Raw genomic sequence first — 142,724 nt, 5'->3', positions numbered from 1 at the left:
AACCTGGAGGCCCTGGCCCAGCGCCAGCCAAGGCAGTGGAGGCACCGGGTGACTGGGCTGCGTGGGGATTGGAGCGGTGGCGGGTGCAAGCACGGCTGTGGCTGATGTCACCTGCGCTCCGCAGGCGCCCTGCTCAACGCAGGCAAAGCAGCTGCAGCTCCAGGACAGAAGTGCTGGCAGAGGGGGCTGAGAAGCGCACACAGCACGGGAGGCAGCACAGCACCTCCACCCTCCCAGGGGCTCCAGGGGGCCTGGGAATCAAATGGACATTAAGACAGATTAACAGGAGAAAAGCTGGGATTTTACGTGCACATGGGAAACCCCTTGGGAAAATGAAAACACAAAGAAGCAGCGACAGCTGAACACTTGCCCACCAAGTTGCACAAAGCATAGTAAATTGTTTGAACATGACAAGACCCGGGGGCTCGGGCCGGCTCAGGGAATCATGGAAGTCACTAGGCAGATAAGGGTCCGTCTGTCTAACAAGCTGGGGTTGCTTTATACACAGTCCCCTCAGCGCCTCAACCCTGTCTCTGGTGATAAGAAAGTTTTTTCCTCCTGGTACAGGGTGCACCCCTTCCACAGAGGTGGGAGGGGGGCGGGGGTGGTTAATCTCCTGCTTTCAGGAAGAAAAAGAAAGGTCGGGCGTCCTTCTTGCATCTATTGACTTCAAATGCCTTTAGCTCAAAATAAAAGTGGCATCTTTTGATATTTTGAGGTGGTGTATTCTGCCACCCTTCAACAGTATTTTTTATTTTTTTATTTTTTTATTTTTTTATTTTTAATGCACCTGGACGGGCGCGGTGGCTCACGCCTGTAATCCCAGAACTTTGGGAGGCCGAGGCGGGTGGATCTTCTGAGGTCGGGAGTTCAAGATCAGCCTGCCTAACGTGGTGAAACCCCGTCTCTACTAAAAATACAAAATTAGCTGGGCGTGGTTGGTAATCTCAGCTACTCGGGAGGTATGCACCTAAAAGGCAGTGTATTGCAGACACTCCAAAGGATGGAAGGCAGGAACTCAGTTATCTGTACATCTGTGTTCTCAGCAGCACAGTTCATGGCAGACAAAACATGGCTACAGCCCCAGTGTCCACCTGGGGTGAATGGATAAGGAAAACGCGGGCGTGCACAATGGAATATTATCTGCTTTGAGACCGGCTACTACAGGGCTAACCTCGAGGACACTGTGCTGTATGGCATGAGCCAGTCACAAAAGGACAGACTCTGAATGGCTCCGCTTCTATGAGATCGCTGGAGGAGTCAGATTCCTAGAGACAGGAAGTAAAGCGGGGCTGCCAGGAGGGGGAATTGGGAGTGAGTGTTGACTGGGTATAAAGTTTAAATTTGGGAAGACAAAAAGTTCTGGAGATGGATGGTGATGACGCCTGCACTACGATGTAAATGTGCATGATTCCACTAAACTGGACCTTTGAAAGTGGTTAAACTGGTGAAATTTTAACGTCCATGTATATTTTACTACAATTAAAAGGATAGAGTACTACACTATTCTAAACCTTGTTAATTTTTGTCGAAAATTTATTTTGTGGAGATCTTTCTTACTGATTACTTAACTTCTAAGGGCCAGAGAATTCCTTATTTTATAAAAGATATTCCAGAAAAGGAAAAACAATGAAAGCTGACCACCTATTTTATAAGGCGAACATAACCTCGATCCTAACTGAATACATGCAGAATAAAATAAAATACGTGTAGGCCAGTTTGACTGGTGAACAAACATCTATTGGTAAATGAATCCATCAATTTTCAAACTAGTTAAAATTAATTTAAAAATACACCATGATTGAATACGGTGAGTCAGCGAGCTATCAAGATGGTTTTTCATCAGAAAATTTATCAATTTAATACATCACATTAATGAACTAAAGAAGAAAAATCATCTGATTTTCTCAAGAAGTGCAGAACATTTTGATAAAATTACCTAGCAATTTATAATTAAAACTCTCTTTAAAAATCTGCTTACTAAACGTGTACAGTAAACACACTAATGGAGAAACATGGGAAACAGGACAAGGTATATTATTTAGAAACATGGAGAGAACCATCAGAAGAAACAGTAGCAAGAGCTGAAAACAGTTGCATCTGAGAATGGTAGAACTTTATTAATTGGCCCTCAACTGATGGACATGTAGCCAATCTTTGGCTATTATAAATTCTTCTGCAATGAAAAATGACTGTGTAAACAACATTCCACATGTGAGCATGTGAGCAAGTCTATCTCAAAAAACAAAACAAAACAAACAAAAAAAACCCCTAAAGCGAAATTCTCAAATTTGTACTTGCAAATTGGGGAAATATTGCAAATTGCTCATCATGGAGTTTGCAGCAATTTACATATGCACCGGGACAGCATGAGAACTCCCATCTGCACGCCTCCCAGCAGCTTCACCTGTTGCTTTTTACCAATCCAACAGATTAAATACGCCTGTTCAGTTTAATTTGCTCGTGATCACTCTGAACAATGTTGAGCCTCTCTTCATATACTCAAGAGCCATTGGTATATCATTTAGCAAAATTTTTATTCATACTTGTTGCCAATTTTTTTATCAAACTGTTGAATTTTTTTCTTCTTTTTTTCTTAATCAATTTGATCTTATATATTAGGAAGTTCAGTCTCAGTTGCCATTTTGTCTGTTGACTTTTACATACAACATTTTTCTTGCCTTGAAGGTTTCAAAAAATTCATATGTGGTCAAACTTACTAATCTTGTCTTTTATGACTTTTGAATTTCAGGAAATAATTTAGAAATCTTTCCACATTCCAAATGTATAAAGGAATTTTCTTTTGCATGTATATGTGTGTGTGCAGAGATATATATCTTTTAACCAAATAAAAGTTATTTTAAATAATATATTTCTGGATTAAATTTCTCTTATTGGAAGTCTGTATTTGTTATTTTCTAGAAGCTGTTTTTGTCCCTCTAAGCAGATAGCTTTGAGGGCAGTGATGACTGGGTGAAGAAAGAAACAAACTTTTTAGCAAATAGGAAAATGGCCTGTTGAAAGTTCACCATAAAAAAAAATGATATTTGTGGAAGTAAGAAGAGAGCCTGGTGAGAAGCTTGAAGTTGAGACTCAGTTTTGAGTTCAGGTCATGTATTGCTTGTGTAACTTGGACGAATGTCAGTTCCCCTATCATCGACAATGTAAGGGTCTTACATACGTAGCTCCCCTACCTCATCTTATCCAAGTGCCATGAAGGAGACAATTTTTCCTAATTCTGCTATCAGAGATCTTCCCTCATGAGTGGCCAAGGATATATGAACAGGCAACATCCATGATGACCAAAGATTTGACAGTCATCCAAAAGACTGTCAAAAGGAGAATGGCAAAAAACAAAAAAACAAAAAACCTGTTTTTTCCAGAGGATATGATGGTGTAAAACTTCTAAAATCAGAGAAGCACATCCACATGGACTCTAATTGCAGGATTATATACTGCAAAACTAAAACACTATGAAACAAAGCAAGTTACAGAATAGCATCTAGAAAATAATATTTTTGCATTTTAAAAAAGTTTTGAATGGACTCATTGAATGGATAAACCATAGGGTGATGAAGGGTGGAGAGGAAAGGGAGAGAGGGAGAGGGAAGCTGTTTAGGGTAGTTGGCAACCCTGGGCAATTAACATGATGTAGAGTGAAGAAACATAGGGAAGATCTTAAATTTTATTTTTTACAAATGTTCAAAGATTGTACATTACTTTTAAAACCACTTTGTTGAGGTATGGTTGACATGTAAAAAGTTGTGGCTGTTTAATGCATATTAATAGGTACATTTAATGTGCATTACTTCTTTAATTAAAAAACCCACATTTTTCCTAATGGTAAAAGCAAATTCCATAAATAGTTAAGGTAGTTTTGTAAAAGAAAAGGAATGGTGTTCACCCTGCTGGTTGGTGGTCTCCTGCATATAATAAGAAAGTGAGATGACGGCCTAAGAATATGCAAGATGCCAATCAGACACAATAAGAAGTCCAGAAACCTATTGCACAAGGGAACTTGTATGGAATATTTATGGCACAATCACAGATTAATGGGAACAGAGTGATCATTTAGTAGATGGTGTTAGGAGGCACATCTGTAGAGAAGACAATGATTCAATTCCTTTTTCAGCCCATATATAGAAGTAAACCTCAAATGGATTAAAGATAGAAATATGAAGGGTAACACTTTAATAGAAGAAATTGTGTGCAGGCATAACTGTAAAGTTGAGATGGGAAAGATATGTTAAGTTAGATGCCCAGGTTACAAACCCTAAGTAGTAAAAACGATGGCTTGATGACATCATAGTCACAAAAGATACAGATGGGCAAAGTGAACAGATGGGCGGCAAATGTCTCGCAATACTGAAAACAACAAGTAATTAATATTTTCAGTGCACCGGGAACACTTGCTGATCAAAAAGAAGAAAAGATGGTCAACTCAGAAAAACAGGCACATTTACAAAACAATTGGTTCCAAAGGAGGAAGCATCAGCAGATAACAGCAGAGGAGGACGTGCTCATCTCACTAGTGATCAGAAAAAAGCAAACTCACACACCCATGAGAAGCCAGACTGGCAAAGATGCGGGCGTTGCATGGGACATCTCACGGCACCGAATCGTGAAGCCCAGACACTTGCTCCTGGGGCCAGCAGCCCCACGTCTGGCACAAACCCAGAGGAAGCCGTGTCTACCCCTGTGAGGAAGCCTCCCAGGAGGTGCCCTGCTCTGAGGGAGCAGGAGCCCCAGGCAACTTGGTGTCCATCCATGCTAGAAAGTAGGGGGAACACACTGTCTGCAAATAGTGGTACATTTCACAGAGGAGCATGAAATAGATTCGATGTGCAAGGAGCACCACAGAGATGAGAAAACACAGGGTGAATGGGAAACAGGAAGAAACAGACCCACGTTTAAAGCACACACTTAATTGACATACATTGAAAACATGAAGACAGATATCATATAATCTATCTTCAAGGACCCATACATATGTAAGGATATAAAACAAAATAGCTGGGGCCTGTGACAGCAAAGAGAATGAGAGAGACTGGTATAGGAAGAAAACAATACAAACGAAAATGTCCACTGCCCTCTGTCAGGCATTGTCCTATGTGCTTTGTGGTTCCTAACACAGGAGCCACAATTTCATTCTCACAGTTCTTATTTGGTAGAAATTATTAAAGTGGGCACAGATATAGGGTTCACTGAGAAAATACATTTTCCGGTAAGAAATTGTTTGAAAAACTGTTTAAATAAAAATCCTAACGAAGGGCTCAAGGGAGGAAGTTTAAAACCTATTTTCTTTACAAATAAAGTTTCTTTCATGTTTGATGAGTCCCATTACAATATAGGTCAAGGCAGGTGTGAAGATGTTTTCTCCACGTTCCCTCAAATGAAAACAATCCAGGTGGAATGCAGCCACCCTGACCGTCTTCCCCAAGGTCCTGTTTTCCCTGTTCTGGGGCCTCAGGCAGCCCACCAGCCCTCCCACGCGGGACTGCTCACCTGCCCTCCATCACACAGCCCCAGTGCTGATAATGCAGCTTGTTTGGGAAGATGGGAGAGTGGAACAAAGCTGGACCCCTGGAAGGAAGAGGGACCTGGAGGCGAGGGGCAGGACACAGCCAAGCCTGGGCCCAGTTGGTCTTTCAGGCAGACACGGCGCCCCAGCCTCCTGCAGCAACCAGAACGGCAGCCCTGCAGAGGCCTGAGGCCCCCGCTGCCCACCCGGAGCAGAGAGGAGCACCGAGTCCCTGTGGCTTCCCCGGCTCCTGTTTCCTGGCTCCCTGGCCTTTGGTTTCTTGTGTCCTCACCAGCTGAGACGGCTGCTTCCCTGCTGGGGCCATGTCCTTTCTGCTGGAGCACAGCTGAGGCTGCTGGCTCTCCTGCAGCGGAGACCCCAGGCTGCCCCGGCTATGCGCAGGCCCGCTGGGTGTGAGCCCTGGACCGGGCCTGGGAAGGCCATTGGTATGCACGGCGGGCTCTGCCATGCAGCAGGCTCTGGCCGAAGAGGTGGCATCGTGCGGTCCCTGCCCACCGCAGGCTCCCCAACCCTGCCTGCCCCCTCCATGCCTGGAAGCCCAGTAAAAGAAGCCTTGCACTCCAGAAACAGGTGCACGCATCCCTCATCCCAAATCTCCCTCATTTTCCTCCGCAGGATGCGTCTCCTCGCAAAACACATTGGGAAGAAAGCTACGTAGCGTTTTGAAAAGAGAGAGCAGGATGTTCCTTAATATTAATGTAGATAACTTTGAGAAAATGTGATGGAGAGGAGGACCTAGGCAGCGGACTGTGGCTGGGCCGGAATGGCTTCATTTCTTCACTCAGCCTCTCTTGCTGCCATTGGTCGGGGGAAACCGGACGACCGAGGACAGACATGTGGGAGCCTCCGCACTTTCCATCTTTGAGAACGATGAGAAATTGTCATGCAGGACAAGAGAAGAGAATTCTACATACCACAGTAATTATCCCAGACCTAGGGGCTGTCTTAAGACTATCAGGAAAACAGCAAGAACAACAAATGCCTTAAAACGAACCTGTTACAGCTTTGGTGTTTCTGCAATAAGCCTTTGCAGATGTCGTTTACTTACTCGCTTGTGGATTTAAGAGCGCCGCTAGTTAAATATTAATACAAGAAATGTTCTTTTCAGCAGTAACCATCCTTACTCATTTCAAATGAATTATTTTAATGAAGGCTCACAATTAATAAAAAATCAGAGCTGAAACCAAGTTATGTATACTGCATGAATTTCAATCATCACAAAAGAAAATTTCCTTTTTAAAATTGTAATGTCTGGAAATAAAAACCTGTGAAAAATGATAACATTTTGTATATGTCAAAACACACTGCAAATAACTTGCTTATTCTTTATGAAGGTAAAACAAAAACTAAAGAATTGGGTATCACTATACAGAAATGTAATAATTCAGCTGTTTTACATTTTGTTTAAATTGTGAAATAATTTGTAAGTGTGCCTCGATACACAATTCATTCATTTCAAGAAGCTCAGAGTAGATATAATTTCATCTGAGATTAACAAATGAGATCTACTTTAAGTATAATAATGTAATAACTAATAATAACAATGTTATAATTCATTGGTTGCTAACCTGTTGAGTTAGTTATATACATCGATAATCTGCTTCCATAGAATAGAGTCATGGGTTGCTTAATGACAGGGATGTGTTCTGAGAAATGAACCCTTGGGTGAGTTTGTCATTGTGAGAACATGGCAGAGTGCACTGCCACACACCTGGGTGGTGCAGCCCGTCGCACACAGAGGTTGCCTGGGGGAGCCTGTTGCTCCTGGGCTGTAAGCCTGCACAGCATATGACCGTACTGAATACCGTAGGCAGTTGTAACACAATGGTAAGGATTTGTGTATTTAAACATAGAAAAAGTACAGTAAACATAGGGTGTAAAATATTTTTAAAGGGTGCACCTGTATAGGTCAGTTGCCATGAATGGAGTTTGCAGGGATGGAAGTTGCTCTGCGTGAGCCAGAGAGTGAGTGGTGAGTGAGTATGAGGGCCTCGGACATTACTGCACATCTGTAGACTTTATAAACACCGTGCACTCAGGCTACACTCAATTTATTTTGAAAGGTGAAGTAATTGTACTCTGATGTTACGATGGCTGCAACATCACTAGGCGACAGGAATGTTTCAGCTCTGTTACAATCTTATGGGCGCACTGTTGCATATGTGTTCTATTGTTGAGTGAAGCATCTTTATGTGGCACATGACTGTACAGTTGAAAGTAAAGGGAGACAGATTTGTCATAGGAAAGATGTTTGGGGAAGAGCTTTGTGTTCTCTGAAGCAAGCATCTTGCCCACACTCCCAGAGGCCATCATCGGTAAGAGGCTGGGAGGGTGAGCCGTAGACCTCCATGGAAGCAAGGAGCTTGTAGGACGGGATGATTGTGGTGTGTGCCCCGTGACCAGGTCACATTCAGAATCAGTGTTCCTTGTCCCATGTCACCCAAGAGTCACCAGGCAGGGTCCCACTAGCTGTCCTGATGGACACCATGGCCTCTGTGGGTCTGCTCAGAACGTGGGCTCTGAATGTGCCAAGAGCATCATACACTTTTAGCAAGTTTGGAAACTCTGGTGTGATTTGTCTGAATCATCGCCACCCTGTCTTGATCATGTAAAACACTTTTTCCCTTTGGTCAAGTATAGTATAAGTCATAAGACTTGGCCCCCTCCTAAGATGGCCCACCTTAGGGACAGCCATTCCCTTCAGGGAAAAGCCCACTTTCTGCGCCCACGGACTCAGCAGGCCTCTCACGAGCTGCCAGGCGCTGACATTCACCAGGGTGTCTTGCCACAGTGGCCACCATGACCACCCTAGACATACAACGTCCTACCCCATTACATCCAAAGCATTTCCACCTGTGGCACCGTCATTCATAATGGCTGAGTGTGATTAAGAACTGTCAATAACAAACCACTCCTCTTGCAGTTTCTAATTTTTCCTTATTAAAAACACCTCTGTTATGAACGTCTTACATATAGTTTTTAACAAGAGAAAAGCATGCATATTTATTTAATATAGTTTTACATGACACGGGAGTCTTCAGAGATGAAAGCCAAAGAAACAGGGAAACCTGTGCATTTTTAGAAAGAGGGTGTGTGGAGTCCTCATTAGGGAAAAGGAACCAGGCTGGCAGGAGCAAGGAAAAGCAGAAACTGAAGGCAGATAAGCCACAAGTCTGCCTTTCTTCATGGTTCAGGATACACAGCTCTCCTGAGCAAATAACTCACAATCTTCCTGTGCCTAGCTATGCACATGAGCTCACTGAAATCCTGATGTGATCCATATTGCACAAAGCCGTCTTCAACAGACAGCATAAACACCATCCTAGACAATCCCAGCAAGCCCTGGTCTCCTGGGAGTCAGCTTTTCTCTTGCCAGCTACCCGTTGCCTTGTTGCATTTTTCTACTTTCTCTAATAAATCTGCCTTTCTTTACCTACAACTTTCTGGTCAATTCTTCTTCCCCCTGCATCACTGGCCCTGATAGCTGTCGCTCACCTGCAACAGAGTGGACAGTTGTGGGGAAGTATGACGGGACAAAGGCGGCATGCTTTAATGGTGATAAACCGGGGCAACCTGTCCAGGTCTGTGTGTTCAAATTCTTCTCTGTGTCCCTTCATCATCAGAGATAAAGCTGCTCCTTTCCTGTGGGTAAAGGAAGATCACCTCTGGATTGAAGGGCCAATCAATCACCTGCTTCAGGGAAGAAGGATGGAAGTAGATCAGAGAGTGATCATAGGTTTTGCTGTTTTCTGAAATCCAAGGGGCCATATTTTGGGGTAGCATGTCCTGAACCCCATCAGTGGTGAAAACCTGAGTTTCTACAATGTTCCCAGGCAATGCTGCTGCTGCTGCTGCTGGTTTCAGGGTCACATTTTGAGAAATATGGCTTTAGTATAATTTGTATCTGACCATTTTCCATAAGCATCCAGAACACTGTGACAATTCCTGTCAAACGTTAGAATCTTCAGGAAGTCCAGTTTCATTTGAGGTCAGTAAAGATGGGAAAGGGGCATATTTTAGTAATCTTTGCATAATCTTTGGCACATTGCAATGATGTTTTGCAAATTGTAGGGCTCAAACGTGTGATGCACTGAATACTCATTAGAATATCAAATAATCACATGGTAAATATAAGTTTCTTATTTAATCAGCCCTTAATAAAATAAAATGGATTATGTTCCTGAGTTAGAAAAATGTATAGGAGGGGGCGTCAGAGAAAAATTAACCTAAGTTCATCAAGTCCATCAACAATCTTCCCTCATGAACGTCTTACATGTAGTTTTACTTGTTATAAAAAGACTATGAAAGTCTCTTTTATACTTTGTTGATTTTTTAAAGAAAGATGACAAGAGGAGCATCTAATCTCCATCCCTTTTTAGCGTTGATCCTGTGATCATCTCAACACCCTGCCTGGCTTGCATTTCTGCTGAATCTGATTATTAAAGCAGAACATGTGGCTGAAAGGGGTCTTTATTGCCCTGGGATTTCCTGGGTAGGGTATTCAGTCCCACAAAGGAATAGGATTTCTGTTCTCTCCTTTTGATGGCTATTTGTCATTCTCCTGTCCCTAGGAAACATTTTCATTCTTAGTCAACAACTCCTTGGGTAAACTGAGGCACCGATTATATTTACATTAGCAGAACTTCAAGTTGTGTAAAGCAAAGTAAACTAGAAAATAATCTGGCATTCTTGACAAATTCAAAATATAAATCTCCTAACACTTCCATTATGTACACAAAATAAGCATTCTAGCCACTCACTGGCCCAGCTGAACGCCGTTAGGTTACCAGCTAAGCGGGAGAGCAGAGCCCAGGTTGTATTTCAGAAGAGGGTGTCGCATAATTCAAAAGCTGTGAGCAAGTTTTCCAAATTTCTTGAAACTGTTTTCACCTCTGCAAAACAGCCATATAAAGTCTGCCTCCTATAGTTATATCTAAGTTACCTTGTTATGAAACTGCCTAACAAGGGACTAATTCAAACAAATACAAAAAGATGGTTTCTTCCCTCTTCTCCCTTTTTTCTCCATGAGAGTGCAGGAACAATGAATAGAGAGTTCATGCTTTAAAAATACAAATACCAGGACAAGAACAAAGAGAAGGCACTTCTGGAGGATGGGGTTATATCGGTGTGTTTAGAGACACTGTGTAATGATGGGGCCTTTGTGTCCACACCCAGGGTTGCCTACCTGTGTCCCATGTGGGAGGGCCACAGCAAGGACATGGAATCTAAGGGAGCTGTCAGGAAGGTGAGCTGTGTCTGACTGTGAACTTGCCATGCAGAGCGCACTGTTGCTGAGAGCTCTGGGCTCTCCTCCCCAGCCAGCCCTGCCTTGCTTTCTGGGCGGGACCTTCACTTCTTATTCTTGCCTTGAGCGTCTGCCTCACTGATGTCACAGCTCCCTTGTTTCTTGTTTGGGTGGGAATCTCCCTTAGACCCTGAGTCCTTCACACCAGGGGATGCGTTTTACTCCTTCCATGTGACTGTCTCTGCTGGGCGGGGTATTGGCTGCATGCCCGAGAGGCCTTCTCTAGTCTATAGATGCGAAACGACATTTGTGTTGCAAGATTCAAGACCGACTGGGAGTGTAGGGAAGTGTTTCTGGAGGGGATGGGTCTTCACTTATATCTCAGTAAGGGAGGGCTGTGGTATGGATGGAAAGAAGGCTCTTGTTCCTCAGAGTTAGTGCTTTTGGGATCAGAGTCTATGGTACCTGAGTCCAAGGGCCTAAGAACAGCAGCCAAAAATGTGTCCATGGCCTATCTTGGAGCTAAAGTCTTATCTGACACTCACAACAACCACTAGGAGAAGGGGAAAGGGAGCCCCATGGGGCTGAGTTAGGTGTCCAAGGACGCAAGCTGGAGCAGGTCTAGACCCAGGCCTGCTGTCCCTGAGCACCTGCTGTCCCTGAGCACCTGCTGCTCCCTGAACACCTGCTGTCCCTGACCGCCTACTGCCCCCTGAGCACCTGCTGTCCCCTGAGCACCTGCTGCCCCCAACACCTGGTGTCTCTGAGCACCTGCCACCCCTTGAGCACCTGCTGCCCCCCGAGCACCTGTTGTCCCTGACCATCTGCTGTCCCTTCGCACCTGCTCCTGTTGCTGTTCTGCCCGGCCTCCTTGGAAGGAGGACCACAGGGATTGACAATGATGACAGGGTTGAGGCCAGAACCTGAGCATCCTCGAGACAGAGCAGGAGAAAGGTGATCCCCGTAAGAGTTTGGGGCATTGGAAGAGGAGCCACCAGGTCCCTGGGATCTATTAGGATGATCCTGTGGGAATAGTTGGCATGGGAGGCTGTTTTCACAGGTGTGGGTAGAACAAATCGAAACCCTCGAGCAGGAGGTTAAGCTAGCCCAGGAAGAATAATAAAAGTCCACAGAAAGGGTGAAATTCCACAACAGTGTCAATGTCTTGGAGCAGACCTTGCCATCCACCACAGCGAGGGCTGACTCTTCCCTCCTGCCATCTGGGGAATGCCTCTGCTGCCGCAGGAGACGCTTTACACGTAAATCCACCCTGCAGTCATCCCGTGGTGGGCCTTTGCCGAGGCAATTGTGAGAACTATTAAGGTTCAGGGTAGGATCCTTGATGGAGTGCGTCACGGAGGCCTCAGAGGTGAAGACGCAGCACTGATGGTAACATACAAGCAGAGAGCACCAGGTGACAGGGCAGCCAAGGGCACACATAGGAGTCACTGTATTGCAGAGCAGGCAGGAGAGCATGGAGCACAACCCTCATTTGCATCCCACATCCAGAATCTGCAAGGACATGACAGACTGGAAAATATGCTTTCACAAGCCCACCAGAAGTGAAGCTTAGGCAGCAAAGCCCGCAGCTTCCGGGACAGTCACATGAGCCTGAGCCCAGGTCGCAGCACATCCAGAGACCAGAGCCAGGCCTTGGAGTTCTGTGACAGCCACTGCAAATGACTGTGGGCACTGCAGGTCTCCACCAGCCCTGTGCCAGGCTGGTGAGGATGCCCTGCCATCTTCAAGGCTCACTGAGGCGGTGGGCTCTGGGTGCATTCACACATGGATTCAAAACCTGCCTCCGGGTTAGTAGCTGCACTGGATAGGATGCCATGTCCCTGTAGGCCTTGACTTTCTTATTAATAAAATGGAGATAACAATGGCACCTGCCTCACAGCTTCGGACAGGACTATTTTATATTAGAAACTCAAAGTGTTCCATTGAAAGCTTTTAGTTTTAAATTCCTCTCATGTTGAACATGGGTTCCTGGCTTGAAAAGTGAGACAGTGCACCTGGAGCTCTTGGCCGCAGAGGTGCCCCCCAGGCCTAAGCTGCTGTTTGTCTCCAGGTGGAGACCTGTCGAGGCTGTGCTGGGAGCTCAGGGACCACCCCTCACCAGCAGGCCACGTCCCCTCTTGTGGCTGGGTGCCAGCACCTCCTGGGCAGAAGCTGGCTCGCCACGGGGCGGCCCGGGTCCCAGGCACCCTTCCCAACCCACACAGAAGTGGCCCGCCCTTTCTGAAGGGACCAAGGGCATTTCAGGACAATGATGGCTGCTCATCTGGATTCGTTCACGGCATCAGTTCTCTTGACTCCTCCAGCCAGTCCACACACCTGCTCTTCCATGGAGCCTCTCCTGGTTCGAAGGCTGCAGGTGAGCTGAGACTTTGTGAGAAGTTCCCTGCACCATGAGTGAGGGTTTAGGGCAGTCCCCATGCTCCAGCCTTCAGCCGAGCAGCCTAAGGTTGTTCTTGTCCACGTTTATTTCCCTCTGGCTGCTGCTGGAGCTCCCTGCAGAGCCCAGATCATTGCCCACAGAGAGCTTCTCATTAAGAGCTTTCAGTTTATAATTTCTTGGTTCCTAGAATTTTGTAGAGATTAGATTGACAGGATTCCGGCATGAAGTTGTTTCTCAGCCATTCCCCGGCATGGACTCAGCAGAGGTGACATTAGGGAAAGTCCTGTATTGCTTCTGAGGGGCAGGTGCTAAGGAAGAAAACAGGCAAGCTGGCGGGGCCTCCCCCATCCCCCAGAATGGCTTCCGCAGCCTGGTGGCCACCACCCCCCAACAATGCCCCTGTGTCTGCTGCTCCAGCACTGCTCACACCACAGTGATTTCTGTGTGCCCTGGGGGTGCTGGGCACTGAGCCTGGAGAAGTTAGCAGGGCTGGGTTCCCTTCATGGCATGGAGACCTCTGCTAAGGTCATCCTGAACACCCTTGAGCTTCAGGGCACTGACCTGTGCTCTTGATCTGCACTAACGAAGCCAGACAGCAGGGAGGAGGCAGAACAGACAACAGCCACGATATTTACCTTACTGCAGAAAAGAGCAGAATGCTTCTCCTGCACTGCCCTGCCTGCCCTGCACTACCCCCACCCATAGCCTGGCACATGGTTGTCTGAGGTCTCACAGGGATGAGTTCCCCCAAAAGGAGGAGGAAGAAAAGAGGGGAGTTTGAATTAGAATAAGCCACTCCACACACGGCAGCCAGTTCTGCCTCCTTCACCTAGTGTCCCGCAGGCCTGCACCTGCCCTGACCAAGAACCTGGGGACACCCTCCCTCCCCCACGCCATGAGGAGCTGCCCCACCCGAGCCCCTGAGCCCCGGGGAGTATGCGGAGCCCTGGAGGAGGGGCGTCCAGATGTCCACTTCATCTTGCATTGCATTCAAGTAGACCCCACTTCTCTCTGGGATTGTTTTATTTTTTACACTTTGATTTATTTTTGATTTTTAACTGGATTTTCTTTAAAGATAATGTAAATATTGAAATACAATTCTATGAAAATACTTTTGGCTTGGGAAAATCCCAAATCTGAAGACTTGGCCATTTTGATGTGGGGCATGCGCAGAACCAGAGTTCTTCAGAACCGGCCATGAGCTCAGCGCCTGAGCGCAGGAGTCAGCCTGGGCGCCCGGGGCCATCGCCTTGGTGCAGTGCTTGTGTCAGGAGCAGAGGAAGCCAGAGGGAGGAAGATTCATGGGGGAAGGGGAAGGTCATCTCATTCTCATTCAATCACTTCCTTTTTATAATTTGAATGGAAACTTGACTGTGGGCAAAGACTTAGTTTCTACGTGTCCTAAATTTTCTTTTCCCTCTGGAAAGCTGTAATGGCTTAATCGGCTCCAGTGTGCCGTAGAATGTCCTCGTGTGGATCCGGAGACAAAGCTTGTGTGGGGACACGTGGTTCCACTGAAAAGCCCTGGTGGGGCAATGGTTCTGTGCTCCCATGCAAACAGAGCACCCTGGGGAAGGAAGAACCCTCCAGGGCTGAGGCTGACTCTTCAGGTGACTCAGAGTTACCCAAAATAGGCCAGGCACGGTGGCTCACACCTGTAATCCCAGCACTCTGGGAGGCTGAAGTGGGAGATTCGCTTGAGCCCAGGAGTTGGAGACCAGCCTGGGCAATATGGTGAGACCCTGTCCCTACAAACAAATAAAAAATTAAAAGAAAATAGCCAGGTGTGGTGGCATGTGCCAGCTACTTGGGAGGCTGAGGCAGGAGGATCTCTTGAACCCAGAGGTCAAGGCTGCAGTGAGCTGTCATCGCACCACTGTAGTCTAGGAGAACAGGTCTGAAGCCTGGGTCTGCATCAATTTCACCTGCAGCGTTGCACCCCTGAAACACAGTGGCAAGGGTCGCAGTGGCATCATGAAGCGGCACAGCTCTCAGGGCCCTGCCGCTGCCCCTGCCCCACCCCTGACGACACCCCCTGAGCCCTGGTGGAAAACGCTCTCCCCTTTGCGCCCCTTAGCATGGACAAGGCCCGGCTTTCAGCCCCTCTCTGCTCATAGGTCACAAGGAACCTACGCCCATTGCCCTGCCTGACACTGCTCCTGACTTCCTGTTCCCCGTGGACCAAGGCCACACCCTGAGACGGGGTTGTCAGGGGCGGCCCTGATTCTCCATCCTCAGTCTCTTTTCACCCTTCTCCCTGCTGCTTTCTGCGGATGAACTGAGCCACTGGCAGCTACTTAAGCCGACCACAACCTCACCCTGTCCCAGCCCAGCTCTTCCTCCTTATGGTGCCTCTCATCCTTCTGGTCTCAGCCTGGGCGTGCTTCTCCTGCTGTGGCCTGTCCTTTTCCCTGGACAAGGCTTCCACCCTCTCCCCACACCAACAGAATGGTCGGGCTCTGCTCCGAGTCTCTGCCTTCTGTCTTCAGCTTGTTTACTCACTGATTTTCCCCATTGTCTCTGTGATTCCATCAGTAGCTTGGGCAAAGGACCATTTTTACCCCAGAACCAACCTAGCCCATGCCTGGCACATGGAAGGCCCACAGGAAATACCTGATGAGTCAATGAGTGAATGAATGAATGAATGAATGTTACCAGGCAGATTACAGCCAGGCTCAAGGGAGCAGGCACTGTGAGTGAATGAACGGCTGCTACGTGCCACGTGGTGGGCCTCTGAAGCTGCTCAGCGGTTCTCTCTCAGTCCTGGAGGCTGGAAGTCCAGCGGCAAGGTACTGGCAGGACTGGAGTCCCCTGCGGACTCTCTCGTTGCTGTGTAGACAGCCGTCTTCCCCTGTGTCCTACTGTGGCCGTCGTCCCATGTGTCAGTGTCCTCATCTCCTCTAATAAGGACCAGTCACAATGGATTAGGGGACACATATGACCTCATTTAACTCGATCACCTCCTTAAAGGCCCCGTCTCCAAATACAATCACATTCTGGGGTCCGAGGGTTAGCACTTGAATTTGGGAGAGAGACACATTCAGTCCATCACAGATTTCAGACGTAGACGTGCCTAGATGTGAATACCACTCTAACCCTCCACAAAAGGGAAAAAGAACCACTCCAGATACGACCTGTGTGACATTTCTGATTCTGTTGAGAACAGAGGAGCCAGGTTGTGCCTTGGTCTAAAGGGGTCCAATAGCAGCCCTGCTGATGCCTGCTGGTGAACAAGGAGGGGACGGGAGGCAGCCTCCACCCTCACCAGTGAGGCTGAACCAAAGGTGCTTCCCACGAAGCTGAGAAAGACAGACCGTGCCCTGGAAATTACCAGTCCTGAGTGCGGAGATTTCCCTGGGGAGGGGGCTGGGCTGTGAGCTCCTTAGGGCTGTGCAGAACTGTCCTGGTGTGGTCTAGGGAGCAGAGGATGCTCTCGTGTAGGTGAAGGCATGGAGGACGGGCGTTTCTGTAGAGAGCTTTCTCCAGTCACCACGAGAAATGACCTGCAGGGACCAGCGGGGACGGGAATGCTCTGTGAGCCAGCTTGGAGCAGGCAAATGGACCAGGTGTCCCAGCCCACCCAGATGCCACAGCCCTAGGGGGAACGTAGCCCGACATGAAAGGGCGACTGCATGAGACACTTAAAGAATGATGGGAGGATTGCTGTGTTTGGGACATGCTTTGTGACACAGTTTGGATGCTTTTCCCTCCAAATCTCAAGTTAAAATTTGAACCCTAGTGTCGGAGGTGGGGCCTGATAGAAGGTGTTTGGGTCACAGGGGCAGATCCCCCGTGAATGGCTTCGTGCCTGTCCTTGCGGTGATGAGTGAGTTCACACTTTTTTAGTTCCCGTGAGAACTGATTCTTAAGAAGAGCCTGGCACCTCCTCCCTGTCTCTTGTTTCCTCTCTCACCTTGTGATCTGCACACGCCAAATCCCCTTCTTCTTCCACCGTGTGTGGAAGCTTCCTGAGGCCTCCCCAGAAGCTGACACTGGCACCATGAGCCTGGTAAAGCCTGCAGACACATGAGCCAAATAAATCTCTTTTCTTTATAAGTTTCCCTGCAGCTTCAGGTGTTCCTTTACAGCAACACTAAGGGACTAAGATAAGGATGAGCACCATGAGCTCCATGCCCAACCTGAGAGATGGACCAGCATGATCAAGACCTATGGAGCCTGCCAATGTCCCCCAGGAGAGCCTTCCATCCACCCTGAACTGTGTTGCTTTCTGTGTGGTCTTTCTCGGTGTGTGCATCGTTGCTTTGCCTGGTTTTGATGAGGGACTGCTTGGGGTGCCAGGGGACAGCCCAGCAGCATTGACCATCCTGGAATGATGGCCCTCCCTCCCTCTGCTCTGCCTGGAACTGTTCACAAGTTTGGAAGCACTGTATGCCCACTGCTCATTCCACCTTTTCCTTCTATCCCTGGAGATTTTATTTTAGTCATTCCATAGTGTCTTTCTGTCGCTAGACAGGCGAGAACAACTAGGGACAAATCCTCCAGGCTACAATTTCAGAAATGATTCTCAGATCTATAAAAACGTGAGGCACAAAGAGAGAAGTCAGTGTGCATCTCGGGGAGCAGAGGGGCAGCCTGGAAGCAGCAGTCACAGGGACAGAAACTGGAAAGCGATCATGAGCGTTAGAGGCAGCAGAGCCAGAAGGCTGCCTCAGGCTGTGTCCCCAGCAGCTCACCTGCGTCACGCCCCCAAGCACCTCTGCTGGGGAGAAAGGAGGAATTGACTGCATTGAATTATCAAGTACAAATTGAGCACAGGGGTCCATTTATCCAACAGAGGTGAACTGCTTAGCATTTAACCAGACAGAGGCTTTGGTTGTCACATAAAAGCAGTATCTGGAATCCTCATCTGAAGTGGTAATGTCCATGCATTTCTCCCACAGGCGCAAAGTGGAGTCCTCATCTGTCTTATTCCATAATTGCTTCTCTTCTTTTCCCTCCCTCCCTCCTTCCTTCTTCTTTCCTTTTCATTCCTGAAAATAGAAAGACTGGCCAGATATGGGATGGGGGGATTTTCAGATAGTTACATATTGAATTTTGAGCCACTGTGGATTTCTTACCATACTATTTTGCAATCCTTTGTAGGGATGGCACCGGTCCCATTATTTAAAAAATATCTTTCTTTCTAATTATATACACCTAGAATAACTAAGGATTGTTATTATATCTTCCCAGTATTGTAATAATATTGGGACAGTCGAGCTGGGAGGCTGAGGGACAGGGTTGGGGAGATATGTCACTGTAATTCCCTTTGTACCTTTTGAATTTTGTTCAAAGTCAGTGCATTACCACAAGCCTTAGTCAGTTGTTTGCTGCATAACACACAACCTCAGGCTCACACTTAACACACAACCTCAGACTCACACATAACACACAACCTCAGACTCACACATAACACACAACCTCAGGCTCACACATAACACACAACCTCAGGCTACACATAACACACAACCTCAGGCTCACACATAACACACAACCTCAGACTCACACATAACACACAACCTCAGACTCACACATAACACACAACCTCAGACTCACAGTGGCTGGTGACAATTGGCCCTTCTCTTTCTCATCTGGCTCAGTGGGTTGACTGGACAGTGTGGCCTCAGGCTGTGGGTCAGGAGCCCCAGACCCCAGGCTGGGCTCAGGTTTCTGCACGTCTCATCCGGACCCACCCGGAAGGGACAGCAGCTGTCTGGGGCATGACCTCCTGGTGGTGTGCTCAACAATAGGAAAGGTTGACCTGCTGGTGCTGGCTCGTTTCTGGCCCTCCCCTCTCAGGCCATCACAGCCCATTGGCCAAACATTAGGAGTTGAGGGGTACGCTCCCCACGCTCGCAATTGCAGGCCCCCTAGCAGAGGGAGGACGTGGACAGGGGAGGTGTGTGAGCCATTCCAGCATGCGCAGTAAAATGAAAGAGCACAGAAGTCAATAAAAAGCTTAGACAATTAGGGGTAAACCAGCTGCAATGTTAATAATGTCCCCTCACCTTCTCACCGCACTCCCGGGCCAGCCCTCACCGATGATGCCAGAATCCCAGTGACTTAGAGTTGATAAATGCACCTCCGGTTCCTCCTTCTCGAGAAGGAAACCCATGCTCAACTAAGCCTCCTTCCCTCTGTCTGTCCCCATCCCTGACGGGTTCTGTGAATCTCCCTCTGTCTCCCACGAGGATGCAGCAGAACTGAGGACTGGGAAGTTCCCATGAGAAACGCTCATGTGAGGCGAAGCCTGCAGCGAGGCCGTGGTGAGGAGTCCCCCAAAGGCAGGGGTGTCTCTCAGAACAGAGTGCCCTGGCATGTCCCCGGGACGGAAACAGCACAGACTCCACGGTCGGGAGGTGAGTAAGTGCTGCGGTGAGGGCAGCCGACTGTGGCTCCCTGTGTGCAGAGGCCTGGCTGCTGGCTGCAGCCTTCCTGAGTGGGTCACGTGCGCCACTTGCCTGGCTGTTGGCTGCAGCCTTTCTGAGCCCGCCACGTATACTGCTTTCCATAAAGCACAGCCCCGCCTGGTCACACTGGGTAAACACGGGTTCCTACCAGCTCCTGCCAGTTGCCCCCAACACGAATTTCATCAGCTAAAGGTCGGGAAATGATGCTCACTGAACACTTTACAGCAGCAATTTGGAGGAGGTCACAAGGGCTGCGTTTTCCCAGACTCTTCTCTCGAAAACTCATGTGTGTTTTTGTACCTGATTTTAGTGCAATCCCACCCTGACGCATTAGCAAAGGAAAAGGCGTCAATCCTATAACTTTCTGCGTGCTGACGGCATGAGATCCTGTCTCTCAAGTCAGATTTTTGCATGCTGTGGGAAACATCATGCAGTAGGCAAGCTTTCTTTTCTCCCCAACTTCATAGGAAGTTCATACCTTCATACCTGATCATAGGAATCAGGTAACTGCCTGAAAAACAGCCACAGTCTGGTGCTGCTGGACTTCAATGTGCCCCCAGGCTGGAGTCTGCCTGTGCACATCTCCGACCAGTTCCAAGGTGGTACTGTGTATGGAGAGGGGCCGTCTGTGCCTGCGGAGCCTCCGGAGCATGTCTCATGACCCCTGGAAAACAGCTACCCTGGTGCAGCATCTGCAGGCGCTGGGTCCAGCACAGGTTTCTGAGCTCCAGGCCACACAGAGTACATCAGAGCATCTTGCGTGGAGCAGAAAAATCCGCATCTGCAACAGGCTCCAAACATGACCCACATCCCGGCCCCGGGCATGGGGCTAGGGCCCAACTGAGCTGGGCAAGATCAGTTATTCATAGTCTTCAGAATTCATGTTTGTAAAATGCGAGACCCATGTCTTGGAGCGGTGACAGGAGCAGTGTTTAGAGCAGAGCACAGGGCCTGTGCCCATCAGGCATTATTGCTGTGAGCTGCCTTTATTCATGCTCAAGTTATTGAATGTGAAGAAGTTTAGTGTCAAAAACAACAAGTCCAACACTGTGATGCAGGATTCATCGAATGTGGGCGTCCCTGCCACCTCTCCACTGGCCCCTGTGACAGTCGATGCCTGACCTCACCCGTCAGTTCAATGTGTAAAAGCACAAAAGTAGATTCCTTAATTGTGTCAATGCCACAGGACAGAAGGGGGTGGTGCTGCAGGTTATTCCTGTGTTTCTAGGATGGCAACAACTAGATAGAATCGGGCAGAATGGATTTCATCTAGTGTTTGATGGAAATAATAACCCCACATGGCTTGTCATACACACGAAATGCAGAGAAATATGCAGCGTTCTGGAGTGTTCTGCACGCTGTCACATGGGACCCCCATCCACTCTTCCTATCAAAAGGCTGATGGATCATGGTCCCTGCAGATACAGGAACTGAACTCAGAGAGAGGCCATGTCTTCTCCAAGACCCCCAGCCAATGAGAGGGACCCAGGCCTGAGCACAGGTTTCTGAACCAGAGTCCCGCCTCTCACCTCCTCAAACCTCCCTGCTTCCCTTTCCACCAACTTATTGTGCACCACGATTGCGGTCTTCCAAAGGCATTTATGTGATTGCCTTTTCCTCTTCGATTTCTCACCAGTTAGCTTATAAATGACAAAGTCTGCCCCGTGGAGAGAGCGTTCTTTAGATTTTAATAGAAAGACATCAGCATCGCCATGAAAAGATGATGACAATGAAAGTAATTATTTAGTAGGATAATAAACGGAATCTGGGCGGAGTCGGGCTGAGCAGGTATGACTTGCATCAGCACATCACGGACTGGCAGCAACTCACCGTGCAGAACGTCCAGGCCACAGGCTCAGGCTCCCCCGACACTCTGCTTCCCATGGGCATTTTCCCTACTGGGGACTAACATCAGACGGGTTCACACTTGTGAAAGACACTTGGCACCAAGAAACAGGTGCCTGCAGGGCTGGTGCGACACAAGGACTCTGTGGTGTAGTATGTGCGGCTGGCCGGCATATTAGCAACGATGGGGACACGGGTGTCCAGTAAGGACTGCTTGAACGAAGGTCCTTGATTCACAAAACAGGATCAGTGCTGACCGCCTGCCCTCCTTTATCCCAGGAGGAACTCCAACTGACATAGTTACAAACAGCATGGAATCCAAACCTTATCCTCATCACACCGTAAATAACATATTTGTACAGCACTTTATAATTTTTAAGTCACCTTGGCATATAAACATACATTTCTTTTACATAAACACGTGTGCATATGAAGAGGATATGTGTGCGTGTTCACAAAAGTCACGCCTATAGGACATGGGGCTGGTTTTGGTAAAGCCCCCTGGAGAGGGGCCTAGGTATGAGTCCTGGCTCAACCCCCAGGTCAGCTACTTGTCTTCGGGTCTGACCCTGAAGCCAGCTTCCCACATCCCCACCCTAAACAGTGTCAGGGATCCTGAGAAGACCAAGGCAGTATGGGGCTCTCCCAGCAGGGAACCTGTTCCTAATTCAGAGCTTTGCACCCAGGGCCTTTGGGCATCTATGTGCCTGCTGTGGATGGGAGACCCTGCCCCTGCATCTTCCATGGAGAGGGTACGTAGCTTTCGGCAGACCACAAGACGCTGGAAGTGAAGGACACCCTTCCTTTATTTACTCTGAAAGTTCTGTTTGCCTCACTAGAATTCTGCATCATAAGAACCCCCGGACTTGTATGGCCCCACTGTGATGGCTGGATCTCAGCTCCCCATGGCCCCTCTGAGGCAGCCAGGGCAGGTGTCCTTTCCCCCCGGCTCCTCTGAGGCAGTCAGGGCAGGTGTCCTTATCCCCTTTGTATCTGACTCCTCCAACAACTCTCAGGTCAATGATCCACTAGAAGGATTCACAGAACCTTACCATTTATTACAGCAAAACGGCATAGATTAAAATCCACAAAGGGAAAACGTACTTGGGACAGAGTCTAGGAGAGACCAGCTGTGAGCTGCCTGCTGTCCTGTCCTGAGGGAGCCACCAATGCACTTAATTCTCACAGCAACAACTGTGCCAGTGTGCACACAGCACCACCTGCCAGGGGAGCCCCCGAGCCTTGGGATCCAGGGCTTCTCCTGGGAGCAGGTCATATCGGCCTGAATCATCCCGCTGGCTAATCCTAGTTACCCAGTCCAGCTATCCCAGAGGTCACACTGATGTAGTGTGGCTCTAGGCTCCACATAAATCACTGTTAACAGGAACTCCATGAACTCTTGGCCATGGATGGAGGTCGCTGGTAAACAAAGACACTTTTATCAAGCAAGATAATCCAAGGGCTCAAAGGGTATCCTCTGGGAAGAAGGACAGGGCCAGACCTTTCTCTGAATGTGCAGGGTTTGGGCACCCCAAGCCTGCTGAGTCAACCCTTTACTGCACATCCTTGTGCAAATGAGAAGGCACACTAGGAAGTGAAATCGGCTTTCCCAAATAACACAGTTCTTGAGGCCAGGAACAATAAGGCCGTAGATACTCCCAATGCATATTTAGGAAGGTGCAATGTAGGATGCCTTGAGGTTTTCCATGAGCATTGCTGAATACTCTTAAAATCCAGAGACCTGTGTCAGCCGGGGCGTTGTTTCCCCAGGCTAGATAAAGGCTGACATAGTCAAACTTGCTGGCTACCTCTCAACACAGCCTGGGCCCTGGTGGGCACAGTTCTAAAACAAAGAAGTACAAGCTACTCTTTTGTAGTAGAGGAGGCTACTAAGAAAGTGAAACATAAATGCCTGTATTGGCATTTTCAGTATCTGTTGTGAATCTAGCAGTTCCCACAATGGGAGACCACCACACACCTGTGCAGGGCAGGGCCGATGCTTCACACCTGGAGAACCGAACCAGGTGCCAGTGGGAACCGGGCAGACAGGGATGGCAGCCTCATTGGGGCTTTAGAATCCTGAGAAGCCCATCAGGCCAAGGGAAGGGAGTCCCAGTCCCCAGGCCTCACGTGGGGCCATAGTCAAGGCACACCCTGGAGCTCAAGGGTGAAGGGTACAGACTTTGGGATCCGAAGTGCCTGGCTTTCAATCCCTTCTCCTCCACTGCCAAGCTGCACAGCCCTGTGCCATGGCTTCCCCTCTTTAGCCATAGTTTCATATCTAAAGTGAGCGTAATAATAATAATAATACCTGTGTCGTTTTTCTGAGAAATAAATGAAGTAGACTGCACGCCAATGTGGAAGACAGCTGTGCTGGGAGGGTCGTCTGCCTTCAGCCAGCCCTACATGGCCCCTTGGACCCAGGCCTCAGCAGCATAAGACCAAGGCCCTGAGTGCTCACAGGAGACGGTCCAGCCAGCCTCAGGCCTGTTGGGCAGCTGCCCAGGCTCAGACAGGGCGTAGCTGCTCAGGCAGTGAGGACAGGTGGTTGGAGCTTTGCTCCAGACACAGGTGCAGTGAAGACCTGGGTTACTATGAAGCATCTACTGAGGGGCAGGTCACAGGGCCTCCAGGACCTGAGCTCTTCCCTGGTACAGGCCCTGGAACTGGTGTCCATCGAAGATTACAGGGCGCACCCCCTGGGAGGTGGAGAATTAGCCCCGCTCTGTCATGCTCCGTGTGCGTGGTGCATGTGACTTCCTTTTAAAGAGAGCAGTGTGTGGAGGGGAAGCTTGGCGGGCACGACCTCCACCAGGTGGACAAGGTCAGCATGGCCAGTGACAAGTCGCATTGACAGCACTGCCCTTGACTGCACGTGACAGGAATAGAGCTCATCTCTGGGGTCCTCTTCCCCGAAACCCAAGGCCCCAGTCTGATCTTGAGAAAAAACATCAGACAAAACCCTCCTCCAAACAGCCAAGGTCATTAGAAACCAGGAACGTCCAAGAAACAGTCACGGCCAAGAGGAGCCCAAGAAGACGTGGTGCCGGGCATTGTGTGGGAGCCTGGACAGGACCCTGGGACAGAAAAAGGACATTGGGCAAAAACCGAGGAGATCCGAATCCAGTGTGGACTTTAGTTAATATCAGTGTGTAAATATTAGTTCAACAGCCACAAGTGTTTTATACAAATAAGCTGTTAGCAGGGAAGCTGAGAGCATAGGGAATGTGGGAACTGGGTTACTCCTACGACTTTTCTGTCATCTAAAACAGAAACTTCATTTCCAAAGCTTGTTGAGCAGATGCCAGGTGATAACAGCACAAACTGACCCCAGCCAGGCTGGGACGGTCTCATGGTGTCAGGGTGGGAAGTCTCAGCCAGGAAGCCTGGCTGGGCCTCCAGACATGAGGCTCTGGACACAGCGTTTGCTCCTGAGACCACCCAGATTTTATTTTTTACAGATTTTGCCACTCTCCAGGTAGTTGCTTTTTGTCCTCCTGAGCTTGGGCCTCACTCCTCGAGACCCCTGGCCCAGAACCCGAATCAGCTCAGGAACAGGCTTCTGGAAGTGAGCCCGGAGGCCATGGAGCGAGAGATGCAGTGAGCAGTTTAGTACCATAAGCACAGTACAATGCATATCCGTTCGGCCACACCTTTGTTTATTTCATTCGCTTTGCTTTATGAACGATTTCAAGAACGGAATTGTGTGCAAGGCTCTAGAAGAATTTTTTGCACCTGTTTGATTTTAATTTTCTCTGTTTGCTTTTCAATAATTAAGTGTAAAGTCAACCAAGAACATTTTACATTCCTTTTGTTTTCTTTCTACACTTGCGAGGCCAGGAATTGAGGAAAGAAAACAGTACGTTGAAGAATTTGCTGAAGAACAACTTAAAGTAGATTCTCCGACAATAGAAAATTGCATCCGGCTACACAAGGCACAGGTGCAGCTCCTTGGTGTAGACGAGCTATGGGGTCGTTTTGTCCACCCACTGGGAATATGTTTGTATCCTGTACAGAGTGTGGTGCTGTCATCTTGTCAGTGGCCTGAAGAGTTTCAGCACGAAGAGGGATGTTTTAAATTCTAATTAAAACTGACTTTCTGTGAGCCTGGATTCCGTGAGGTGCTGCCTGATTTCCCTCCAGTTCAAGTCCCTTAGATCCTGCATTTTAGTGACAGGCCCTCATTTTTGTTTCTCTGGCTTGTGGCTGGTGTTTCTTCCCCAAGCTGGGATGCTCGGTGAGTCAGGCCCTTGCGTGGTTAAGTGGTGGGTTCCCACAGGGGTCGGGAGGAGGGAGGTCAGGACAGTTTTTAAAGACAATCAGATTTTATCAATCAAATATTCCTCTTTCACATATCTATAGTCATGCCAAAAACTGAAATGACACTCACACGTAAGTTCCCACAGTTTGGGAGGCTTAGGGAGAAGGAGAATCTGACTGCATACTCAGAAGGCAGAGAGGTGACATCTGGGGGAGTTGGGCCTGCCCCTAATATGCCCAATTCCCACAATAGAGAGCTTCACTATGACAGAGGGAAGGAGAGGAGAAGAGGAGCTGGTGCTCACAGAGGACCTCATATGGGGCCAGCAGGGCCGCTCAACCTGAGATCTCCCATGGGGTGGGGGAGTCAAGGGAGCATTTTAAATTATGCCCTAAAACACAACATCTTGGCTACAGTAAACTAGACATTCTCCAGTACTGGAATCCTTGCCCTGTCCCTCTCTCCTTGTAACTCCAATAACCCGATCTAACTTTTTCCCCTTGACTATCAAACTTGTGCAGTGAACTCTTACTCTGTATCCTCAGTACCCCGCTCGTAGCTTAGCTTTGAGGCCACAGTTTCCGATGCTTCCTGCATTAGGGCACCTGGTCAGCCATGCCACAGACCCAGCGCGTCCGAGAGGAGACTCTCCCCTCTGCGGGCCTCTCCTCTCTGCAGCCACCCAGCCTCCTCCTTCCTTTCCGGCTGGAAACGTGAGACCCATCTCGACCCAGGTGCCCCTTCATAATCAGAGCCTCATCGATCTCCGGAACCATTTCTGTCCACGCAAAGTTAGTAGTGGTGGCTCTTTCTTCATATTTCTGTTGCTTCCCGGCAGCCATGTTTTCCTAAAGTGTCATTCTTGCCACCTGGTCAGAGTAACTTGGGGTACTTGTTACAAATTCACATTCTCAGCCCAAAACTATTGAATCAGAATTTATGTGGGTAAGGCCTATAAATGTACATTTAAAAAGAGTTTCTGCTGTCACAAATTACCGAAACTTAGTGGTTTAAAACAACAATCACGTGTTCTGTACAGTTCTGTATGTCAGAATCCTGGCTGAGTCTCGTGGAGCTGCAGCCCAGGCCTTGGAAGGCTCGTTTGTTCCAGAGGCTGGAAGTGGGCTCTGCTTTCTTGCCCTTTCTGGGGCTGACAGCTCCTCGGCTGCTGCTCCCTTTCTCTCTTCAGGCAGGAGTGGAGCCTCTTCAAACCTCTCTGCCCCCATCTTCCTTTCCTTTCCTTTCCCTCTTTCCTTCCTTCCTTCCTTTCTTTCTTTCTTTTCCTTTCTTTCTTCTTTCTCTTTCTTTTTTCCTTCTTTCTTTCTCTCTCTCTTCTTTCTTTCTCTCTTTCCTTCCTTCCTTCTTTCTTTCCTTCCTTCTTTTCTTTCTTTCTTTCTCTTTCTTCTTTCTTTTCCTTCCTTCCTTCTCTTTTCTCTCTCTCTCTCTCTCCTCTTTCTTTCTTTCCTTCCTTCCTTCCTTCTTTCTTTTTTGAGACAGGGTCTCATCACTCACCCAGGCTGAAGTCCAGTGCCACAATCTCAGTTCATTGCAGCCCCTGCCTCCTGGGCTCAAGTGATCCTCCCACTCCAGCCTCCTGAGTAGCTGGGACTATAGGAGTGCACCACCATACCAGGCTAACTTTTGCATTTTTAGTAAAGACAGGGTTTTGCCACATTGGACAGGCTGGTCTCAGCTCCTGGCCTCAAGTGATCCCCCAGAGTGCTGGGATGACAAGTGTGAGCCACTGCGCCTGGCCTCCCTGCTTTCATTGTCACATCGTCTGACTCTGACCCTCTAGCTTCCCTTAGGTAAAGATCCTAGTGATGACATCGAGCCTGCCCAGATCATCTAGGATAACCTTTCCATCTTGAGATCCTTGACTTCATCACCCTACAGTCCCTTTTGTGAGGCAACATATTTCCAAGTTCCAGGGATTAGGATGTGGACATCTCTGGGGGCCATTATTCTGCCTATCACACATTTTATGGACTCAATATGTAAACTTGGTAGCTTAGACCTTCTTCCCACATGACTGGGTTACTAAATGGTTTCCTAACTGGGCCTGGCTTCTCCCCCTTCCTCCTCTAATTTGTTTATATGCTTCTGCCAGAATCATCTTTTATAATCTACAAATTTCATCACGGTAAACTTAAAACCATTCCCACTGATGATCATGTTAAGTCCAAGGTTGAGTGTCTGAATTTTGAAAGGACCATCATCCGACCCACACTATACCTCCAGGTTTATGTCCTGAAGAAAAGCTCCTCTCCCATCAGAACAGTCTTTACACAGCTCCTTGCAGGTGAGGAGGCGCAGTTGAGGAGGTGCAGGTGAGGAGGCGCAGGTGAGGAAGCACAGGTGAGGAGGCACAGGTGAGGAGGCACAGGTGAGGAAGTCAGGTGAGGAGGCACAGGTGAGGAGGCACAGGTGAGGAGGCACAGGTGAGGGGGTGCAGGTGAGGGGGTGCAGGTGAGGAAGTCAGGTGAGGGGGCACAGGTGAGGAAGTCAGGTGAGGAGGCACAGGTGAGCGGGCGCAGGTGAGGGGGCACAAGTGAGGGGGCACAAGTGAGGGGGCACAGGTGAGGAAGTGCAGGTGAGGAAGTCAGGTGAGGGGGCACAGGTGAGGGGGCGCAGGTGAGGGGGCACAGGTGAGGAAGTCAGGTGAGGAGGCACAGGTGAGGGGGCGCAGGTGAGGGGGCACAGGTGAGGAAGTCAGGTGAGGAGGCACAGGTGAGGGGGCGCAGGTGAGGGGGCACAGGTGAGGAAGTCAGGTGAGGAGGCGCAGGTGAGGGGGTGCAGGTGAGGGGGAGCAGGTGAGGAAGTCAGGTGAGGAGGCGCAGGTGAGGAGGTGCAGGTGAGGGGGTGCAAGTGAGGGGGCGTAGGTGGGGGGTGCAGGTGAGGAGGTGCAGGTGAGGGGGCACAGGTGAGGAAGTCAGGTGAGGAGACGCAGGTGAGGAAGTCAGGTGAAGAGGCACAGGTGAGGGGGAGCAGGTGAGGGGGCACAGGTGAGGGGCGCAGGTGAGGAGGCGCAGGTGAGGGGCACAGGTGAGGGGGCGCAAGTGAGGAGCACAGGTGGGGGCACAGGTGAGGGGGCACATGTTGGGGCACAGGTGAGGGAGCCCAGGTGAGGGGGCGCAGGTTAGGGGGTGCAGGTGAGGGGGCGCAGGTGAGGGGGCGCAGGTGAGGAAGCGCGGGTGAGGAAGTCAGCTGAGGGGGTGCAGGTGAGGGAGCGCAGGTGAGGGGATGCAGGTAAGGAAGCGCAGATGCAGAAACACAGGTGAGGAGACACCCATTGCTTCCTCCTGGGCTTTGGTTGACCACCTTCCTTTAGAAATATCCCTTCTCTCTCTCTGATCCTACAAAAAGCTGCCTCAGCTCAAGACCTGGAAAGGTGTCCCCTCTTGTGTGAAACACTCTGCTGAGCACCTTGCTATTAATATCTAGGTGTTAATTGTCCTAGTACACTCTCTTCATCTCTCTCACTAAGCCCTGACTTCTCAGGCACCCGGAACCATGTCTCATACTCGTCTTTAAGCCTTGCAATGGCTGCACAGTGCTAGGCACTGGAGGTTGTTGATTAGTTTACAGTTAATGAATTACAAAATAACAAGGAACAGAATAGAAACATGTTGTGTTAAGCTTTTGCCTTCACTGATGACTCAAAAGTCCCATGATTTTCTAGTATTTAAAGAACGGTATTATGAATATTAGTGTTTATTTTTCTGGCAATTATTTAGTTCTGGCTAACAGAGCTCTGTCTGGATAAGTATCAGGTCACGAAATATTTACTATGGGTTCATATGATGCAGTAAACCTGTGTCTTTCATGGGGTTTTTTTTAGCTAAAGCAGTAATTAGAGGTATCTGTAAGATGAACCCCTTAGCTAATTGTTAAGCTGTACCTGACGTCTCCCATGAAGACAAGCAGTCAGATCCTGACGTCTCCCAAGATGACAAGCAGTCAGATCCTGACGTCTCCCAAGATGACAAGCAGTCAGATCCTGACGTCTCCCAAGATGACAAGCAGTCAGAGCCTGATGTCTCCCCATGATGACAAGCAGTCAGATCCTGACGTCTCCCCATGAAAATGAGCAGTCAGATCCTGACGTCTCCCAAGATGACAAGTAGTCAGATCCTGACATCTCCCATGATGACAAGCAGTCAGATCCTGACGTCTCCCGTGGTGACAAGCAGTCAGATCCTGACGTCTCCTGTGGTGACAAGCAGTCAGATCCTGACGTCCCCCGTGGTGACAAGCAGTCAGATCCTGACGTCTCCCGTGGTGCCAAGCAGTCAGATCCTGACGTCTCCCGTGATGACAAGCAGTCAGATCCTGATGTCTACCCATGAAGACGAGCAGTCAGATCCTGACGTCTCCCGTGGTGACAAGCAGTCAGATCCTGACGTCTCCCCATGAAGATGAGCAGTCAGATCCTGATGTCTCCCGTGGTGACAAGCAGTCAGATCCTGACGTCTCCCGTGGTGACAAGCAGTCAGATCCTGACGTCTCCCGTGATGACAAGCAGTCAGATCCTGATGTCTACCCATGAAGACGAGCAGTCAGATCCTGATGTCTCCTGTGGTGACAAGCACTCAGATCCTGACATCTCCCATGAAGGCAAGCAGTCAGATCCTGACATCTCCCAAGATGACAAGCAGTCAGATCCTGAAATCCACGACTGGTGACTTGTGAAAGTCTAGTGGATATTCTGCAACGACATGCCATGAGCCTCTGTCATTTCACCTCACCATCATGCCGCAAATTACTACTCACAGCTGAGGGTTTAGACCTAGAAGGGGCAATAAAATTAAGTTCAAATACTGTATTAAGGGACTTGTCCAAAATTACATAATTCTTTTGTGTAAAGGCCAAATTATACAAATCCTCAGATTCTGAGGTCAGAGTTTCTTTTCCTATAACATGTTTCTTCAAACATAGCTGTATCCACATTTCATATCAAGCAGATCCAGGAAAAATGATGAATAATCAGATAGCATGATATGGACACAAGGTCATGAGCAATAAAGGGTTCCGATAGAGCTATGAGGAAGAGCATGACACCCACGAGCAGCAGGAACATTGTTCAATGTATTTATTGGCATTGTAACTATGGTTTAGAAGTGGTAGGACTCCACAGAGGTACACCTACAGAAAGATTTAAAAGAAATAAAACTCCCAGCCTCAACGTGGTATCATCCCACCCTCAGTACCACTATCTCAGTCTTGGCCTTCATACACACATCAAGAAACTTTCCACTTCTTTTAATACAAGAACTTTCAGATATTAAAAACCTTCTCAGGATCCTCTCTCCTCTGTGGCCTTTTCAGCATTGGTGTCGGAAGTCATGGGTTGATGTTATCTGGCTGATGGGCTTATCTAGAAATGTCTCCTGACCCCAGGTCCCTTTAGGTCTAAGTTAGCTTCTTCCCCTGTCTGTACTCAGTCTCAGCTGATCACTGACTATGTGATATCCTTTCTGATCACTTGGGTCCTACTGCAAAAACAAAATAACACAACATAGAGTAAATACATTATCGGGATGGCTAGCAATCATTGGACATTTTTCTCTGTTCATTATCTTGAAGAGCATAATGTACTCCCCCAATTCATTTTAAACAAAAAAACTTTAGAATGTAATTAATGGAAGCACTCACTATTGTGGATTGAGTATTTATATGTTGCCTTACCACCTTGCTTAAAGGGGCAATGTCTTTCCTTATTCTCAATTTTTACAAAATATTGTACAGAGAACATGCTTAAAAAATGTGTAATCCCAGCACTCAAGAGGCTGAGGCAGGTGGATCGCTTGAGTCCAGAAGTTTGAGACCAGCTAGCGCAACATAGCGAGACCTGTCTCTACAAAAAATTCAAAAATTAGCTGGGTGTGGTGGTGTGAACCTGTAGTTCTAGCTATTAGGGAGCCTGAGATGGGAGGATTGCTTGAGCCTAAGAAGTCAAGGTTGCAGTGAGCCGAGATAGCACCACTGCACTCCAGCCTGGGCAACAGAGCAAAACCCTGTCTCGCAAGAAAAAAAAAGGAGTGTGTCACTTATAATATTCAGACTCAGCTCATAAAATCCGAAAGAAACATGGAGTTTTGGGAGTGCTAAAATGCACCACTGAGGGAACAACTAGAAAATCAGTAGAAAACCTTTCTCTTTTTGTTCTATCATTGTACACTACAGCTACTGGTGATAGTATTAAGGCATATTTTACAATTCATATTTGGATTCGATCACAGGGGTCATACTCTCTTATCTCCACCTCTCACAAGTTTTACCATAAGAGTTTTGTGGTAGTTTGAGGAACTCAACACAGCTGCAAGTGTTTCCCTGGAATCTACTATGATCTGTGTCACTTGAGGCACAGTGTGAGTGCACGTCATTCCTTGGATGACACGCACCCCTCTCCTAACTTAGTATTCCGACATTTAGTCATCCACGAATTCGCTCAGCTACCTCAGTGGGGTGGGTTCCAATCTCAATGGCATCTCACTAGTTCCCCAGTCACATTGCTCATTTGCAGCGATGATATTTACCAAAGGTGATTTCTTTTGTCAGGGGTCTGTACCACTATAGAACTAGTCCTTTGAACCAGAAATTTAAACAGCTAAGCTACTTTAAAAAGTGTATCTGCTGCTACTCCAAGCAGCCGACTCTGGAACTGGCTTCTGATTTTAAAAGATGAGTGAAGATGTGTTGTGCTTTCCTCTGCAGAATGTTCAAACCAGAAGGCCCCTGGAAGACCGTGCCTGAAACGCGGTTAAGGCACCACGAGGCTGAACAGAAAACGGGGGCCTTATCAGAGAGAAAGGAAGGGCCCCATAGTCCAAACGCCCAGGAGGCTCCGCCCTGACCCGCGGCCACAAGTGTTTGCTCCAGGACGAGAATCTGGGGAAGACTCAGCGAAGAAAATGGCCTGGCCAGGCCGGGAAGAGCAACCCACAGAGACCCGCAGCACAGAGAGGGATGGGGGGACCCTGCCCCGGGAGCCGCCCCGGCTGAGGCTCAGGACGGGAGCTGCGAAGCCTGAAACCCATCGATGATGGCTGGTGATGAAAACGTGTGGGTGGACCTGCTTTAATGGCGAGATGGACAGGTCTGAGCTCACACATCCTCGGGATAACAAATACAACTCTGTGGAAATGGACATGAGACACTGGGCCCTCATTCCCCAACTTGTAGAGCTGACTGAGAAAGGCTTCCAGAAACTCGAGGACATCACAACTTCCAGCTGGGTCAAACTTCTCAGGGTGCTGTGAGGCCTGGGCAGAGAGACCCCCTGGGTGTCCCAGGGATGGCGGAGTCTCTGGAGGAAGGAGACACCATGAAGATGGGGATGGAAGCTGCCTGCCCCATGGAGAGGGGAGGGGGCCGGCCAAGTCTCACCCCGCGAACAAAAACCGGGCGGCACCTGAGAGGAGCACAGAAACGAACACAACCCTCACACACCTCAGGACACACACACAACACCTCACACACCTCAAGACACACACACAACCCTCACACACCTCAGGACACACGCACAACACCTCACACACCTCAAGACACACACACAACCCTCACACACCTCAGGACACACACACAACACCTCACACACCTCAGGACACACACACAACACCTCACACACCTCACACACCTCAGGACACACGCACAACACCTCACACACCTCAAGACACACACACAACCCTCACACACCTCAGGACACACGCACAACACCTCACACACCTCAGGACACACACACAACACCTCACACACCTCAGGACACACACACAACACCTCACACACCTCACACACCTCAGGACACACACATAACCCCTCACACACCTCAGGAAACACACACAACACCTCACATACCTCAGGACACACACATAACCCTCACACACCTCAGGACACACACATAACCCCTCACACACCTCAGGACACACACACAACACCTCACACACCTCAGGACACACACACAACACCTCACACACCTCACACACCTCAGGACACACACACAACACCTCACACACCTCAGGACACACACACAACTCTCACACACCTCAGGACACACACATAACCCCTCACACGCCTCAGGAAACACACACAACCCTCACACACCTCAGGACACACATACATCTCGCACACCTCAGGACACACACAACCCCTCACACACCTCAGGACACATACACAACACCTCACACACCTCAGGACACACACCACCTCTCACACACCTCAGGGCACACACACAACCCCTCACACACCTCAGGACACACACATAACCCCTCACACACCTCAGGACACACACAACCCTCACACACCCCGGGACATCCACACACCTCACACACCTCAGGACACACACAACCCTCACACACCTCAGGACACACACACAACTCTCACACACCTTAGGACAGGCACACAACCCTCACACACCTCAGAACACACACACAACCCTCACACACCTCAGGACACACACACAGCCCTCACACACCTCAGGACATGCACACAAACCTCACACACCTCAGGACACACACACAACCCTCACACACCTCAGGACATGCACACAAACCTCACACACCTCAGAACAGACACAACACCTCACACACCTCAGGACACACGCAACCCTCACACACCTCAGGACACACACACCTCAGGGCACACACAACCCTCACACAACTCAGGACACACACACACCTCACACACCTAAGGACACACACAACCCTCACCCATCTCAGGACACACACAATCCCTCACACATCTCAGGACACACACACACCTCACACACCTCAGGACACACACACACACAACACCTCACACACCTCAGGATACACACACCTCAGGACACACACACAACCCTCACACACCTCAGGACACACACACAACACCTCACACACCTCAGGACACACACACAACACCTCACACACCTCAGGACACACACACGCAACCCCTCACACAACTCAAGACACACACACAACCCCTCACACACCTCAGGACACACACACACAACCCCTCACACACCTCAGGACACACACAACCCTCACACACCCCAGGACACACACAACTTTCACACACCTCAGGACACACACAACCTCTCACACACCTCAGAACACACACACAACATCTCACACACCTCAGGACACACACAAACCTCACACACCTCAGGACACACACACAACCTCTCACAAACCTCAAGAACCTACACAACACCTCTCACACACCTCAGGACACACACAACACCCCACACACCTCAGGATACACACAACCCTCACCTCGGGACACACGCACAACACCTCACACACCTCAGGATACACACAACCCCTCACACACCTCAGAACACACACAACCCTCACACACCTCAGGACACACACACAACCCCTCACACACCTCAGGACTCACACACAACCCTCACACACCTCAGGACACACACACAACCCCTCACACACCTCAGGACCCACAATCCCACGGTTAGAATGACGTGCAGGGACAAAAGTGCCTCGTTTCCTCTTTGTGGTAGTTTCTTCGTTCATTCACGACGTCGGTGTTTACTGCCTATTGCACGCGAGTCGGTTGCGGAACTATCCGAGTGACACACAGCACAAGCAGGCTCAGGGGAGCCCCAGGTGTGTTCTCCACAGGCAGCACCGTGGATGAGAAGGACGGCCAGGGCTTAACAGGAACATGGACTCTCGCTTGCTCCTCATTCTCTTCTCTATCACAAAAAGCACACGACAATTCAGATGGAGATGCATTTTGTGAAATGATGAAAATTTGAATCCTGTCTCCTATTTAAACTCACACACAATATTTTCCCTTCATAAAAATGTTTTTTCTAGTAAATAATTTGACATCCAAAGAAAGTTTATATTTCTTCAAGAATGTATGCTCAGAGAAATGAGCTCTTACTACACGTTGGGTATTGAAGACTTGGTATTAAACACATGGGTTTTTGTCAATGGGGAGGAGCAGTTTGACTCTCTCCAGTGTCCTTTGTGGATGGATGGATTCCACTGACAATGAGCTCCTATGTTAGAATTGCAGGTTTGGGATGTTTAATTATTATCTGAGCTGGTCCAGTGGTGACATTGAGTGGGACGCTCATGCCCCTTTAAGACAGAAAGTCCGTTGGAACTGTCTGCTGCTCCCTGGTCTCTGGAGATGAGGCAGGAGGGCTTGGGGACAGCTGTGGGGACACGGCCCAGCTGATCTGGTCCCGGCAGAAGAGACTGGCGGGGACCAGGTGAGGTGACGAGGTCTGGTGGTGAGGCTGAGGGAAGGGGTCTTCCCTGGACTAAGGGGGTCACAAGTTTGGGGCCGAGGACACTGGGGTATCCCCTCAGAGGAACAGGAAAGAAGAAGCTTTCTCAGGGCTGTGAGGACCGCGGACCCCCGCCCATTTCCACAGAAACTGTCCCAATCCCCGCAGGGAAGGAACGGCCAGGGATCCAGTTACTGGTAGGTCTTGCTCTTGACCTTCGATTTGCCTCCACCAGGAGACTCTCTTTTAAACAGCGTTTCTCCAATCACTGTGGTTAAACTGCTCATTCTCAGGTTTGTATACAGTGAGTTTATGAATAAACAGTCAGGGTTTCGTTGGGGGCCGCTCGCTTCCTAAAACCGAGAGGGTGAGGCAGGGTTGGGAGCAGCTTTCAGAGAGGACCCTGCAGGCTTGCAGGAAGCTTTGCGTTTTCTCTTTTGTTTTAGTTTTCTGATTGCTGTGAGCTTCCTTGAACTGGCATAAATGCTGTACCTATAAAAAGGTGTTTCCTTTCCATGTCTTCACCATGAATTCACAAATGTCATCCTAATGGTTCAAGACTCAGACTCAACACAGTGTGGGGTCTGCCTGTGCCCCTCCAAGTGGGTGTTGATCCAGTGGTGCTGATTAAAGGGCTAAGAGTTCCCTCAGGGCCACACGCGACCATCCACACACATCCCACTCACACCCCGAGACCATCCTGCTCACATCTGCTCACACCCATTCACATTCCCCTCACACCTGCTCACACACCACTCACATCCCACTCACACTGGCTCACATCTCGGTCACACCCTTCTCTGGATGACCACAGTGCATTAGGTGTCAGGCTGATCTTCTAGGAACTGAAGTGTTTTCCATGGAGGATGGTGGAGAGCCAGGTGTGGACCGCTCAGTCCCTCCCTCTGTGGTGTCCTTTCACCTGGTCAGCTTCGGGCTTGGGAATATGTACAGGACCCTGGGGGAGAAGAGAGGCTGTGGTTCCTGCTCGCCCTTAGGTTGAGGCTGGGGCCTTCAGCCCACACTGACGGGGTAGGGGGCTGCATTCAGGCATTGCCGTAGCTCTTCCCTTCCCAACCAGGATGCTGGAGGGTCAGCTTGAGGCCGAGGAGCCCAAGGAAGGCACCCACCCGGAGGACCCGTGCCCGGGAGCTATGGCTGCCATGGAGAAGACAGCTGTGGCCGCCGAGGTCCCCAGGGAGGACAGCAATGCCGGGGAGATACCGGTGAGCTGACCTCTGTGGGGACAGAGTTAGTCCCACCAGGCGGGACCCTGATTCCTGTCCCTGAGGCCTGTCATTGGACTTTCCCTCGCCATACCCCCGTAGGAATGCCCCACCCCGGGACGCTGATGCTGAACTTCCTCTCAGAGGGGCACGTGGCTCTTTTCCCCTCTGCAACCTTCTCTCTTGGTGGATGGGAGGCAGGACAGGGAGTTAAAGAAAATATTAATGTTCCAGCTTTTCTCCTCTAATCCAGGAGAAGGCACCATACTTTAAAAACTTCATTAACGAAAATCAGAAGGTTGACATGCCTTACATCATCCCAGCAAGCTTCCTGATTTTTAGCCCCTTCCTCACCAGACCCTGTTGGACAGTGCTTGCTCTCAAGAAAGTGCCATGGGTCCCTGTGGCCAGGGCCACACAGTGCAGGGCTGTACCTCTATCACGATCCCGCTTATTCTCAGAGCAAGGCTGGAGGCTCTATGGTCCAATGAAGGATGCCAGGGGAAGGCTAACATGTCAGGTTGAAAATGCGGTGGCTTCCATAATTTTTAAACTGTTGACCATACATCCATGCCAGCATGGTGTTTGAGACCAGCCTGGCCAACATGGCAAACCCTCGTCTCTACTAAAAATTCAAAAATTAGCCAGGTATGGTGGCGTGCACCTGTAATCCCAGCTACTTGGGATGCTGAGGCACCAGAACTGCTTGAACCTGGGAAGTGGAGGTTGCAGTGAGCTGAAATTGTGCCATTTCACTCCAGCCTGGTTGACAGAGCAGGACCCTGTCTCAAAAAAAAAAAAAGGAAAAAGAATGCCAGCCTCTTATTGCTGTAGCAGTGTTTTAACAAGGAATCATAATTCACTGACCATCTATATCTGGTTATATCATGTAGACTAACTCATAATAAACAGTACTCAATAAGAATAAAGCTATAGCCAGTCATGGTAGCTTATGCCTGTAATCCCAGCACTTTGGGAGGCCGAGGCAGGTGGATCGCTTGAGCCCAGGAGTTTGGGACCAGTCTGGGCAACATGGTGAAATCCCATCTCTACTAAAAATACAAAAATTAGCCAAGTGTAGTGGCACATGCCTGTAGTCCCAGCTACATTGGAGGCTGAGGCAGGAGGATCACTTGAGCTCATCAAGTTGAAGCTTCAGTGAGCTGAGATCATGCCACTGTACTCCAGCCTGGGTGACAGAGTGAAACCCTGCCTCAAAAAAAAAAAAAAAAAAAAAAAAAGGAAAGAAAAAGGCTGTGGTTGTCCTGTTTATCTCATTGGGTGTCCTTTTGTCCAGAAAGAGTGTTGGTCTTACATCAGAGAGGGCTTGAGTATTTTGCAGATGAATGTGGTGGTTGTGCGTCTGAGAGGTTTTCTGGTGTTCTCTTCCCAATAACAGTCATTACAGCAGCAGATCACCAGACTCCACCAAGAGCTTGGGAGACAGGAGTCGCTGTGGGCTGATGTTCACAGAAAACTCCAGAGTCATATAGATGCCTTGAGGAAGCAGAACCTGGAGCTCCGAGAAGAGCTGAGAGGTCTGCAGCGGCAGCAGTGGGAAGCCAGGAAGAAACCTGCAGCATCCCCACACGTGGGGCAAGAATCACACACTCCGGTACCAAAAGCAAATTTGTGTTTTTGTATCATTTGCATTGTGTAAAAATAGCGTCCCTGTAAAGATGTGGGCTTTGTTGCTGGGTGACGTGGTAGCTCTCATGCCCCAGGTGGTGGGAGGGCTTGCTATCTTTCCATCAACTCCATTTCCCACAAGTAAAGATTAAAGAACTGGATACATCAGACCTCTCACCAGGCGCTCCAGCAGACAGAAGCACAGCTGCCTCCAGGCTGCGCGTCTGACGTCTAGAATTCTAAGACATCCCATGATGTCTCGGGACAAAAGCAGCAAACTCTTACTGTGGAGTTTACACGGTCTAGGTAGGGAGCTTCACCGTCTTACTCTCTACGACGACCCTGTGAAATGGATCCTGTTACGAACTCCATCAAGGCCACGGGTTGGAGAATGCGGAGCTGGGATTTGAACCCAGGGTGACTCCAGAGCCAGCTCAGTGGCCCGGTGTCCTTCTGTTCATCCTCTAGGACAGCTGTGTAGAATGTGATAGAGACCTGTTGAAATGGGAAAAATTCCCTTGTCCCTCTCCCAGGGTATGTGATGGGGGTGTGGCTCGCTTCCTCAGTGTCCCACAGCTCAAACTTCTAGGGGAGCGTAGAGACGGGCAGGCTGTGCGGCTCCAACGCCACAGCAGTGTCTGGGGTGAATGTTTACAGCTGAAGCCCCAGTGGGCATGTGTTACAGGGTGTTCTTTCAGTTTAGCTATCTGTAGGCAGCTTGTGTTTATCAGCTCAGTTAGACCCTCTGCACATCACTAGGACAGAGGGCTTTCTGTATCCTGGGTTCCTGCCTTGGTGTACCTGAAAAATCAGATCACACGTGGGCTTGGAGGATGGGTGCAAGTTTTTTACTGGGTGATGGTAGCTCTCAGCAGACGGGGGAGCCAGAACCGAGATGGAGTGGGAAGGTGGTTTTCACCTGGAGTTGGGCAGCCCAATGGCCGGGCTCTCCTCTGACCGCCTTGACCGATCTCCTTGTCATTCCGCCAGTCAATGGCTTGCTGGCGTCTGCCAGTGTGTTCCTCTCACTGCCAGCCACTTGTGTCTCTGCCCACTAGGGTCTCGGGGTTTTCACAGGCACAAGATGGGAGTGTGGCGGGCCAGGGTGGTCTTGGAAATGCTACATTTGGGTACGAAAGCAGAAATGCCTAGGTCCCTGGGCACAGGCCCAGGGGTGGAGCCCTAGCCAGGGACCTGCCCTTCTCTACCCAGGACTTTCCTGCGCCCGTCCCATATCACTGCCCTGCTCTATCCCAAAGGAAGAACTAGCATTCTCATGCTGAAGTAGTCAGTGCCTCCCAGCACCCACCTGCCTTTATAGAACACTGAGCTTTCGAGTTTGAACGCACGGCTCAAAGACCGAGCCTAAGAGAGTGTGAATGTGGCCAGTGTTATCACCGCCTTGTCTGGGCTCTGTTTCCCGCACGTGGGTCTAAACAACTTGAATCATTAAAATTATACGTACAGGTCAGGACACATGGAACCACGTGAACACCCTCCAAATGTAAGTGGGGATATTTCTCAGTGGGTTAAGAAAAGTACCAACATTTCCTATCTGCACTTATTGTGTGAACTTTTAAATCGGTACTTCCAGGACTTAGAATATTTCCCATACTACACAGTGATTACAACACACACACGCACACACACGCACACACACACAGGCACCCACGGAATACATTCCAGAGGAGCCTGCTCTGTGGTCGGTCCTCCCAGCATGGCAAGAACAGCCACAAATTCCTCTACAAGAAATTACGGGAAATCGTGGAAGTTATTCCCACTCTTCGGGAGCTCTGCGAGAGCTTTGTTTCCATGGAGATGGCTTCTGCTGCCTCAGAAGGAAAGCAGGTTTAGCCTCTCAGCACAGCAAAGCGCCCAGTCCTTCTGCGGAAGGAAGAGTGGAAGCCGGGCAGGCTGTTCCTCCGTCAGAGGTAGAGAGGGAGAAATTGCCACAAATACTGGCCGGGATTGTCCACCTTCTGTGAGGAGAACCCATAAGACCCACAGGGATTTTTTCCCTGCGTATACTGTATGCCAGTTCCTAAAAAATAGTATCTACTGCCCCATTTGGGTCATTGTATGTTGGTCGAAATGTAACCATAACAATAACCCCAAGAGTCAATGAAGTCTCGTTCAGTCTTCACACTCCCTACAGTTTCGATCATTCTCTTATTTCGAGATTAGAGCTTGGTGAATTTCCAAATTTTTTTTTGATTCTGTGCATTGTACTGGTCACCATGGGGCTATTTATAGGAAGAGGATCTATGCTCACAAGAGCATACCTGATTTGAAGAAAGGATGGGATATGTGAATTCCACACTTTAAATTTGCGTAGGAGTATCTGTGTGTAGTCGCAGTTTTAGGGACTGAGTATCTAAAAGGCTGAGGCATGAGCACCCTCGGAACGTGGGCACGGCTGTGTGGGTGAGCCACTCTGGATCTGGTATTAAGGATTCATTCACAGCAACCCTCTCCCCTTCTCACTCCCTCCTCCTCCTCGGAGGGGAGAGTGGTGAATAATTAAACATTCCAGACCTAACACACCTCCTCCCACCTGAAGGATCACGCTGTTCCAGGTCAGTCTGCTGATAACAGGGAAAATTGGGAATTTGCATTTTGAATCTTAGACAAGTTGTAGAGACAACACTAGAAGGAGCATCACATTTTCCTCCTCCATTACCACATTCCCCATTGAAGACACATGAGCCCGAAGGAAGATATGTTGGGTATTGTTCATTCTGTAGCCTTTGGGATCCTGTGATCATTTTGAAACAAGGAACCACAATAAGAAACACAAAGCAAACATGGACTCCACAAAGTTTCCTCCACAAATGTTGGGTGAGGGTTTCTGTTCTTATCAACATGTTGGGGGAAAAACCCAGGCCAAGTCCCCCTACCTTGTACCCTAATTTTTTCTAGGACATTCCAATTATTTTGGATTGTATTAAAATTTGAATTTATTTTCCATTCGAAAATGTGAACATTTTCCCCACATTTTGTCTTTTAGGCATTGGAAACTGCTTTTGGAAAAAATTCACCTCTGTCAGTTGATGAAGAGACAATGCCCAAATATGCTAGCCGCAAGAGTCAGAGTGCCACTCTCCTGGGACAAAGATCGTCATCTAACAACTTAGCTCCTCCAAAGGTGACCCTTCGTGCTTATCGTCTGTAAAGAGCAGCAGAGGTTCTGTACAAAAACACACACATCCCATCAGCTCCTCACCACAGTTTCACCTCCCTGGGCGAGTGTGGTGCTCCCTGGAGTCCTGTGTTCTTCCAAGGACATGGGTGCATGCCTTTCAAACAAGATCCTAAACCACAGCACTTCCTGCTGTGGAGCAGATTCCAAGTCCTCCCAGCTGCTTCCCTCTGAGCGCACTCACAGCAGCAAGTGTCTGGCTGGGGCCGAGTGGACTCGGGGGCTTTGCTTCCGTGGGTGCCACCCATGGAGGTGATATGCGTGGCACTCTCACCACGCGCCATGGCCCATGCGTCTGGGGGCTCGCAGCCTCCCACGCTCCCTGCTTCTGCACTGCGGTCTTGCACCTGCTGCTTGTCAGCATGGACTCCTCTGAACGGGGGCTGCGCTGCTTGCTTGGGGGCCACAGTGCAGGATGCTATTTTGTCTCCATCACATTTTTCCTTCTTAAAATTAGCTCCTCTTTAGAACATTCTGCTGGCCAGTGTGTCTCTTCCTGTCCCAGCTTTGTGTCAGCCTCACACTCAGGAGGCAAATCTCGTGAGTCCTCAGCCAGCAACTGATACTGGGTTGATGTGGATGGAGAAGACTGCCCCCCACCTCCTGAAGAAGATTTATCTCCTCGCATTCTTTCCCAAAGCAACTGCTGAGCAGATAACACTTTATTCCCTGAAGGAAGATCAGAAATCTACTCTGAGCATTTGTCACAAGAAGGAAAATAGCCTTTCAGATCCTATGAGCACAAAACGTCGAAAGTCCCAGGACGGACTGCATATGTTCAGCCTCCTGTGAGACGCGGACTTCTCTCACGCTTCCTCACTGACCTGAGTTAATCACACGCGTGCCGGGCAACGTACGAGTAAATAGATAACTGAATGGGTGTTTTATCCACGCCTCAAAACCATGAATTTTTAAATAGCTCAAAAGGTGGAACATTATTTTTATTATGCATTTTTGAATTGAGTTTCAACTACTTTATTTCACTGTTGACTTTATTCTACAATGTCAGCCATACTGTCCCTGAATTCCTCAAGAGCGTGGCTGTAAAATGGGGAATGAGAGTGTGGATGCCTCGTGTGTCCTTCTGTAGGAAGCGGGTGTAAAATCCTCTAGATTCTGTGGTAGCTGGTGTGATGTGTTGCTTAACATTTTAAAATAATATGATGGTTACTAATGCAACCACATTTATTTTCAGCCAATGAGTTTAAAGACAGAAAGAATTAACTCGGGGAAAACACCACCACAGGAAGGTAGAGAGAAAAGTCCTCCCGGGAGACGTCAAGACAGAAGTCCAGCACCCACTGGAAGGCCGACTCCCGGTGCAGAAAGACGGGGGGTGTCTGAAGACGGAAAGGTGACCTCGGAAACCTGGGTCACTCTACACTGTCCACATGGAAAATTCAGATTCAGATGAAGTTCCACTTAGGTCTAATAAGAGTACTCAATTTGTTATTCAAAATAGACCTAGTATTAACCTAATTATGTTATTTATTTATTTATTTATTAATAAAAACTTTATTTATTTATTAATAAATTTTACTAATTTATTAATAAATAAATAATTAGCATAATTATTTATTAACCTAATTATGTTTCTATAGATAAAACCTTGAATTTCTTCAGACATGTCTTTAATGCTAAAAAAGCAAACAACTTCAATTGAGTTTTAAAAATCAATTACTTTCCCGAGCTCTGTAATTGGTATATTTCTGCAGAGTCTTTAAAAGAATTGATCTACCTTGTAGTGCTGAGTGCAGGGCTGTTGGGTGAGCCCTGGGGTCTTGCTGGAAATTGTGGATGGCTGAAGATGGCTTCATGCTCCCAGCCTTTGGGCTCGAGGCATTGCGGGCTACAGGGACCTTGTGACAAGGGGAGCCTCTGACTGTCTTTGCCCCAGGTTATGCATCCATCTTCCCGAAGTCTGCAAAACTCCAGTGGCAGAAAATCACCAGTGCAGGCTTCCCAGGCCGCCACGCTGCAGGAGCAGACAGCAGCAGCCAGAGGAGCTGGTGAGCAGGGTTGGGGACTCCTAACTATTTCCATGCTTCCTGTAAAGTGCGGGGCTTTCTTGTGGATACGCGTGAGCAGAACATCTTACTATGGCAAGGACATATCCTTCATGGAGCTGCCTAATTTCTGACCACCTTTTGTCCAATTCCCTCGTTGGGTCCTCACCTGGGAGTCTTGCCGACACCCCTGGCCCTCCACCCCACACACAGCCCACATGCCGGTCTCCAGGGGCTGTGGCTGGAGATTCTGAATCCTACCAGCCACTTCCCCCTGAGCACACTCCCAGCTGAAGGCATCTGGCTGGGCCTGGGCAGACTCGGGGGCTTTGTTCCCTTTTCTCCGTTTGCCGGCCCATGGCTTTGCTGCCACCCTGATGGAGCGCCCTCTCATCCAGCACCTGCCCAAGCCTCTTTCCCGAGCCCCAGCTCTGTCCATGCAGCTGTGGGTGCTTTCTGCATTGGGGGGTCCCACCGGGAGGAGCCAAGAGTGCCCCTGGGTGAGTCGGGAAAGAACTCCTTCCTCACGTTCTGCCAGAAAATGACCATAGCAGCTTCACGACCCCCGCAGGAACCTGTCTGGGTAAAGAAACGGAGCCCATGCGGTGGCCGAGCCTCAGGTGTGGCCGAGCCTCAGGTGTGGTCCTTATGCGCAGCACAGCCCAACCCTGTGGGCACCACTCACCCTGGGCTGCCTGGCACCTGGACTCCTTCCCATCCTCGGCCCAGGCCTGTGTGGCCCTGCAGGGCCGAACCCGACACTGTCTTCCTCCCAGATCCGCTCCCCAGGCCTCCTGCATCCCAGACTGCTTCATGGCCTCTGCAGGGAGCTTCACGGAGGTGAGACTGGTGCCATCATCTGCTTCAGACCACCCCAGGCCCTGTGTGCCCTCACAGTCCCCTCTGCGCCCCTCTGCGGGGTGGAGAAGCCCTTGCCATCAGATCAGCACCAGCCTGGCCGCCTTGTTCCTGCTGCCCCCTCCCCTTCAGGCTCCCAGATGAGACCTCAGTTTACTTGCTGGTGCCAAGCAGAACTGGAGGCCTTGTATACCACACACCTGCTAGCACCTCCGCAACCTCCAGGCATCATCTCAGCTGACAGTGACGCCATCCTGGGGAAGCCCCCCCGATCCCTGGCTCTCCTGGAAGCCTGTGATGCTCCTTCACCACGGCCCCTGTCCCTTCATAGGTCCCATAAGCCAGTGGTGCAGGGATCCGGCTTTTATCTCCTGTGTCTGCCTCCTGCAGGACCATGAGCAGCTTCGGGGCCGAGGCAGTGCCTTTCCATCCGTGAATCACCTGATCCATCAGAATACTCAAGAGAGAGTGATGCCCAAGAAATGCTGACTGAGTGTATTCATTAAAGAATTAATATTCCTTACAGGATCATTTGTTGTTGAACTGACCTGACATGTGTATAGTGATCTCATGAACAAGAGAGAACCTGTGCATCCATTCACTTAAATTGGATTTAGCAATCGCATTAGGATAATGATATTTCCACACTGTATATGCGCTGTCCCTTTAAATTTAACTTTTTGCTTTTTAGACAGAAGCTCATCAGTCTTAGAGAGTTCTGAAGGCGGATTTCTCAGCCATGTTCAACCTGACGAGTTGGCCGGTTCTTCCTCAAACATTGCAGAGCTGCAGGTAGGTGGGTTGAGTGGCTTCTTCGAGGGTGGCCCCCCCAGCTCCCCTCAGGAAGACCTGAGAAGGTGACCTTTTCTTCCTGGGGAAGTGAGATTCGGAGCGGGTGTCATGAGATGGTTGCATCTTCCCATCTTCTCAACAAGAACAGAAAATTAAGATGATTCCAAATGTCTCTTTATTTCCTGAAGTTCAGCCTTTCAAACAGAGACTTTTTTATAGATTTAAGTTGGTTGCATTTAGCGCAAACAAGATTAATATTTTTCATGACTTATGAGTCCCCTAGTCATGACTTATGACTCCCCTAGTCAGAGTTTCATTTTTATCATTTTGATTTACAGTTTGCAATTGACATTAATAGACTCGAAGGCAAGAATAGCAAACATACTTCTAAGCCCTAGCTAGTTGTCCACTTGTAACATGCTATATTTTACAAAAAAAAAAAGTGAATAAAATAAAATTATTTTCTCTACAGCAGGACATTCGGGGTGTGAACTTACGTATGATGTAAAAGTAGGCACCTGGCGGGGAAGTCTCAGAACACAGGTCCTGCTTGTTTTCTGTTCTCCCAAGAAAAGCCCACATTCTGTTCTGCCGTCTCCGACATCTTCAGTAGGGGGACGAGTGGGAACATTTTTCTTAGGGTTTTATTTTGTTTGGGGATCCAGCTAATGAGTTCACCTGGAAGCCTCCGGGCTAATGATCTGCATTTAGAAGCAGCGCGGCAGCCATGGCAGGTGGTGTCTCTGTGTGTTGTTTGTATCAGGTGTTAAATGTGGCAGTTGTCATTGTGGCCACCCTGACTGCAGACCAAACATACAAGTGGGAGATAAGCACTTTAATAAAACACAAAACGTGGTCCAAAGTCCTGGTGCTGACTGTCCAGGGCTCAGCCGCGCCCACCGACTTAGAGGCAGAGGCTGCAAAATGCCAGGACAAGGTGCATTTCTCCCGCCTCATACTGCAGTGTTCATGGAGACCACGGGAGACTAGGATTATACGCTTTCTGCAGAATCTTCCTGTAAACCCACTATCTTCCATGGAAACAGCACAGGCCATGGACACTAAGATGAAAAAGGAGGAAGTACAGGAAGAAAAACGACATCCAAATGGCAGGGCAGATGACTGCCGGCGGTCCAGTTTCCCCAAGTGAATTTCCAGGAGCTCTGCACGCCGCTCCCTCCAGACAGGCCATGGGGCCCTGACCTGGAGGCCAGACGTTTCTACCATTGTTGACTGCCAGTTTATTTCCAGTAAATAAGGCAATAGACTTTTCAGGAGGAAGATTTGCTTTACTTAAAAAAACCCAAAACCATAGCCTCAAGTATCTTCCAGCCACCACATTTTAGCCCTTGAGGAGAGCTCAGTTCCGAAAGGACGCGTCAAGGAGGCGGTGGTTGGCATTGACTCAGGAAGGAGTCAGAAGAGGCACCGGCTGCGGCTGCAGCTACAGTGTTTTGTGAGCTCCGAGGAGACCCAGTCCTGCTTGGGGCAGCACATCATCGCTTCTTCAGCTCAACAGTTCATTCATCTTACTCCTCTTGTTGGCCTGCTAGAAACTGGGAGTCGGCCTCAGGCTTGCTTTGCTGAGTGAACTCTGCCTCAGTAAAGGCAAATTTATGTCTTGCAAGTGGTAAAGCATTGGGATAAATGAACAACAGGGAATGCTACTTGCAGTAACAGTTTGAATTCACTGAAATGCTTTTGTCCTTAGCGCAGTGGTTGTAGTGCTTTGTCAGAGGAGAAGGAAACCCACATCATTTGAGCACCTGATCTTGCCATCTCCATAGGTAGGTCCATGAGACATAAGTGATGTTCCTCCTTGGCTACTTGCATGGAGGAACCAATCACTCAAGCTCATGAAACCGCAAAGATGAAGACACAAGAACTAGGTAACGCGCTGTGCCCTCTGCTACCGCGATCCTTCCTTTCTCCCCACAACCAGTGGTCACCCACCTCTACCTGCCCCTAGATCCCTGGCTCCCCCACCCTCCCTCCGAGGTCTTCAGCACTTTCCTCTTCTCATGACTCGTCTTGTTTCTACTTCTTGTGTATCTTGCATTGGATATGCCAAAGTTCTTTCCTTTTTGTGTTTTGTTTCTTTTAATAATATAAACTCCAAAATAGATTGTATGATTCTTTTCATGTGGAACATTTAAAATATTATTTGTGCTTTATTACTTCTGAGAGTAATTGATTCTTTAAACGTTGCTGGAGTTTTTAGTGTTCGTTAAAAATTCATCTTCGGATGCAGAACTGAACACATCCCTGCTTCATTCACCGAGTTGGTTTGGAAGTAGGTGGAGTCATCTTGGTTCAAACCCCATCAAATAGGAGGCTGTTATCCCGGCCAGCAGGTGGCGCACACCGTCAAGGTTTGTTTGGTGGATGGTGGAAGACAGTTTAAGCCCAGCATTCGCTTTTGTTCCCTTTGTATTTTCTCAGCTGAATTAACACCTATATTTCTGAGCTATGGTTAAGAGTGACAGTGTGACATAAATAACAAAAACACATTTTGCCATTTGGAATTTTCACATGCACTTATCTTAACTCCCCAGATCTTGAGATTATTTCTCTCAGATATTTTCTTTTGCTAATCTTTACATGAGTAATATTTTCAATGTGAAGACAAAGACATTCTTTCTACATTCCTTGTCCAGCATTATGCATATGAGCTTATATAATATTTGCTGATGGTTAATTAAAATCAACACATCTTTGGGATGGGCCGTAGGAGTGTATAGGTCAGGAGAATGGGATGAAAAGGAAAGAAAAAGGTGCCAAGAGTAATTTTCACACAGTAATTACCACAATTCCTATGGCTCAGGACTCTAAACTCACCCAGTCACCGGCCATGGAAGGTCTACACTGATGGCCACTGTGTGACACGAGCTTATGAAAGACGGATGTTTGTGGGACAGATCACAGCACTTATTCATTACTGATAACCACATTCGGGGATGGGAATTTGGATCTGATCTACTCAGTCAGTACAATTTGGGGGGAAATATCACAGCCAGTGTCGAGAATGCCATGTAGGCGATAATCATATGATAATTCTGAATTGAAGAAAAGATAATGAAACCACAATAATCAGGCTTTACATCATTTTTCATCTCGGAGCTTTTGTGTTTCCATAAAGGTAGAACGGGCACTGAGCGAAGGTTGTGCTATCACCACCTTCCCCGACGCCAGCCAGAAGGAGCTGAGCACAGATAAGAAGGTGACCATCATCCAATTCTCTAACGGCGACGTGAAGAAGATCAAACCCGATCAGAGAGTGGTGTGTACAATGGATCTTTTTTTAAAAAAAAAAAAAAAAAAAAAGACCTGTCTTTTTTTAAAAGAAATCAAAACTAACTCAGTTATTAGGAACGATTTTGCACATCTGTACCCCATTTCCTCTGGGTATTCAGGATGGGTGGGGGGTGGGGAACGGGCATAACACAGGCTGTGGAGTTGGGCGAGGCTGTCTATGAGCCAGGCTGTTCTGCTTCCTCGGTGAGCTCAGGCAAGACCCTCCGATCTGCGCGGTGACAAAAGAGTGCACCAGCACCCCTCCTGGCTCTGAGTTCAGTCATTGTTTTCAGCTTTTCTAAGCCTCTGCAAAATGTGGCTGATAATTAGGACCTAAGTCAAAAGATGGTTATGAAAGTTAAGTAACATAGTCCATTAAATAATGTCTCTTCTGCAGAACTCTCTAGAAACACAGTGGTAAACACTTAGTACATGTGCATTGATTGTGGAACCAGCATTAGTATTGCAACAAAGTTAGGCAGAGTCAGGAGCTAATCCCTGGTACAAGCTGGAGGTGAGATCCAGGGAGACGGTTTTTACAGCTGGGAGGAGGCACTGTGCCCGGCAGCCACCTTGCAGGTGGAGCGGAAAACACAGGCTTGGGGTTCACGGGCTCGGCCGACTCTCAGCTCTGCCAGACCAGCTGTGCCAACACCAGCCAATTAATTGATTTCATCAGGCCTCAATTTCTGTATCAAAAAAAATCAGGAAATATTCCCAGGTCTGGTTCTCAACTGGGGGCAATTATTCTCCCTGCCTTGAGGACATTCGCGATGTCTGGAGACATATTTGGTTGTCACAACTGGGGATGGTGGGGGTGCTACTGGCATCTAGATAGTGGGGCCCGGGGATGCTGCTAAACATCCAATGCCCAGGACAGCCACCCCAGCCCCACAGAATTATCCTGCCCAAATTGTCAATAGTTCTGAGGCTGGGAAAGCCCTCTGTAGGTTATTATAAGGACCAAAGTTATGCCATGCATATATTGCTTGGCACCCATCAAGCACTCAGCAGCTGACAGCTGCTGTTACCTTGAGGACGGTCACTGGTAAAAGCCGATGATGTGTTTGTGGAAGAAAGCCACAGATCACAGTAGCTGGGGGGCCCACTTGATGCTGAGGAGCTGTGAGGATGCTGTGGCCCCCTGGTTGAAACTACATGTCTCTGTGTGTCCAGGGATCATGTATGGAAAACACAGATGCTGAGCAATCTGGAGGTCTTCTAGGCCGGGTCTCCAGGGTGGCAATATTTTTGTCCAGATAATTCAGGGTATAACTTGATTCTAACTTAAGAAAATTTGGGTAATTTACAAAACAGATAGTAAATAAGGTGAGATAGGGGAGGTCAGGGCAGGGTTTGTAGTGCATTGAGAATAGTCTCTTAGTACCCACACATTACCAAATTGTATCCTAAACATTTCCTTCTTTAGAATGATCAGTTTCCCTGTTGTTAGCCAAGCTTTGGGTACAAATTTAGAGGCACAGGGTCCAGGAGTTCTGAAAGACTGCACAGCGCGTCTCTGTTTTTTGTGTTACTTGCTTTAATGAGAGGCGCCTACTTGTGGCTCTGTGATTTTATCCCAGCTAAGCCTCTTGACCCTTCCTGAGGGCGGATGTTAGAAGCCCCAAGTGTGGACACAGGCATGGTGTGCCCAGCACGTGCTCTTCCACTGACCTGAACTAACTTGCATGTTCCCTTTTTTGCAGGGAAATGCAAACAAAGAGCTTGGATGACCCCTTTTAGACGGTGGCCTGTGTTACGCCACTGCCCAGTGGAGGAATCTGTGATACTGATCTCATAGCCTGCCCCAGCCTTTCATTGTGAGGTCTAAGTTTCTGTCACTTTGGGGTAGGAAATAGCTGTTTCTTAGCCAGATGTGGGGGTGTAGGGAGGCAGAGTGTGACAATATAAGAATTGATGCGGTGAGGATGAATCAGCAGGAGAGAACAGGGCCTGGCATAGGCCTTGGAAGGACATCCTCCTGTTCTGACCTTTTGCGTGGTCAGAGGGAATGGCCACTGCAGGCCAGCGAGTGTGCACCTCCCCAGGTCTCCTGAGAGCACCTCTGTTCCCCTCAAACCTCTCTGGTCTCCAAAGGGAACCCTGACCCCAGCGAGGAGCCTGAGCTTGGACTTGATGATTATTGGGATGATGCAGAATTGAGAATTTGTGGGTTTCTTCTGGCATTTGGACAAATTTCCCCCATGTGAGAAAAATGCCTTTAAAGTAATGGCACAGAAATAGTCCCTTCGACTTCAGTGCCATGGTTTTTCTCAATAAGTCACCTCTCCTATTCTCTCCTGCCTTCTGTCAGCCTTTCTTTGACGGGCAGTGATGCTCTTGCCATGATAGATGGCAGACATGCAGTGACACACCGGGGTCCCAGAGCCCAGGAGAGAGTGGATGCCTGTCCTCCGTGGTCCCACTTCAAAACAAACATGTACATCCCACGGTTTTCTAGTTCTGGACCCTTAATTTTTAATAATTCCCCTTCCCTACTTATAGTCAAGTCTCGCTTGAGCATAAGGAACGTCCCCTCCCCTCCCGAATGACTGTCCTCTTCCAAAGCAGCTCCTTCCCCTCTTCTTTTCCCCACTTTATTGGAAACCAGAGGGGGTCACAATGATGGGAAACTTCACAGTAACACGACAATTCAAGAGGCACAACCCGGGGAGTGTTTCTGTTGTTTGGAGCTGCTGGGAGACTCTTGGTCTACGAGCTGTGGGATTTGAGTCTTGGGGCTCCTCACTCATATTCACTATGCTGGACCTGGACCTCCTGCAGGCCCCCAAGGCTGCCAGCCCCAGCAAACTCTAGCTCAGAGCCCACTAGGTGAAGGACAGGGAACTCCACCTCGGTCCAGTCCTCTCTCCCACGAGCCTAGAGCCACAATGTCTTGACTTTTGGGCTTGGGTGACAAGCCCTTTCCCCATGCCCCCTTGCTGTGGAGGGTGCCCATGGACAAGGTCAGCCCACTCCCACCTGCTGGGATGGTGCTTTTACCCACCCGCAGGAAGGACTTTACTAGATTAAATCCAGGTTCAAAATGATAACACAGACTGCCTCCCAACATAGGTGTTTCTGGTGCTTACAGATTTACTATCATGCAAATGCTCAGACGATGCGCACGACCTACGCTGATGGTTTGGAAGTTGTGCAGTTTCCTAACAAGCAGACAGGTGAGTGACGTCACCAGGAACCCGAGTGGGTAGGTGCCTTTGCATGTGATTGTGGAGAGGTGTGGGGACTCGCAGGTTAGCAGATACTTGAGCCCTGTAGGCAAGTTCTCCACAGCAGCAGCTGTCCAGATAATTTGGGGCTTACCCTGCTTAATGCATGTTTTCCTGGTTCTTATCCAAGAGCTGTGAGCTCGCGGCTTCCGTGCGGGTGTGTAAGTGCACCCAGGTCTGGAAGCCTCTGTAAACGCCGTCAGACCTCAGTCGGGGGCTTGTGTTTAAGCTTTTCTGGGTGGGCCTGGCTACATGGCTCGAGCAACAACCGAGATAAATGGGTGTTACTTATTTGCACAGCGCGATCAGCTCATTGTCCTAAAAGCCACCACATTCTTTCCCGAAGTCTCACGTGGACTTTAAAATGCCGTCCTCTGGGTAACCCCTGGGTCTCTTGGGAACTGGGCTGCACAGCAGGAGGTGAGCGGACGGCAAGCCAGGGAAGCTTTATCTGTATTTACAGCCGCTCCCCATGGATCCAGTATACCTGAGCTCCACTGCCTTCAGAACAGTGGCAGCATTTGATCCTCAAAGGAGTGCAAACCCTACTGTGAAGCGCACACGCAAGGGATCTAGGTTGTGTGCTCCTTGTGAGAATCTAATGCCTGATGATCTGTCACTGTCTCCCTTCAGCCCCAGATGAGACCCTCTAGTTGCAGGAAAAAAAGCTCAGGGCAGCTGGGCACAGTGGCTCACACCTGTAATCCCAGCACTTTGGGAGTCCAAGGCAGGCCGATTGCAAGGTGAGGAGTTTGAGACCAGCCTGGCCAGCATAGTGAAACCCCATCTCTTCTAAAAATAAAATACAAAAAATTAGCTGGGCATAGTGGCAGGTGCCTGTAATCTTAGCTACTTGGGATGCTGAGGCAGGAGAATCGCTTGAACTTCGGAGGTGGAGGTTGCAGTGAGCCGAGGTCATGCCATTGCTCAGGACTCCTACTTGTTCTACATTGTGGTGAGTTGTATAGTTATTTCATTACAATGTAATAATAATAGAAATAAAGTACATAGTAAATTTAGTGCACTTGAATCATCCAACATTCCCACAACCTACACCCATGCCAGTCCATGGAAAAATTGTCTTCCACGAAACTTGTCCCTAGTGCCAAAAAGGTTGGGGACCACTGCATTAGATAATGAGGGAACTGTGTTAAAAATATCCCAGTTTGGGCTGGGCACGGTGGCTCATGCCTGTAATCCCAGCACTTTGGTGGGCCAAGGTGGGCGGATCACCTGAGGTCAGGAGTTCGAGATCCGCCTGGCCAGCATGGTGAAACTCTGTCTCTACTAAAAATACAAAAATTAGCGGGATGTGGTGGCCCGTACCTGTAATCCCAGCTACTCAGGAGGCTGAGGTTGGACAATCACTTGAACCCGGGAGGCAGAGGTTGCAGTGATCCCATATTGCGCCACTGCACTCAGGCCTGGATGCAGAGCAAGACTCCATCTCAAAAAAAAAAAAATTCCTACTTTGGTTATGAATTTGCTAATATTTATTTGTAGTTTTTCTCTTTCTTATGAATTGGTTTCTTTTTAAAAAGCCTTAACCAGTGACACATATTTTTTACCTTTAATGCTTTCTGCTTTAAGTCTATTAAATCTAATAGGTACAGCAGCTTTCTTTCAGTTAGTTAATATATGCCTGGTATATCTGTTTCTATTCTTTCTTTTGCTATTTCTAAATCTTTACCTTTAAATGTGATCTTATAAGAAATAGACATTAAGAAAAATATATAATCAGAAAATAACTTTCCTTTTAACCTGAGGTTTTATTGCATAAACTGAAAATGTGTAAGTATCCGTACCGTCCTCTACAACCAAACCAAGAGTCTTTTAGTTCAAATTCTCTTCCCTGATCTTTCATGCCATTGTGTTGGCTTCTGCCAGGATTTTTACTCTAAGTTGATTTCACCTCCAGTATTAGTTATGATTATTACCATGGAGTTTATGCAGCCAGTTTAAACTTTTTAAATTTATGCAGAATTTGGGGTTCTTCTTTCTTGTATTTTGGGCCTTTCTTCTTGGCACAATTTCCTTCTACTTGATGAGCATGAAGAGATGGGGGCAATCAACACTTTTGGCTCATCTGAAAATGTCCTTTGTTTTGCCTTGTTCATGAGTGGTCGCTCGTCCCGATGCACCTTCTGACCCCTCATCCCATAGCTGTTACATGGCCACCCTGTGGCAGGCATTGTTTTAGGGCTAGGGCTTCAGCAGTGAGCAAATTTGTGAAAAGTTCTTATTCATGACATTTTATTGGAGGGAAGCATAAAATAATCAGGTAAAAATAAATATCAATATAAAAACCAGTCTCTATGAAAAGCTACAGAGAAAAACAAGAGGGTAAAAAGCAGAGAGGGAGAGTGCTGGGCTGCTGCCCTAGGGGGCCATCTGCAGGCTGTTGAGGAGGGCCTCACTGAAGCGGGATATTTCAGGGAGCCATGAGTGATGTGAGAGAGGGAGCTGTGTGCGTGTCAGGAAGAACATTCTGGAGTGAGAAAGAGCTGTGAAAAGTGTGTGGTGTGCCGAGGAAGAGCAAGGAGGCCGGTGTGGCAGGGGTAGAGGAGATGAGTTCAAAGTGCCAGGACCAGGCTGTGTAGAGCGTTGTGGAGAAGCCACTGGAGAGTCTTGAGCAGTGGAATGACAGTGATTTTTCTCAGCGTGTTGAGGACTTTATTCCAGTCCCACACGGTGTCTGCTGGAGGCTGTGACGGTGGTCTAATTTCTTCCTTCCAACGTGATTTTTTCCCTTGCTGCTTTTAAGAACTGTTCTGTCTCCAGTTTCATTATGGTATGTCTAGTTATGGATTTAATTTTGTTCATTGTATTGGGGATTTGTTGTGCTTTTTTTTTTTTTTTTTTTTTTTTTTGAGATGGAGTCTCACTCTGTTGCCCAGGCTGGAGTGCAGTGGCGTGATCTCAGCTCACTGCAACTTCTGCCTCCCCAGTTCAAGTGATTCTCCTGCCTCAGCCTCCCAGATAGCTGGGACTACAGGTGTGTGCCACCACGCCCGGTTAATTTTTTGTATTTTTAGTAGAGACGGAGTTTCACCATGTTAGCCAGGATGGTCTTGATCTCCTGATCTCATGATCCGCCCGTCTCAGCCTCCCAAGGTGCTGGAATTACAGGTGTGAGCCACCGCAGCCAGCCTGTTGTGCGTCTTAAATATAATCACTGTGTCTTTCATAAGCTAGGGTTACCAGATTTAGCAAATAAAAATGCAGGATGCCCAGTTGAATTTGAATTTCAGGTAAACAATAAATGATTTTTTTTCATTATGAGTATGTACCATGAGGTATGTGGAACATACACTAAAAAGTCCTTTGTAGTTTATGTGAAAATTCAGATTTAACTGGGTGTCCTATATTTTATCTGGGAACACTATCGAGTTCAGGGAAATTCAGAACTATTATCTTTACCAATCTTACCTTTCCTCCATTCTTTCTCTTCCTGTAACTCCAATTATAGCTGCATTACACCACCTCATTCTAGCCTCTTTCCCTCTTCACGTATTATATTTTCTTGTTATCATCTGGGTAAATTATTTATCTAGTTTCTCAGTTTTCTCTTCAGCTGAATATTATGTGCTATTTAATATATCATTTAGCTTTAATTTTGAAGATTATATTGATTTCATTTGTTCTTTTTCAAATCCACCAAGAATTTTTTCTCTCTTTCATTTATAATTTCATACTTTAATTTTTTAAATATTCTATCAATCTTACCTTTCCTCCACCTCCAATTATAGGTGCATGACACCGCCTCATTCTAGCGTCTTTCTATCTTCACATATTATATTTTCTTGTTATCATCTGGGTAAATTATTTATCTATTTCCTCAGTTTTCTCTTCAGCTGAGTATTATGTACCCTCAGTTTTCTCTTCAGCTGAGTATTATGTACTATTTAATACATCATTTTAGCTTTAATTGTGAAGACTATATTCATTTCATTTGTTCATTTTCAAATCCACCAAGAATTTTTTCTCTTTCATTTTTAATTTCCCACTTTAATTTTTAAAATATTCTACAAACATATGCCTTGTCATCAGTTTCTGGTAGCACCACGCTTGCCGTGTCGGAGCTCCACGTGGCACTGGCTGCTGCTAGCTTGTCTCTGCTTCCAATACTTCTGGCACTTCCTCATGGTGTTGCGCCCCCTCACCTATTTTATATTTGTGCTGGCAGCTTGTGTTGGTGGCAATCCTATGGGGCCCAGTCTGGGAGATAGTATCCAGAAAGCTTTGTGTTTTCTTCTGCCAGGTGTCCCAGGGCACGACCAGCCTGGGATCACTTCACGTTAGCTTCTTAGTTTAAGGTGTCCCAGGTACAGGTAGCAGAGCTGCAATTGCTAAGGGTAAATGAGGGTCACCCTTTAGTGACACATTCTTTGGAAAGAGCTCAGAGAGAGACAGCAACACTCCTTGGTGCTCTCCATCTGCCGGCAGGGAGATATTTTCTAGTTCCCTCTTTCCTTGGGGCTCTAACCTTCAGAGAGTGTCCTCTTTAAGTTCCTAGACAAAGCCCTTCATCCTATCCCAGCAGAGCGACTAAGGGCCAAACCTCCTGGAGACTGCAGAGGTCACCAAGGCAGCCGCAGGTCGGGTTCGAGTCTGCGTTCCAGCACCCTCTGGGATTTGTGGCCCCTTCCATGAACTTGCATGTTCATTTCCCAGGGATTTTGTGATTTGCTTGAGCATTCCTCAGTATTTGTAGTGGATGTGTGGGTGGGATGTCTGATCTGCCCCATTGCCAGGGCAGAACCAAGGCCGCTGTGGGGCATCTGCTCCTCCGTGACACAACGGACCTCCAGACGGGCCCTTGAGGCTGCTGAGACTCAAGTTGTCCTACGAGTTCCTGGCTGCCAACCCTTTTTCTTTTTGTCCTAATATTTCAGCCGTGCAGCTGTGTGTCTTGTTAGAATTTTTGCCTTCACAAGCTGTCATTTAGGCTCTGACTGGGCACGTAGCAGCAAAGTGGGCACTAGAGCAATTGTTTTCTTGAGTGACCTCCAGCAAACATTCGACAAAGAAAAATTACACTTGTTAGTTTGCAAAGGCCATGCTGAGGGATTAATATTACCGCCAGTCTTTTGAAAAAGAAAAGTATTTATAGGTCTGTATTTTATTTTTGTTTAAAAGGCCTAAAACTTTGACTCTCAGCTGGTCCATGTAGAAGGTCTCCGATCAGTTAATTTTCCAGCAGGAATTCTAAGTTCTGTTACTGTTCTTGGATACATTTATCACACGTTCAACAGTTCTGCCTACGGCTGATATTTCAGGAACAGAGTGAAACAGAAGTCCCATTGTTTCCACTCCTCCCATTGTACAGGTGCACTTGTGTGTGACATGCATGGTGCTTATACATTCATACAAATCAGCCAAGAGTCGTGCATTGATATGTACCAGGCAGGGAGTGAATTCAGGTGCTCTCAGCTGTTGACCCAAAGAAGAGCCCCCAGTTTCTCCAGGGTGTTCCATTAATATACAACCGGGAAACAATCTTTTACCATTTTGTGCTAAAAATTATTTTAAGGGGTAGAATTTTTCCTCAGTTGTCAGGTTCTTCACTGTATTCATTTTTCTTAAATACAGTTTGTGGGCTGGGCATGGTGCTCACACTAGTTATCCTGGTGCTTTGAGAGGCCACAGCGGGAGGGTCTCTTGAGGCCAGGAGTTAGAGACCACCTGGGAAACATAACAAGACCCTGTTCCTACAAAAAATAAAATATTAGCTGGGCATCGTGGCATGCTCTTATAGTCCTAGCTACTTGGGAGGCTGAGACAGGAGGATCACTCAAGCTCTGAGTCTGAGGCTGCAGTGAGCCATGATCACACCACTGCACTCCAGCCTGGGTGACAGAGCGAGGCCTTGTCTCTAAACACACACACACACACACACACACATACACACACACACTAAAAAAGAAGCAAATGGAGGCCGTGCGTGGTGGTTCACGCTTGTAATCCCAGCACTTTGGGAGGCTGAGGCGGGCAAATCACTTGAGGTCAGGAGTTCGAGACCAGCTTGGCCAACATGGTGAAACCCTGTCTCTACTAAAAATACAAAAATTAGCCAGGTGTGGTGGTGCATGCCTGTAATCCCAGCTATCCAGAGGCTGAGGCAGGAAAATCGCTTGAACCTGGGAGGTGGAGGCTGCAGTGAGCTGAGATCACACCACTGCACTCTGGCCTGGGTGACACAGGGAGACTCCGTCTCAATAAAAAAAAGAACAAATGGAAACTCATCAATTAAGTTTAATTTGGCAGCTTTTCTTTTTTTCACAAACACATCAAGCAGCTGTGAATGTACCCCACATGCAGGCACTGTAATCCCATTCCTGTTCCTATAAAGAAATAGACACAGTGCAGCAGTATTTCAGCAGGCTCCACAGCAAGTACCTCAGCGTCCAAGGGTTCTGTCTCCAGTACAAGGTGAAAATCACTGTTATTCATCCCTGGAGAATACTGTAGAGGGTGAATTATGGCTCTTTCCTACAATTTATTATCCAGCTGAAAACTGCAAATCAATATGAAAATGTAAAGTTGAATGTTTACCCCATAGCAAGAGTCAAAAGCATTCAGAAGCAGAGGGCACCGACTGTGGGGTTGATAATGGAGCTTTGACCTCAAACACAGGGACTCAGGGAGTCAGATGGCGCATGGGAGGGAAAGGAAACTTTCAGCCACGGAGATCACTTGAGCAAAGTTGGGAGAATCTACATTTTGTGCTTTAATGAGACCGAGATCATTCTGCCTAGAGCAAGATGTTCAAGTATAAATAAAAAATGATAAGAGCAGGTACAAAAATGCATGTTGAATACCGGTTCTTTATGGAGTGTGCCTTATCCTGTTCAGGCTGCCATAGCAAAATGTCATAGACTGGCTGGCTTGTCAACAATGGTGTTGGGGCTGGAAGTCCATAATGAAGGTGCCGGCAGCTTCACTGTCTGGTGAGGGCTGCTGCCTGGTTCACAGACGACATCTTCTCATTGCAACTCACATGGTGGAAGGGGCGAGATAGCTCTCTGGGGTCCCTTTAGTAAAGGCGCTAATCCCGTTCACGGGGTCCCACCCTCATGACCATGTCACAGCCCAAAGGCCTCATCTCCCAACACCATTGCTTTGGGGATTAGGTTTCAACATAGGGATTTGGGGAGGGCACAGCCTTCAGCCCATAGTAGAGCAGATCACCACAAAATAGATTTAAGCAGCTAAGTGACACAAGTGTCCTGGTTTAGAAATATAAATTTACTGAATTTGCAAAGATAGGTGTGTATGTTGTTTACATCCTGGTTGAAACAGTGAAACACAGCAAATGTGCTCTCAGATGTTCACAAAGTTTTTCTTCTTGAGTATTTTCATATAGTATTGAAGTATTTAAACTTTTATTATAAGTAGGATTGCCAGATTTAACAAATAAAGTTTCAAGTCCCTCACTGAATTTGAAATATCAGATAAACAACAGTAATTTTTGGTATTAAAGTATATTCCATGCAATATTTGAAATATACTTATGTTAAAAATTATTCATCATTTGGCCGGGTGTAGTGGCTCATGCCTGTAATCCCAGCACCCTGGGAGGCCGAAGCAGGCAGATCATCTGAAGTCAGGAGTCTGAGAGCAGCCTGGCAAACATGGTGAAACCCTGTCTGTACTAAAAATACAAAAATTAGCCAGACGTGGTGACGCATGCCTGTAATTCCAGCTACTCAGGAGGCTGAGGCAGGAGAATCGCTTGAACTGGGGAGGTGGAGGTTGCAGTGAGCCAAGATCGTGCCATTGCACTCCAGCCTGGGCAACAGAGTGAGACTCTGTCTCAAAAAAAATAATAATAATAACAAATTATTCATCATTTATCTAAAATTCAAACTTCACTGGCCATTTTGTATTATACCTGGCAACCCTAGTTATAAAGCCAGATGATTAGAAAATACTCTCTGTAGCTCACGCCTGTAATCCCAGCACTTTGGGAGGCATTGGCGGGCGGATCAGGAGGTAGAGAGATCAAGACTAGCCTGGCTAACACAGGGTGAAACCCCGTCTCTACTAAAAATACAAAACATTAGCCGGGCGTGGTGGCAGGTGCCTGTAGTCCCAGCTACTCGGGAGGCTGAGGCAGGAGAATGGCGTGAACCCGGGAGGTGGAGCTTGCAGTGAGCTGAGATCTTGCCACTGCACTCCAGCCTGGGCGACAGAGCGAGACTCTGTTTCAAAAAAAAAAAAAAAAGAAAGAAAAGAAAAGAAAATACTCTTTATAAATCTCATGAATATTTTATAGATTATTTGGATAGAACATGTTTCTAAACAGATTCAATGTAACATACATTGAAAAACTGCATTCTGCAGAAAAGTTCTACCCCAATGGCTCTAAAGAAATCGTGTTTCCCGACGGGACAGTGAAACGTCTCAAGGATGGACAGGAAGAGACCTTATTTCCTGATGGAACAATCGTAAGGGTGGAAAGGTCAGTAAAGTCAGACAATGCGAATTCAAAACATCTCATTTTTGTTTGTGTATTTAATAATTTCTTTATATTAATTTAGGTTTTTGCAAACATTTAAGTGCTTGTATAAAAAAAAGACAATAATGACATTGATTCTAGAAGTTTTGTCTTATGGCCTTGATTTGAATCCCTTTCTACAGACTGTGGGTTTCAAATGGGCTTTTAGGTATTTACTTCACCAACATTAGCTTCATTTAAATTATAACCGTAAAAATCACTCCGGTCTTCAGTGCCCACCTCAGACCACGTGGTCTAGAAGCCGGAGTCTATTGCAGAACATGTGCAAGCAAATGTTTAAGGCACACCAAGGAAGAGCTCATCAGAGCTGCTATTTCAATGCTAGTTTGTGCAGAAAGTAAAGATCCACCCAGCTGCTTGAGCGAGAGTGTGGGAAGTTGTTTTACACCTTCCCTTTCTTTCCTGATATCAAAGTGAACACCGAGCGCTGTGGGCTGTGTCTCCTCGCTGCCCCGCCTCCACCCTTTCTCTGAGGTCTGAGGTCTCCTGCTCTCACCATTTCTCCCCTGGGCAATTACAATAGACTCCCCCAGCTTCCTCACAGCAGTCAGAATCTTCCCTGTCACCTCCGGGGCCACTTTTCTGAAATGATTCAACATGTGTCCCTGTCACTCCCTGTGTCAACCCTGCCATCCCTCTCACCATCAGAGCCAGCTGTCAGCACAGGCTTCAGCCTGCAGGTGAGCAGACACGGCTGACCTCCCGCCCTGCCTCCTGGCCCTCCCCACCTGCCCTCCTCTCACCCACAGCGAGTTTCTGCCGATTCCCTGAGCCCCTGTGCGCCTTTCCTGCCCCTTCCCGTGGCCTTCTGCACCCTCATGTAATGAGATTTGGAAGGAGGGCTCCAGACCCTGGTGGGGGCATTATTCTGTGCTCCCCCACCCCCCACTGGCCTCCACACTGGCAGCATTGGCCCTGGCGCAGGCCGCCTTACCATGTGTTTCTCTTCTCAGGAATGGCGACAAAACATTGTGCTCAGCAATGGGCACAAAGAAATCCACACAGCCCAGTTCAAGAGGAGGGAGTACCCGGGTGGCACCATCAAGACTGTATTGCAGCGGCTGTCAGGAAACCAAGTATGCCTCCGGGAGGGTTAAGATCAAAGATGAAGCTGGAAACGTCGTCCTGGACGAGAAGCAGATGAGCCCTCAATACGCAGTGTCACATGGGAAATGTCAGTTGTAGTTTTTTGCTAAAACGGACAAAAACTAATAACATATTAGCTGCCCTAAATGATCTTGGAGAGCCACCAAAACTTTAGGACTACCCAAGTCATCTAGAAATTGCAAAGGAAAAGACATTCTCTCCTCTATTTAGGAAACTTGGTTAGAGCAGCACCCGTCAGAGAACAGGAGGCTCACAGAAGAACGATTTCCAGTGCCCCCAGCAAGGCTGCACCCTCTCTGATCATCACAGGGGCCATTTCTGCCTTGTGATGGACCCAGGAGGTCTCTGCAGAGCAAGTGCCGTTGGACCAGCTGATTCACAAAGCGCTGAGCCCCTCTTCCCTGTGTGGTCACCCCAGGCGCGGCTCATTCCTCCAGAATTACAGAAGCTCAGCCTGGCCGGGTCCCCTCTGGTCACCGACACCCCTGTCCTCGCTGGGACAAGAGGGAGACAATTCTAGTCACTCCAAGGACACCCAAGGGGCGTCCGAGTCAGGGCTCCAATAGTGCAGTTATCATGGCCTCTCGCGGCCCGGGCAGCATGTTACCTCCTGAAACTCGAGATTTTTTTAATCCCAATATAAAAATGATAACCAGTTACTTACTTCTTTTGTTGTTTTGCAGGCCACCTAGAAATATAAAAGCAGATTGGCATTCACCTAATTTTTATACTGAAATGTAGATGCCCCCAAACATGATTTTGGAAAGAGATAATTTCTTGAAAATCTTATCAGAAGATGCATAGTTATTTAATCTTTTTCCAGTATGCACTCATGTTTTTATGAAATAAAATACCATATTTTAGTGCCAGGGATTATTTCAACCTTAAAATTGTGCATGCATCATTGTAGTCCTTAATATTTGGTAATGCTATTTAAAGTAACTCAAGAAGTATGTGCTATCTGGCTTTGAAGGAAAAAAAGGAATTCTACTACGATTACAGTGGATGGAAGCCTTTTCAGATGAATGCTAAAGGAATGCAAGGCTGTTTGTCAGGCATAACTGGCAAAACAAATCCATTACTAAAAATCTACTTTGGATTTGGCTGAAAGAATGAACTTGCCTATTGCTTTGATTATTTTGAATCAGCTTATACTAAGAATTGTCAGTGAAGCAAACAAAATGATACACGGCTGTACTGAAAAAATGCACTTCTCATTATCTGGGGGAGATCGGGGAAGAAACAAACATGCAACTTTATCAGGAAGCCGTGCTCAGGCATCAGATCACCTGCCTGACTGGAAGTTTTCATTAAATATCATCTGCAGTACACTCTCCAATAGTGATGGGTGTAAAATCTGTCATCCAAATAAGACTAATTCAGTGTGCGCATTCGGCGGGAAGCCCTTCGTGGAATATACATTCTGCAATATTGGAAATCAGTACAAGCTTATTAAAACAACATTTCATACTGATTTACAAAAAGCCAGAATTTACTTTTAGTTCTTAACAATCTCCTGAAGGCTTCTCATTAGATGTACAATCTGATTATATTTATTACATTAATATTGAGGAGAGGGTCTCTATCCACCTATTTGCAAACGTTTATTTGAAAATTGTACACAAGCATGTTTACTTGGTCAAAAAGGTAGCATTAAGACAATCATAAAACAACGGAGTATAAAGGGCTGGAAGATGGGGTGAGTCACACCCATCTGAGCCACTGTCTACTGCCACCTTGGAAAAAAACCCTCAGCTGTCCCCCACTTCCTTTTCCCTAAGTAGATGACACTTCATCCCCTGCATGGCTCAGGGATGCTGTGGGGATGGATGAGAAGGGACCAGGACAGAGTTGTCCCGTCCATTCCACCCAGGTGCTGCTCCTGAAGGGAGTCTCGGGTGGGGCCCTCCTCTCTCTGCGCGTGGAGTCCTGTGGGGCTTCATGTTTTCCTAAGGAGCACAGGTGCCTCTCAGAGCTTGGGACCCCAAGTTTCATGGCCATCAGGCACAGCCCCTCCCGCCCCTTCTCTCCTGCTCCTCACGGCCGACATCAAGCAGAAGGCCCTCCTTTAGGTCAATCCTGCTTCCTCCGACTCATCGTTTCTTCTGCAAACCTTCTTTGGCTCACCCTGTCCCACCCCCAGGCTAAGGCCCCCAAGTGCTCCCTGAACCCTGCACCCCTCGGGTCCTCCTCACACTGTATCCCAATGACCTGGAGACCTGCCCTTCCCCATCTAGAGAACACATTGAAGATGGAGCTCAGTCACCTTCACCTTCTCTCCCCAGCAGCTAGAGTGGAGAGTGGAGCCTCAAAGGCTCTGGAGCAAACGAGGAGGTGAGAACATGGAGAGGGGCCTGGTGAACTCTGATTATTGGTGTTAAAGTGAAAGGGATTTCAACATGGAGGCTGACGCCCAAAAATGAGGACTCTGTTTGATGCTCAGTTTATCAAATTCACCTTTGAAACAACCTTTGCTTGAGCACTTAAAGATTGATTCTAATTAAATTTTCTTAACGAATACTGCAATTATAGGTTTAGCATGGCTGATTCTTTTGAACAAATACCTTATACAAGACACAACCAAACAATTCAGATTATCACCTACTTCTTACATACCTCCACTTTGAACCTACTCTACAACATTAACCATTTTCTCATTATTCTATATTTAATTTTTATATTTTCCTAGAATTATTACTATAATTGTATTTTGTTGTCATTTTTACTTCTTTCCCTGCTTTAAAAAGAAAAACAGAAATCCTGTGGTTCGTCTTGCAGTGGATGTGGGTGTGATAGCGGGAACTGTGTTACTCACTGGTTATTTCTCCTCCGGCATTTTAAACTCAAGTCACTGGACATCATACTCAACCTTTTATGGTTAAACCTGACATCCTACATTAGCATTCTTGTGTTTCTAATGAACGCCGTTCAAAAATGTTTTAGTTTTTTGCAACCTGGGATCAGTCCACATCATGACTTTCATTGCCTTTGTGGGATCTTTTTTCCATTAAAAAATTTAAACATGTAAGTTTTGTTACTGCATTTGTATAAAGGTGTATATTGAAACATTTTCTTATACCTAAGAGTTTATTTGTTTCCTTCTGATTTTTAAGAGAAATTAAAACATTTTCGTGGGTTCCTAAAAGTATCGTGGGCCCTCATGTGCCTGATGGAGACGCTGGCCCTGCCTGGCATCTCGCCTTGTATATTTGCGTCTCCTCTGCCTGGTGTTCCATCATGCGTGGTCCTGCCATTCTGAGACGTCAGCAGAGCTGGGGCTGGTGTTGGAAACACTGGCATTCTTCACTTTCTGAATGAGCAGTGGCTTCCTGGAGAAGGCTCATCCTGGAAAGGCAGAGTGGGGCTGCAGGGCAGCTCTCCAGACTCACGCTCAGGGGTCCTTGGCCGTCTCTGCTGTCAGGTGGCACCAACAGGATCAACTGTTATTTTTTGCTCGTGGCTCAATGCCCATTTTTTCCCAGGCTACTTGGCTTTCTTGTGGTTTCCCAGGTTTCTTATCTGCATCTGCAGATAGACACAAGTTTATACTTTAGAAGCAGACAATGGAAGGAGTAAGACCACATTCCTCATTTATTAAAGGGAATAAAATTAAATGTTTTATTATATTCTTTTGTATCACAACCATCTTTATATATAACTTTTTCCTTCTGAATATCATTTTCAATTTGTAATCAACTTACTTCAATTACCCATATTTCATTATTTATTTTTTATTATGAGTTGATTCTCAAATGACCAAAACTTTTCTGTCTTTGTATCACTTCCCAAGTGTCCTTGCTTGCTGGGAACACAGAGCACCTGGCAGGCTGCACTAGCTCCTGGGCTGCTGCCTCACCTTACAGACAGGCCTTGGGGATACTGTGGATTTGGTTCCCGGCCACCACAATAAAGCTCATATTGCAACAGAGCAAGTCACACAAATATTTTGTTTCCCCAGTGCCTATAAAAGTTTGGTTTATATTATACTGTAGTCTATTAAGTGTATAATAGCATTATGTCTAAAACATGAACATATCTTAATTTAAAAATACTGTATTGTTTTAAAAAATGCTAATGATCATCTGAGCCCTCAGTAAGTTATAATGGTTTTGCTGGTGGAGGGCCTTGCCTGGATGTTGATGGCTGCTGACTGATCAGGGTGGAGGTTGCTGAAGGTTGGGGTGACTGTGGCAATATCTGAAATAAGACCACAATGAAGTTTACTGCATTGATTGAATCTTCCTCTCATGAAAGGTTTCTCTGTAGCATGCGATGCTGTTTGATAGCATTCTACCCACAGTACAACTTCTTTTAAAATTGGAGTCAATCCCCTCAAACCCTACCCACTGCCTCATCAACTAAGTTCATGGAATATTCTAAATCATTTGTTGTCATATCAATAATGTTCACAGCATCTTCACCAGGAGTCAATTCTATCTCAAGAAATCCCTTTCTTTGCTCAGTCATAAGAAGCCACTCCTAATCTGTTCAAATTTTATCCTGAGATTGCAGCAATTCAGTCACGTTTTTAGGCCCCACTTCTAATTCTAGCTCTTTTGTTATTTCCACCTCATCTGCAGTTACTTCCTGCACTGAAGGCTTGAACCCCTCAAAATCATTCATGAGGAATGAAATCAACTTCTTCTAAACTCCTGTAAATGTTGATATTGTTTCTCCTCCCATGAATCATGAATGTTTTTAATGGCATCTAGAATGGTGAATCCTTTCTAGATGGTTTTTAATTGACTTTGCCCAGATCCATCAGAGGAATCACTATCCATGGCAGCTGTAGCCTTTTGAGATGTATTTCTTAAGTAATAAGACTTGAAAGTCGAAATTACTCCTTGATCCACGGGCTGCAGAATGGATGCGGCGTTAGCAGGCATGAAAGCAACATTCCTCTCCTTGCACATCTCCATCAGAGCCCTTGGATGCATTGCCAATGAACAGTAATATTTTGAAAATAGTCTTTTTTCTGAGCAGTAAGTCTCGACAGTGGGCTCAAAATATTCAGTAAACCACTCTGTAAACAGATGTGCTCCCATCCAGCTTTGTTATTCTACTTATAGAGCAAAGACAGAGTAGATTTAGCATAATTCTTTTTTTTTTTTTTTTTTTGAGACAGAGTTTCACTCTTGTTGCCCAGGCTGGAGTGCAATGGCACCATCTTGGCTCACCGCAACTTCCACCACCTGGGTTCAAGCGATTCTCCTGCCTCAGCCTCCAGAGTAGCTGGGATTACAGGCACCCACCACCATGCCCGGCGAATTTTTTGTATTTTTTTTTTAGTAGAGGCGGGGTTTCTCCATGTTGGTCAGGCTGGTCTCAGACTCCTGACTTCTGGTGATCCACCCACCTCGGCCTCCCAATTCAGCATAATTCTTAAGGGCCCTAGGATTTTTGGAATAGTAAATGAGATTGGCTGCAATTTTAAGTCACCAGCTGCATTAGCTCTTAGCAAGAGACATCCTGTCCTTTAAAGCTTTGAAGACAGGCATTGACTTCTCCTCTCTAGCTATGAAAGTCCTAGATGGCAACTTCTTCCAACAGAAGGCTGTTTCATCTACACTGACAATCTGTGGTTTGGTGTAGCCACCTCCATCACTTACCCTAGCTAGGTCTCCAGATAACTTGCTGCAGCTTCTCCATCAGCACTTGCTGCTTCATCTTGCACTTTTATGTTATGGACATGGTTTATTTCCTTAAACCTCATGAACCAACCTCTGCTACTTCCAAACTTTTCTTCCGTAGCTTTCTCACTCCTCTCAGCCTTCATGGAACTGAAGAGAGTTGGGGCCTTGCTCTGGATTAGGCTTTGGCTTGAGGGAGTGTTGTGGCTAGTTTGATCTTGTATCCAGACCACTCAAACTTTCTCCATATCAGCAATAAGGCTGTTTCACTTTGTTGTCATTAATGTGTTCACTGAAGCAGCACTTTTAATTTCCTTTAAGAGGTTTTTCTATGCATTCACAACTGGGCTAACTCCTGGGTGCAAAAGGCCTTGTTTTCAGCCTACCTCAACTTTGAACAGGCCTTCTCCACTAAGCTTAATCATCTGTAGCTTTCGATTTAAAGTGAGAGATGTGTGTCTCTTCTTTTTACTTGAACACTTAGAGGCCGTTGTAGGTTATTAATGATGTAATTCCACAATTGTGTCTCAGGGAATAGGGAGGCCTGAGGGGAGGGAGAGAGATGGGGGCAGCTGGTCAGTGGAGCATGTGGAACACACGTGACATTTATTACGTTTTCTGTCTTACGTGGGTGCAGTTGTTCGTTCCCCAAAACAATTACAAAGTAAAATCGAAGATCACTAGGTACAGATCACCATGACAGATATAATGATAATGAAAAAATTCGAAATATTACAAGAATTACCAAAATGTGAAACAGAGATAGGAAGTAAGCACAAGCTGTTTGAAAATGGGACCCACAGATGTGCCCCAACGGAGTTGCCACAAACTTTCAATTTGTAAAAACAAGTGCAGTATCTGCGAGGCACAATAGAGCAAGGCGCAATAAAACGAGGTCCGCCTGTGCGCGCAAACCCCGCACAGGGAGGCTGTAAACACAATGTAGCAACATCATGAAAAAGCCGGTTCTGGCACTGGGCTACAGGGGGCGCTGTTGGGTAAACAGGTCATTTCGCGGCACAAAGCAGCTCACAGCGCATCTCTGAAGTAACGCGGTCACATTCACCTTTTCAACATGTGCCATGCCACAAACTGGGTCACTGAAAACCGCGGAAGTGTATTCTTCCCCCCCGCCCACGGACCAGGTGGGCTGCGCCCTCAGGGAGCTGAGCGGTCCCCGTGAGGCCCCTTCGCTGCCAGCACAGTTCAGCTGTGCCGTCCCCAGCGCAGCGGTGCCTGTAGCTGGTGTGCAAAGGAATCGTGGTAAGAAATGTGCACACATCGTCCAGACAGACGGCCCCGTGAGTCTCCCAACAGAAAAGAGGGAGGCGAGGCGGAGTCCTGAAGGCGAGGCTTGCAGAGGCGGGAGAACCAGGCAGAAGGCCACGGGCCTGCGGGGCTCCCGACAGCGACGAGGGCGGCGCCCCCCGACACGCCTGCGCTCCGGGAAGGCCGAGTCTGTGTCAGCGCTGCCTGCGGTGTGTGGCAGCTGCGCGCTCCTTCCCTGTGGCAGAGCTGGCTGAAGCCACTGCCCGAAGAAACTGGGCTCTGTCCTCCGCTCCGGGTAGGGGAACGTGGCCAGTGGATGCTGAGTTCCTTCTGTTGCCTTCCGCAGCCCACAGCGAAGTCACTCTGAAGAGCATCTAGCAGGCCTGCGCTTCTGCTTCCCGTTGCCTTCTAGGCGGCTCTGACCGTGACACCCCTTTCCTCTTCTGCTTATGCCTTCGAATCCTACATTAAGGGAAATGGGGATCCTGTTTTGAGACAAAATAAGAAAGAACCATAACCTTCAACTTCAAAACACTTCCAGTCTCCTGAAGGTTTTTTAGATTCAGAGATCTCCACCCATTTCCCAGGGTCCTCGAAATATTTCCTGGAGCCGCGCCTCTCCCAGTGCTCTGGCTGGAGACAGCAGCGGGAGCTGTTTTCCTCCGCGTCCTTGTGAGCACCCAGTTTGGGGTGGAAGAGTCAAAAAAAAAACAACACACACCCAGGAACGCCCCACCCTGTCGTTCTCAGGGTCCCCCGGCTCCCCGGGGCTTCTTCTCTCCGCCTCTGGTCTTCCTGAGTTTGTTTGATGGGCACTGCCCGAGGTTTCCGGTTGCACCTGCGGGAAGGAGGAAAACGCACGCCTGTTCCATCTTCTTAGGAGGGGAAGTCTGAGGCTTTTTGAATGACCACCGTGTAGCGCCTTAATTCTCCTTCACTTTCAGCGGTTTTGTCTGCCCCACCTCAGAAGGACCGTCTGTGTTCTTTCCTCCATAGCCCGGGCACCGAATTCACATGCCGTGCATATAAATTTCCTGTCTCGTCTCAGACTCTACGTGAGCTCGTTATTACTTCAGTTTAATCTGCGCACGTTTCACCCTAGGAGAGATACTGCCAGATGTTTTCCTGACAGATGGCCCGAGGCCATTCTTGCCCTAAAACTTCAAATGCTCACATAAAACCATCCTTCCTAACAACACAGGTTTTCCCGTTTCTATGAGGTTGACCTTTACACCTGAAGAGTCATCGAAACCCAGCTGGTGATAAAGAAGTGAAGATTTCAAAAAAACGGAGGGAGAATGGAATCTGGTCTCTGGTTTTCAAGTGATTCCGGTTGCTTGATTTAGTCTCATTGGAATGTTTGAGCATTTGAGGAAAAGGCCTTTAACTCTATTTGCCAAACCCCATAAAGTAGGAGCTGAACTGACATTTAAAATCGGAACAGCCTTGACGGGCTTGCATTCTTACTTGTCTCCTTTAAATCTTTCCTGGAACAGAGTTGAGAGAGTATAAATGTATAAATGCGTGAAAACAGGCAATGAAAAAAGTGTTCATTCCAGTCTCGTGTCTAAATTCCCCGGAACATGGTCTTTCTCCTGCCTTTTCTCTGAACTCCATGCATAGCAAGTCACAGCCTTTTTTTTTTTTTTTTTTTTTTTTTTTTTTTCACAGACTCCCACTCTGTTTCCCAGGCTGGAGTGCAGTGGCGCGATCTCAGTTCACTGCAACCTCCGCCTCCCAGGTTCAAGCAATTCTCCTGCATCAGCCTTTGGAGTAGCTGGGATCACAGGTGCACACCCCCACGCCTGACTGAGGTCATAGGCTTTGTCAGCTGTACCTGCAGCCTCCCTGTGCACCAGCCACGGTTAGAGGTCACTGTCTTGACCCTGGCGATGACCCCTTGCTCTTTGCAGTTGTGCCACCCACTCTGCATCCCTACTTGCAGCAGCTTAATCTTGCCTCTTTCAAAATAATTTCAACCGACAGTAATTGTGTATATTTATTAGGTACAATGTGAAGTTTTGATGTATGTTTGCATTGTGGAATGATTGAATCAAGCTAAATAACATATCCATTACTTTACAGGCGTCATTTTTTCTGTGTGAAGAAAACATTGAAAATCTATTATTTTAGCAATTTCGAAATATACACTACATTATTATTGACTATCGTCACCATGCTATGCAACAGATCACTAGAACTTCTTTTATTCCAGCACTTTGGGAGGCCAAGGCAGGCAGATCACAAGGTCAGGAGTTCAAGACCAACATGGTGAAACCCCGTCTCTACTAAAATGCAAAAATTAGCTGGGCATGATGGCATGCACTTGTAGTCCCAGCTACTCAGGATGCTGAGGCAGGAGAATGGCTTGAACCCATGAGGTGGACGTTGCAGTGAGCCGAGATGGCGCCACTGCACTCCAGCCTGGTGACAGAGCAAGACTTTGCCAAAAAAAAATTAATTAATTAATTAATTAATTTAAAAATAATAATAACACGTTTAACTTTATTTCTTCATTTTTTACTTAAAGCTTGATTATATAAAATATAAAATTTTTTCGAGAGTTCTACATCACAGGACATTAAACAGTAGAAATATCCAGTCCTTCATAGGTTCAAGTTATATAAATTAAATCTGTAAATTTATTAAATATGGAAAACTATATGATGAAATAAATGTCAAAAGGATCCAGTAGAGCAATATTGCATTGCTTATGGATTATTAGTTACTTTCAGGATCTAAACCAAGATTCTAAATATTTAGACTGCTTTCATTGTATTTTATATTTAAATATCTCCCTACCTGTACTGAGTCAAGCCACTTTACCAGAATGTCTGATTTAGGGAAGCATTTCATTTTATAGCAAAAGTTTTTCCATCTACAGTTACCATCTGCAATGGAATTTACATTACGGTGCTGACAAAAACCTCCTGGTTCCTTTTGAACAATGTGCAATAAATTCATTATGTCAACCCCATGGTAAGCCTAACAGGTATCAAAAAAATGGAACAATTACACAAAGTTCAGTAAAGTATAATATTGGTTTTTCCCATGTAAACATTAACCAGTGAAATAAAACATATCAGCTATAGTTGACTTGGTTTCAGGAAAACCACATTTGAAAATTACATCATCTTCCTCATATCATCCTCGGTCATTGACAGGATTTTGTGGGCCACCATGCTGTGAGCTGTGTGGATGTAGCACCAAATGAACGAAGGGAGACTTCCTCGGTTGGTCATGAACTGTGGTCCCCACTCTTCCCATCTTCCAGGTACAACCAGATCTTTGCATAAATCATAGATCAAATGAACAAGAAAATTCAACAGTTGCAGAAATGTCACTAACTGTGGTTCATCTGATCGCTGGATGGATTTTGTCCTGGATAGCTTTCTGAGACTTCTCTGGGTTCACTGTCCTCCTTCCTCTGGGTGCACTGCCATCTTTTCTCTGGGTGCACTGTCGTCTTTTCTCTGGGTTACCTGTCCTCCTTTCTCTGGGTGCGCTGTCTGTTCTCTGGGTGCACCGTCATCTTTTGCAGTCTTGTCACACTTAGTATCAAAGTGCCTTCCTTCAAGGACATCACCACTTTCAATATTTGCAATGACTGTGGCCAGTTTATGAACTGAACATTTGTATAGCCAATCCTTTGGTTGTTCGAGCACATTATTTAGGTATTGTGTGAGCACAGGATCAGTAGTTACAAGCAAGGTGAGTCTGTACTCTGCACTCCAATGAAGGCTTCAGGTGGGTATGTGCTGTGCTGACATAAAATGCTGTTGATATCAAATGGGAAGAACTCAGCCAGGATTCCACGCTCCTGCCAGGGTGAGTCTCTGCTCCTGGGAGAGCTGCATCGCCTCAGCCAGGCCCACAGACCAAGGCACGTGGGCTTCCACTTAGCCGACCAAGAGCGCAGCTGCTTCCCCGGCCCCTCCCGCAGCAGTTCCCCACCACGGCTTCATAGAACTTAGTTCTTCTGCCTCACTGAACTTTGTACCCTTTGACTAGCAGTTCTTCATTTGCCACCCCTACCCCCTCCTCAGCCTCTGGTAACCAGCATTCTACTCTCTACTTCAACTAATTTAACATTTTTAGATTACACGTACAAGGGAAGCCCTGTGATACTTATTTTTCTGCGCCTGGCTTACTTCACTTAGTATAATGTGTTCCAGGTTTACCCATGTTGTCACAAATGACAGTGTCCTTCTTTTTTAAAGGCTGAATAGCGTTTCATTGTAGATATACACCAGCCTTTCTTTATCCACTCATCTGTGGTTGGACACTTCGGTTGCTTCCGTATCTTATGGGGAATAATGATGCCAGGAACATGGAGGTGCAGACATCTCTTTGACATGTTGATTTCATTTCTCTTGAAAATATACCCAGAAGTGAGATTGCTGGATCATATGGTAATTCCATTTTTTGTTTCTTGAGGAACATCCATACTTTTTAAAACAATGGCTCTATTAATTTACATTCCTACTAACAGTGTACAAAGGCTTCCTTTTCTCCACATCCCCAGCAAAACACGAAGTGTGATATCACTTCATACCTGTTAGAAGGGATATGGTAATGGGTATTATAATGGATCATCTTTTTAATATATCCATTCTAACAGATATGAAGTGCTCTTGTGGTTTTAATTTGCATTTCCCTGATGATTCGTGATATTGAGCATTTTTTCATGTATCTCTTGGCCATTTGTGTGTTTTCTTTTGAGAATGTCGAGTCAGGTCCTTTGCTCGTATTTGAATTTTTAAATATATTTTTGAAACTAGCCCCTTATCACATACAGAGTTTACAAATATTTCCTCCCAGCCTGTGGGTTGTGTCTCCCCTCTGTTTTTTCCTTTGCTGTGGAGGCACTTTTAGTTTGATCTAATCCCATTTATTTTTGTTTTTGTTACCTACGCCTTTGGGGTGATATCCAAGAAATCATTGACAGACCAATGTTGTGCAGCTTTTTCCTTATGTTTTGTTCTAGTAGTTGCACAGTTTCAGGTCTTTTGTTTGGGCCTCTAATCCATTTTGAGTTGATTTTTGTATGTGGTGTGAACAAAAGGTCCAATCTCATCTTTCTGCACTTAGTTTTCCCAGCATCATTTAATGAAGAGACTGCTCTTTCCTGTTGTGTGTTCTTGGCACCTCAGTCGAAGATCAATTCCCTGTAAATACGTGGCTTGATTTCTGGCCTCTCTATCCTATCTCACTGGTCGATGTGTATGTGTTCATGTGAACACCATGCTGGTTTGGTTACTCTAGCTTTGTAATCTGTTTTGAAAATAAATAGTGCTATGCTTCTAGCTCTGTTCTCTATGTTCAGGATTGCTGTGGCTATTTGGGGTCTTTTGTGGTTCCATACAAATTTTAGGATTGTGTTTTCTATTTCTATGAAAAATGATATTGGGATTTTGATAGAAATTGTACTGAATCTGTAGATTGCTTTGGATAGTACAGACATTTTAACAATATTCATTCTGACAGTTTATGAACACAGGATAATCTTTTAATATGTGTCATCTTCAATTTCTTTCATCACATTTTATAATTTTCAGCATACATATTTTTCACCTCTTTGGTTAAATTTACTGCTAAGTATTTTTATTGTTTTGATGTTATTGTAAATGGGGTTTTCTTAATTTCTTTTTTATATAGTTTGTTGTTAGTGTGTAGAAATGCAACTGCTTTTTGCTTGTTGATTTTGTGTCCTGCAACTTTACTGAATTTGAGTTTGCAACAGTTTGGGGTGAGATCTCTCGGGTTTTCTATATATAAGATTATGTCATCAACAAACAGAGACAATTTCATTTCTTTCTTTCCTATTTTTTTTTTTTCTTAATGCTGACTAGGACTTCCAGTATTATGTTGAGCAGAAGTGGTGAGAGCAGGTATCCTCATGTTGTTCCTGACCTTAGAGGAAAAGGTTTCAACATTTTACTATTGAGTATGATGTGAGCCGCAGGCTTGCATATACGATCTTTATTGTGTTGAGGTAACCTCTTTGATTCTACTTTGCTGAGAATTTTTATCATGAAAGGTTTTTGAATTTGTCAAATCCTTTTTTTGTATGTGTCTATCAAGATGACCAAATGATTTTTGCCCTTTGTTCTGTTAATATGGGGTACTATATTTATTAATTTGCCTATGTTGAACTATCCTCAAATCCCAGGGGAAAATCCACTTGATTCTGATCCTTTGAAGTGCTGTTGAATTCAGTTTGCTAGTATTTTGTTGAGGATTTTTGCGTCTGTGTTCATCAGAGATATTGGTCTATAATTTTCTTTCTTGTAGTGTCCTTGTCTGGCCTTGTAAAATGAATTTGGAAGTATTTTCTTCAGGTTTTTGGAAGAATGGAGGAGTATTGGTATTTGTTCTTCTTTAAATATTTGGTAGAATTTAGAAGTGAAGTCATCAGGTCCTGGACTTTTCTTTAATGAGTGACTTTCTATTACAGATTCAATATCCTTACTTGTTATTGGTCTATTCAGGCTTTCCATTTCTTCATGATTAAGTCTTTGTAGGTTATACGTGTCTAGAAGTTTATCCATTTCTTTTAGGTTATCCAATTACTTGGAATATAATTATTCACAATAGTTTCTTATGATTCTTTGTATTTCTATGGTATCAATTGTAATGTCTCCTCTTTCATTTCTGAGTTTATTGTCATCTTTTTTTTTCCTCAGTTAGTGAAAGATTTAACAATTTTTTTATGTTTTTAAAAAAACAAGTAGTTTCATTGTTCTTTTCTGTTGTTTTTCTAGTGTCTATTTCATTTACTTCTGCTCTAGTTTTTATTTCCTTTCTTCTGACTTTGGGTTGAGTTTATTCTCCTACTTCCCTGAAATGCATTGTTCAGATTTATTTGAGATCTTTTTTTTTTTGATATGGGCATTTATTGGTATAAACTTTTCTTTTATAACTTCTTTTGCTGCATCCCATAAGTTTTGATATATTGTGTTTCCATTTTCATTTGTCTCAAGATATTTTAAAATTTCCTTTTTAATTTCTTCTTTGACTCAGTGGTTGTTCAGGAGCATATTGCTTAATTTCCACATTTGTGATTTTTTTTAAAAAATCGTCCTGTTTTTGATGTCTATTTTTATTCCACTGTGGTCAGAAAAGAAACCTGATGTGAATCCAGTCTTCTTAAAGTTGCTAAGATTTGCTTTGTGACCTCACCTATGATCTATCCTGGAGAATGTTCTGTGCATGACTGTTAGGTCCAGTTGGGCCAATGTGAGGTTCAAGCCCAATGTTTCCTTACTGATTTTCTGTCTGGATGATCTGTCTGCTGTTGAAAGTCGGGTATTCAAGCCCTCCTGCTGCTATCATATTGCAGTATATGTCTCCCTTCAGATTGATTATTATTGGCTTTACATATTTAGGTGGCCCAATGTTGGGTGCATAGACTTAAAAATTGTAACATGCTCTTGATGAATGGGCCCCTTTATTATTCTGTAAGGACCATCTTTGTCTCTTTTTACAGTTATTGACTTAAAGTCTGTTTTGTCAGATATAAGGATAGCCATTCTTGCTCTCTTTTGGTTTCCATTTGCCTGAAATATCTTTTTCCATCCCTTCACTTCCAGTCTACATAAACCACCTGCCAAGGAGTCCTGGAGAAGTCACGCACAGCAGTGACTCAGCAGGCAGGTCCACCAACATGGTCCCAGCTATGGATTTGAAAATTACCCTGTGCCTTGGCACCAGCCCCCCTTAGCTATGGTTGCAGGTTAATCCTGCTCCTACAAGGACCCAGAGAGAGACTCACCCATCTGAAACACCCAGAGGCTTGCGGTGGGTCTTGTTCCACAGCAGATGCTGACGGGACCCTCTCTTGGCTCTAGGCCCTCTCAGCTGTGACCCAGGAGCCCTCTTAACAACACAGGGGCCTGCTGGGAGACTCACTGGTCTAGGCTACCAGGATAGGGTTGCTGGCCTCCATCCCATTGCAGAGCCTGAACAAGCCCTGAATGCTGACTCCAGCCCCATTCTACTGCCACCCAGGAGAAGTTCCAGTCACATAGGGAACTGCTGGAGTCTCACCCACCAGTGCCCCTGGATGGAGCTTAATGAACTTGGACCCTTGCAGATCCTGACACAGCCCTGGGGCTCGGGTCTAGCCTTTCCTACCAGGCTATGATCTGGGAGAGTTCTGCCCAGCCGGAGTCCTGCCAGGAGACACACCATTCCGTCTCCAGAGTAGGCTTGCCAACCTCTGTCCTACAGCAGATCCTCAAAGGGCCCTGGACCTCGGTCCTGGCCCGTCCTGCCTGCAGACTGAGAGTGGTTCTGTCCACCTGGGGACCCTGGAGGCACGCGTCTAGCAGTGCCCCTGCAGGCTGACTTCCGACCTTAGTCCACGGTGGGTCTTCTCAACTGGCTCCAGCTCTTCTCAGCTATGACCTGTGACCAGGCCTGCCCACCCAGGAACCTGCTGGGAGATATGCCTGTCTGCGCTTCCCCATCCCTTTTTTTTTTTTAATAAAAAAATGATTTTTCTTTTTTTTAAGTGAGAAGAGTCTTGTTATGTTGCCCAGGCTGGCCTTAAACACCTGGGCTCAAGAGATCCTCCCACCTTGTCCTCCCAAAATGCTGGGATTGAAGGCATGAGCCACCATGGCCAGCTTTTAACTTTTTTATTGTGGTAAAACACACATAACATTAAATGTACCATGAGTGATATTTAGTGAATTCCCCGTGTTGTGCAACCATCACCTCTATATAGTTCCAGAACATTTCTGTCACCCCAAAGGGAAGCCCCCTACCCATCAGCAGACACTCCTCATTACCCTTCCCCTAAGCCACCAATCTGCTTTTGATGGATTTGCCAATTCTGACATTCCATATCAACAGAGTCATACAACATGTGGCCTTTTGTGTCTGACTACTTTCACTAGAATAATGTTTTCAAGTAACCTACTGGAATTTTTATGTCTTAGGACTGCAGATGCTTTTTATGTGGCAGAAATGACAGCATACTTTGATCTGGGAGGCCATGACCTCGCATGTTGTGATGGTAAACAAATGGTGACAAGGCCAAGGGGCCACTATTTAAATACAGCCGAAGGATGCCCCCACAGGGAGCTCTTTGGTACAAAGTCTGATTTCAAGCCCAGGATTTGTAAACAACAGAGTCATTAGGGCTTTCAGTGATTTATCTCACTCTGAACAATTGTCTGATCTTTAAGTTAACAAAATAATTTTCACAAATAAATGGTTGATTTAAAAAAAACACAGAAAGTTAATTCCTGGCTTCTTTTGTACTGTTTTCACCTAATAATCCTTTAAAAATATTAGAATAATCTTTTTCTCCTCTTTAAATACATATATAGCATAATTGTAGTGTAGCATATTCAATTACCAGTGGGAGGCTGTGTGGTATTTGTAGAATTCTTTCAAGACACCTGAGCAAATAAACATGGGATGTAATGTAGTTTAATCACCACTTGAACATATTATGCTTTGTCAGAGCTGTTATATTTATACATATGGCCACATCTTCCGTCCCAGTGTCATAGTTAACATGCTGGTGGCACAGGTAGGGACTTGAACTATTGCTTTCTCTAGGAGAGGATCCTTGGGTTTTAAAAATCCATGTCACTTTTTCTTGATTTGATTTTTTACCACTTAAGAATGTTGCTTATTCATTAGTTTCTGGAGCTCTTGGATTATTCTTTTGACATTTAATCCATTCCTGGAAGCTCGGAGAGTTGCTTCATTGAAAGGAAAAACAAGAACAAAGTTGCCTGTTTGGGGATCTGGAGCTTTGCCATGGTCTGAGAGGATATGCGGGGAGGTCTTGGTCTTGCAGGAGTGCGACTGGAAGAGGGACGCATAGGGCATAAGTGTCTTGTGAGGCGTGTGCCTGCTTCGTAACTTGGGCTTGCTTTGTGACATCTCCCTTGTTGACAGATGAAAATCCTGCCCACTCATCTCTCCTTCCAGCTGGGAGGCAGGTGCAGCTTCAGGACGCACACTCACAGCTTTCTCCACCACAGAGTCATCCTCGTTGTACATTCTGCTTGTGAACGAAAGAGAATCGTAAGGAAGACAGTCATGAGCATCAAGCCCACCTCTGTCACTTTTTGCAGCGTCGATGTTGGAATTTGCATGTGTGGCATTACTGGCTTCTCTCCCCTCATTTCTTAGACCATTTAAGTAAATCAGGTCAATAATATCATGGACAAGTTTTCTCTTCACCAACACATCTGTTGAACAATCCAAGGTCAAAGCTGGGCTGTAGTTGACCTCTAAAAGCCATGGTTTCAGGTTGTCATCAATCAAAATATCAAACCCAAAGAGCTCAAAGCAATTGGCAGCAAAGGGGACAGATGGCGCAATGGCGAGAATGGTGAGAATAACCATGCGGTGGATTTTCTTCCACAAAAGCAGATCGTCCACATCCCAGCTACGAAGGTAGGAAAAAAATCTGCTGAGCGTCCATTTACAACCATGACCAATCACTTCTTTGATCTTCTCATAAGAGGCCCCGGATTTATTGATGCTGCTGTTGGTCAAATGGGCGTAATTGTTTTGCAAGTTACTGAGGTCAAACTTTTCCGTGGCAAACCGAACCAACCCTTCCTGATAAACATAAATGGTCAAAGGCTTAAAGCCAGTAACGCAAACATAGATGCGGAGATCACATTTATATCTGCCAATAAGTAAAGGATTGGAGATATATTTCTGCACTATGTACATATCATCAAAGATGAAGTCTTTAAAGTCACTGAAAATTAGTATCCCCCTCCCACGAGATAACTCAGCTGGCTTGCAAATCCAATAGCTATGCTTGGTGCCCAGCATCTGCCTCTCCTGAAAGTATTCAGCCACGAACTTGGTGTAGTCACTGGGCAAGATGAACGTCAGGGGGATGAACTGGTACAGGGAAGTGCCGTACATCCTCCTCATGTGCTTCAGGTGTTTGGCCAAACAGTCTTTCCTGGTAAGCTTGGTGGTTCCAGGGTGGTGGTTTAGCTGCTGCCACGGTTTAACATTGATGTGTTCGGTCATTCGGAAAGAGGACGCCCTCCAGTACAGGTTCCAGTCCTCCGCATTCTGCTCCTGCTTATCAAACTTATTCCACCCCCGCTCCAGGAGGACACTTTGCACCACAGCCGGGGTGGTCTCATCAACGCGAAAAACCAGCGGCTTCAAGAAGGCCCCTGAAGGTTCATCTTCCGCCATCAAATGAGGTTTTCTTTTCTAAAAATGGATCGTTGAGAAAGGTTAGGAGAGTGGTCAAGACCATAACCTAGTAGATTTTACTGATGAAAGCATGCACCTGGTGCTGCCAGCTGTCCTGCCTGTCCACCCTCCCACTGTGCAGTCTCACCGGACACCCACGTCTCTTCACCAATGCACCCATCTCTGCTCCCTTTATTAGAATAAATCCATCTTGTCCTGGGAACCTCTTTACTCTTTCTTCAGATTTTACCTTGCTATTGCATTGTGTTAGTAATATGTTAAAAATGTTTGCAAATACTCCATCATACTTTTGAGGGCTGAGTCCCTGCAGACCCGTATCTGCGGCACATCCTGTTGGCCTAAAAAGTGAGCATGATTAAGAACAAAACACGAATGTCAACTTTCATTTAGTTAAATGAATTCAAGTATGTTACAAGAGGTGTGAAACAATGATGTCATAAAATTAGTAAGAGTTCTATTGGCCTGAGAAATTTAAGAAGGCCGGGCACCTACCATGGTTCCGCAGGCACCCACCTGACCCGTTAGGCCCACTGGAGGGCTTTCGGTGTGTAGAGGCTTGGGTCACTCAAATAAGTGGTTATTAGTGACAAACAGAGTCGGAAAGAACAACTTAAGTTTTTAAAACCTATTCAGTAAAAATAATAATGTGCAGATTTTGCCTCACATTTTAAAAGATAAAAGGCAGATTTGAAATATTCTTTTGAACTTCGAAGAAGGAAAGCAGAATAATTCTTAAGAAGATCATAACTGATGATGAAGTGTGATGTTTCATTAAGATCTAGAGAAAAGGTAAAAAACGTCAAAGACTCTTGGTAAAAATGTATATATTTCAAAGTCCTAAGACAACGTGCTCATCAAAATGTTCAAGTGAAGGCAATTTTGATTTGTATTGTTCATGCAAAATTGATCACATAATGATATAAATAACTTACTTGGTGGAAATTCTATAATGTTTGAAAATTTCTGATTGATAAAAAAGAAGTAAATTTTGACAGATGGTGTACTTTCAGTGAAGGTTTTACAAGAAAGGAAGGAGGGAGGGAGAGAAGGAAGGAAGGAGGAAATGAGGGAAGGAAAGAGTAGAAAAGGAGGAAGGAGGGAGGGCAGGAAGGAGGGAGGGAAGGAAGGAGAGAAGGAGGAAAGAAAAAGAAGGAAGAGGGGAGGGAGGGGAAAAAAGAAAGAGGAAAGAAGGAAGGAAGGAAAGAAGGAAGGAAGGAAGGAACTACCTGGCTTGCCCACCCACCTTTTTCTCCAGTGTTGATGTTGGGCAGCCTCGCCTGCGAGGGATGGAGACACCTGCTTCCTGTAGCCTTGCTCCCGGGCCTGCAGGTGGCTGCTCAGTGTGGTTTGCCTCGGATGGAATGTTAGGGGTATAGGCTGGGGTGGTGGTTCTCAAAGATCTGTGAACAAAGCAGCATCAACAATGAACACACAGCATCTCCATTGTTGCTGTTGCTTTGACAAGGAACATACAGAATTGATCAATCCATCATGGTTATTAAAATTCAGTTGTCCTAGTTTACAGTAATGCTTTCAAACTCTGTTCCATGCTATCAATAAGTGTTTCAAGCAGACTGTGTGTGTGTGTGTGTGTGTGTGACTATGTTGTGCCTGTTGAGTCTGTTTGTTGTTTCTGTGTTGTCTGTGCATGTTGTGTGTATTGTGTGTTTTGTGTGCATGTTGTGTGTATTGTGTGTCACATGTGGTATGTGTTGTCTGTATGTTGTGTTGTGTGAGTGTATTGTGTGTTGCATATGGCATGCATGTGTGTCGTGTGTTGTGTTGCATCTAGTATGTATGTGTGCTGTGTGTTGTGTATGTTGTATGAGTTGTGTGTGTTGCTTGTGTTGTGTGTATGTTGTGTGTTGTGTGTTGCATGTGGTATGCATGAGTTGTGTGTTGTATGTGCTGTGTGTTTATGTTGTGTGTGTATTGTGTATTGTGTTGTATGTATATGTATGTGTGTCGTGTGTTGCATGTGGTGTGTGTTTTGTTTGTGCTGTTTGTTGTATGTTTTATGATGTGTATGAGTGTGTGTCGTATTGCATGTGGTGTGTTGTATGTGCTGTGTATGTCTGCTGTGTGTATATGTGAATGTGTATTGTGTGTTATATGTGGTATGTATGTGTGTTGTGTTTCATGTGTTGTGTGTGTTGTATGTGCTGCATATGTTGTGTGTGTTGTGTGTATGCTGCTTATATTGTGTGTATATTTTGTGTTGTGTGTGTGGTACGTTGCACGTCTGTGTGTTGCGTGTATGTTGTATGCGTCATCTGTGTGTATGTGTTGTGTGTGTGGTGTGTGTGTGTGTGCATCTTTCTCAGACTCGAAGATGCTGACCACAGCCAGCGGTTGGTTTGATTGTGTGTGGAAAGCACGTGCAGTTTGTTAAAGTCAGCTGGGACACGTCTGCAGCCCCTGACATGGGAGAAAGAGCCAGCACTTTGTCCTGTAGCTGTGAAGAGCGCCAGGGTGTGGGCTGGGGTGTGGTCAGGGTGTGGCCTGCTTGGCCATCATCCCAGGGTGGGGGACAGAGGTGGGGAGGAGCCCCCCAAGGCCCACACAGAGGGGAGGAAATGCTTCTTTTCAGTTAAATGGCTCCACCTCCCACTTCTGAAGGAAGCAAATGCTGTTTTTAAAGCTGACTGAGGATGTTCCGTCACCCTAGCTGTAGTGGTGGAGTTTGCGTGTGGGGTAGAGACTGCCTGTTTGGAACAAACAAGACCACAACCTCTTCAGTGCAATTTTTAGCTCTGCATGGGTGAGGCCGAGTCCTGTTCTGGAACAGGACAGCTGAGCCAATGAGCAAAACCACTGTCTTGTCTCAGAGGGACTCTCGTCCCTATGGTAAGAGGACAGTTCTCCCTTCAGATTTTCTTCCTTGATCTGTGCTGAGGGGGACAAAGTCCCCATCGCTGAGAAGGAGGATGGGGATGAGCAATGCCACCCACGACCCATGGCAGGGAATTGATTTAATTATATATTTATATGCTTAATTTATATTCTAAATAGTATATTATTAATACCTAATACAAACTAGTATACAACAATAACATCTTATGTAATATGCTAAATAAATATAGAACATAGTGATAATACTTAATTAGATATATTAATATTATATCATAACCTATATTATTATTTCTTCTTTCAGTGAAGGAGGCTGGCTGGTGAGGATATGGAGAAAAGGGGACTCTTATACACTGTTGGTGGGCATGGAAACCAGTACAGCCACTGCAGAGAGCAGCGTGGAGGCTCCTCATAAAATTACAAGCAGAACCCCCCATGATCCTGCAGCTCCCCCCACACCAGGCATCTGTCAGAAGGAAAGGAAACAGTTCATCCAAGAGGCAACCGCACCCCGTGTTCACTGCGGCACAGTCACAATAGCCAAGATCCGGAATCTACCCAGGGGTCCATTCAGGGACAGATGGATACAGGAAATGTGGTATCTACTCTATTAAATTGAATTCAGCCTAACACTGCCTCCTTATAAGTTGGGTCTAAAGGTTTCTTCATACACAGTGAGCTGTCAGCTAATGGGAGGGTAAACAGACTGTAACTTACTGTTGTACTAATCACGAAGTAGTGATTAGTACACTACTAATCAGCCGATCACAGGCAGCCAACTGCTGAAACCGTGTTCAAAAAAGGCAAACCCTGTGCTGTAACAAACAGGAGGTTCTGTACCTCACTTCCATTTTCCACGCCTCACTTTCCTTTTTCTCTCCATGAATTCTCACCCACCCGGACACAGTGTGGGGTCTTTGAACCTGTTCTGGTTTGGTGACTGCCAAATTCATGAAGAGTTCTTGCTTAGTTAAACTCTGTTACATTTAATTTATCTAAGGTTTTTCTTTTAACAATGGAATACTGTTGTTAAAAGAAAAACTTCAGGCAAATTAAATTTAAAGGAGTTTAGTTGAGCTATGAAAGATTCACGAATCGTACAGCCCCCAGAATCACAGCAGATTCAGAGAGACTCCAGGGGTGCCTCGTCGTCAGAACAAATTTAGAGACATAAAAGTAAAGCGGCATATAGAAATCGGGAGTGAGGTACAGAAACAGCTGGATTGGTTACAGGTTGCTGTTTGCCTTATTTGAACACGGTTTAAACACTCAGCAGTGTACGAGTGGTTGAAGTACAGCTGCGGGGATTGGCCAAGACTCAGCGATTGTTACAGGTGCATACTCCTAAGTCGGGGTTTCAATCTTGTCCACCTATTAAGTTGGGTTATGGTTCATCCAGAAGGACTCAAATATAAAAGTACAGAGCCCTTCTCCGGCCATGTTTACTTCACTTTAACACTATTCAGCCACAAAGCAGAATGAAATCCTGTCATTCATGCCATCATGGATGGAAGTGGAGAACATTACGTAAAGTGAAATAAGCCAAGAACAGAAAGTTAAACACCACATGTTCTTACTCATAGGTGAAAGCTAAAAAAACAGTGGATCTAATTGAAGTAAAATGTACAACAGAGGATTCTAGAAGCTGGGAAGTTTAGGAGGAGGGGGCATAGGGAGGCATTTGTTAAAGCACACAAAGTCACATCCACACAGGAGGAAGGAGTCCTAGTGTTCTACGCCACTGCAGGGTGACCAGGGTTAACAGTAGTGTAATATATAATAGTTTCAGATAGCTGGAAGGAGGATATTGAACATCCTCACCACAGGAAGTGATAAACATTTGAGACAATAGATATGCTAATTACTCTGATCAGATCGCTATACATTATACATAACAAAACTTCACTAGGTACCCGATGAATATATACAATTAATATTTTTCAGTTAATAAAATAATGAAAATAAAGAGGAAATGACACTCATTTGTACTGAGTAGCTCTTAGAAAGCGAACTTGTGCAGGAACAGGAAGGGCACTGGTGTACCATGACCTCACCATGTGTTCTCCCAGCACACCCGGGGAGCGACTGGGTCTGGCTGGACAAGGAGCTGAGCTGCAGGCTTGCCTAGTCGGGCGCTGTCGAGCTCGTGCTGCAGTGTTGCGCACTGCAGAAGGGATCATGGGAATGCCCATGCTGCCCTCCCAGGTCTCTGGCTGAGCCTCCATGCCCTTTTTGGTCCTGGGGCCTGTGTGATTTGCGAAATGTCCATTGGCTGCCTTGCTGGCTGAAACATGAGGCCACGGGTGTCCTTTTAATCTGTGTTCCTGGACAGAGTGCCCTCATGTTTGTGGAATAAATGAATGAACCAACACACCAAAGTGCAGGGAGGGAGGGGCACAAGTGTCAAGATCTTTTCCTTTACATTAATGGAATAAAACATTTTGTATATTGTTTTCTTTCTTTCTTTTTTTTTTTGTTGTTGTTGTTGTTGTTGTTGTTGTGAGATGGATTTTCGCTCTTGTCCCCCAGGCTGGAGTGCAATGGCACACTTGGCTCACTGCAACCTCTGCCTCCCTGGTTCAAGCGATTCTCCTGCCTCAGCCTCTCAAGTAGCTGGGATTACAGGTGGGCACCACCATGCCTGGATAATTTGTTTTGTATTTTTAGTAGAGACAGGGTTTTACCATGTCGGTCAGGCTGGTCTCAAACCCCTGACCTCAGGTGATGCACCTGCCTTAGCCTCCCAAAGTGCTGGGACTACAGGAATGAGCCACCGCACCTGGCCAGTACATTGTTTTTATTTCAACCATTGAAAAACTATACTGAGTACAAGTAATACAGACACACAATTCCCATTCCATTGCTCATATCTGCCTAAAATTCTTCCTCCATTTTTATAACATCTGTTTTCTAGGTCGGAAGCCAGGAGATTTATGGCTAACTTAACCCTCTTGGCTTTGAACCCAAAATTCAGTGGAATATCTACTCTCAATGAAAACAAACATCACAAAACCTGACATTTTACCAAAGAGAGTGAGTGCTGCACTTTTACTCTCAGTGCTTAAATCAGTGTGTGCGTGCGCACGTGTGCGTATGACATCTGAGTGTATATTTATATATATACATGGAGACATTTATGTAATATAAAATATGCTTTTGAATATTTGGACTTCTAGCCTATAATACATCAGATGTGCTGGAGGGGAATTGGTGAGACGGTGCTGGAACCAGACAAGAACGACTACTAGCGTAATAAAATTCACGAAAGATACAAATAACACATAAAACCACAGTGGTCTGGGGCACTTGATTGCAGAGGCTGGGTCCTGGCTAGGCCCTGAAGGCATCCATTTATATTAGCCAAAGCTTATAATCAATAATTAAAACTATCTAGAGAAGAATAAATTAGGTTTACAGTTCTCAGATTTAAAAGGCAAAGGGACATGTAATATGATACAAATATACTATACAAATATACAAATATATTACAACAAAAATATAATGTGAATTTATGAATTACGTAAAAGTATTTGCCACTTATTTGGGGCAGAAGCTGGGACACCTGTCAATTTAACCAACCCAGTCTTAACCCTGAGCATAGACAGAACAGCCCAACTAAAACAGCTCTCCAGGCTTACAAGCTTTATCTGAAAACAAGTCATTCAACATAATCTCAAAATGTCAAAAAACTGTATTTGGGCTTTCAGGGCCTCAGTGAGGGTTTTCAGCCTCACTGGGAAGTCACACTGTTGAGTCATGATTGTCTCTGAAGTAGGTAAAAGTGTGATTTTGCTAATAATATGCAAACTACCAAGGAACTCTCTGATTATATCAGCAACGTCATGATCTCCAACTTGCATTGCCAAAAGCTTCCTGAGGTGGGAGCCTGTGTTTCAGGTGTGGTCCCTGGGAGGGGTTCTGTGAGCAGGTCCTTAACAAGGTTGGGGCCACAGAGAGAGGGATGGGCCCTTTGAACTGCAGAAACTGAAAGTGCTCTTTTATCAGTGACACCTGGTATATAAAGAGTCCCTGACTGGGCAGCATCCCAGGAGAGTGCAGTCAGACCTCCACATAGAAGCTTCCAGAAGGAAACTAGAGCACATCTGAGCTATTCCCCCAACCAGTGTTCAGGAAGGGAGTGCACATCCAGAGAGTAGAGGCCCGTGTGCCTGTTTCCATAGGTAGGGAAAGCCCTGCCCAGAATCTCACTGTCACTGGTGAAGCACCCAGTACCGAAGATGTAAACTCTGAGATCCTGGAGATTAAACAGAGGCATTGCCACATCACAGCCTACAAGAGCAGGCAATGGAGATGGATGTCCCATTTGTGTTTGTCAGACTCTGTTACTGTGAAATGCCACCCGCTGAAAACTTCAAAGGTCAGAGTCCTCATCTGGAAGGAAAATACCACCCACCATTCAGTACTGAGCCACTATTTAACCCAACTGCATATTCACCTAGAACAAGGAAACACATACGGCATCTTCCACCATGCAGCCAACAAACAGACACTTTGAAACCAGCACAGCTCTTCCCTCTTCAAGGGCTAGAACACCAGTCAATGTCATCAGGGCACAGACAGCATTCCAATGACCAGGAGTGACCCAATTTCTTAGGAGCCACAGCCTCCTGGCGTAGGAAGGGGAAGAGCCCCCTTTTTCCATACCTTGATGATATTCCTGGGTGTACGGGGTCCCATGGCAAGGAAGTCAGCCAAAAATAATGTATTCCATCACTGCGGGAATCCTGATCCCTAGATGAGGGCCCACTGGTTTGCCCGGAAGACTGAGGGACAACGGGATGCAGCAGGAGAGAGCGGCTCCCAGGGACGGCAGCCTCCTAAGCCAACAGCTCCTAGTTTTGGTGCTTTCTTCCATCCGAGACAGGCTCTGCAAAAATAACTAAGAGTCTTTTTCTTCACATTTTATCTTTTTGGCACATTCACTGCTTAAAGGACAGACAGCCCCAGAGCAATTTTCCATTTGACCCGGGATCCAGCTGAAGTGTTACACCATGTGCTTCAACATCAGGAATTTCAGGTGCCACTGAACTGAAATGAGGAGAAAATATTTTGGGGTCAAGGACAGGGGCCCTTCTTAAGTGACCTTGATACCAGATGCTGTAAAAGGAGTTTTCACCAATGTAGAGAACCAAAGAAAACATCTGCCAATGAATAGGCAATGCTGCTCTTTGCCTCTTTCATGTGCAAGACAGAAAGAAAACTGCATTTTTATATAAAAAGACCTATACTTTTAGGATTTCAGAGGTTAATTACAAAAGCATTTCCCTGCTTTACTTGGAATTCCTGGAGATTCACCATACATAACCTGTATGTTTCCGTTTCTCTTGTGCAAATATGGTTTCCTTCACTTTTTAACTATTAATAGCCACCCCTGTAGCCAAGCTGTAAATATGTAAAAACCTATATGCCATCTTGGTGTGAATGTAAAATTCATACACACAGCTGTTGTTCCACATGGCTTAGCACAGTGAGTTTCAAATTTAGAAGTGAGTTGTTGTAAAAGGAAAATAAATCTCAAGACCACAAACCCACTAAGCCAAAGGGAAAAGTCAAGATGGGAACTGCATCAGGCAAACCTGCCTCCCATTTTACTCCTAAATAAGATGGCTGCAAAGATGAAAAAGCTACATACAGAACTCCCTCACAAGGAAATTCCTGGTGGGCTCCAAGATCTTTACCCAAGAACAGTTCTGCTGAATTTCACCCTGACAATGTAAGCTGACAGCTCATCTTCACAGGCATGGGACAAAGGACAGAACTCAAAGTCATCCCTCCACTTACCTGAGGCAAATGCATAGCTGATGGCATCCTCTGCCCTATGTTTATTTCATCTTATAGAAAAATGAAGTTTCACTAAGCAAGACGAATGCTAAGCGACTGTTCCTCTACCTGCCCCACTTATAAAATGTGTATTCAGTGAATGCTGACCAAAGATTCAAAAAATTGCAACTGCTTCCCTCTTACAGACCCTCCTTTTTTTTTTCTTCCTCTTTCCCCCAATACCCACTCTTTTCCCTTTACTTATTAAGGTTCCCAGACCCTCTCTGGGGGAAAAAGCATAAGCCACAGCCTTTTCTGTGGTTCTGTGTTCTTTTTCCTGGGTGCGTCCTTAACCTTGGTACATAAACTTCTTAAATGATTGAGACTTGCCTTGGTCATTTTCTTTGACTGACATTGTCTACCAGGGGTGTCTAGTCTTTTAGCTTCCCTGGGCCACATTGGAAGAAGAACAATTGTCTTGGGCCACACATAAAATACACTCACACTAACGACAGCTGATGAGCTAAAAACAAAAAACAAAATAAAAAAAAACTCATGATGCTTTAAGAAAGTTTACATATTTGTGTTGGGTCACATTCAAAGCTCTCCTGGGTTGCGTGAGACCCGAGGGCTTCCGGTTGGACAAGTTTGGTGTAGACATAGAAAATATCCCACCTTTATTGGGTAGGAGTGCACAGTAGCTGCAGGCCTTGTGCATGATTGTTCTAGGTCATTGAAGACATTTGTGGAGATCAGTCGCCCTCAAGCACTTGGCCTGTAAATGGTCAACATTCTGCTGGTCACCTTTCCTGATGCATAGTTGATAGCTGTGGCTTATAGTTTATTTGGAATGTAGAATGCTTCTCACCCCAATTATAAATGAGACAGTCCCATTTTTTGAGTTGACCAACTTAAAAAAACTTCCTACATAAATGTTCTTTTGAATAAAAATGTGTATCGCTTGAAACACAGAATAATTATTTTATTATCAAACTAGAGATCATGCACTATTTTTTCTGTTAATTATCAGGAAAGTTCTGTTTTCTCAACAAAGTTCTAAGGTCCCAGAGGTCAAAGATCACATCCCATGTGTACGCTCAGCCCCGAGACACTCAGAGTAGCCTCATTTCCAACAAACCCAGGGTAGACTGAGCTGCTTGAAACGCAAACGCCATCACTAGCCCAAGGTGGGAGAGCTGACTTTGCCTCTTTGAAGACTGGAGATGGGCAAGTGTGATCTCTTGCCTCATCATGACCTCTGCCTGCGGTGTGGAAGGCCCAGGCCGGCATGCACTCATGGCCTTGCACCCGTCCTCGGCCGCTGTTCAGCCTATCACAGCCCACTTCCTGCTCACGTGTGACAACAGGAGCCCAGTGCTTCGGCCCACCCTCCTCAGCCTCAAATGTCCCCAGAGCCCCTGAGTTTCTGCCGATGGAAGCCCACCTCTCTCAGGAAGCCCAGCATGAATGCCCACTCCTCCTCGAAGCCCTTCCTTTCCCCAACTGGGGGGATTTTCTTTTCCCCCTGTGGGGTCCATACCACTTCACACTTACCCTATGGAAACAATTATGCTCGGCCCTAAATTACAGTCATGTGTGTTTCATAGATGATCCCGTTAAGTCTTATAACCCTAGCATTTGTCACATTTCCCGGAACACAACGGCCATTCAATCAGCTTTGGTTGAATTCAGTTGAATTTCCTGTACCCACTATGGGATGCATTTAACTTACACTCCCCTCCTTTGGTAACTTTAGTCTCAGAACTGGGTCTGCTTCGTGCACTCTTATATAACTGGCACCTCAGCATGCAGGAGGCACTGGACACCATAGGAACTTTTTGGATTGAAAAGTACATGACTTCATACAACCCTGGACTGCTTTTCCTTTGAAGGAGTATGAAGGGCTGACTACCAATTGCCCCTGGGGGTCCCAATGCACACTCACTGCTCCTAGCAACCCCGGCCCCTGGGCTCTCAGGAAGGGGCTGGTCCTGGGACAGAGGCGTGTCGGGGCCACCCTCCCATCCTGCGTGTCACCTCCTACGCTTACCCCAGTGCCAGGCTTGGTGTAGAGGAACACAGGTCCGGCCTTCTTATTGGGCGCTGGTTCCGAGGGTGGCTTCTGTGGGTCTCTGTGCCGCAGCGGCAGCGCCCAGCTGAAATGAGTGGAGGCTGGATGGAGCGCTGGTTGCTGATGATGCAGTGCCTGCTCTCCTCACAAAGGGGAGACCAGTCATAGACTCAGGGCGGGGCCCAGAGTGTCAGGACCCCTTAGGGACAGGGACCCAGGCTTCATCACACCTTCCTTCCTCCTCCAAGCTTCAGAGTTCTCTCTCCGCCCCAGTGGGCCTCCTGCCAGTCCCCATGCCTCAGGCCTCAGAGGCCAGCACACAGGGGGCAGGCCTGGTGGGCTGCCTGGTGGGGTGGCATCTGTTCTTGCCAGGTTCTCCTGTTGCTTCACCTGCATGGAATCTTAAAATATTTAATGTGCGCTGGGTGCGGTGGCTTATGCCTGTAATCCCAGCACTTTGTGAGGCCAAGGCAGGCAGATTACAAGGTCAGGAGATGGAGATAATCGAGTTGAAATCCCGTCTCTACTAAAAAAATACAAAAATTAATTGGTCATGGTGGTGGGTGCCTGTAATCCCAGCTACTTGGGAAGCTGAGGCAGGAGAATTGCTTGAACCCAGGAGATGGATATTGCAGTGAGCCAAGATTGCACCGCTGCACTCCAGCCGGGTGACAAAGCAAGACTCCATCTCAAAAAAAAAAAAAAAAAAAAGGTTATGTCTACACAAAAGCAGTTGAGATTCCAAAATGAATTAGGTATCTTTTTGTTTAAGCCATGTTTATGTCAGAGATCCCAGTTGGACCCCTCCTTCCAGCCCTGGCTGTGTCCTCGCTAATCTAACAGCCTCTGGCCACCACCCCTAAGGTTCAGGACTGCATGAACTGGAGTGGCCTTGCCAGGTGTCTCAGAGCCGTAGACTCTCTACCCTCAGTCCATGTTGGCTCTGGCAAGTGGCTGCCTCTGTGGATGACAGTTGAATGCTTTATTGCCATCTATTCGATTACAGGCATCACCACCATCTTCCAGGAACAATCAATTGCTTCACGTAACTCTATAAAAACTGCACACCAAGCCGCTGAAGAGGTTGCTTAAGTTCTGTCAAGCACAGTGAAACATGGCTAATTTCCTTATCCGCAAACCAAGAACAAAAGTCATTCATAAGATATAATCTGAAAGGCATTTTTCTTTTTCCATCTGACATGTTCATGCACTGTTAGTTATTTATTGTTTTCCTCCCAGCACGTGTGGGGGGTAAATTTTGTAAAAATGAAATGAAATGAGGTTCTTCCACCAGGACTGTCTTCCTGAGCGTGCGAGGAAGGGTGGGGGGGGGGGTGGGGTTATTTTATCTGGGTTTCCTGCACTCCCAGGGAAGGCAATCCTGGCACAAGCAAGAGCACCTGGGCTCAGATCACTGGTGTGGCGATTTGTAAATCCTGCATTTACTCAGCCATGTTTCATCTGTCCCTTCCACTGGAGATGTTACACCTGCACCTCCGAGACTTCATGCTGACTCTCCGCTTGGGTATCTGGCAGAAGAAGGGCAAAGCTATCAAGACGAAAGGAGACTGCTAAGGGCGCTTCGGCAAGAAAAATATGCGGTGTGCATTTTTTATAAAAATGTACTTTTTTCTGAAGTGAGCACTAGGAGCAAACACATTCCCCCAAACCATTTGTTGTTCCCTTTGATTATTTCCCTGATTTCACATGGGGCTCAGTTCTCTCCTTGGCTTCAGTTCTCCATGTGACTCCTGGTTACTGGACATGGAAAGGCTTGGACATGGGCTTTGCACCTCTTAGGGACTGACCAAACAGATTCTGGACTTTGATGTCAGAGACCCAACCCAGAGGAGGGCTGGATCCCACCACAGTGTTGGTCCAGCATCTCCTCCTGCCCTGGCTTCATGCTGCAGTCAACATGCTTGGGGGCTGTCTATGTTCTGTTGTGTGGACCTCACAAATGCCCACTATTATGGCATAAATCTATCCCCTGCTTCCCACTGTTGGCAACAGAAGACACTTATTTTACGTGCCCTCCTGTGGAATCAAGAGGAGGTTAGATTCATTATGATGCTTACATCTATAATTTTGGCAAAGTGCAAGAAAACTCTATATCAATATGTAGAATTTTCTCCATTTTATGACACCCCTATCCTATACCTCCAGTGAGCATCAAGACTCGCATCCCAGGTGGTTGATGGAAGGAGAGCCCCGTCTACCCTCTACTGAGCATGAGGGAGAAAGACTGAAAAACAGTGTGGCTTAAGGGAACTCGCAGGGGGCGGTCTTCTGTGCCTCCCAAAGATTTTTCCAACCCGGTGGCCAAAGACTAGACATTTTTCCAGTTAGCATTCCTCAAAAACCCCGCAACGAGCACAGTACCTGATTCACTGGGGGTGATAGTCAATATTAACTGAGATTGGACTTTTATTACCATCTTTACTTCAGTACTGTTTGAAGGACTATAATGAACATGATACTTTCATAATAAATGTTAATGAAGACAGAGATACATCAAATTAAGTACATAAACCGAGCCTCCAGTTTTGGAAGCTGTTGCCTTGGGGCAAGTGGTGGCGATGGGACCCAGGGTCTCGGCTGCTCCTGGTGTTCCATGACCTGCTCTGGCTTCTGGTTACATAAGTGTGTTCCTTTTAAAATGCTTCTTGTAGCCAGAATGATCTTTTTATAAAGAAGTCACTTCATGCCTGCCACACCTCTGATCAAGGCCTTCTAGCAGGTTCTGTACTGGGCTCAACAGTGTCCCCCAAAATTCATGTCTTCCCAGAACCTCAGAGTGTGACCTTTGGAAATGGGGCTGTTGCAGATGTGGTTAATCCAATACGACTGGTGTCCTTCAATGGACACCAGTGGCATGAAGTTCCTCTTCTTAGAGGAACTAGACACAGAGACAGAGAGGAGAAGGCTGAGCAAAGATACAGACACATGGGGAAGAGGCCGCATGGAGATGGCGGCAGAGATTGGAGTGGTCCATCTACGGGCCAAGGAACACTGGGGATGGCCCGCAGCTCCGGAAGCTGAAGAGCCAGGAAGGACCCTCCCTTAGGGTTTTCAGAAGGGCCTGGCCTTACTGCCATCTTGATAGACTTCTGGCCTCTAAGCTGTGAGAAAATGAATGAATTCCTGCAGTTTTTGCCACCCAAATTTGTGGTGCTTTATTACGACAGCCCAGGAAATGGATATGGGTTTCCATGTGGCTCAGAATAAAGCTTAAGGGCCTTACCTCGGTGCTGGGCCCTGTGCGATCTGGGTCCCCTCCGTGGGCCTCCTCTCAGACCCCAGCCCCCCTTTACCTCCCTGGCTTTCCCGCTGGGTGCTCCAGCCTCTCCCACCACCTTGTCGGAGGAAGCGGCGTTTCCGCCCTGCACACAGCTGCCCCGTGCCTGTCCTCAAGCCCTCACCCTATTCCATTGCTCTTCCTGCCTCTGGCCACCCACAAACCAATTTTACATTTTTTTCTGTAGAATAGAAACTTATTGAGAACAAAACATTGCTGTTTAATGCCTGCTTGATTCACTATATCTAAGTCAATGTGTGGCACTTAGCAAATGCTTCACATTAAGTACATATTTGTTGGATGGATGAATAAATATCCTAATTTGCTTATTAGATAATTTTCTTGCATGATGAGAATGAGACCTGCTTGGAATTTGCCGGGGTTAAGGATGGAAGTCGAACAGACAGACGAGGTCTCAGGAAAGGTTGCTGCAAAAACAGAAGTCACAATTGCCTTCTGCAGGACTGGGCAGGTGAGGGAGGAGTGAGGGGAGGGCCCTCGAAGGGGGCTGGCCTGGCGGGAAGGCCTGGGAAGGAGGGACAGGCGTGGTGGGTGGGGCTTTCTCCTGCACTTGGAGGCGGAGTGAGATGCATGGCTCAGTATTGAATGTGATGTTCCCGAATCTGCTTCTCTTCAAGGCCGCTGTGCTCTCCTCGGAGCTGAGTGTGTGGACTGTGCAGCTCATCGGATGTGCCCACACACACACTGGTGCCCACGGGCACACTTCCAAGTTGAACAGGTAAACCCTCTGGGTTTCAGGGCCATATTTTCAAAGGCCCACCCTGTCATTGGTGCCCTTTTAGGCCATGGCTGGAGATGAAGCAAACCCTGCACTGCCAGCAATGGGCAGGAAAGAACTATTCCCTAAGGAAGGAGGCTTCCTATTGCCCACACGCATCAGGACAGGCAGACGGAGGCGTCATGGGAGATAAATAACTTGCTTTGCGTTCCCAGTGTGAGACTTTACCTTCCAAAGCAGTCTGGTCGAACGCCTCTGTAGATTTTTGTTTTGTCTTATTTTTGCAAACAGAATGACTAAGGAAAGGGAGGGAGTCAGGGACTCAGGGAGGGAGTGTCGCGTTGCGAGTCAGACCGATGCACTCCGGACAGGGATAGTGAGTCAGGCACAGGAGGGAGCAGAGAGTGGGACATTGGCAACATGGGTAGGATCGAGGCTTTATAGTCACCAGGGGAAACCCACAGCGGCATCTGTCTTTCCCCATAGGAGACTGTTTTCTGCCCACGCATGTTCCTTGAGGCCACGGTGACAGCCCCTGTCCACCAGGGAACCACGTCTCCGGCCGCTGCTCCTTTGTGTGATGGTCTGGCCGAGCAGGGGCCTGGGCAGGCGGTCTTGGGGGAAGGAGCGTGGCTGGCCCCGTGGCACCCACAGCTCTCTCAAGCACCATTCCCACCACACACGTGCTTCCTTCTGGATTTCCTGCCTTCCAAGGTGCTGACCCCATGGGATGAAAGGGGGAAGGAGGAAGGAAGACAAGTTTCCTGATTCCTTCCCCAGACTCAGATCTTCTTTCAGCTGGTGTGATCTGCCCTCGGGACGCTAGGAGAAGGTGGGCCGGGAACTTCGGAGAGAAAGAACATTCCAGAGGGACTGGAGTGGGGCCCCGGGGACTCAGGCAGTTTTGACTTGGGCCTGGAAATGAACTTGGGAAGAAAAAGTAATGTGTTTGTTAGTTGGCCTTGAAGCTGGAACAGACTCAGGTACCTTGACAAAGGCCAGACACCTCAGTGCTCTGGAGCTCTCCTGTGGGTTACCTATCTCTGCATCATGGCTTTCACTGGGGTAAGGTAGCGATGACTCACTGACTAAACAGACCCAGGCTAGGCGGGTGCTACAGAGGCCCCAAGCCCAGGCGTGGACGGCTCTCATCTCAGGAGAGTGCACACTCCTGCTCTCATTACAGACCTTGCTCACACACGTTCAGAGAATGACGTTCCAATGAGATCATTGCTGTTATCAAAGATCACAATCACCAAACAGCCATAACAACCCATCAGAGAAGAGTGTCCACTACACTCGCTCCATGTTTTTTGGCTAGGGACCCACATGAAAATCCCCTTACATTTTGGGACCTAGAAAACAAATCTCTTTCTTGATGCTGGCAGGCCTCTTTTTATCAAAACTGACTATTTTATAATTTGCATTTATTTTTCTGCCGTGGCTGCCAGCAAGCTCAGGGCTAATCTTAGAATGTGATAGTAACTGCAGATGGGCAACAGATCTGGGTCAGCAGCATCCTCCCTGTCTCTTCATTATATGCTCTTAACTTTTTAATTTCTATATTTAAGGGCTTTCTTATAGATAGATTTTTAGATTTTAGAAAATTTTGTATAATATATTGTGGCATACATTATATTTTTTAAAAATCTTGCCTTCATCAAATCTCTGATCAAGTAAAAACAGGGCGTATTTGTCTCTGAGTCCTGGGAGTTGGGCTATGGAAACTTAAGACTGATGAATGAAATGTTATAAAAGCTTAGAAGAGCGCACTGCAGTTCAGGGACTGACAGAAAAGCACTGCATTTTAAGCGCGGTCTAGGGGATGGCTGTTCTTATTGTTCCGTTGTATAGCTCTTGATAGCATTTCATGATACACACTGTTTTAATTTTTCTTTGTGAAGTAGGAATATTCCCATTTTACGCACTGAATACTAAAAAAGAGTGAGGTTAACTAATTTGCTTTGACACAATGGAAAGTGAGCCTCCTATTAAGAGTTTCATAAATTGGACCCTTAACCTGGAAACTGGTTGGAAAAGTTTTGTGATCAAAGTGGCCTGGACGCACTAGCAGTCATGCAAAAACTGGAGAGAGAAACTATTTTTTCTGTAGTGTGTAGATGATCTGATTGAAATAAATGCTATCTGGAGACCCAAAAAATCAAAAATTTGCTTTGAAGTCCCATTACTGTTCATCTTTCCCAACTAAACACGTGCTGGGCTGGCAATACTGATATGACCCAGGGACCCAGCCATACATCCTTCCCCCTGGGACCAGGAAGAGATAAGAATCTGGTTTGCTCTCTTTCTCTAGGCTCTCACCAGGGCACTTGGGCACAGCCACAAATGCTTCAGTTCCAAAATACAAAGGATGAAGAATTCAGAAAAGTCCCCAGTGCCACTGGCAACCTTCAGGGAGAGCCTGGCTGTCCAGACAAGCCGCTGGTCGGGTGCATAGCAGTGGGGAAATGCTGTGTGTTGAGGGCGTCTGCGTAGGTCCAGTTGGCCGTTCCTCATGGACACCCAACAACCAGACCTTCCGTCGAGCTCAACTGAACCCCTCCAGTGACTCAGAGGAGGCTTGGGCTCCTGTCACACAGACCCTCCGTTGAGTTCAAGTGAACCCCTCCAGTGACTCAGAGGAGGCTCGGGCTCCTGTCACACAGACCCTCCATTGAGCTTGATTGAACCCCTCCAGTGACTCAGAGGAGGCTCGGGCTCCTGTCACACAGAGCCTGACACTTTCCTGTAAGCATCAAAACCAGCAGAACACGATCATGGCTCAGTCTCTGAGCAGAATTCTGATGATCCTGCAACCCCAAGTGGACTGTTTTAAACTAGCAAGCTGTCTGTCCCAACAGCACTTGGAGAGGCTGCCCTGCTCCACCTCACTTCTGAATGGCCGGCTGGAGCCACGCAGATGCACACTGGTTTGGACACATGCACACGCACTCCCCAACTCCTCTCAGCTCTGGGTCCTCCCTCCAGCCTTAGGCCCAGGGCTCACTCCATAGTGCCTTCCCACACCTCATGAGCAGGCCTAGTTCATTATCTCCAAGACATTCTGCAAAGGCCTTACTCCTCTTGAAGGTCTAAGGAGTTCCTACTGACTTAGGGTCTACAGGGTTCAAAATGCTCTGAGCAGACTGAGAAACCAAAGACCAGTTCCAAATAAGACTTATCCTGAGGAGCACCAGGAGTGCCCATCATCAATTCACAAAATCCTAAACCTCCAAATGGAGGGGACGTGACATGTCATCTCACTCTCGACGAACGCCCTCTACACAAATACCCGAGCCAGTCTTGACTCCTTTTGACATGACCCTATTGTGGGAGCTTCAAAGACCATCATGGATCCCACAAACAGGCATGGCGCTGGGCAAGACGGCCATGAATCCCACAGACAGGGATGGCGCCAGGCAGCCCATGGTACATGGCAGGAAAGGGGAGGGCAAAGCAGGGCAGGGATTAGAGAGTGCAGAGGCCCAGCTTTAGGAAGATGGTTGAAGCCTGCAAAGAGTTAATGGCATTCCACTGGGTCTGGGAGGGTGAACATAGTTTGGATAGAGACACAGGAACAGCATGAGCTAAGGGCCCACAAGGGAAGGACCTCGGTATTTAACTGAAGCATTGGACAGAGAAGTCTGGTGAAACGGATGAAAGGCTAGAGAGGCAGCTGGGATTAACTCATGGAGGCCTGGACTGTCCCAGCCAGGGGGTAAGACTGTGCTCTTTAGATGGGCGCTGGAGGGTGAAGTGTCCTGTGTTTAGCGAAATTCGTCTCTCAATAGCCCGGATGGAGGACAGGGCGAGCCCTGCAGGGAGGACAATGAACCAGGAAGCAGCCGAGAGGTAATGGAATGGAGACAGAGGATCGGAAGACTGGGGGAGGAATGGCAGGGCCTGCTCCCTGATCAGCCAGGCCGGGGAGAGAGTGGCACATGAAGGGCACGTGAGCCTGGGTGACAAGAAGAAGGCTGCTGGTGGTCAGAGACACTGGGCTGTTAGGGGAATTTTAACAGGTGGGAGAAAATGCCCAGCTCGTTGTGGGGCAGCTTGAGAGGTAACATTCGAGAGGCCAGGAAGCATTAGCTCGTGGCAGCTGCACTTTTCTCTGCCTTTGATCGTCACCTGTCTGGGTACCTGGCTGACGCTGACTGGAAGGAGAAAGGGCCAGGGCCAGGAGGCATTTGCTCTCCCTCCCATGGCCAGAGGCAGCCAGCGTCCTAATGAATGAGGGTGAGTGAAGGAAGCATCTGGAATTTCACAGAGAGGCCCATTTCCTTCTGCACATATGAAGCACCTGCTAGTGCTGTGTACTAGACACTGGAAAGCTGAAGTTCCAGGAGGAGGAGATGCTCGAAGAAACAATAAACGAACAACATGCAGGGGGGAGAGTCACAGGACACAGAAGGTCTAGAAGAAGCCTCAGTGGTAACCAAAGGGGAAGGGGAAGGAAGCAGCTTAGGGCTAAAGGACAAAAGAGAGCCCAAGCTCCAGGCACACAGGCCAGGGAGGTCCCAGGAGTGAGGGGTGGGGTGGGTCCAGTGGGGGCAGGACAGGTCCAGGGAGGGAGGGCGGTGGGGGGTGGGCAGGGAGGGTAGGAAAGGGGCCAGGAAGGGGTCTGGGGAGGGGTGGGGGGGCAAGGGTAGGGCCGGGGAGGGTAGGTTGTGGGAGAGGAGAAGCAGGAGGCGGGAGGAGGCTGGGCAAGGTGGGTGCTAGTAATGGAGGAGGGCAGGGGAGGGCCTGAGGACCTGAGTGCAGTGGACAAGGAAGAAGCCTTGGAGATCAGCGGCCAGCAGCGCTGCTAGGAAGAACAAGGGAGAGAGGAGACGAGGTGCCAAGGGACCAGACGGTGACTGAGATGGGCAAATATCACCCAACCCATGCCCGGCACCATTTTCCATGTTAACAAACACGTGTAGCATCTCCATCTGAAATGCTCTCAAAGGTCTGCGAAGGCCACAGCACACTGAAGCACTGATGTGATGAAGCGTGTGTGTGTGTCCATGTGAGTATTTAGCACAACAGTACTTGGGCAGGAGATGAGTCCGTTAAATAACTGTCTTTATTTAGAAACGCAGACCCTACACGTTTCAGGAATCCTCAGCCCCAGTCTGGCTTTGTCACCCCCTGACTCTGTGAAGTTGAGTCAACTGACTTGTCAGGACCCCTTTGTAAAATGTATGAGGTTTTAATCCAAGTAGAGTTAGAAGTTTAAAAGTTCACCCATTTGTAAAATTATGGGGTTCGACTACATTGTTTTAAGCAGTCTTCCAATTCTTAAAAACAACTACAGCAATAAAACTAGGGTGAGTCTATGATTTCAGGCAATTTCTAATTGGCTGATTGTACTTTTTTCCTTTGTATCTAAAATTAAATTAACAGATACCTTCATGTATACACTTGATCTCTGTTGATAAGATGGTGGACTAATAGTCTGTTAGAATAGAAAAAATACATAAAGAGTGAAATAATATGATGTCTTCACAATGGCCAAATTGTGCTGAGGTGGTGATGAGGAGCCGCTCTATGTCCTGAGGCATCTTCTAAGAAAACTCTGGCTGGTGCTTTCTAGTTCATCCTCCTCGGACCTCGCTGTTCTCACATTTTTGTTTGTATTTCTTCATCCTCTGCCTGGTTCGCCTGTCCTGGAGCGTGGGGTCTCATCGGGTTCTGGGACTCTATGCACTCCGCAAGCCCATACGCCGCCATGGTCAGGCTCAGGACCCCCAGCAGAATGTAGAGCTTGAAGCGCACGCACAAAAATGTGCTGTACCCGAAGGCAGTGACGAAGCCCAGGGCCTCCCACAGGCGGTAATTGGCGAAGGCAGCTTCCTTGCTCTTCTCAAACAGAACGCCATAGAGAGCTGCGGAGGAGAGAGTGGAGAGCTCTGCCATGGGTTCCACAGTGACCCTGTTCATGAAAAGAGCACAGCTTTTCCACTGCCCCATTTTCTCAACAAAATCAGGACATTTTTCTTTTTTCACAACAGAATGATTTTACATGCCAGATGATAGCATGAACCCCGAAAACCTGAGGCAGGTCTCAGTTAATTTAGAATGTTTATTTTGCCCAGGTTGAGGACCGGTGCCCGTGACACAGCCTCAGGAGGTCTTGAAGAGTTGTGCCCAAGGTGGTCAGAACACAGTGTAGTTTTATACACTCTAGGGAGACATGAGACATCAATCAACATACGTAAGGTGAGCATTGGTTTGGTTAAGATGAGCATTGGTTTTGTCCAGAAAGGCAAGACAACTCCAAGCAAAAGGTAGGAAGACTGGAAGCAGGGAGGGGGCTTCCAGGTCACAGGTAGATAAGAGACAAATGGTGGCATTCTTTTGAGTTTCTGATTAGCCTCTTCAAAGGAGACAATCAGATCTGCATTTCTCTCAGTGAGCAGAGGGGTGACTTTGAATAGAATGGGAGGCAGGTTGGTGCTAAGCAGATCCCAGCTTGACTTTTCCCTTTAGCTTAGGGATTTTGGAGCGGCAGGATTTTCCTGCTTGTGATTTAAACACAGGGCCCCTTTTGGGGCTCCATCCAGGCTGCTGGCCACAGAGACCCAGGAAAACCCTCCACAGCCTGAGGCAAAGTAGGCAGGCCGGGGGGCAGGGACAGGAGCAGGGACAGAGGCAGGCTGAGCCCCAGTGAGGCAGCGTGTGCGGCCACCTTAACTGCAGGCAGCAGGGCCTGAAACCAGGAGCAGAAGCATGTGGTTCCCCAGGAGGATTCCAGACTGCCAGCCATGGGGTCCTTGAAGCAGGGAGGATGGCGTTTAATTTTGTAAACTCCATGGCACCTGGTTCAGCGTGAGACACACACTGAGTGCGGAGAGAACCGTCTTCCCAAAGATTTGCTCTGCCCACCTCTCCCTTAGTGCTGGAGACGATGTCGTGTGCAGGGAGGCCCAGCACAAAATGTGTTAATTAGTTTTATACAAAACAACTCACATCATGAATGTTCCCTCTACTGCTGAAGACCAACACAGATGCGCTTACAGCAGGGGAGTACCCTGCCTAGAGCCCTAAGATTCACACTGTCAACAGCTTATGAATGTTTGGGAAACAAGAAGCTCTTTGGAACCCTCAGGACAAGGTGCCCTTCTTGTCCCACAGTCTGCCCATTGTCCACCTTAATAAAAGTAATGACCAAAGAGAACTGAATAACCAAATTTCGATTTAGTTGGCTTCTGAGACTATTCTAAACACCTCTTGTCTGTTTTTTGAGGGTGACTGTTAGCATGGGATCCAAAACCAAGGTTCTAGGGAAGAAAATCCAAGTTGAGACACCGTGGCTATAAGTGGTAGATCCTGCCATGTTCTGTGGCTAAAAGCTCCCGGCTACACCCTGGGCAGGTCGGAAAACCAGAGCCAATGGACCCAGATTATAAATATTCTAGTAATACAGGCAACTCTAATTTTAAGCTAACTTTTTGGGAATATGGGTTGCCATCATTCAAGAATTTCAAGATGAAATTTATATTGTGCAGCCATGATTAGAAATCGCTGTCCTCCAAGAAAGGGACTCACTCCGCTCCCCCAGCCCCCCCACCATCTCCCTTCATCAAGTTCTGGTTGGTTCAAGGCCAATTCAGCTTCTTCATAAGTAGCCATGTTCTCCTCAGCCCTCTGAGTTTTTCCATAAACATAAACTTTCCGGGCCCTCAATGCCTCACATGTCACATGAAGAACTTGACATTCTCTGACTCTGGTTCCAAAATCTGGACCTAGCGAGGAGATCGACAACAAAGAGAGAAAGAGCTAGACTGTCTTCTAGCTCACATACTTGTATTCAAAATCACCTAGATGTGTTTGGGAGACAGTAGGTTCCCCAGCATGGAGGACTTGGGGACCCAGAAGGTGGCTGGAAAGTGGGCTGTCCCCTGGCCACAACACAGAATGGAGGAGGCCAAAGAAGACAGGTGTGGCCCCAGACAGAGGTGACACCCTCACTCCTGCCTGTCTCCTAACCCAGCTCTACCCACAGAAGCAGGGTCCACACCCACAGAGGGAGACGCCTAGGACCCAGACGATGCCGCTGGAACTGCCTTTAAGAAACATGGAGGAAGAATCAGGGGAAACCATTGGTCCCACTCGGGAAAGGGGAAGCCACATGTGTGAATGACATCAGCCCAGTCTAGGGGAGGAGAGACCAATGCCAGTCATAACTAAAGTCAGGCTTTTCAGGGAATTACTCAAGATTTGGTTCCTATTTTAATCCAAACATAAAGAAAGCAATGCATTTATTGTTTTGAATTGCATGGAACTACCCACAGCTAATGACATAGTGGGGAAAGACATTTTTTAAAAAGGAAAGTAGACTGAAAATGGTATTTCAACAATTCTGAAATGGCTGTACACGTGTAGAAGATTGAACACATAAGGAAGCGGTCATACCTAGTGGGAACCAGGCTTCTGGCTGCCAGAGAAAAGAGTGACAGCTACGCAGTGGGGGCTAGAATAAGCCCCGTGTCTTACCACCTTAATAAAGAAATAATGTGGCGTTGGATGGTGACCCAAAGTGTAAAGTAAATATACGAGCCCATGCTGATGCAGATCAATGATTGAGTAATAAATACATCGGGGAGAAGGGACAGGTATTTTTATGGAAGAATTACAGTGTACACATAGACATTCCTCAGGGTGGAGATTAGCTGCCCTCTTCTTGACTGCTGGCTTCCTGGGCACTGGCTCCCGCAGAACCGCGTGTGGAAAGGGAAGGCGGTGGGTTTGCAGTGGAGAGATGTGGCCGGCACCACGGTGCCCACGGGATCAAGGTTAACATCGCTGGTGAGGAGGCCTGTCCCTCTCCTGTATCCCCCATACGACAGGACAAGAAAGCGCCTCACCAGGGAGCTGTCCTCCGCAAACCCACAGCCCCAGCCTAATCATGAGAAAACAGCAAACAGGCCAAAATTAAGGAACAGCCTACAAACTACAGTGGTCTTCAAAAGGGTCCAGGTCATGAAAAACAAGCAAAATGAAAAGCTGTCACAGAGCAGCCAGAAGATACGATGACTGAGTCCAACAGGGAATCCAGGACAGGATCCTGGCACAGAAAAAAGAACCCTCGTGGGAAACCTGGAGGAACCCAAATAAAGGCTGTCCCCCCACTGACTGTCACACGGCAGCGTTACTTCCTAGCTGTACGAATGTGCCGTGGCTCTGTGAGATGCTCAGCATTTGGGGAAGCTGGCACAGGGCCTACGGGGTAAATGCGTTGGGTCTATAGGTTGGTACCTTTCAAGGGGACTCTCTATACTACATTTGCAACTTTTCCGTAAATCTAAAACTATTTCAAAATAAAAGCTGTATTTAAAAAGACAGAGCATTGCTCTCAGCCTGGCCTGTCTGCCTTCTCTTCCCAGGTGGCCCAGGGTTAAAGAGACCAGGATGTTGCTCCCGTCCTCAAACACTGGGATGTGGATGAGAAGTCCGGCGATCTTGTTTAGTCAGAGAAGACAGGTTAAGTGAATAGGGCATTGAAGAAGTGAGATTTTCTGAGTTTATCATCCTGAAAACAGCCAACAGAGCAAAAGAGTATTTTTAGACTAGACATTCTGTATCTTCACGGCACTGCATTGGCGGAGAAGGGTTGCCATGGCAACCGCACCCATCTTTCATTAGCTGTCCGAGGGAATAAGCAGAGAGGAGTGCCTGGCACAGATCTCCCCTTGCAGAGGCCGGGGGATGGCTGGAACCCAGTGGGACAGTGAGCCGGGGATCCTCAGTTCTGGCCCAGGAAGGAGGGGCTCAAATGGTGAAGTCCTCTGACCTGCTTCTAAGTGGGAGACTGTAAGGACCAAGTCTTTAAATTGAGCAGTGATGACTGAAAGGTGAGGACAAAGTGCATTGGGTTTTATTCAGTTCGTTAATTAAGAACATACGTGGCCCACATATGTTCTTAAAGGAAAGCACACATTTGGGGAGAATAGGATTAGAAATCTAACTTGCTACTTAGAAAAACAAAAATGAGAGAGAGCTGTTCTTGAGATGTAGCCAAAGCTACATAAAATTTCCAGTTTTTTCAAAAAATAGAGAACAGAGACCTTGTGTGTGTGCTGTGCTGCGTGGAGAGCCAGCCCGCCAGGAGTGCAGGAGCGCGGTACTAAAATGCCACTCACGCGCGACGATTGCGAGTAGAAAGTCCACAGGAGCTTCTGAAGTATGTGAAAATATTTTCCTCAACATTTTTTCTCTGAGACAGAGTCTTGCTCTGTCACCCAGGCTGCAGTGCAATGACATGATCTCAGCTCACTGCAACCTCTGCCTCCCGGGTTCAAGTTATCCTCCAGCTTCAGCCTCCCTCGTAGCTGAGACTACAGGCATGTGCCACCACACCTGGCTAATTTTTGTATTTTTAGTAGAGATGAGGTTTTACCATGTTGGCCAGGCTGGTCTCGAACTCCTGAGCTTAAGTGATCTGCCTGGTTCAGCCTCCCAAAGTGCTGGGATTACAGGCGTGAGCCATCATGCCGAGCCAATTTGGTTTATTTATGAAAAAAGTTACTTTTTCCTGTACAGAAAGACAGAAGTAATTTCAATTTAAATTAGCATCCCTTATTAAAGGGAGTCTTTATTCCAGTCATTCACCCGACTTGGACATTCATACTCTTTGTTTGACCTTAGGTAACTTTGTTTGCACAATTCAACAAGACTTTCCCTGAGAGTACCATGTGTCCATATGAGGAAAAGGAGAGTTAAGTCCACTATTCACATAGCCCAGGAAGAACAAAAACCAAATATGAATGATCACATTCATTGGGAGCATTTAGAGAATTATCGTATGGAATATTGTGGGGATATTTGTCCTAGTGTTCTCCTTTTCATTTAATGTGTAAATACATTTTAAAATTCATGTAAGTTCAGATAAGTCACTGTGCACTTCTGGTAATGGGATGTGCATATGGGGAGCTCAGTAAAACACCGGCTCTGCCACATATCCAGGGGACAGTTTAAACAAATGCTGTGTGACGCTTATTGGTAACATAGCTAAGAGTCCTACAGCGACGTGACATGCCACTAGCTTATAATTCTGCACTGCCAAAAACACCAAAGTGAGTTGCTGTTTGTCTCCCCTCCATTAAATCAGTATTTGTTCTGTTAAGCAATGCCCTGGCCTGGCCTCGGGTCCAGTCTACCCCTTCCAGCCTCCAGGCCTTGATCCCGACAAGCCAGAGCGTGGCGCTGGGCCAAGTACACACGCATTTTGGTGAAGAGCTTCACTAGGTCCATCTGCATTACTGGGGCAGCAGAAAGGACTGTGAAACACGGCTCCTGAAATCCAACAGTGTGGGTTTGTTCAAAGGTGATTTTCAGCTATCCTATGATAGGCAACCCACGAGGAAGGCAAGAAAGGACATGGCTGGAGTGTTCCGTCCGCGATCTATGAGGTCACATGTGCTCTTTATCCTCAGTGCAGGGACAGCAGCCAGGTCTCTTATCTCAGAAACATTGGCCTGTACTTCGTTTGTGGGTTTGCTTTTTCCATTTTCTAAGCCCCAAGTGTTTGCCAGATAAAGCCAGAATGGTGAAGTCTCTCCTGAAGGGAAGAGGGTCTCATGTGAGCCATGCTCACCTCCGAGAGGACCCTTCATCTCGCCTCATCAGCATCTCTTAGACACACAGTCTTGCCTCTTTGGGCCTCTGACACCCCTCAAGGCCTTAGATGGGGTTTTGGGGAAACTCAAGGTTCCTACCCTAAGCCCTCATCTGTGTCATTTTCAACACCACCCAGAATGCACACCCTCCAGCCAGTGGCCACACACACTGCCCCAGCTTCCTTCTCTCCCTAATGACCTTCCTCCAAAACCCTCTCACGCATCTCCTTGTGGAAAACACGGCCAGCCAGCACCAAGCACCTCGGAGCTCAGCAGAGCCTGGCATGAGTGCAGTGGTGCAATCTTGGCTCACTACGACCTCTGTCTCCGGAGTTCAAGTGATTCTCCTGCCTCAGCCTCCCGAGTAGCTGGGATTACAGGTGCAACGGCCGTGTCCCCTCCCAGCTTGCCTGCCTTCAGGCCTCTCTGGTGCGGCTGCCTGAGCCTGGGGCCCTTCCTCCCTGGCTCTTCCTTGGCTCCTTGGCTCTTGCTCATCTCCCACCCATGCCCTCACTGCCCTGCCTTACCTCCTGGCCAGACCACCCTATCCTGTGAGGACTTTGGCATTTGGCTCCTGCCATCATCACGGGATGTCACATTCCATCCGACAACCAGCCCTCCTGGCTCCCCGCAGGGCCGCACCTTGGACCTTGTCACCTGCCTTTTGGAACTGATTGTTGTGACATGGGGCAGGCTCCACGTAGCTCCCGGTCACTCCTGGGTGTCAGCGCTTTCTGCTGCTTCCAGTGACCCTAGGTGCATCTGACCCTCCTCCGCATGCCGGCCCCAAACATGGGGACCCGACTTGCCACTCCACCCCACCCCTCTGCACTCCTCCCAAGCTGCCTTCTCGGGGACACCAGCCCCAGCAAGGCCTTGGAGCCCCCTGCCACCTCCTGCCCTGGTTCCTCGTGCACCCCACCCCACCTGGACAGTGGTCAGCCCAGACGTGATGCAGATGTGGCCTCCTGAACAGTGGTCAGCCCAGACATGATGCAGATGTGGCCTCCTGAACAGTGGTCAGCCCACACGTGATGCAGATGTGGCCTCTAGAATGAAGCGCACCCTGGCCTCTCCTGCTCCCCCACATCCACAGGGCCCCCGCCTGCTGCTCCCAGAAAACCCACCACTGCCCAGGAAGCCCCAGAGCCCCCTCCACAGACACTGACCCTAGTGACCTGTGATGTGTGTGGCTTGTGGCTCACACTGCCACCTCCCATCTTCCCGTGGGCTCCTTGGAAGGCCCTGCGTGTTTACACCCCAGGCCCAGGTACACGGGAGTATGCCTCTGCTCACAAGCACTTCTGAATAAAAGTTTTCAGTCATGAAGAGACTGCTGTCCTGGGGTAGAGAGTCTCGCACCCAGGCTTGAACGGGCGATTTGACTTAAGCAAAACCACATCATCCCAAGGGAGTGGTGCCCAGAAGGAACCTTGGGTGGTTTTCTACTTTTGCATCATGAATCTGAATAAATGCTCAGAGAAAATACGTCAGACTCAGAGGCGACATCAAAGCCCTCTTGGATCTCCCATCTCTCTCAACTCACCTCTCTTGGCTCTGGCCCATTGGCATCTAATGAGCTCTCACAGTTGCCTTGGCCGGGGACCGCCCCCTGCTGCCTCAGAGGAAGGGGCCTGGGCTGGGGACTCACCGTTGTTTTGTGTCTGCCAGACGGCATCTGCCATGCCCCACAGGCCAGAGAATACGAAGAACACTGCCAGCTGGTCAGCACGAGGTCTCCACAGCAGGAGGGCGATCATGCAGGACACGTGGGTCACTGCACCTGGGGGTGCAGAGGGGAAACCGCCGGGCAATGAGGGCCATCAGCATGGCCTGGAGGGGCCTGGAGGTGGGTCAGCACTGGAGCAACCGTCTCGACCGTCCTCTGGAACTGTCCTCTGGAACCATCTCAACCATCTCCACCGTCTCAACCGTCCTCTGGAACTGTCCTCTGGAACTGTCTCAACCATCTCCACCGTCTCAACCGTCCTCTGGAACTGTCCTCTGGAACTGTCTCAACCATCTCCACCGTCTCAACCGTCCTCTGGAACTGTCCTCTGGAACTGTCTCAACTATCTCCACCGTCTCAACCGTCCTCTGGAACTGTCTCAACCATCTCAACCATCTCAACTGTGCTCTGGGACTGTCTCAATGTTTGCTTCATGCTCAATGTTCCCTTAATGCTCTGGAAGTCGTCTTTTAGTTGGAACCTTGACATTTAATTTGTGAGCTGATGTGTATGCATGCTGCCAGCTCTAAATCAATGCACTGCACCACACGCCTGGTGTGTGACCCGCAGCCTCAGCCTGGAGAGCCTTGGGTGTGGTCCGGCATCACGTTGGGAAGGAAGGTCACCCTGTCTGGGCCTGAGATTGCCCCTAAGCTAAGAGGGTTTAAAGTCAGAAAGAGAAGGGCCTTCTCATTAGGTATAAGTTGAAGTATCCCAGCCCCTTTCTGAGTAGCCAGGGAATAGGACAAAGTGTGCCCATGGTTTCATCTGAGCCTTCCAAGTGGGGGCATGGGGACAAAAGGGAGGAGGCCACAGACCTCCCAGGCAGGTGGCATCTGTGGGCCCCACCTTGTGACTCATCCCAGCAGGTCACAGATTTGGGACCTCAATTTCCACAGGCTGTGGCTTCTCTAGGATGCAGTAATGAGGCTGCCCATTGATGCTCAAGATGCCACAGAGGAAGAGCAGGGTCTCTGGCAGCGGAAAGGCAGGTCCACACCGCATGCCCCAGGGCTGCGCCACCTTGGGCAAGTCCCTCCACTTCTGCGCTCCATGATCTCCTATTTGTAAGGGGACGCTGTCTGCTTCACAGCGTGGCTGTGAAGATGGATAGGAAACCCCAGGCAGAGCCTCCAGGCTCCATGGCCCCGGCGGATGCTCACCGTGTGCCCTTCCTCTGGCTGCGCCCCCACACCCAGCCCTGCCTGGGGCATTGACACGCCAGGCGCTGTTTTTCTTAGTGCCCGCATTCCTCATTGTTCACATGATCTCTGACTCATCTTTTTCCTTCCCTTCCCAAGAAAAATGGAAGGTGCTGTGTGTTTAGGAAGGAGTCTGTGGCCTTAGAAGTCTTGTCCTTATCCACTGTGTGAATAGATGTGGAACAGAGCTGCCCCAACCCCAGCGTGGCCTTCCGTGACCCCCATGGCCTCACCACTGGCTTCGTGTCCCTCATTTGCACCTGCAGAGACCCTGCCCTGCCCCACCCTGGCCTGGTCACCACACCGAGCGCCCATTCAGAGCAGGCACTTGCTGTGTGGCCTCATGCCGAGCACAGTGCCTGCCCAGAGCCAGCTTGGGGAGAGATCTGATTCCTGCTTGTTGAGGGGGTGAAGAAAGGACTGAAAGAATGAATGCATCTTACAGGGTGTTACTGATTTCAAAGCAGTTTCAGGGGCACTTTTCCAGCCTGTCCTGACTATGAGCTGCACGCTTTCGCTACTGCAAATCGTTATGATGGCTGGGTTGGGACCCACGCTGCTACCTACCCAGCACGTAGAGCACAGCCCTGCCCGTGTACTGCGAGACCTTTCCATACAACACGGAGCACAGCGCGTCGGTGGCCGAGAAGCAGATCATCACGTAGCCGATGAACTGGATGCCCAGGGTGCAGGTGACATAGGACTGGGGAGAGGGGTGCAGAACCACGTCATGGACGTTCCCAGGTCTCCTGCGCTCAAGCTGAAGCTGCAGTCGGGTGCTTAGAACATCTGCTCTGAGATGGCCAGCAGGCCAGTGTCACCTACACCTTCCTCTAGGCTCTGTGGATCCCGTGCAGGAGAAAAGCTGGTGTTTGTAAGAAAATCCTGTCTGGGGAACAACTAAAAGGAGGCACTTTGGACAACTCTAGACAAAATTCTTTCTCATATATTTCTTGCTATTTGCTGTGAAATGTGCACTATTTTATACGGAAGCCAATACACCCTGCCCTTGCTGGGGCCAATCATTGCCTGTTAGGTCTAAAGAGAGTTTAAAAAAAAAAAAAAAGAAAAAAAAGAAAACGAAGCGGTTGCCCTGCCACCTCTTCCGGGGCCTCAGAGCAGCCCAGCAGCCGGCTGCACATGTGCTCTCACACCCACCGCACCACACTCCCATTATGGGCGGCCTTGAGGGCAGTCACGCAGAACAGGGACTGAGACGAGAAGACCGGCCACAGCCACATCAGGGGTGACAAGGACAAGTCCAGTGGAGGAGCAGGAGGGGCTATCCCCAAAACGCCAAGTGGACCTTTCTGTTATCCTGTTTCTACTCTTTTATGCCCCTAAGATTCCCCATCAAGGCTGTCCTAAAAGTAGCATTGCCAGATAAAGTTGAGGACACCCACTATTGCCTGGGCATACTCCTGGAGAGACATTTGTGGTTTATCTGAAATTCAAATTCTACCTGCGGAGGTGCTTTTTATCTTGCTAAGTTAGCAGCCTTGCCTGGGAGGGATCTGGGGTGGGGACGGAGCAGGGAAGGTTCCTCTGGAAGGAGAGCCTCTGCCAGGCACAGGCCCATGCTGGTCCAGCTCTGGCCCCCAGCTCTCAACAGTCTCCAAGAGAGGCTTCTTTCTTTACACACCCTGAGGTGGGGCACCGCCTCTCTCACCTTGAGGGGAGAAGGTGGCAGGAGTGGATGGAGCAGAAGCTTGGAGAGCCACATCGATTTTTAGATTGTGAAGCATGATTTGAAAACTAGAGGTGCCAGGCACAGTGGCTCATGCCTGTAATCCCAACACTTTGGGAGGCCGAGGCGAGCAGATCACCTGAGGTTGGGAGTTCGAGACCAGCCTGACCAACATGGAGAAACCCTGTCTCTACTAAAAATACAAAATTACCCGGGCGTGGTGGCACATGCCTGTAATCCCAGCTACTTGGGAGGCTGAGGCAGGAGAATCGCTTGAACCTGGGAGGCAGAGGTTGTGGTGAGCCGAGATGGCGCCATTGCACTCCAGCCTGGGCAACAAGAGTGTTACTCCATCTCAAAAAAAGAAAAAAAGAAAGAAAGAAAAAAAAAACTAGAGGGATAAGGAATTTCAGTGGTATTCATGGACTTAATGCTTTTCCTATATGTAAACTCTGAAGTAAGAGTGCAGGGTGAGGTCCAGGCAAGGATAACACCAATGAGTGTCTGCGGGGTGAGTCAGCGGCAGCTGCTCATCCACTTGCTCTGGTTCTTTCCCCAGGAAGACATGGATCAAACAAGAAGTTCTCCCTTGAGACAAGAAGTAGAAGCTCCTGTGAGTTGGAAGTTACTTGGAGGTTGAGACCTTGAATCATAAACTCAGCTATGGTAGCACTGGGAGCACAGGACCCCGCTCCCTCCAGCCCCAGCCCTGGGCAGGTGGCCTGAGACACCCTGCGGTCCTGTAGGTACAGACACAGGTGAGGCAGTGATGCCACACATGGCCTGAGCCACCAGCCCTCACTTTCGTTCATACCCTTGTGTATTCGCTGGAGAGGAATCCTTGCTCCAATCCACTGTACAGTGGCAGCAGAATTAAGAGGCACAGACGTTTATCTCTATATAGCTTGAAAGTCGACAGTAAAGTGGACCAGAAAGGCGGTGATTTCTTCTCTCCTTCACTTTCCCGCTGAACATCTCGTATGGGTTCGAGGAACGCGGCTATCATCAGGACAGCCAGGACACCACTCCCTGAAAGGACATAGCAAAGGCTTTGCTTTCACGGGGGCCCAGAGGCAGGGTGCCTGGCAAGGATTTGTTTCAGTCACTCATCCTCCTCTCGAGAGGGAGGGCTAATTCAGATCCAGATTTCAGGTGACATTAGATATGGCATGCTTAAGGATCTCAGGTGTCTAGTCGCACTTGATTGTGCTGATTCTCTGATTAGCTCACGACTTACCGGCTTTCACATGAAACCTGCCACAATAGGTCAGTATTGTCCTCACCGGCATAAAATACAAAAAATTCCGGAGTGACCCCAGAAGTTCTGAGTGTCCTTAACCATTGACTCTGCTTCTCATTCTAATCCCCAAAGCAATTTCTAACAGCAGCCAGCTTTTTATTGATTTTTTTTTTTTTAGGATAATGATTCCCACAAGGTACCATTTGCTACACTTTTGTTTATTTCAAATAAACAATTTTGTGTAAAAGTCCTCCAATAGGAACTGGTTAAAGATATTAAGGGGTATCCCAACTACAACGGAATGTTGTGCATTTGAAGAAAATTAAAAAGAAGCTCTTTATATACGGATGGGAAAATCCCCCACCATAAACGGTAAAAACAGAAAAAACAACCAAGATGCAGAACTTTGTGTAGAGTGCGCTACCAATTGAATTTAGTAAGAAAGGACATAAAGATGTGCTTGTTTATACGTGCATTAAATATGTCTAGGAAATAAAGCAGACATGGACTTTCTATGGGTGCAGAACTGGGTCTGAGGACGGCAGTGAGAGGGAGACTCCCCGCCGCATGCCCTTTTACAGTGCAGTGGTTGCCCACCTAAAGGGGTTCATTCCAAGCCCCCAGCGGATGCCTGAAACCATGGGTGATGTCAGACTCTACATGTGCCACAGATTTTCACTCTGACAACAGAGGCGGCTACTGAGAGACTATGGCCTGGGGAGCATCTATGGTGCAGACACGCCGGACAGAGGGAAGGGTCACTGCCTGGGTGGGGTGGGCAGGACGGCAAGAGAGTCCATCACGCTACTCAGAAAAACTGCAACTTAAACCTTATGAATTATTTATTTCTGGAATTTTCCACTTAAGGTTCTCAGACTGCAGCTGGCCTCAGGTCACTGAAGCCACACAAAATGAGATGGGGACAAGGGGGACTCCTGGATTTGTCTTTTGAACTATATAAATGGGTTATCTATGCAAAAAATATTTTAACTATTCATTTCATCCCTGAGGAAACATCCTGTACTTTCTCATAATTCCAAAATATGACTAAATCTCCATCTGTCCACCACTTTATTATTTGATCCACCTTAATTTCTGTCGATGGAGAACTGATGTTTATTTAGACGTTTCTCACTTTACATAGAAGCCCTTTCGTCCCCTAATGATTCTAAGTGCCTTCTGTGATACCGTTACCTCTCCACTGTTTCTCTCCCACCTGGCAGTGGTAATGACACGCAGTGTTTGGGGCACCACAGATCACTCAAGAGTGGCAGCGGTCCTTCCCTTCTCTCCGGGCCAGAATCTTTCAGAACGGTTCATTTCTACCTCCGAGAGCTTAGACCCCTGCTCCTCTAAAGACGACGGGAGTTATCCTGTCTTACTGTGTCTGACCAACCTTATCTAGTGCTTTCTCTGTCTCTCTCAGCGTCAGGGTCGTCGTTGACCCATGCAGTGGGCTTGCTGCAGCACTGTGCCCCGGCAGCTGAGCGTTCCTGAAACTGGGAGGTTTGCAAAGCCAGCTCTCTTCCAGCTGTGTGCAGAAACAGCAGAATCCTAGCACCTGTCTCAGAAAGCGCCATTGTTAATGCGGTTCTGCCCAGAAATGCAGATTTATTTCTAAGCTTTACTTTCCGTTTTCTGGCTACTTTCCATCTTGGCTAAACATATTCCCCTTCCTATTTCATGATAACTCAAGATTCTCATGAAGTTTGTAAAACTTTGTATGAAAGCGGGACTCCTGCTGCCACAGGTGTTTCTCGGTCACCCTTGATTTTCCTCTGTGTTGTCCTGGCCACCATGCGGTCTGGCAGGTTGTCACACCTGCACAGGAGGCCGTAGGGTATTTGCAATTATCCGGGCCCCCTTCCAAGCCGACCCCCTGAGCTGACTGTGTGTAGACCATGTGGAAAAGGCACATTTTTCCTCCACTCACTGAAGGCAGCACCTTCTCCACAATCTTGTCTTGTGGGCCAGGACTTCAGTGTCAAGCAGCCCAATAGGACACAACCTACAATCTCCCCGAAAGCCTCATGGGAAGGGGAGAGGCAGGTTATGAACACAGAAGCCACACCCCTTTGTTCAGAATTATGTGTGTCCGGGTGTCATGTGACTCAGAGCCTTCTGTGGGGCATGAACTGGGGGATGCCGCACAGCTGTGTCCTAAATTCTAACAAGAATGGCAAGAAACTTGACTATGAGCGCAATGCTCAGAAACCCAGGAGAGTTACCCAGGGAGAGGGTGTTCTTGTTCTTTTAGGTCCATTTTTCTCTCTTCCTATGTTTTTCTTTATGGTGACATGGCCTTGCTTTGTAGAAAAGGACACACAGGATCCTGCAGGACTGTTACGATCACAATAGTAAGACCACTTCTTCATTTACCTGTGTGATTTCTGCTATACGTAACTTCTAGACTTGGACTCCCTTAGGCTGCGGGATTCCGTGAACCGAGACGGGGCTGTGGCCAGAGAGCACACTGGGGGGTAACCCTGCAGGGGAGGTGCCGCAGACAACAGCCACCTGCGGAGGACAGCTGGCAATGAAGGGCCTGGAAGCCACAGAGAAGCCTATGCTGTTCCTCTAGAGCAGGGGCCAGCAAACTATGGTCTGCGGGCCAAAGCCTGCCCACTGCCTGCTTTTGAAAATAAAGTTTTATTGGCATGCAGGCATGCTCATTTGCTTACATGTTGTCTATGGCTTTTTCCCATTACAAAGACAATGTTGAGCAATTGCAAAAAGGACCATATGATCCACAGAAAGATATTTACATGTAGGAATATTTGCTGTCAGCCCCCACTCCAAAATTCTGTTCTTTTATAGACAGAAGTCTTTGTTGGTGGCTGCCTGACTGGAATTGGTAAAGCTGGAAGGAGACTTGAGGGTCTTGACTCAGCTCAATGTCCCCGAGTCCCCCAGCCTCCTAGTTATGTAGAGGAGGTGGTGAGGGGAAGTGTGGGGGAAGCACAGGCCTGGCTGGTCCCCGGGACCATGTTGATGGGAACCTTGGGGCCTGCTGGGAAAACATGACCACAATTCCAAGTCAGCAGAGACTTGCAGACCAGAGCAAACCGTGGCTCCTCCTGACTCCCTGTCCACACCTTCCACTCACTTCTAAAACCCTCAATCTGGGCCTTGCACACGAGCACCCTCCCCAGGTTGCTCTCCTGATGGGCATCAACAGCCTCTCACTGGCTAAGAGCCTGGTCCAGCCTCCTCCCTGAGCCTCCTGGGGGCCCTGCCACACTCAACACTCTCAAACCCCCTCCCCAGCTGATTCTGCAACCCTGGTGTCCTCCAAGACCCTGGTTTAGTTTTCTGTCTCCTTCCAAGGCTCCAGTTGTCTGCCTGGCCCTCAGTGTTGCTGAACCAGGGGTCCGGCTGTTCTCTGTAACAATTCTCTCTGCTTTTTCTCCCAACAGCCTCATCCCTGTCATGATTCCAGTCACCACCTCAGAAGATGCCTCCACGTCCACACTTGTATTGGCCTCTGGCCTGAGCCCTGCACGGCGTCAGACTGCCCATTGGACACTACACAAGAGTCCCACTGTGTCCTCAAGCCAGGTGTTCCCGGCCTGAGCTCATCTTCCTCTCAGCCCCAGGGCTGTCTTCTCTTCCCGACACCATGTCCAACCCACACGGACCCTGCTGGCCTCTCTCTCAGCCCCTCCCCCTCTGCCTCCCCCTCCCTGCTCCCTCCTCTGGGCTTAGCACTCTGTCCTCAGTGGGTCTCTGCCCGCTGTCCCTCTGCACCTCTAAGTCATGCTGGCATGGGGTCTGTCAAGGAGGCAAGTCTGCACTCATCCAGACCCTTTGGCACAACATCAAGGGCCACAGCTAGTCCTGTGCCCCATCTCTGCCCCTCCACCTTGCCCCCAGCCCTGCGGGCTCTTCCTGGACATCTCGCCTCCGGGGACCTCAGCATCACTTCCCTGCCTGGCCAAATCTTGCTCATTGTCCAGACTCGGCTTAGGGACCACCCGCCCTTGGAGGCTTTCCTGAAACTCCGTGCTCCAGATGCAGCTGCAAGTCAGCTGGGAACTATGCTCAGAACACTGTCGGACTGGGTCTCGGTTAGTTGGGTGTGTGTCTGCCTCCTTCACTAGGCTCTCAGCTTACTAAAGGCGAGCTTCTAGTCATCTGAATGTCTGGACCAAGAAGGCCTAGCATGGCCTAGCACGTGCTCAGTACGCTTTGTCAACTTCCAGCGATAGCTTTACAAGTGCTCACTCAGAGCCTCTGATGTGGAAGTGGCCTGAGGGGACCTGAGGTTGGTGCTGCACATCATCTCAGCATGAGGAAAAGCTCTGCAGTGCCCACGAACCCTCCTCACCTCTGACCCCAGCAGAGTGTGGGACCTGGTGCCCCCAGAGCTCACATGTGCCAGGCCTTTGATCTTTAAGAAGGACCCATTCCAAGGCCTTTGTGAATCCCCAGATCCAAGAATGACAAAGAATATATATATACATACAGAAATATATATGTATATATATAGTACATGCATGTATAAATGTGTGTGTGTGTGTGTGTATATATATATATATTTTTTTTTTTTTTTTTTGAGATGGAGTCTTGCTCTGTCGCCCAGGCTAGAGTGCAGCAGCGCGATCTCGGCTCACTGCAACCTCCACCTCCCGGGTTCAAGCGATTCTCCTGCCTCAGCCTCCTGAGTAGCTGGGATAACAGGCACATGCCACCAGGCTCGCTCAGCTAATTTTTGTATTTTTAGTGCAAATGGGGTTTCACCATGTTGGCCAGGCTGGTCTCGAACTCCTGACCTGAAGTTATCTGCCCGCCTCAGCCTTCCAAAGTGCTGAGATTACAGGCATGAGCCACCGCACCCAGCCAAAAAAGAATATATTTAAATTCTTTACAAAATGGTTTTAAAAACTCTCTAAATGTATCCCCTTCAAAGTTGTAATAAACCTTTGACTATAACACTAAAGTCACATATGAAACTATTACATAACATTCTCTATTAAAATGAACTTCTAAGAATAAGCCTTGTCATGACAATTAACTTCCTTTGGGCAGCCGTTTCATCATGAGCTTGCAATGTCTCCAGCTAAGGTGCAGCCAGCACTTGGGAGCACTCGCCCCTCTAGCCTTTCCACAGAAGGTACTCAGCACATTTCTCAGAAAAAAAAAAAAAAGTGGTTTATAGCAATTATAGATGTTCAGGGCCCCTTGGCCACAGCTGAAACACAAACAGTCAATCCCAGTGCCCTAGCTGGCCACGAAGCTGTCTGTAATGGTAGCTGCCAGCCCCCTGTACTGCTGAGCACTTGCAGTGTGGCTGGGAGACTTAGGAACTGAAACTTCAATCAGTTAAGATGTAAACAACCACAGTGCTTAATGGCTGCTGTGTTGGGCTCTGGAGATGTATAACAATCTCATCACCCCAGGATCCTCTATTAGACAGCATGGGTGTACTGCATTTGATTCATAAGAACACCGCCTGCATGTAATCCAGACCAATACATTTTGCGACGATGTTTCAGAAGAAGAGAGATTACTTTTACATTGGGGGAGACGGTCTTTGTCAGCCCAGGAAGGAGGCTTGGCTCTGCTTTGCTGGGGACCCTGCCCTGGGCCGATGGAGTTCGTACCGGTGTAGATGCCCAGGAGGGTGTAGACCAGCTGCTGGGAGGGCTTCTGGGTGCTGTTGGTGGTTGCGGTGGCCATCAGGCAGTCACTGGCCCCACAGGACATGAGCTGCTCTTCTGGAAGGGTCTCTGTGAGGTCAGAGCAGACAGGAGACATGAGATGACCGCAAATGTGACAAGATGTAGGTTCTTGAGAAATGAAAGTGACAGTGGAAAGGATGTTGGACACCTGGGGGGAGGCATCACTACAGGTCACGTGGAAAGACCCAGTGTCTCAAAATAGATTTAGATCGAGTCTAGGCACATGTATCTAGACTCGATTTAAGACACTTTGGGAGGTGGAAAATCCTATTCGTGTTCCACAAAGATTCAGAGAAGAATGAATTTGGAAAAGTGATGGTTACTTGTTATACTACTTTTCTGACATAATTAAAATTTTTCAAGTTTTCAAAATTAGTCGAAAAGAAAAAAAGTACATGAGATTGGGTGCCAGGAATGCTGGATTCTCTTTCAGATTCATCTGTTACCAACTCCATGACTTCAGGCAGGTGATTTCATAACTTTTCTGTTTTTGAAAACTAATGTTAGTTCTGTGATCTCTTAGAAAAATACAATTTGAATTAGCAATGACTCTCAGTCAGAACTCCTGTCAGAATTTCTGGAGAAAGGAGAAAGATGTTGTGGGAGAAAGAATATTCAGTGTTTTTATTATTTTAATAACACAAATTATGTAACAGACAGCTTCACAAAATCTTCTAGGCAGGTGAGATGTGCAGCTGATAAGAGAAGGTACAAGAAGGTGGAGAAGCACACGATGCCCTCCAAATCCCTCCAGCCCCAGATTCTGTGTCCTGTGCTGACTTGGAGAACTAACTCACCTGCAGAAAGGTCTTCAAAAGAAAAGCCTGTTCCTCCACTTCACTGTCCGTGATATGCGGACTGAGCTATAACCCCAGTTTCTGTTTCCTTGTTGCTGACACCAACAGCAATAATGAGTAAAAATTGCTATGCATCAACTTCACGGCTTCCCTTATTCAAATGCACTTAGCAGGCATGACATCGCATGAGAAAAAGGGAGAAGGATTTTGGCTACAGAGTTTCCCAAGGGTGGGATTTTTATGGGATAGCAAGATGGAGAACCTTGATGAAGTGATAGAAATAGTCGTGATACTAGTCAGGAGGGCTGGATTGGTTTTTACCCCGTTGGGAAAGGTTTCCTGTAAGCATGAAAGAGATGTATGTCCTCTGCCCTGTGCTTAAAGCCTCAACATGGGCACTAAGGGCATGGGCACAAATGAGATATGCACTTTATATTTATACCAGGGCAAGGTCGGGTAGAGACAGAGGAGCCAGGGCATCAGCCCATCCAATGTCCACGTCCGTCATAGGATGAGGGGCCTGTCATGAAACATTTGAAAATCTGGTCGTTGTATCAAGTCACAGGGAAAAGAAATCAGGCAACCCCATCCTTAGTCTAAAAAGGACAGTTGTGCAGTTGTGACTCCATGAACCCAAATTCTACTGGTGTGGCCCTTAGTTTCCCATGGCGCCCTCTCCCAAGGGCTCCCCTGCCCCTGCGGAGGCACCTGTGGAAGACACAGATCTTCTTCAGTCCCACCCGACTGTCCAGAAGAGAGCAGGTAACAGGCGACTCTGAAGCACAGGCAGGTTGAGACTCTCACCTGTGGGGCCTGACTCACCTGCTCAAGTTACAGAATCAAGGCAGGTGTGCAACTGAAATCAGGAACCCTCTCCCCCATCACTGAAACCCCTGCTCCACTTGGAGACAGTTGCTTGCCCTTTTCATTTTACCTTGGCTGGGAGTCTGGCCAAATACCAGCGATGAGATCAAGTTGCCCCATACACCGGATGACTGGAATATGAGGAAGAAGATGCCGAAATACTGGTTCACCATGTCTTTGCCGTGCTTTCCCGCCTTCTCTGCATGTGTGTTTCCCATGATCGTGAGGTATGTGCACTGCGCAGACCACAGCGGGGCAGCCCCGAGCCCCAGCAGTATGGAGGTGGGGATCAAAGTGTACCTGTGGGGAAAAGGCAGACCCATAGCACCGCCTGTAACAGGAGACACAAGCCCATTGCACCCATGTCCCTGCAGTTCTTTAGTCAATCTGGGAGAAGGAAACACCGCCTGGCCCATTGCAAGCATGGTGATGAGTGTTGCTGGTTGGATGGATGAATTCACCATTAGACTCAGAAAAATGAGCAAAATCAGTGCATTTCCCAGCTTAGACTGATTTGCAAAAGTGAAATTGAAGGCCAGTGAGGGTCCTTGTATTGGATGCGACCACAAACAACGAGATGAGGAGCATGAGGAAGGCCGAGGGACAGCCCCGGTTAAAAAGACCTAGTGACCGGCTCGGGCCTCGGCGTTGGCCTGCTATGTGAGACTCTGCAGCTACCGGAAGAAGGACATGCAGCCATCATCAGCAGCATGTCCTGGCACAACCAGCGTCCCTGGAAGAGATGCTCCATGGCTGGAAGCATCTCCTGGAAGCAACTCCTGGAAGAGATGCTCCATGTTCCCAGGGCCTGGGATGCAGCCCGAAGCCCTCAGAGCTCAGTCTCTGTGGTCCATCTCACCAGGGAGCAGGGTGGCCTCCCATCCCTGTGACCTGCCCTGGCCACACCCACCTCCTAATGGTGGGCGAGGTGCAGCTTTTGGTCCATTGGTGACATCTGCCTAGGTGCCCACGAGACTCACCCTCTGCATTGGAGTTAGAGTCCCCTGTGTTACTGCAACCCTCGCCCAGCCAGGGGAGCTGAGGACCAGGACGGATCCCAGGGAGAGGCCAGCATCGGGGATCGGGAGGAGGAGACGGAAGCAGTGGGGGGCACAGAGGAGCCTTGGTGGAAAACAGGAAGGAAGCCCAGCACCGTCTGTCACCAAAGCGAGGTGGGGGTGCAGGGGCAGCAGAGCTCATTTTGAAATGCCTGCAGTGAACAGTAATCAGGCGCAAATGCAAGTCATGTGCAGAGTGAATGTCCCTAGTGTGGGGAACAGCCAGGGTGGGGTGGGCAGGGGGTGGGGGCTGCGTACCAGCTGGCGAAGAAGTTGCCCACGGAGAAGGCCACGTAGCCACACATGGAGAGGATGATGGTCCCCTTGCAGCCCAGCCTCTCGATGAGGAGCGGTGGGAGGAACATGGAGGACAGGAGCATGCCTCCGTAGAGGGTGCTGAGCGCTGTTACACCCAGGCCCTCCTCACTGTACAGGCTGCTCTGTGGGAACAAAGCCAGCCCTGTCAAATCACAGGATGGACACAGTGGGATGAGGCACCAGCAGGTCCTCAGTGTCCCCCAGGCTGGAGGCCGCCACAGCTCCCACGAACTGCCAGCCACAGGCTTGCTGCCCTGGGAGCCTCCTCTGAAGCTGGTGGGAGGAAAGTGCGGGTGAATTCGGAATAAAGCAGTTAGTGTGTCTACACATCAGGGAGTGAAGGCCCAGCACCCCTGTGAGTGCTTGTGCTGGGGCTGGATGGCTGTGAGAGCCGCTCACGCCTCTGTGGACGCCTGCCTGAATCTCAGCTGAGAATGGGACAGTGTGGCAGGATGGGGCTGGAGACTCTGCCAGAACTCATCTGTGAGGGGCTTGCATGCTCCCAGGGAATGTAAGGGGTCCTTCAGCCCATGGGGAGGCCCCAAGGATATGAAGCAGGTGAGTGCGCATGAATGATTTCTTCCTTCACCAAATATCCATCACCCGCCTCTGAGTACCCGTCACTGTCTAAGGTTCGAGAATGGACCAGGGATGTGGCCCTCGTGTCCTGGAACCTGCAGGCCGCCACCACTGGTGGAGACGACCCGGGCAGGCACACGCCGCCACGAGGGTGCTGGGTGCCCCAGCCAGACCTCGGCTCCAGGGCAGGGTGGGGAAAAGGAGGTGACCTCCCAGTTGAGAGCTGAATGAGAACTTGGATGCCTGCAGCAAAAAGGGTGAAAGGAGGTGGCGTCTACAGGGGAGGTGCCACAAAAGAGCGTCCTTGGTCCTTGGATGAGGGGACCTAGTCCAGACCAGGGCAAGGACTCAGGAGAACTCTCTGGAATGAGGCCCTATCTTCTCACTGGGTCTGCTGAGCTCTGAGGAGGGAGCCTGGGGATGCTTGTGCTTTGTTGGGGCCTGAGAGCAAAGCCAACCCCATAGAAGCCTTGGGGTTCATGGAGAGAGGTGGGCTTGGCCCCTCGGCATGCTGGGGCAAAGCCATTCCTGAGTCACTTCTATCTGAACACTCTGTGTTGCTCACGCCAGTCCTGACTAGCAGAGACAGCTGTCCCAGTTAGAGGGTTAAAGCACGTCCACATGCTCAAGGTCAGCTGCCGACAATAGCCCCGGGTGGGGCCGGGAACCAGGGTGGAGCTGGAGTTGGGGGGGGGACCCTTCCACAGACCTGGGACCCTGCAGACAGGGAGGTCTGGCTCCCCTGCATCTCCAGTCTTTCGAGAAGGAAGGGCTGACATCATGAGACAGCAGCTCCCACTTCCACCAGCCCAGGAGGAGTGGGAAGTGCTGGCGGGGCGTGGGGCAATCTACTCCCCAGGCAGCTGCTCACAGCTGTGGAGCTCATCCAGATGCCACCATGAGTGATTCCCCAACGAGGCACCCCCTAACTGGGGCCGCAGAGGCAAAGGGCAGTCTGCCCACATTTGCCCACAGCCTTGGGTCCTGCCGTCACAGCCTGAGAGGAGGGACCCCTGGCAGCTCCCAGGCCCCTCCAGCCCCCTTCCTCTGGCTTCCAAGTCCAGAGGCCAATTTTCAGACAGTGGCTGAGCCACAGCAGATCCACCAGAACTGGTTCCTAGGAATGCTGACCCCAGGGGAGCTGCTGTGCTAGGAAGACAGCAGGGTCTCCTTCTGCAGGCAGGTGAGCTTTCTAAAGAGAAAGGGCTACTGACCAGTCCACATCCTTGAGACTCCCTCCTTCCAGAAAGTGCACACCAACCACATTCAACATGCACTCACCTCAACCCAACAGGCATTTCACTCACACCAGCATTCTGTGACAACAACACAAAGTTCTGGGCAAAGCAAGGACTCCAAAAGTAATGAACCATTGCGGCAAGAAAAGAGACTGTGTTCCCTTCCACTTGACTTTGAGAGTCACTGTTGGCTGCCATTTTATCCTCTGCAACCCTGATCAGAAATAGAACCAGACAGGAGTTCAGCAAAAGGAAACATTACTTGAGAATTCAGGACTGAATTCCAGCTTCTTTGGCAACCCAGGAGTCCCAAGTGTTTGTACAACAACAGTGAGAGGAGAAACCTCAGATTCTGAGTTCCTGGGTGTGCTTTTCTGGTTCCATACTATGCACACCGTAGGTGCCCAATTCTTATTCTTCATTGACAAACCATGTAAGACCACACTAATTTGTCATCAGAAGCTCTGAAATGTTTTATGTGACCACCCCAGGCCACAGGTACAACACTGTGGCAATGAATAACCCGGGGGAGTAACATTAGCCCTACTTCCTGACCAGCCCTTGGAGTTCTGTGGAATTCAGACTGGAATCCAGGTAAAGATCAGACTTGAAATGTAACCAGCTTGGGAAAATGTGTCAGTTCTATCTCTAGGTGCACAGGATGAATGCTGCAGCCTTTCAGAGAATGCCGTTTGGCTTTTTCGTGGGCTCACGGACCTATGGAGGAGAGCATGCCATAAAGAGTTCGAAGTATAGAGAGACCATGTTGTCAAAGTTCACAGTTTAGCTTAGAGTAGGCTTGGAATCTGTAAGGTCTAGTGACATTTGATAAATTCACATGGCTGCCCCTAACCACAAAGCCAAGGGCATCCAATCAATCATAGAATTCACAATGACTTTTCCTGTGTCTCCTTTTAACCACCCAAAGGCAAAGAATGTCTCAACAAATCACGATCCCAAGACTCCTGCTGTCCTTGTCCAAGAGCAGCGCGCACCTCGCTGTTGTGCAAACCTGTTGAGACGTGAGTGGGAACTGCTCACTGTAGGACTGCATCTGAGAACCACTGTTTGTTTTAGAGGATTTGGTGCGGAGTGAAAAAGAAACACCAGGTGAATTAGATTTTTCAAATTTCCAATTCATTATTGTCTGTGACCACAGGGATTCTTGGAGGCCAAGAAGTTCAGGTAATTTGACGACCGGACACACATACCTGCAGGCTCTGCAGACCTCCATAGGCTGTAAAGAGAAGCAGGAACCCAAAGGAAACCACAAGGACGTTCCTTAGACTTCTGTCCATTGTGCTGGATGAAAAGATCAATCATCAGTGGACACGTAAATTTGTAACTCCCTAAAAGAAACCAATTGAGGCACGGGAAAAACAGTCAGTACCAAGAAGTCCCATTCTCTCTTTCATCTGAGCTAGAGGTGAAATGTTAGAGGTGTGTTAGTCACTAAGCCTGTCACTTGTTAATGAACTTGGTTATCACTGACCCCGTGAAGCATACAGGAGCGCTGTTACTCATTCACCTTCTCTGCGATCCACAATGTCCACTTTGTATGGGGCAAAAGATCATGACTCTTACCAGCTTCTAGGTAATTGCACTTTTTTCCCATTAAATTCTAATAGACATGGTCCAGATGGTAAAGTGATATGTTTCACTTTTTATATGTATATAGAATAGAACCTTCCACAGTAAGAGAAACTGTCAGAAATTGTCAGTGGTGCAGAATGTGGACTTCAGTCTTAAAGAACAAAGCATAAATGTCAACTTCAAGATACATAGTTCAACTTCTGAAAAAGTGCTAACATGATTATAAGATCCTGGGGCCAAAGTCTTAGTATTGCAAAGACTGTACAGTTTCACAACACTGTACAGCAATTACTAAAAGAAAAAACAACTTACATGAGTATAGTACTTTACAATATGCAAAGTATTTCATGCATTTTTTCATGTTACCAACAACAGTGCTATGCTAATGATCATTAGAAATCTTAGCCCCATTATAAGACAGGAAACAGCTTCAGAAAAGTTAAGCAAAGGGATGCTCTTATCTTACCCGACCCGAGGCTGTCTTCCCGCAGCCTACACATTCCTGCAGACATGGAGTTGCCTGAGGGAAGAGAATGCAATCTCTAGAAACCCAGAGCTGGTTTGGCTCTCAGAGCTGGTCTTGGGGTTATGAGCTCTGTGTGTGTACTGGAGCCATGACCTGGCCCAGGGCTGACCTCCCAAAGGCCAAAGACATGTACGTGTAAAGGATTTAAAAGGTGTCAATAGCCACTTCAATCCTTAAAATTAACATCTGGGCTCTATCAGCTTGAGAAATGAAGTGATTCTGTGGATCTGCTCGAATCTGCAGGTCACTCATTGGACGTTAAAATGACACATGCCCTGGGTGATACAAAGCTCAGAGCACGCATGTTCCGGAAAACCGAGACCTCACCAGCCACTAGATGGCACTGTTTTTGCTACCACTGGGTTCACCGCAGGCTCCTTGGGTACTTCGCGCTGTAGAATCACCTTGTAAATCACCAAACTTCCTGCCAAGAAGCTAAAGATTAATTTAAGGGAAGTCTAATCAATGGTTTGCTTTTACAAGGAACGTACTCATGTAAGCAAATTAATATCAATTTTCTTGACATTTACATCTGAAATCTTTGTTAATAAAAGCAACACCAAATAAATTCAAATGTAGCTTACACCTTTTTATCCACATAAAGATGAAGAAGGTATCTATAGGGAGTAGAACGAGTTCTTGGCTACTTTAGGGAATTTCACACTTTGGAAATAAATGTACTCATGCTGTGTGTGTGTGTGTTTAAGGAAGAACAATTTGTGTTAACACAACCATGGCTTGAGAGAGTATTTTCTCATAGCAAATGTTCCAAAGCATCTAAAATCTTGGCAGGGGCTGACCACTCCACCTTCCCCTGGCTAGACAGGCCACCTCCTGAGCTGAGCGGGACATTCGGGGCTCCGGCTTCCTCCTCGGCCAAGGGGAACCCAGAGAGCCAATCAGAGAAAAAGCTTTGGGGCAAGTTGGCTGTGTCAGGCCCTCAGCCAAGACCCTTAGCTAATTTCCATTATTTATCAAAGAGGGCAGAGACCCATCGTGTGGCAAGCCTGGCTGGAAGTACTCCCATCCTAATACCATTTGTGAATCCTCCCAGCCTCCACCGCGTGGTTGAAGCTTCTGGTGATGTCCTGGGATTCCACCTGGACATGTGGAGCCCACGTCTCCACCTGGGACATGTGAGTGGCCTGACCACCCAGCCAAGACCATCAAGGGCCTGCAGGGCCCCTGAACAACAGCATCTGATAGGGCTAAGTTACCCTCATTTTGCACCAGAGTGAAAGAGAGCAGCAGCACTGTGATTGATCACCGTCTTCCACTCTCCCTGTCAGGGCAGCAACGCTAGGTGAGCCCGAGTGCAGAGAATCTGGCTTGTCCCTCTCTGAGTCAGGCAGATCATGTAGGTCCTGGTTCAGAACACACTCATGTGCACGGTGCACATACACACACGCATGCACACACACACACCCTTTTTATTTTCCAAGTTCATAGGTGCTTTTCCCTTTCCCATGAGCCCTCTGCAGCCTGGGATACAGCACCCACTTCTACAGTCGTCCACACTATTTATTGAGCGTCTACCCTGGGCCAGGCATCCCTCCTAAGGTACTGGGGTACCACACTGATAAAAGGGCCGGGGGTCTCCATTCTCACAGAAGCCTAGTTCTAGTGGAGGAACCAAACAGTGAACAACTAAGCAAAATAGAGAACTGAAATTCCCATGGAGAGAAGAAGTGCGATCCCAAAACTAGAGCAGATGGGACGATAGGGAGTATGGGCAGGTACATACGCCGTCCACACCCCATCTCCACACGGGTGGCAGAGCAGTGCCCGGCTTTGGAGAGAGCAGCTCGGCTGGACCCAAGCATCACTAGGTCTGCAACTCAGCAGCCGTTTCTATGAGCCCCGCAAACTGGAGCAAGTGGCAATTTGGGTGGAAAAGATCCAGCTGAGTGCAGTGGGCAGTAGAGGAAGCCGGGCTGTGATTGGACAGCTGAGGGCCAAGTACGGCTATGATTGGACAGCTGAGAGCCAAATACAGCTGTGATTGGATAGCCTAGGAAGCCGGGCTATGATTGTACAGCCGAGAGCCAACTACGTATATGTCTTCTACGCCTGGATGAGGGGCGGAAAGTGCTGATGATGCTGGATTTTTTTTTTTTTTTTTTTTAGACAGAGTCTTCCTCTGTCGCCCAGGCTGGAGTGCAGTGGTGCCATCTTGGCTCACTGCAACATCCGCCTCCCGGGTTCAAGCAATTCTCCTGCCTCAGCCTCCCGAGTAGCTGGGATTACAGGTGCCCGCCACCACTCCCAGCTAATTTTTTGTATTTCAGTAGAGATGGGGTTTCGCCGTGTTGCCCGGGCTGGTGCTCAGGCAATCGGCCCGCCTCGGCCTCCCAAAGTGCTGGGATTAAAGACTTGAGCAACAGCACCCGGCTGATGCTTGAATTTTCTAGGTATTTTTTCTATCAATTATTTTTGTCTATACAGACAAAGATACAGTGATGGTAAATTATGCCCAAAAACCTCCAAAGATAATTTTGTGCCTTTGCTCTCACAACCACAAACATCCATACAATTTGAACTTTGTCCTCAAGCGAGATAATGCCATCCTGGGTGACATGACCTATTTGCAGCCCCTTCGCTCCAGCGGCTGTCGCAGCACGTGGCTTCTAAAATCTCAGTGAGTGTCAGCAGGTGAGACTGAGACATTTTCCCCGTTTGTTTCCGGCTACGGTGCAATGACCGCCACTTTTCAGTGGTCCCTTGAGAAGCCACTGTGCCGCTTCTTCTCGCTCAGCGGGCGGCAAGGCCTGTATGTGCAGTGTGGGTCTCTCAGCAGCTGCTCCTGCTGGAAACTTCTCCACTGTCTTTGGAAAGGATTTGCTGGAAAGCTATAGACATATGTGAATATAAATAGAGACATGTATATATAGACATGCATATATTCAAAATGTATTATGGGTTCATTGTGGTGTATGTATATATACACATATGGAGAGAGAGAGAGAAAGAAATCTAACTCTTCACTGCACATAGAACTGGTGGGAGGAAAGGGGCATGTTTACTCTTTATTTCATGCACCTATATACTACTTCTATATTTTAAAGAAGAATATCTAATTTAAGAAGAATACAATTTTTAAAGAAAACTATACTTTTATAAAGTAATTGTTGTAGAAAGAACTCTGCAAGGTAAGCTAAGCCCCCACCTACCCTCCAGGCTGCCCATTCTCGTGGTTGAGCTGCTTCCCAGGGCCGCCCTCCAGAACCCCCGCCCCAGTGGGTTATAAAGAAACTGAACGCGAGCTCAGGTACCAGATGCGGTCACCCGAGACAGCGGCAGCTGCAGGGAAGCCGCTTCCACCACTCCAGCCCTGTGCTTGCGACGGAAGCCAACTCTCATTCCCGCCAGCCCCACGGGCGAGTCAGGCCGCCATCGAGGCACATGTGGGCACTGCAGTGTGAGTCCTGGCTCGTCACCAATCATTTAGGCCCCAGCTCACTTCCCCTCCTGGCTGGCAACTCCTTTTGTCCTGATCGGTTTATGATGAGATGTAAAGAAGCACATAGTGGGGTTGGGCCCTGGGATGAACCCTGGTGGACAGCTGGCTACATGGCAATCCTGCCTTCAGAAGTATTTCCCGAATTCTGCACTTTAGACACGGGGAGACGTGTGGCAAATGCCAGCCAGGGCCCCTCCCCTTGGCCTAAATGCCATGGCTCAGGGCCAGCCTGCGTGGCAGGGAGTGTGCCTGGGCATAGTGTCCCAGATGGGCAGCCACCCTTTCTCGGGCAGGTAACCACACACCTATGTGTCCCACTCAGTCCTGCTCCTCTGCAGTAGTGCCACCTGGCAGGGCCCAAAGGCCCAGACAGTGTGGGAAGAAATGGGGGGCTCACACTGGCTCAGCCGAGGAGAAAATCAAGCTGATGATGTGTTTTGAGAACTGGAGAGGATTATGGAGAGGACTACAAGGCGAGTAAGAGTTCTGTGCTTACAGCGTGATACCACCAGGGGTCTGGGGTTGGTGGGCTGTGTGCGCTGTCCAGCGTTCCCAAGGTAAGGACCCACGGACCTCTGTAGCAAGATCTCCCAATGTTCTCAAGCAGCCATGATTTGTCAACACACCCACCTGTGGCAACCGCCCTCAGAGTCCCAGACTGTGGGTCTCCACCCCCGGACACGGGACCAGGGCCCTTCTCGGAAATGGGCTGTGTGTGGTCACTACAGGCAAAACTCTGTTTTTCCAAGGAATCCCCAATATCCTGTGTTTTTCTTACCCAGTGTGTTCAGTTAATGAATGATATTGAGCTGTGTATATCCAGTGGCCCAAAAGCCATGATCAGTATCTACTCAAGTGGGCGACATGAGCTCTGTGTGGATAAACCTAATGAAAAGGGCTTAGTGGAGAGGATGGGCATGCCTGGCCTTCGCTTTCTAGTCCTCCTCTCCTCTGTCCCCCACCCCTCCCCGGCCCGGATGTTCGGAATTTGTTTCCAAACCACTTTTCCCCACTGCCTTCACACTGTGTCTCTTATTTTTTAGGAGCTGAGCGTCTTGACTTATCTGCTCATCAGCTATTAGTTAACACCAACTGCATGTCACGCACTTGGCCAGACAGTCTCTAGAAGCTCACACAACTGTTATCATTGTGGTCTATGAAGAAAAATATCACACAAAGTTTAAAAAAAAAATACATAGAAGAAAGATTCCATGATGCAGTAGAGGGTCTGTAAGTGCTCCCGTGCCCATGGGGTTCTGGTAAAATCTCCCCCATCCGTAGTGTTTTGAAGATGGAACAAGACTTGTTCTGTGGGGCTGCCCCAGACCCAGAAGTGAGCAGAAGCCAGAGAGCATTTTGCCCTGGGTTTTGCACTTCGTTTGCATTCAGCAAGTATTTGTTGGATTTTAGTAGAGTTTTAGTAGAACGTACAGGCTCTGCCAAAATAAGGGAAAGCCTGACCCTGAGTGTGAACCTTCCCAGAAGGGATTTAATGTGCTGTGAGATCCTGATGCTATGAAAGCGTTTACTGAAATGCCCACATACCAGGAAGACTCAATTTATCTTTGAAGTATCTACAAATTACTGTCTTTTTAACATCGTAAGTTGTTATTGATGCTGGTTTTTGGATGTTCTTTCTTGTGACTATACTCTTTTAACCATTGAGTAGTTATAATTTCTCTCCGAACATGATGAAGGGTCTCTGTTACCTCTTATTCATCAGACCAACTGTGAAAGAATGAAAATTAAGGTGTGTGTGTGTATCTCAAACTTGGCATGTTCCACAACTCATTCTAGCTGGCAGGCAATGCGGGGGAGTGAGGGAGTGAGCATGTTTTAGAGGTAGGACAAGTGCAGAAATCATTTTTACAGATGTACCTGCACTCACCTCTTTCCCTGCCACCTTACCCTTCCCACTTTCAGATAACTGTAAACCAAAATGAAATTGTAAGACCCCCAACTGACTGAATGGACCCCTCTTTTCAGCCAAGGGGATTCCATAGAATCCTAACAATCTAGTTCAGGCCATGATGGGAAGGCAAGGTCCAATGTGCCTCATTATACCCTCCTCGCTTTGGAATTCAGGAACAACTGGCCAGACTTCACATGAAAACAGAGATCTTAAGCGTGACAAAACAGACTCTTTGTAGAAATAAGACACCACATTCCAACCTCACTCTATTATAGCATCACATGACAGATAGCAGGCTTTGAAAGAAATCGAAATATTTTACCCAAAAATAAATTTCTTTGACACATTTTGAAATAGCCCTGCAAAGCTGTGTCTTGCAGGGAAAATTTACATTTTGTAAAGAATTCTCTTCTTTTTCCAGGTCTTTTGTGGACCCCAAAGTGATTAGCTCAGAGTGTAGCATTTTTTAAATGTCTGAAGAGGAAACATTTGCCATCTGTTGTCTCTAAGGGTACCACCTATGAGACTTCATCTACATAATAAGAACCTTGGTCTTCACAACCCCTTATCTGAACCTAGACACTCCTTTCTATGGATTCCAGATCTTTAGATAATAACTTTTTCAACCGATTACCAATCAGAAAATCTTTGAATTCACCTCTGACCTGGAAGCCCCTGCTTCAAGTCATCTTGCCTTTCAGGACTGAACCAATGCACACATTACATGCATTGACTGATGTCTTCTGTCTCCCTAAAACATATGAAACCAAGCAGTAGCCCGACCACCTTGGGCACATGTTCTCAGGATCTGTGTCCTGGGTCATGGTCTTCACATTTGGCTCAAAATAAATCTCTTCTAATACTTTACAAAGTTTAGCTTTTTTCATCAACATATAGAATCCACATTTCACCTGATATTTGGGACACAAGAAAGTCTGTAATCAACCCACCATTTCTTGAATGTTTGCTACAAAATCTGTTGTTTTTTATTGACAATGAACTTGTCAACGTTTTCAAGTGAACCTGAACCCATGCTCCAAGAAAACAATAATAGTCATAAAATCCCTCCAACTTCTTATTTTCTCAAATCTCCCCCCACCTTTTTCTGTTCCAGGAAAGAATCAGCACAAAAAGTCCCCCTCCCCCACAGACCTTGGTGGGGCCCCCTATGCACACTTTCTCTTGACCCCATCAGGTGTGTGATGACCTCTTCTTTACCTGTGACAAGGCCAGACCCACACCCTGCAGGCTTCCACTCTCTCTCATGGATGACTAGCTGAGAGTAGAAACTCTAGACCCCCTGGAATGATACAGACCCATTGAAAATGTTTCCTGGTCAGCTGATGGACTGAGGCATCCCCCAGCTCTACATCATCCTGTCTGAAACTTGTCTACCGTCCCAGGAAAGTCTACGATAAGCCACCCTGCAAAGACTGATTCTAGCATAGCGGCTCTCCCTGGTACAATAAAAATTAGTCTGCTGGTCTGTTTGGTTTTTATCTCTCACAACACACACGTTTTTCCTTATGAATCTTAAGGAAAGACTATAAAGTCTCAGTCCACTTTCCCAGGAAATAAGTAGAGGTCGTCATTTACATGTCACCATGACTTGGAGTTGTTTATTCCCTTTCTTTAATTGAGAAACCAGAATCCTTACCTCCTCTGAAAGGAAAGTCAAGGGGTGAGCCTGAGAGTCAGCTACACAGGCCAAGCTCCACCTGCAGATGTGGGCACTGCTGCTGGCTGGCCAGGCTGGACCAGCTTCTGAAAAGCCCACTGCTTGGCTTGACTTGTGGACATCAGCACCTAGCAAATGAAGAATCCCCACTCCATGAGGCCAAAAGCCCCTCTCACCTTTTTGACAGCCCCTGATCCACCCAGAGCTTAGTCATGGAGCCTGAATCTCCCCTCACCACACACAGGCTACGTTGTAAAAAGATACACATTTTATGGGAGTTTTGTGGAATTGCTGGCTCCTGCACACACACTCTCCTCCCCACATGCATGTAAAACTCACCTTTCCAAGGGGCCCTGCAGGCCAGGGAGTGAGTGTTAGAATCCTGCTCTATTGCTAGGCCTCCTGGCTGCCTTTTATCTACAAGAAGTATTCAGCTCAACTCATCTTGTCCTCAACTCCAATCCATTCTCGCTCCTGGCCAGGGAGGGCATGTGTGACCTTCTGGTCTCAGAAGAAACAGGCAACTTGGGAGTAAGAGGAATTGCTAATGATTGGCCTGAGTCTCCCCTTGGTGGACATCCTCCTCCTGGGGCTCCCCTCAGTGGGATGACCTCCTTAGGCTTCTCTTGGTGGCATGACCTCCTTAGGCTTCTCTTGGTGGGATGTCCCTCTGGGTCTCCTTTCAGTGGGATAATCTTCTGGGGCTCCTCTCAGTGGGATGACCTACTGAGACTCCTCTCAGTGGGATGGCCTCCTGGGACTCCTGTCAGTGGGATGACCTCCTGGGGCTCCTTTTGGTGGAATTACCTCCCGAGGCTCCTCTTGGTGGGACATCCTTCTGGGCAATCATGATAATTTCAACTTCAGAAGGAACCTCTGAAAAATAGGTTGATTTGCTTGTTTGTTTTGCTAAGGGAAAGAAGTATGGCTTGGGTTTCCTGTTGAAGATGATTCTAAGTGCTGTGATAGAGTTAAATTTGTACTCCTTTTTCTTACTGACACAGTAAGTTCAAGTTAAGGGCCTGCGTGCTGATGGGCATTTTCAGTATCAACCTTGATACAACCAGTTACCTAATTAAATACTGCTGTATTTCCTTAACAGTGAAGCATACAATTTTTTCCCTAGTTTCATTCCAGTGTCAGCAGGTTATGCATTGGTCTATACAACAATCATTTGAGGAACTTATGATAAGACAGAGTGCTGTCCCCCGCGAGCTCTGGCCAGGTTCCAGCCAGCAAAGGGACCCACAAAGGGAGCCACTCCAGGTGACCTAGACTGAGCGGCGTGGGGGCTCTCTGTCTGACTTTCTAAGGACTGAGATATTCATAATTCTTTTTAAATTATCCATGGAAACAGCAGGACAAAAAATGCACAAGGTCTCCTAGTGCCTGGGTGAATGTGCTCAGCCCTCTTTGAAGAGAAACCTCAAGGATATAGAAGTGAAGGCTTTGAAAGACAGGGTTCTATTTAGACGAAGTGTGCCTATTCCTTAACAGCAAGTAATTCATATGCTATTGTAATGAATTTAGCATTTTCCCTTGAAAGCACACAGCATTTTCCCCCTCGTTAACGAATGTGCTCCTCCTTCCCCTCTCCCAGCCTCTACAAAGGATTTGAAGGCACCATCTGAGCTCACAGGGAGCCTGCAGGGGGTAGGAGCCGCTCTCAAGGCAGGTGGCCAGCTTTGCTGATCCTGAGACCTCATCCTCGGCTTTTGAGTATCTAATGTACAGTTACAACTGTACCTTGAAACATGAGATTGGGTTTTGAAATCTCAAACTAATATGCATCAATAAAAGGCCAGTGACAGGAACTAAAGAGGAAGTAAAGGCACTGGAATCCTCCCAAAGCAAGCATCTTTTTGTGCTTATGGACTTCCTTAAGAACATCATTTATTACACAATCTCACAGTGAATTATGGATTGCCTGGTAATGTTTTCTAGGTATTTCATGTAGTCTTATTTTCCCAGCAGGACTCCACTGAAATTCAAACTAAATTCAACTGAGTGTCATATGTCAGGCAGTCCTACTCTCTTTTATGCATGCCAACTTTTTTTATTCTCCAAGGATAAGGGTCTGGCATCTTTTTTATCCTCTACTATGTGCAAACTAAAAGCTTTGTCCTTTGATTTTTCTGTTGCTGTGCTCTGTTTGATGCAAAATATACACACATTTTTCTGTGGAAAATTCCATGAGTATTACACACTTCATCTATGGTTATACTCGACTGAAACAAGGAAAGAATATGTTTTCTGATTCCCGGAAGCCCATTCTCACTCACATGGAACAAAATATAAGCAACGGGTTAAAAATCCAAACAGTACAGCATGTTCTTTACTTTATATCTATATACTATCTGAAAGATAATTTTCAGAAAAAGGTAAAATCATGACTTGCACCAAGATATTAAAATGCAGAAGTGTTAAAGATTTTATTTTACACATACGATAGGAGGGAACTAGGAGATGTTAGAACCTGTGCAAAGGAAAAGTGAAAACATTTATATGGAGTAAAGGAATTTGAAATGAATTGCAAATGGAGAGAAAGCTGGTTTTTTACAGGGGGAAGAAGCCAGTAAAAATCACTACTAGACAGGACAGAATGTCTCTCTCTCTTTCTCTCTATCTATCTCTCTCTATATATATCTCCATCAGTTACCTGCAATTCGCAAAGAATTGTAAAACAGTTCAAAGACAATGAACAGCCTAAAAGTATGTGCTATAGATTTCCATTGAAACACATTCTTTTTAACATATCTAATAAGTATGTCTTAACTAGTGAATTTGTACCACTCTGCAGGAAAAGGACTATTTTTAACTTCCTTTAATTGATAATCTGCCTGTGTGTTGCAGGTTGCTGTCTACCTTTTCAAAATTCAAAGCAAAGATTTTTATTAAAAGATTTTCACCAAAGTTAATTAAAAATCAAAACCCAAATCAAAACAGAACACACAGCAAGCTGTGCTAATCACATGGATGACAACTTTTCCTGGAGATTACAACTCTCAGGGTAACATCGTGTAGATGATTCTGTAATTCTGTTTAAATTAAAAACTCCCACCCCGTGGGAACAGAGCTGGGTGAGTCCTGGCTTCCACACAGGGCCACCCTGAGAAGGCGAGGTCTCCCCAGCGTCTGTGTGCAGTGCAGCCAGGGCAGAAGAATGAAGTGTCACAGCAGGAAGCAGATGGCTGCACTTGCAGATAATCAATCTAAAGACCCTTGCAGCCCTGAGTTTCAGGGGAACTTGTCTAAGTAGCATGCTATTGCTGGAAGGCATCTAATGAACTAAGTTACTGGTGTTCTTGCTTGTCAGATAACCCTAGAACACTGTAAGGATTTTATAATCATTTTCTTCTTTGAGACTGACAAAGTCTAAATTCTTCCTGATTGTCAGGTGAGGGCGGACCGTGGGCCCTCACGATCCTAGCAGCGCCATTTTGGCCATGGGGGTGTGGTGCTGCAGCCTCATGCACCCACTGTGTGGCTCTGATGGTAACTGATGAACCAGTCTCACGCACGCTGGCCACACGGGCCCTGGGGACACCCGAGTTGGCCTTTGGCTGCTTCTCTGTTGCATTGTCCTCTTCGGCTACTGACTTGCAATTGGCATAAATTCTAGACACCATGTTGTCAAACCTTCCCCAACCCTGGGCTTGCTTCCCGCCCTCACTCAGGTATATGTCAGTGAAAACAAGTGACTGAGGTTCATGTAATCTAATGTGTCCCTTTTTCCTTTGTGGTAGCCCTGTCTGTGCCTGACACGACCCTCCAGGAAGTCTGGGCTCTCAGGAAGACATTCTGTAGCTCTAATTTTAAAACTATTTGGCATTTCAAATCCGGTTTTCAAGTCTCTGGGGTGGGTAGAGGATGCTTCAAGAAGAAAGCGCTCTGACCCAGAGCAGCAACAAGGGTGAGAGGTCCAGGACAGCACAGGACAGGAGCCCGCCTGGTGGCTCTGCCGGGGCCTGGGAGGACAGGAAAGTCAGCTGCCAGCTGGGCCCAAGAGACAGACAGAAGGAGACAGAGAGGGACAGAGACAGAGACAGAGGGAGAAGAACAGAGACATAGAGATAGGGAGACAGAGACACAGAGACAGAGAGAGACAGAAAGATACAAAGAGGCAGAGAGACAGAGATAGCCAGAGAGACAGAGAGAGTTATAGAGACAGAGACAGATAGCCAGAGACACAGAAACAAAGAGAGACAGAAAGAGAAAGAGACAGAGATAGAGAGATAGAGGGAGACAGAGAGAAAGTCAGAGACAGAGAGAGACAGAGATAGCCAAAGAGCGGTGGAGACAGTGACCCAGCAGCTGCCCGTCCACTCTCTGCCTGACCTGCAATCTGCCTCTTCTGCCCTTGGATTTGCCCCGACCAGAGCTTTTGCAGGAGGGGCCACTCATTTGTGGAGGGGGAGCCCAGAGCTGGACAATCAGGAGACCCAGGACAGAAGCCCTGCAGCAAAAGCCAGGACACCTGAATTGGTCAGGCCAGCAGTGACTCAGGGCCTGGAGAGCCCCATGGTCAGAGGCCAGCTGGAAGGCTCCACCGGCCAAGGGTAGGTCGCCAAGGCAGGTCACAGGCCAGAAGGCAGAGGGGCCAGCCCAAAGCCCAGCTTTGTAGGCACAGAGCAGAAGCCAGGCACAGGTGCAGTTTTCAGGGTGAAGATGGCTCCTTGGCCCGACTCCATGTCACTGGTGACCAGTCAACAAGATGCAAGCTGCTACCTTCACAGAGGGTGATCCTCCTGGAGACAAATGCACCTGACTGGCCGTAACGTGCCCCCGGCCCACTGGCTCCCCTGCTGAGCCCACATCAGGGGAGTCTGCGGTGGCCTGTGCATGGCCTTGGGCTTGCCAAGTCCCAGGAGGGTGGGCGTTGTCTGTGTGGCTCCCTGCTGCCTGCAGCGCATCTCACCTGGGCACAGAACAGCAAAGACAGCCAGTGTGGGCTGCAGGTACACCCCGGGGACTGAGCACAGGACGGCAGCTGCTCATGTTTATTGGTACCAAAGGTCAAAGCAGAAACCAGGTGTGATGACAGGGATGGCCGTGCCTCCCGGGGCTTCCTAAATTCTAAAGAATGCTACCCATAAATACATTTTTTTTTGCGTAGACTTGAGAAAGGGAAGACAAACAACAGCAGTAGTGTCCTGTGAAAATTTCCCAAACATGGAAGAGTCCTGGAATAAACCATGTCTTGGATCCCACAGCAGAAGGAAGAGCACAGCACAACTGGGATCCTGAGGACTCTGAAGTCTCCTGGATGTGGCAGGAGGAGGCTCAGCTATTGTGCACAGCGTGTGTCCTTGAGCAGGTCACCTAAACTGCCTGGGTCTCACATCCCTTGCCCGTAAAGCGGGAAGAATAATACTATTGTACGAGGTATAGAAATTCATAAAACTATTGGTAGGAATGTAAACTACTACAGCTACTATGAAGAGCAGTATGGAGATTCCTCAAAAAAACCACAAATAGAATCATGATATGCACCAGCTAACCCACTCCTTGGTGTTCATCCAGAGGGAAGGAAGTCAGTATATCAAAGAGACATCTGCATCCCCACATTCATCCCAATACTGTCACAATAGCCAAGATATGGAACCAACAGAGGTGTCCACCACCAGATGAATGGATGAAGAATGCAGTATATATACACAACGGAATACTATTCAGCCATAAAAAGGAATGAAAACCTGTCATTGTGGCCACATGAATGGAACTGGGGACAAGATATTAAGTGATGTAAGTCGGGAACAGAAAGTTCAACACCACACGTTCTCACTCATATGTGTGAGCTAAAAAAAAAAAAAAGAAAAAGAAAAAAATGATCTCATAGAGTTAAAAAGTAGAATGGAGGATACTAGAGGCTGGAAATGGTAGAGAGAGGGGAGGGGTAGGGAGAGAAGTGTGATGGACACAAAATCACAGCTAGGCAGGAGGAAGGAGCCCAGTGTTCTGTGCCACTGCAGGATAACCAGAATTAACAGCAATACACAGCATCCATTCTTATTGCACTTTCACCAATCTGAGAGAGATTAGCTCAGGTCCAATCAAAAGACTCACTTCTTGGATACTCAAGAGCATACAACCCATGAGGAGCACAAGGTCGCATCAGAGCTAGACACAGATGAAAGCAGGGTGTGGACCCAGCATCCTGTCTGTGCTTGGTGTGGCGGGGAAGTCTGACTGGGCAGAACCTGCTGGTCCACCCAGCCTGCTGGGACATGTGCCTCTCACAGAGCTGGGCCTGTTGATGCTGCACGGGTGTGAGGATGCTGCCAATGAACACACGCACTGCGTTTGTGCAGGCACATCAGGAAGTTACCGCTCTCGTGACCAAGAGTTCCTGGAAGATCCCCCCGCTGACTGCCTTTGGGGGTGGGTGAGCTGACGACCAGGTATCATGAAAGCCCAAATGTGGAGAATGCCAGCTCCTGGAAACTGATTTGCATTCTCAGGACAACCTTGGGAATCATTAGGGAAATGGAAGGATGTGAAGAGGACTGACCTGTATTCCAACAGACAGAAAGCCACGGTGCCAAACACCACTGAGGAAGCCACCTGCCTCGCTGTTGGGATTGGTGCTCTGTGGGCCAGCAGCCATCCTGCCAGAGGAGAAGGTGGCAGAACGACAGGCTGAACCGGTCCAACAGGAACCCAAAGACCCTGCCGAGTTTCACAGGCAACCAGGCAGCTCGGTGTGAAGCGAGAAGAGTGACACACCAGCCCAAGTCTCCTGCGTGCAACTGCCCGGACACCTGAGCACACAGATGCCATGGTCAGCTCCTATGGAAGGAGGCCCCCTCAACACTTCCACGTGGTGTTGCTGCCATTAGTAAAACAGAACTCAGTCCATCTTAGAACCACACTCTGGGACACAGTGCCATGTCTGGTAGCACCAGCTGATGTATGAAGTATTTTTTCTCCCTGTCTGAGACATATTTGTCTAGAAGACGGTCAAGGAATGAGCCTAATCAAAGTAGCTTTGCAGGAGCAATTTGCACTGTGAGCTTGGACCTTGCAGAAGTCGACTGCATAGGGAATGGGGGCTGACTCTGTATTATTACTTCATTCTCACTAGTCTCTGTGCAGGGCATGGAAGTTTTGCATGATAGTTTTGTTGTTGTTGTTGGTATTGTTTTTAAGGATGAGAAAACAAAGCTCAACAAGACTAAAGAAGGTGCCCATGTCACATAGCAGGTGAGTGATGGAGTCTGGATTTGAACCCTCATCTAGACAGCCGCCGGTCATCTAAGAGTGTCCGAGAGAAAACATCAACTCTGCAGGCACTAACAGGAATCAGCCTTCTGGATCCAGGCCTTGGGTTAATGTATGAATGAAACACAAAAGGACTCCAGTGTGGGAAGCAGAAATTTGGGCAGGAGGAGGACGATAAACAAGAAGAACAGGATGAAGCTTCCTGAAGAAATAACCATCCCCGCTGTATCACTACACACATCTAGAACCCTTTAGGCAGGAGGAGGGAGGACGGACCCACCGTGGAATACGTAGGATTTTTCCACTAGCCTGAATGTACCACCAGATGGAAGGAGGGTCAAGAACATAAGTCTGTGCCTTGAGGACTAAACTCTGACCTTTTTCTTCTCCTGCCCAAATTCCTACCTAAGGGGCCTGAGGAGGTCACCCTACAAACCACAAAGCCTCATTGGAGGGGTCTTACTAACCCTGTGTAACTCGGCTCTTTCCAACCTTACTCTGGCATAACTTCACAAGACAGATAAGGAAGAAAATCCAAATATTTTAACCCCAAATATGTTTCTTGGCCTTATCTTGAAATGTCCCTGCAAAGCTGTCTCTTGTGGGGAAGTCTATATTCTGTAGAGAATCCCATTCCCTTTCCAGGTGTTTTTCCTGATCCAGGAGAGTCCACTAAGTTTCTGGCACCTTTTAAGTCTGATAAGAAACATTTACCATCCATTCTCTCTAAGCCTGCTACCTGGAGGTTGCGTCAGCATAGTAAGGACCTTGGTCTCCACAACCCCTTATCCTAACCCAGACATTTCCTTTCTATTGGTTCCAGGTCTTTAGATGAACTTTTCAACCAACTGCCAATCAGAAAATCTGTGAATCCGCCTGTGATCTGGAAGCCCCTGCTTCCAGTTGTGCCACCTTTCCAGCCTGAACTAATGTACAGCTTAAATGTATTGATTGATGCCTTATGCCCCATAGAATGTATAAAACCTAGCTGTGCCCTGACCACCTGGGCCACATGTTCTCTGGGTCTCCTGAGGCCTGTGTCACAGGCCATGGTCACTCACGTTTGGCTCGGAATAAATCTCTCCAATATTTTACAGAGTTTGGCTCTTTTTATTGACAACTTTTTAAAATGTCAAGTCAGGATAGGATCTCACCACATATGGCACCCAAAGGTGTGCTGGCTGCCCACTGACTATTCCAGTTGACAGAGCCAGGTACAGGGTCAAAGCCACAGCAGCTCCCGTGGGCCAATGAGGAGGCAGGCCTGGGGAGGAGGCTCTGTCTCTCCACACCCGATGGAGGCAGCTCTGCTCCTGAGCTCAGGGTGGGCTTCACCTGGAGTTAGGAGTCGGGGGCCTGAGTCCTGCTTCCTTATTGCTCTGGTGCCCGAAAAGATGAGCAGTCACGGTGAGGTGGGGCCTGACCCAGCATGCACAAGCCCAGGAAGGAAAGGAGTGAAAGGACCTGCTTCCCTGGGACCAGAGCAAAGAGCAGAAAGAGAGTAAGTGATTGATGTCGTCTGGGTTAGGAGGAGGCAGTAAGAGGAGCACGTTCACGTTAGGGGCTCACCTGGGCAGTCACAAAGGGGCCCACAGGCAGGTGAGCCTGTAAACCAAAAATACAATTCTATGGCCCCCCAACCATCTGAATGAACCTCCTCCTCTGCCAGGGCACTCTTAAAATTTAACCTGAGAGTCTGGTTCAGGCCACGACGGGAAGTGGGGGCCGGACAGACCTCATTATATCCTACAGCACTAACATCAGCACAGACCTTACCTCTGATAAGAAACATCTGTGATCTGTTCCCTCTGAAGCCTGCTACCTAAAGGCTTCCTCTGTAAATAAGAACTTTGGTCTCCACAACCTCTTATCTCAATTTCTATTTGCTCCAGGTCTTTAGATAAACTCAACTGATTGTCAACCAGAACATTTTTAAATCTACCTATAAGCTATTAATAGCAATAGGTCCCCCAAACCTCCCACCAGCACTTCAAGTTGTCCCACCTTACTGGACCAAACCAATGTATTTCTTAAATGTCTTTGATTGAAGTCTCATGTCTCCCTAAGATGTACAAATCCAAGCTGCACCCCACCACCTTGGGCACATGTTCTCAGGACCTCATGAGGGTTGTGTCACAGGCCATGGTCACCCATACTCAGCTCAGAATAAATCTCTTCAAATATTTTACAGAGTTTGACTCTTCGTCAACAGGCCCCTTGCTAGGCCTAACGCTCAGCTGTCACCACCTGGAAATTCTTCATCATCTTATCTTTGAACATGCGTTCTAAACGTCACTGGGACCGGGAGCGGGCCTGAGGGCAGAGATTTGTGCCACCTGCACGTCTGCCACTGCTCCTGGCCTCTCCATTTGCATAGAACATTCTCGATGCCCTGTGGGGTTCTGATGCAGCCACGATGGTGGGAGTTCAAGGTAAGTAAAGAGCAGCAGAGTCAGCCACCCCCAAAGACACCACTTTGGCATAAGGATTATTTTGAGCTGAAGACAATTTTAAAAATGTAGATATAAGTAAAGCTCTCTCTCCTGCCCCACTTTGCCTAAAAGCAGGACATAATTTAGTGAAGGTGTCCCCACTCCCGTCTCTACCAGGAAGGACAGAAGCCAATCACTGAGGCAAGTCTAGGACTTATCAGCCTGGAGACAGCACTGGAGGAACCTACTCAGCAAACTTGACTACTAGGAACTAGCCCTTATCCTCCAATCATTTCCCATGTGTTTAGCTGGCTGCAGTTTGCTGCCCTAGAAGCTCAAAGGTCTTTTCCTTTGTCTTGTCACTCCTCTAAAATGTGTCGTTATTTTGTTTAGAAGCTCTATCAGCCCAAGTCTAATAAGCCCTTGGAGTGACTCATGGCTGAGCGCTCCCATGTGTGCATGATGAGCGTGTTAATAACCTTGTTTGTTTCCATTTTGTCAACCTGTCTTTTGCCATTCTAATTTATAGGACCTCAGCCAGAGAACCTAGGATGGGTAGAAAGAAAAGGAAATTTTTCCTCCCATATGTGTGTCCCGCTTATGACAGATAAGTGGGGGGCTGACGAGCCTGTAAACCAAAAGTACAACTGCCCTGAGAGGCCACGCCACCTCCTTGAACCAGAAGTTTACAGACAGAAGGCAGGACACACAGGCAGCCATGGAGCCCATCCCACGTCTCACCTGTGCTGCTTCCTGAATGGCCCTTTCATTTATCCTGGAGATGATGGCACAGAAAGGCAGGCAGAGGACTGCAGCCCGGCTCCTTTCCTTCAGTCCTCCTGACAAGGTTCTCTGTCTTAAGCTGTCTTAACTCTGGCCCTCAGCAGAAGCACCTGCAGAACGTGCTAAAATCAGCACAGCTGAGCCCCGCCCAGAATTGCAATTCCCTCCCTGGCTGCCTAATGACTCCCAGGTGCTGCGATGCTGCCAGCCAGGGGAACACACTGTGGGAACCCATGCCTGGCACAATCCTTCCCATCCAGGCCTCCGCCCACGTGGCAGCCCATCCCTGCAACACCTGTATCTTCCTGGACAACTGAATTCAAATGCCCCTTTGTGTTAGTTTCCTGAGGTCACCACAACAGGAACTTCTTGTCTCCCAGCCTGGAGGCCAGGAGTCTGCACCCACGGTGTCAGCCGGGCTGGCCTCCCTCCACAGGCTCCACAACGGGAAGGCGCCCATGCCTTGCT

At 47.7% G+C, this 142,724-nt stretch overlaps 3 protein-coding genes across 26 annotated transcripts; 1 reads left to right on the top strand and 2 right to left on the bottom strand.

The window, feature by feature from the left end:
* The first annotated feature begins 35,793 nt into the window (after positions 1–35,793).
* On the top strand, positions 35,794–64,321 carry LOC129038443 (T-complex protein 10A homolog 2). Of its 13 annotated transcripts, XM_054491445.2 has the most exons (11): positions 35,794–35,923; positions 37,023–37,167; positions 38,567–38,782; positions 41,804–41,941; positions 43,191–43,349; positions 43,893–44,004; positions 45,551–45,655; positions 48,795–48,931; positions 52,040–52,124; positions 60,522–60,639; positions 61,650–64,321. In XM_054491445.2, the coding sequence occupies exons 2-11, from the start codon at positions 37,024–37,026 to the stop codon at positions 61,879–61,881; spliced, it is 1,446 nt and encodes a 481-aa protein (XP_054347420.2). In that variant the 5' UTR covers positions 35,794–35,923; position 37,023; the 3' UTR covers positions 61,882–64,321. The 13 variants fall into 13 exon arrangements, with proteins under 13 accessions (XP_054347420.2, XP_054347432.2, XP_054347425.2 ...); XM_054491448.2 differs by lacking the exons at positions 45,551–45,655; positions 48,795–48,931; positions 52,040–52,124; positions 60,522–60,639; positions 61,650–64,321 and adding exons at positions 36,110–36,138; positions 44,573–44,841; positions 45,250–45,386 and having other exon boundaries at positions 35,819–35,923; XM_054491453.2 differs by lacking the exons at positions 45,551–45,655; positions 48,795–48,931; positions 52,040–52,124; positions 60,522–60,639; positions 61,650–64,321 and adding exons at positions 36,177–36,234; positions 44,778–44,841; positions 45,250–45,385 and having other exon boundaries at positions 35,822–35,923.
* Positions 64,322–64,878: 557 nt separating this feature from the next.
* Positions 64,879–90,783, bottom strand: TTLL2 (tubulin tyrosine ligase like 2). 7 transcript variants are annotated; one of them, XM_063666835.1, is made up of 5 exons: positions 90,598–90,723; positions 87,432–87,654; positions 81,160–81,316; positions 80,204–80,254; positions 74,549–79,913 (listed from the first exon to the last, which is right to left on the bottom strand). In XM_063666835.1, the coding sequence occupies exons 4-5, from the start codon at positions 80,243–80,245 to the stop codon at positions 78,336–78,338; spliced, it is 1,620 nt and encodes a 539-aa protein (XP_063522905.1). In that variant the 5' UTR covers positions 80,246–80,254; positions 81,160–81,316; positions 87,432–87,654; positions 90,598–90,723; the 3' UTR covers positions 74,549–78,335. The 7 variants fall into 7 exon arrangements, 6 of the variants coding, with proteins under 6 accessions (XP_063522905.1, XP_054347418.2, XP_054347419.2 ...); XM_054491443.2 differs by lacking the exon at positions 87,432–87,654 and having other exon boundaries at positions 90,598–90,783; XR_008503153.2 differs by lacking the exons at positions 80,204–80,254; positions 81,160–81,316; positions 87,432–87,654 and adding an exon at positions 64,879–65,328 and having other exon boundaries at positions 78,070–79,913; positions 90,598–90,745.
* An 8,922-nt stretch (positions 90,784–99,705) lies between these two features.
* Positions 99,706–142,332, bottom strand: UNC93A (unc-93 homolog A). Of its 6 annotated transcripts, none has more exons than XM_063666833.1 (9): positions 142,215–142,332; positions 123,863–124,000; positions 120,775–120,956; positions 119,529–119,758; positions 117,720–117,845; positions 111,691–111,905; positions 109,757–109,892; positions 107,910–108,041; positions 99,706–100,525 (listed from the first exon to the last, which is right to left on the bottom strand). In XM_063666833.1, exons 2-9 carry the CDS (start codon positions 123,947–123,949, stop codon positions 100,260–100,262), a joined length of 1,374 nt encoding a protein of 457 aa, XP_063522903.1. In that variant the 5' UTR covers positions 123,950–124,000; positions 142,215–142,332; the 3' UTR covers positions 99,706–100,259. The 6 variants fall into 6 exon arrangements, with proteins under 6 accessions (XP_063522903.1, XP_054347409.1, XP_054347415.2 ...); XM_054491434.2 differs by having other exon boundaries at positions 99,712–100,525; positions 123,863–123,953; XM_054491440.2 differs by having other exon boundaries at positions 100,258–100,572; positions 123,863–123,953.
* Between the last annotated feature and the right edge of the window lie 392 nt (positions 142,333–142,724).

This window comes from Pongo pygmaeus, chromosome 5 (genome assembly GCF_028885625.2).
Source record: "Pongo pygmaeus isolate AG05252 chromosome 5, NHGRI_mPonPyg2-v2.0_pri, whole genome shotgun sequence".
Taxonomy (NCBI): Eukaryota; Metazoa; Chordata; class Mammalia; order Primates; family Hominidae; genus Pongo; species Pongo pygmaeus.
The sequence above is the reverse complement of the archived record's forward strand: the minus strand, read 5'-3'. Positions and strand labels throughout refer to the sequence as shown.

Bases quoted from the DNA above. Each gene is read 5' to 3' on its own strand.
- LOC129038443 (XM_054491445.2), top strand. From the start codon at position 37,024: ATGCTGGAGGGTCAGCTTGAGGCCGAGGAGCCCAAGGAAGGCACCCAC. The intron at 38,783-41,803 runs GTACCAAAAGCA...TTTGTCTTTTAG, and splicing joins GGCAAGAATCACACACTCCG to GCATTGGAAACTGCTTTTGG. The intron at 41,942-43,190 runs GTGACCCTTCGT...ATTTATTTTCAG, and splicing joins ACAACTTAGCTCCTCCAAAG to CCAATGAGTTTAAAGACAGA.
- TTLL2 (XM_054491443.2), bottom strand. From the start codon at position 80,245: ATGTGCCGCAGATACGGGTCTGCAGGGACTCAGCCCTCAAAA. The intron at 79,914-80,203 runs GTATGATGGAGT...ATCCATTTTTAG, and splicing joins CAGGGACTCAGCCCTCAAAA to AAAAGAAAACCTCATTTGAT.
- UNC93A (XM_054491433.2), bottom strand. From the start codon at position 142,243: ATGAAAGGGCCATTCAGGAAGCAGCACAG. The intron at 120,957-123,862 runs GTATGTGTGTCC...TTGTTCCCACAG, and splicing joins GAGGTCTGCAGAGCCTGCAG to AGCAGCCTGTACAGTGAGGA. The intron at 117,846-119,528 runs GTAAAATGAAAA...CTGACCTCACAG, and splicing joins TGGCCAGACTCCCAGCCAAG to AGACCCTTCCAGAAGAGCAG.